Here is a 136,412-nt window from a genome sequence, read left to right on the forward strand (position 1 = left end):
AGTTTAAGGGTGTGTACAGTTTAGGGGTGTGTGTGGTAACACACCCCTACATTCTGTACCAAGCAATGATAAACCTCAAAATAGTCTGGAAAGAGTTTTGGGGGGTGGGGGACATGTATTCTATGCCCCGCGTGGTCATCTAGATTTCCCAAGGAATTCTGAGCAGGGCTTGGCCGCCTGAGGTATACAGGTCTACAGGCCTGTGAGCCCCCAGCACCCTAGCAGGGTTCTCTTAGGTCAATTATTTTCCTGATAATGCTAAGACACTGTTGGCCTTTTTCTACTGTTGGGAGGGGGCGTTGGGGGGAGTAAAAACCAGACTTGGGTAAAACAGATGCACTCAAAGTGAAAGATAGGGCCTCCCTGGTGGCGCAAGGGGTTAAGCGCCGCACTATGAAGCAATCCACAGCCTCTGCAGCACGAGTTCAATCCCAGGGAGAAACCTACATGGCAAGGCAGACCTCTCCTGTCTAACCCGCTGCTCCCCTCAGCAGTGCATTTCAGTCAGTCTGCCTTTTCTGTTCCCCACTCTGTCTCTGGTGGATCCTCTCACCCCCCCACCCCCGCATCTCTGGCCTGTACCCCGCATCTCTGGCCTGTACTGCGGCTCTTGTATTCATAAATAAATCTTAAAAAAAAAAAAAAAAGTGAAAGATAGAGGGGCCTCCTTGGTGGCACAGGGCTTAATCTCAGCACTATCAAGCTATCAGCAGCCACTGCAACATGAATTCAATCCCCTACCAGGGAACTGAACCACATGGAGCAACAGACCTCTCCTGTCTCACTGGCTGGTCCCCTTAGCAGTGTTTTTCAGTAAAATCCACTTGTTCTTCCCAGACTGTCTCTGGTGAATCCTTTCACACACACACATAAACACACCACCCTCACCCCCCCCCACCCCCCACTCCGCATCTCTGGCCTACACCCTGGTTCTTGTATGCATAATAAAAAATAAAAATAAAAAATAAAATCTTTAAAAATAAAAGTGAAAGATAGAGGTGTAATAGAGTAGGTTGGTGTATTTTTAGGTCACACTTTTAAGAAGATACCATTTGTCATGTTTTGGTGTAGTATCAAAAGACTATCCACTATTACCTGAAAAGGCTATTAAAATATTTCTTGTTCCTACTCAAACTCAGTGAGGCTGGATTTTCTTCAATACTCAACCAAAACAGGCATCACAACAGAGTAAATGCAGAATCCCTTTATCTTCTGTTGAAGAGATTTGTAAAAATATAAAAAGGTTCCACTTCATTTGTTTTGGAAAGTCTCATTTTTTCATAAAAATGTATTACCATGCAATGGGTTTATTGTTTTGAATCAATAAATATTTTTTAAGTTTCTCCGTTCTTATTTGTAATATGGTAAATAGCAGTGGTTATAGTCCATATCAACAGATGTTTGTTGGTGTCCTCAATTTAAAGATAGTTTTAAAGAGTGAGGGGATCCTGATACCAAAACATTTGAGAACCCTTGCCCTAAAAATATTGAAATATTCAGTTAAGACTTTGAGTTAAAACACATTTGGAGCCCCCCTCTGGCTTATGCTGAGCCATACCTGTAGGTGATTATAGTTCCTAAAGATTGATTTTACTAATCATGCAACATATAAAAAAGGAAGGTGCTCTGTTATTAGAAGCAAATTGGATTAGGTTTTAAAATTCGCCGTGTGGTCATTTGTAGGCTTCCTTAAAGTTGATTCTAACATAGTGCCTTTAGCGTTATCACTTTAATATCAACTCTTTATTAGCCATAAATCTCTCCCCTGCTTCACCCTGACACCTGAACTGTCCCTGATCTGCTGCCTTCTAAACTCAACTCACATTCAAAATTAAAAACTAATTGTAATGTTAGCTCAGGCAGGATATAATTGAGAAGACAAATCTCTTACAAATGCAGTGCTTTACAAAATCAAAAGTAAGTCAAGGTGGCTTCATCTGTCCCCCCTTTCTAATTACTGTAGAAGAGCGATGTCTGTAAAAATGTTAAAATACACCAGTCTGCCACCATGCCCAAAGAAGATGCATTTCCTAGCTGTGCCGTACAGTTTAAAAGTATTAAAATTCAGATAACCCTCTCATTCAAGTTTATTTTATGGGCCCTCAAATATTAATTATTAATAATACTAATTGAAAAAGTAGGTTTTTCATTCTGGTAAGTGGTCTAAACTACTTAAAAGCATCAGTCTTACTTGTGGGTAGTGCTTTTTCTGTTGCTGATGTGTTCTGTGCATTACAGTATTCATTTATGCCTCACTTAAATAAAATCAAGGACTGCAGAGGACCCTTTTAGTGCCCTTGAAATGGGTGGTCTAAGTGGTATTTAGTATCTTAGAAGAGCTGTTATCTTTAAAAAGTGAGTCAGCAATTCCCAGACACTGTTTTGTGTCCTGTCTTACACTGAAAGTGAAGGAGTAACTTGAGTTGTCAAAATAAAAAGTGACTGTGCTTGTCCCAATCAGCCGCACTCTCCCTGAAGGTGAGTGACTTCCCCAAGGAGCAGTCCCCCCTCTGTGCTATGTGATGGCAGCGAGAGCACTTGACCTCTATAGGGGTGGTGTCCCTTAGCAGGGTGGGAAACGGGTAGATATTAAATAATGTAAACCTTCATTTATATTTGGTTTTAGAAAGTGTCTTATACTTGTGTCAGCATGGCTTCAGTTCCTGAAGCTGCCTTGCGCCCCCCGGGGGGGACAACTTGTGCATATATAGGTACAAAGTGAAGGGATTTTATGAAAATCCACTATAAAAATTGCCTCCCAACCCCCATCACTCCTTTTCTTCAGTTCCTCTCTGCTCACTATTCTGATTTAGGAAAGGCAGATTTTTTTTTTTTCATTTAAGGTTTTTGGTTTAGTTCCATTTACGGTGTGAAGTGGTTGAGGATTTCATATGGGTCTTCAGTTTCAGGTCTGCTCATTGACCATCTGTTGACGAGGATTGATAAGAACTCTCAGGAATGATCTAGAGAGCAAGGCGGTGTAGTGGAAGGAGCATGAAATTTACAGTGCTAACCTCTGTACAGTGGTTTAAGGGCAAGGCTTTTGCATCACCTACAGCTGACTTTTCTGAGGTCTCCATCATAAATCACAATCAAGCCTCCCGAGTGCCAGACCAACATAAGCCACATACAAGCCACATCTCCAGCTGCGTCTTAAGAGCATCTCGTGTCTGCACTTAACCTCACGAGCTTCCGCACAAAGCTGGAATTTTACTTACATTCCCTTCTGGTGGAGAGCCCCATGACCTATCAGTTATACAAGTTAGAAATCCAGCATTATCTTGGACACTCCTTCCTCCATCTAATTCCACCAGCCAGTTTTTTTTTTTTTTTTTTTTATCTTTTATCCTTCACACCCTGTGCCTCTCCTGCCTGCTTCACCACCACTCCCAGCCAAGTCATCTCTCCTAGACCACCAGTCATCTCTCCCTCACCCACCTCTTTACCACCACCTGCCCCCACAACCGGGCAAATTCTGCACTTGCAGCATCTCACACGCAAATCTGATCAGAGTGCTCTTTACATTGTAGACATCTGATCCTGTCTCTCAGCTTAAAATCCCCTTTGGGGACTTCCCATTGCTTTTAAGATACAGAGCAAGATTCTCGACAAGCCCTGAGTCTTCAGTCCCCGCCAGCCCGTCCCTAAAGACGCCTCACTAAAGACTGCCCTTCAGCCACATTGCCTGGCCACTCTTGCTCCTCCTATCTTAGGACCTTTGCCGATGCTAATTGCTCTACCTAAAGGAACCCAAGTTAATTCTTCTCCTTCCCAAATATTTGCTCAACTGGCATTTCTCCACCAAAGCCCTCCCAGACTCCCTAGCCCAAAGTAGATCCCAGTTTTATGGCCTCATAGTTCTTTCTGTGTTTCTTTGACATTGTTATCCAGAGTTAGTGATTATAAATCAGTGATCGCACCCTCCAAAGCTGCCTTTCCCGCAGAGCACTGCATCTGTCCCCTGTGCTGGGCGCCTTACAGAGCTTTGGCCGCTGCTGCTTAGGAACTGGCCCTACGTGTGGACACGCTTCTCTTAATCTAAATTTCCTCTGGAACGAGGATCACTGACCCCCGGCACATAGCAAGTGGTCATGTATTATTAATGCTATGGTTATTAATTATAATAGAAAACAATACATGACGGAATTGTGAAGGATTAAGATAGGTGTGAAAGGCGATTGTAAACTAGAAAGCTATTCAAAACTCAATTATTGACATGAAGAAACACAAAGGAGTATTTTCAAATCAGAAAAATCCTTCCAAAATGTAATGTACATTAAATTGATGAGGATTTTTTAAGGTTAATCTAGGAGAAACAAATTGAGCTTTCATCCTAAATCGGCCGGTTAGTCAGGCACCAGGCCATGACTAGAACACCACACCCTTCTCCTCTCCAGACACAGTTATTAATTTAGTTAACAAATGTTGGACAGCAGGCACCGTGCCAGGCACCTGGGGTAAAGGAATGACGAAGTCAGAGCGGAACTGCTTTCCCAGAGCATCAGGCAGACGTGTGTAAAGTAGCATGCTCACAGGTGAGCCAGATGCAAGAAAATCTCATCTTGGGCCAGGGATAATTTATGGAGGACAAGTAGAATTGGAGGGGCAGGGAAAGTGGTGGATCCCTCAGAAAGTGGCATGTTCAGAGGTACAAGGTCGAGGTTCTCAGGCCCTCTGTTTGAACAGGTGCTCTGCATTGCGCCTGAGTGGTGAGTTTGTAAACTGTGTAGCGCCCGAGCTAGGCCGGGCCCTAGAAGACCTTCCCGGCCAAGAGAGCTGCTCCTCTTCATCTTACCCAGTGAGTGAAAGAACACATTATCTCCATTATCGTGAATATACTCACAGAACACGTTGGGCACTTGATCAGTCACATCACAGAGATCATCTTATATCAAGAAAACAACTAGGCACAACTTTGTCATAGAGTAAAATTTCGTTGTTTTTTTTTTTTCATTAAAATGTTTCTTTTCCATATAGTAAATATAAATGCCACTGTCCTTCCTTTAGAAGGATATTCTGACATGCTGTCCTTTCTGTCTATTTATATTTAACCCCCCACTCCCAGACCTACTAAGTATGTGAATATCTTGTCTTTTCTTGCAAAGAGGGAGCTGCACTTTTTGGGCCCCCAGTTTCAAACTTGGTTGATCAGTTTTCAGTCTGTGAAATTCGAGTCTGCAAACCATTCATTTAGATTAGCAGGAAAGCACTGGTGCTGGGGGAGCCAGAGGGTCGTGCAGGAATGAGTTAGCTGCGCCGAGAAACTTGGGTTTCCTCCTAAAGGCACTGGGGAATCACAGGAAGGTGTTAAACAGCACAATAACGTCAGGTTTGCCCTTTGGAAAGATCAGGGCTGGCAATGGAGAGATCTGTGGGGAGTGGCACCAAGCTGCGGCACTGGGTAGAGCTTAAATGGGTGGGTCGTGGAGACCGACTGATGTGAGAAATGAGAAGAGCAGAGGCCCGAGAGGAGGTTGAGATTCTTGGCTTGTTCACAGAATTGGAGGAGGACACCGTGCTCTGAACTAGGTCTATGACCTTTACTGTCCTTTTGGGGACATGGGGATTTGGGGCAGGGAAGGATCTGCGTCGTCTGCCTAGATGGGATTTAGGGTTCCTAGGGGACATCCAGGTAAAGTGGATCAGATCACCAAAGAGCCTGCAGAATGACCAGAGGCCCAGGAGCATCAGCAAGAGAGGCGTCCTGGATGGAGATTAAAATAGAATAGTCAGAGGTGAGACAAAAACCAGAGCATAGCGGCCTGGCAGCCAGGGACAGAGTATTTATGGAGTGGGAGGAAGGAAGGGTAGTAGGGGCCGCAGAGAGGTCAAGAAAGCTACTAGTCTGCGGAGCTGGGCAGCAGAGGTCCTCGTGACCTTGGGGAGCCACTTCAGGGCAGGTTGGCCAGAGCCAGTGTGGTCAGTCCAGGAGCACTTGGTGGAGGCGGGAAGAGCAGGCATCCATTTGCACGAGGGTGGGGGGGAGCCTGGTGCAGTGCCAGCCTGTGAAGATGCTGCATCCTCGGCCCACGCAGCCTTCCTGTGCAAGCACAGCCTCATGGAAATGATTACAAGGGGCTGTGAGGAGGAAGGGAGATTTGGAGAATCTGGGCAGCAGTGGGGTGGGAGCTTCAGGGACTCTAGGTAGAATCCACCCTCTCTCACCCCATTTTGTCACGCTCATTCACATATGTAAGGGGGGCAGGATGAGTGCTTATATTTTCCTCCCTAGGAAAGGTTTGTAGTCTCTAAAATGTGTTTTGTTCTGTTTTGTTTTGTTTTGATCTGTGTGGGGACTTCCTCCCCTGTGTGAATTCTGAACATAAAGCTCTTGCTCTTGGGACTTCTGGCTTGCCTTGGGTGTTTTCACTGCCCTGAGACCGCCTGTCTGAGAGCACCTGCTTGAAAGAGGTGCTCGGTCTGTTTCCTAATCTAAGTGGTCCTGAATTACTATCCTAAAATAAATCGACCCCCTTAAAAGAAACATTTTATAATTTAATCTTGGCTTCTTCATTCCCTGGTCTGAAAAAAAATACTTATGTGGAAGGAGAGGGAGCCATCCATTTTGCTCTAAGAAGGGAGGTGATACAAATATTAATGTAAAACTCAAAATCCTCCTTAGGATACTGATCAATTAGATGACATTAAAACATAAAACAGTGTATATATACATCAGAAGTCTCTCTAAAACAAACTCAAGGGACTAAGAAAAATATTAGCAATATATGACAAAGGGGTCCTCCTTATACATGAAGGGCTTTACAAATCAATAAAAAGCAGATAGCCTAGCTCTTGAGGAGATACAAGAGGAAATATAAATGACCCGTAGACATTAAAATATACTTCAGTTTATCATTAAATCCATAGAAAATTTAAAAATGACACTGGCAAAGATTCTTTAAAAAGTGATGATACTCAGCATTGGCCAGATTCTGGGAAGATGGTGGGGTGGGTGGCATTGTACCACCACCCAGACCGGGCAGGCTCATTGTTCATTTGGGCTGATGGGAAGGCATCTTGGAGCCCTCGATGGATTTGACAGGCCTTTAATGCTGAAACCGGGGACCAGATGCAGGGAGGGAGTCAGGGAGGCTGGGAGGCTGGGAGGCTGGGAGGCTGGCCACAGCCCGGTCTCCCAGCCCCCTCCATCTCTGCGCTGGCTCTCCAGCTTCTCTCTGACTTTTCTCCTCTTGCTCCCAGTCTCTGCCCGAGGGCCCTGTTCTATAGCCGCGCAGGCCCCTCGCTCACACTCCTCCCCCTGGGAGTCCGAAATCACGGGTTCATGTGCCCGGTGCTCGAGCCCCCGCGCACTTTGCAGTAACATGTTATGTGTGCGCCACGAAACCTGGGAGGCAAGGAAGACTGGGGTGGTGGCCTCCGAGGCTAGCAGCAGGAGGCAGGAAAAGCCCGACTAACTCCATTTTGCCTGCAGCTGGACAGCGCTCACGTTGTGTGCGTCTGTAACGTGGGTCTCTGCCAACAAGCCTACCTACTTATAAGCAACAATAAAAATAAGGTTTCGTGTTAATTCTGACACGCAGCTGCAGGTAGTGCATTTTAACAAATCAAAGGGACTCCAGTTCCAACCCCACTTCTTGCTTCTACCTGTTCTATCACTCTGGGCGAGGCACCTGACTTTGACCTCTCATCATGACCACAGAGGAATAGATAGTAACATATCAGTGCGATCGAAGCTGCTTCTACGGCAGTGACACCCAAAGGTGCCCCGACAAGCAGGTGATCATTTTCAGAATCGGCACATGGAGAAGCAGCTGTCGCGCTTTGCTCTTGGGGAAAGTATACTTTTTGTATACAAAGAAAAGCAGGAGGGTTCAACAGAGAAGGAAATCCTCAGGCAGGTCTCAGAACACCCTTGAAGACAGGCTTCTAAAGTTCTGACCAGGGGAAGGACTGGTTCCAGTGATGTTTCCGTGTAATCCTAGTGACTTGGCCACCTGACAGCACCTCTGACTTCCCTCAGGAACCCCAGGCCTCTTCTGTCTGTCGCCCCTTCCTATGGGTAGTGCTTTCGCCTTCTCTAACGTATACAAAAACCGTGGAGAACGAAGTTGCTGACTGTGCCATCAAGGTTCCTGTTTAACGAGACAACAATGTGATTTTCATATCCAAATTACTGCGAACTTGGCATCCTGGATTTTTACTTTATGACCTACCTGATCAGTCTCTTTAAAGTATTATTCCATTTCGTTCATTAACTTTAGATCCCACTCGGTAATATCCGAACCTGCCAGATCATCCCTAGAACAGGAAGGAGAGTGGGGAACTCGGCGCCAGCTAAGAAAGAGGGCCACGGATCTGGGCTTGCCTTTTTACAGCTTATCCATGATAAGCTTTCTCCACAGTAGCTTCCCTGATCCTGAAGTTGAGCAGCAGACATTCATTCTTTTAAATTTTGACTTATCAAGTATGTTTGATAGGCTTTAAAAATATACTTTATTTTGAGGTTACTGTAGATTCACGCGCAGTTGCAAAAAAATAATGCAGGGAAACCCCACACATTCTTCCCCCCGTTTGCTGTTAAAGCAGCAGCTTACAACCCCATAGTACTCTGTCACCATCAGGATCCCTCCTGCCTCCTACAGCCAACCCCCCACCCTCTGCTCTCCCACTTATCTGTTTGCCATTCCTGTCGTTTTCAAGAATGTTCTGTAAATGGGCTCATATGTACAGCATATAACAGTTGGGGGATTGACTTTTCATTCAGCTTAATTCACCCTCATTGTTGCTTATGTCAGTGGCTCATGACTGAGTAGTTTTCTGTGTTAACTATTCAGTAAGGCAGGACATCTGGGCTGTTCCTACTTTTTGACTGTTAAAATTAAAATCGCTGAATATTCATGTAAGGTCTTGTGTGAACAGAGGTTATCAACTCTGGGGTAAATGTCCATGAGTACGATTGCTAGGTAGGTAATCATGGTAGTTGCATATTTAGTTTTTTAAGGAACTGTTGTTTCTGGGCCTCCCTGGCGGCCTAGAGCTTAAGTCTCAGCCCTAAGTCGATCCCCAGCCAGGGAGCTGACCCACATATGGCGCAGCAGACCTCTCCTGTCTCACCTACTGCTCCCCTGTACTTCAGTAAATCCACCTGTTCTGCTCCCCACTCTGTATCTGGTGCATCCTCTCTCCCCCCAAATACACACACACCTCTGGCCTACACCCCAGTTCTTCTGCAAAAAAATTAAAAAAACAAATAAAAAGCTGCTGTTTCTCTAAATTGGCTCTGCCTCTTTCCGTTCCCACCAGCCACTGGGATGAGCCAGTGGTGCTGGCCATGGGTGTGGTGGTTTCTGTTTTCTCTGCCCTGATGGGAATGTCGTGGACTCATTATGGTTTCAATTTGCTCTTCTCTAATTTCTCACGATGTTGACCATCTTTTCATGCGTTTACTATCTGTGTATCCTCGTTGGTGAAATGTCTCTTCTATTTTTTTTTTTTTTGCCCATTTTCTAATTGGATTATTAAGTTTTGAGAATTGTGTATTCTAGATACTTACTAGCTCTTTACCAAAGGACTAGTTTGCAAAAGTTTCAAATATTCTATTCTAGTCTTTAGCTTGACTTTTCATTTGCTAACAGAATCTTTTGCAGAAGCTTTTAATTTTGATCAAGTCCAATTTAACAAGTTCTCCTTTTATGGATTACACTTTTATGCCAAGTATAAAAACCCCTTTAGCCCTAGATTCCTAAGACTGCCTCCCATTTTTCTCTAAAAGTTTTTGTGTTTGACATTTTAGTTTGTGATCCATCTTGTCAGTCGTATGCAAAATGAGACTTAGGTAAAGGCCCCTTTTTTTGGCTGGTGGAAGTTCAGTTGATGCAGTATCAGTTGTTGGAAAGATTATTCTTCGTGCATGGAATTGCTTTGTGTCTCTGTCAGCACTCAGGCGTGCGTATCCAGGAGTGTCTACTTCTGGGCTCTCCGTTCTATCCTCTTGGTCTGTGTGTATCTCCTTCTCCAGCCCTGCACGGTCTGGAGAACTGCAGTTGATAGAATGCCTCGAAATCAGACAGATTCTTCCCACTTGATGATTATTTTTAAAAATTGTGTTAGCTCTACCATTTCCTTTGTATATAGATTTTAGAATGTTCTTGTCTACATTTACAAGCAAAATCTCACTAGAATTTTTATAAGAATTATGCCACACCCATGTTTCAAGTGTGTGTGGGGGGGGGGACTGACTTTTTTCTATGTTGAGCCATTCTAACCATAGTTACAGACGGTCTTTCCACTTATTTAGATCTTCTTTGATTTCCCCTGTCAACATTTTATAGTTTTCGTATTTTGTACAAGTCCTCTGCATGTATTACATTTTTTCAGTGATTATGTTCTTATTTCTAATGTCATTGTTCACAAATTAAAGCCTAGTGTATGTAGAAGTATAGTTGATTGTTACATGTTTATGTTATAGTCGTCCGTGGTGTTGCCAGGCTCACTTATTAATTTTAGGAGTTTTTGTAGATGCCTTGGGATTTTTCTAAGCCACAATCATGTTATCTGCAAATAGAGACGACTTTAATTCCTCCTTTCCTCTCTGTATGCCTTTTATTTCCTTTCGTGCTTTATTGCGCGGCTCGAACTTCCAGTACTATGTTGAATGGTGAGAGTGGACATCCTTGCCTTGAGCCCAATCTTGGGGAGAAAGCATCACTCAGAAAACACTGAATAAACGGTTAAATGTAAAGCTTGTCTGTGTGTAGTGGGCTTTTTTAATAAATGTTGTTTGATTATGGAAAGGAGTCATTTGATTTGATGAGCCAGCTCCTGGCAATAAATAGATTCTACTAAGTGTTTTGGTGGGGTGAAGTGTGAGGAATGAAGATCTTAGGGTCTGGAGTGGCAACATTCAGATTTAAATAGTTACTCTCCTAGCTTTTAGCTGCAAGGCTGGGGCAAATTACTTACACCTCTCAAAACCTGCTTCTTCCACCACCAAAAGAGGAAGATGAATCCCCCATCCTGCTTCCTCGCCCCTGAGATTGAAGCATCCAGGGAAGAATGGGCATTATCAGTGGTCATGTCCCTAGAAGAAGCACTGCGCCCCCCGCCCCCACCAGGAGCTGGCAGCATGACCCCAATTCAGTAAGATCTTCATTCTGCCTTGCAGTGGCCCCACCCACCTTTATTTATATCCATGGAAGGTCTGCCTAGTTCTGATGGGTCATTAGAATTTGCATTTCAAATCTTAAACTAAAAGACTGAACTATATCCGAAAATACTTGGTCTCTTAAGGGCCGGCCACCGAGTTCATCTCCTGGCCCCTCCACTCACCATCTGCGTCAACTTGGGCAAATCATGGAGTCCCCAGTTCATCGTAGAGTTCGTCCTCTGTTAAATGGGCGTAAAGACGGTACTTCAGAGGGGCACTGTGAGGCCCTCGTGAGCTCATTCAGACCACGTTTTGACCAGTGCTTGACATGTTAGCTGTGATCGGTATGTTGGTGACTATAAAGGACACATAGTTATTTGTGAATCACTTTTCTTAAAAAAAAAATTGTTTGCTTTGCAGATTTTTAAAAAAATGGATTTGGCCAACCATGGACTTATTCTCCTGCAACAGTTAAACGCTCAGCGAGAGTTTGGTTTCCTGTGTGACTGCACGGTTGCCATCGGCGATGTGTACTTCAAGGCACACAAATCAGTTCTTGCTTCATTCTCCAATTACTTTAAGATGTTGTTTGTCCATCAGACCAGGTAACTAACGTGGTTGATAATAATGGAATGACTGTAGACGCTGCACTTCCGTGGCCCTGCTCTTTGCCCTTGTCAAGACCTTGCGTCTCCCTGCCTCTCCCTACGCTCCTGGGCTCCCGTGTCCTCTCGTGACCTCACTGCCCCCGACCCATCTTGGGGACTCCTGCTTTCAGTAACGTTTGAGAATCGTGGACCTTTTGGCCTCAAATAGCCCCTCCTTCCAGACCACCTGGCGGGGTGTCACCTGCACAGCAGGATCGCCCTCTACCTCCTGGACCCCTTCTCTCCCTCCAGCCCAGTCCCCAGAGTCTCTCCCAGACTTTCAGGAGTTAGCCTGTCCTCCTGCTTGGAGGAACGTTTGGAAGTTTAAAGGATATATATTCAAATTTCCTTCTTTACTTTCTTAAAAGTCTCAATCTCACTATTTTTCCTTGTATTTTTTCCTCCCTGTTTCTCCCATTGTGGAGAAAAGGCCCCTGGCGTCCCAGGAGAAGCCCAGATCCCACGTGTTAGTTTTCATTCTCTTCTTTCCTGTTACACTCTCACCACCTCCCCCAAATCTAAGAACAGCAGCACTTCTTTGACACAGCTGTCTGCTGGAGTTCCGGTACTGCTGCTCCGGTATTTCACTAAGAAAGTTCTTCAGAGGGTGACCTCTGGCCTGGTGTGTGCTCATCTCATCCCACATTCTTCCTCTCCGTGGTGGCACTGTGGTTTCCACCCCATCGCTCTACTGAAATCTTGCCAAGGTCGCCTCTTGATCCCAACCGCAGCTCTTCTGTCCCTGTCTCCGCAGCCCTTGTCACTGTTTTCTTCCTTCCAAAGTCACCTGTGGTTTGACCACTCTGGAAGCCCTTGTTTTTCTGCCCTCTAAACCGGTGCCTACTGAGAGTTTGGGTGAGTTTTGGTCTTGGGTTGGCCAAGCTTCTTCCTACCTGCACTCTGACGGCCGTTTTCAGCGTGGACCTTGGTCTTTCTCAGTCTCCAGAACTGTTTCCCAAAGCCCCAGGCTGCCTGCTGGACTTCCAGAATTGTGTGGCCACCTTTTCTCTCATTTGGCATGTCAAAACTGAATGAGATCTTCCCCAAAGGCCCTTCAGGCTGCCTTATGACATGGGGTTGGTTTGTTTTGAATCTTCAAGTAACCCATACTTAAAAACTCTCTTCCAGATCTCCCCGTCAGTCCCCAAAACATATTTTCTTGAAAATATCTTCAACTGGAATCCTCCTCATTCCCTTCCATTTCCTAATCACATTTTCCACATCACTGTCAGGTTGCTATTCCTAAACATCGCTGTGATCGTAGTGTCCCTTTGATCAAAAACCTACCAGACTGGCTTCTCCCTTTGATCTGGAGCCTGGGGACGCCCACTGCGTGCCGAAGCAGCAGAACTTTGCTTTCCTCCCTTTCAAGGCTTGCAGGCTCAGAGCCTGACCCCCTACCAGCCTCCCCTTGACTGTACCCCCTTTGGGAGGTCCCTGCCCCAGCCAGAACCTTCAGTGTTCTGCCCATTCCCTCAGGCCTGGCTCCTGCCTCACCTCTTCCCCAGCCCATCCCCCATTCAAGTGAACCACGCTGACCAAAGCCGTTTCTCCCTCGCTCACATTTCGGAGCATGTTACTGATGCCATTTTGCAGACTCCACCATTTCCCTGTTGGTGGTGGTGGATTTACCTCACCTCCTGACCTGTAAGTTTCTTGAGGGCAGAGGCGGGGTGCCCATGGCAGTGTGTGGTTGAGAGCTCTGCACAGAACAGCCACTTGGCAGATGTTTGCTGGGGTGGGGAGCAGAATGGGTGACCAAGTGAAATTGTCTTGGAAGGGGAAGGACTTTAGTTGTGAGCAGTAAAAGACTAGAGTGTAATGAGTTTTAATGGGATGCAAGAAACTTAAGTACAGTAAGAAAATACCTTTCGAACAGGACCAGGCTATTTGTGCAGGTCGAAGTCCCAGGCTTCAGCCACAGCGTGTGGCTGCACCAGAGGTGGCACCTGCCATCTGGGCGGCTATCCCCAACTTACTGAGGCCAGCGCTAGGCGAGCCCAGGTCTGTGCTCTCGGCCAGTGCCTGTCCTCATGGCCCTTTGCCGCCTCTCTGCCCAGAGGTTGGCAGTACTTGGTTTTATGTCCGCAGCTTCCACTAGGTGTCTCTGTCTTATGTGCACTCTGAGTGGTCAGTTTTAGACTTGGAGCTGTCAAAGGTAAAGCTACTAAGGGCCAGGCCTCGCCAAGTGCAGCCTCCGACACTGGCTGAGCTACAGCCGTCCCTCGGGTCTGGAGTTTTGCTTTGTGGCTGTGGGTTCCCTGGAGCCAGCTGCAGTCCTAACGTATTCCCTCCAATAAGGTATTTTGAGAGAAACCACAGTCACATAACTTTTAGGACAGCAGAGTGTTATAATTGTCATATTTTGGTTTTAGTTGTTGATCTCTTGCTGTGCCTAATTGATACAGTAAACACCACCAGAGATATGAAGGCACTAAGGAAAAAGCAGAGTATAGATGCAGGATTGGGTCCTGCCGCTCAGTTTCAGGCATCCACGGGGTGTCTTAGACCATAGACCCTTCAGACAGGGGGAATACTAGATTTAAAAACTCTATTTTCAAAGTTCTTTTAGCCCAATTTTTATATTAAGGGTATACTGTTATTTAGCATATTAGAAGTAATACTAAAAAGGAGTGAAGAAGAGTTATAAAATATATTTATACTTTATGTTTATATTATATTTCATGTTTTATATTAAGATTCTATGAAGGAAAAATGTTAATTGTCAGTAACCGTCAGAGTATATACAAAGGGCTGACAGCTGTACTAAATAATGTATTTTCTTCATAGAAGTCTTATGTCAATCACGAATGTAGATGTGATTCTATTGTAGGGGATGTGCTTCCCAAAGGACTTGGAATTGACCAAAGTCTGGCCCAAGGCAGGCTGGGTGATTAGCTGCCTGGGAGCAAAGGCACCCAAGATGAAGAGGTCTGCATTGTGACAGAAGGAAAAGTTTTTTTTTTTTTCTTCTGTGCATGCACGTTAGGTATGCACATGTACTTCTGCTTTACGGAAGAAAAAAATGAGAATAAATAAATCAAGATAAATCGTAGTCTGGAAGCCTCCCTGGGCACTGGTGGTGAACTCCAGGGACTCTGGCCTTCCCCTCCCTAGCAGCTTCTCCCCAGCTCTGCAGAGCCCCTGGGGGCCATTCTCCCTGGCTGAAGTGTGGGCTGGGGCCAACTCCAGCCCTTATTTGCCATCAGAGATTACACATTCCTCTTTGAATGTCGAGAGGCTCACTGGTGAGTCACCCCCAAGCACAGGCGCTAGGCGGGAGACTGTGTTCAATGTGTACAGTAACTTACAATGGGAAATTTCAAAACTTTACAACGGCCTTTTTTAAAGGCAAGGGGCCCTGCTTGGTAGTTACGCTCATGGACGCTAGAAGGCACAGCCCCAGCTCAGGTGCTTCCATTCCCTTTTCTTTCAGGGTGGGCGCCGGGGCTCACTAACCTTGAGGAACCTTCCATCCTGGCAGAGCCACAAGCGCCCATTCTCCTGCGAGTAACTTCCATCTCTAAAGGCCTGTGGTGGCCCAGTTTCAGGAGGCTTCTGCCTGGCCTTGGCAAGATGCCCTCTAGATCTGCTTTCACTTCAGAGTTGATTGTTTACGTTCTTCCTCTCTTGCTCCCCACACAAGGTCCCTGAAGCTTTACTTTGAATACTGAACTGCCACAGAGCACCTAAATCTGTCTGGTTGCACCAGTGCTGCTGGCACTCTTCTGGTGCTTAAAGGAAAGAACACCTGTATTTGCAGTCCTCTTTAAAGAGATTTAAATAATTTAAAGGACTATAAAAAGGCTCCAAATAGAGATATGAAGGATCTGTTTTTTGTTTTTTGTTTTTTAATAGTCACAAACTCTTCCCTTTATATTGTTAAAGGGATGCTGTTTTTGTGCTCGGCAGATTTTCTTTGGCTTTCAAACTTTGTAGTTAGACATTTCTCACATGATTACTTGCATATACTCATCTTGAAATACACACACATTGATAACTATAATAATTATTCAAATCTGTTCTGACACAAATTGCTATTGGTCACTTTTTAGTAGAATAAAATACTGAATTCAAAAGGAAGAATATACTATTATGATTTTAGCATATTGGAAAATATTAATAACATAAACAGCTAACGTAGCCAACAAGAGTTGTGATAGTAACTGGTCTCGTAAAAAGTGATTATAAATTCTAAAGGCATTCAAGGAAGGTGTCTTTGAAGTTGAAAATGCGTTGCCTATAGGACATTTTCACAGCAGATGATAGCCTGTGCCTCATAGTGTGGTTATCTATCTCATTCGTTTCTGCTCACGCATTAGAATTTGTTACTACTGATGGTCTAGGAAGCGTTGTTAGAAACCATTATCGTTGCTTGATCAAAGTGGTATTTCTCAAATGATGCAAATGCTTGAGCTTAAAAGTTAGAAATAATTCTACAACTGCGATAGGTGTCTCAGATAAAGCACTTAACTTTTGAGGGTCTCGTTTTCCATATACGTCAAATGGTAATAATCAAATGTGCCTTATCTGCCACACAGGATTCCTTTAATGCTCTGAAAATGGCGATGCCATGGCTTTGCTGTTAACGCAAATTAAAACCCATTTCCACCACTTACTTACTAACCCTGTGATATCGAGCAAGGTATTCATTCCTTTGAGCCTCAATTCCTTATCCTTAAAATGAGAATTGATGGCAGTTATATGAGGTAGTAACTACAAAGCCCAGCTGCAGGTTCAGGGGTGATGGTGCTGGTGACGAAGATGGTAGTGAGAATTGCGAGGGTGATGACAGTGACGGTGGTGGTGATGATTACAGCTGATGTGAAGCTGGGTTGTCCCAGAGCCACTTTTCACTGCAGTCTAGTAGTCCTGGGGAGTGACGCGACTCCGTCAGAGCCAGACTATGGCTTTCTGCCCTGTCCGCCCGATGTTTCCCTCTCTTCCACCTCGGTGCTGGAGATCGAGCCGTCACTCTGGCAAATTTATGTTTATTTTTCTTTCACTTTTGTTGTCTTGTTATTAGGCCCAAGTCTCCAGCTCCCTCCTGTCATCTTACACGTGAGGAAACTTTCTAAACAGACAGTTTGACTTCGCTTAAACGAGTTCCTGCTGAACGCTGGAAGGCACCGGACCAGTACAGAATCCTAGACTTTTGCCTTCAAAATGTGCTGGGACAGCAGTTCTTAATCAGTCGTTACTGGGTCACAGGCCACTTCCATGTTTATATGGAACTCTCGGGGTTCTATATACCAGTACTGTAGAGTGTGACGATTTTACCTAGATCACTGGGGGGAGCACTGCTTTAGGAGCCTGCAAGTGAAGATATCACATCTGTTTAACATACACTTTTTCCTTCACTATCCTTACATCTGTTTGTGGTATTTCTCTCCATTCTTAATACAATAGAATTAAAATGAAGTTACTTAGACTCCAGCTAACTCTCGAGTGTTCAGAAAGAAGTGGGGCATGTTCTTGTCTCATTTGCTTTGAAAGTGCCCGTTTTTTCCCGTCAGGCTTTTTGTTTTATCCTTTGAGACACAGACTGACATTTACTTAACAGACTTTCTGCTTGTTTCTTTCAGTGAGTGTGTCCGTTTGAAGCCCACGGACATACAGCCGGACATCTTCAGCTATCTCTTGCATTTGATGTATACTGGGAAGATGGCCCCTCAGCTGATTGACCCCGTCAGGTTAGAACAAGGGATCAAGTTCCTGCACGCCTACCCTCTGATCCAGGAAGCCAGCCTGGCCAGCCAGGGAGCCTTTTCTCATCCCGACCAAGTTTTCCCACTGGCATCTTCCTTGTACGGCATTCAGATTGCAGACCATCAGCTGAGACAAGCCACCAAGATCGCTTCAGCACCTGAGAAGCTGGGGCGAGAGCCCCGGCCGCCACCCTCCCGGATGAGCCAGGAGCAGGTGCCTGAGGCCGCGCAGCTGTCGCAGCTGACTTCCAACCTGACCCAGGTGAACCGGACCCACCTGACACCCTCCGACCCCCTGCAGACCTCCCTGTCTCCAGAACTCATCTCCACCCCTGTACCTCCCCCTCCTCCTGGGGAGGAGACCAATCTGGAAGCTTCTTCCTCCGATGAGCAGCCGGCCTCGCTCACCATCGCTCACGTCAAGCCGAGCATCATGAAGAGGAATGGCAGCTTCCCCAAGTACTACGCCTGCCACCTGTGCGGCCGGCGCTTCACGCTGCGGAGCAGCCTGCGGGAGCACCTGCAGATCCACACCGGGGTGCCCTTCACCGCCAGCCAGCCCGGAGAGAGCCGCGGCCCCCTGTCCCTCTGCAGCAACGCCGCTGACCTGGGGAAGGACGCCATGGAAGTGCCTGAGGCGGGGATGATCAGCGACAGCGAGCTGCAGCACATCTCCGACTCCCCCATCATCGACGGCCAGCCGCACTCGGAGACGCCGCCGCCCTCCGACATCGCGGACATCGACAACCTGGAGCAGGCCGACCAGGAGCGCGAGGTCAAGCGGCGCAAGTACGAGTGCACCATCTGCGGGCGCAAGTTCATCCAGAAGAGCCACTGGCGGGAGCACATGTACATCCACACCGGGAAGCCCTTCAAGTGCAGCACCTGCGACAAGAGCTTCTGCAGGGCCAACCAGGCCGCGCGGCACGTGTGCCTCAACCAGAGCATCGACACCTACACCATGGTGGACAAGCAGACTCTGGAGCTCTGCACGTTCGAGGAGGGCAGTCAGATGGACAACATGCTGGTGCAGACCAACAAACCCTACAAATGCAACCTGTGCGACAAGACGTTCTCCACGCCCAACGAGGTGGTCAAACACTCTTGCCAGAACCAGAACTCGGACGTTTTTGCCCTGGACGAGGGGCGCTCCATCCTCCTGGGCAGTGGGGACTCGGAAGTCACGGACCCCGAGCACCCGGTGTTAGCGTCCATCAAAAAGGAGCAGGAGACCGTGTTGTTAGACTGACCGTCGCTTCTCTTTTTAAAAACTGTCATTTTTACAAAGACTATTTTCCCTCCCTTCCCCGGCGCAGAATTAGCGTTCTCCATGGCATGATACAAATAGGTCCCCGCCCCGCCCGCCCCGCCCGCCCCCCCTCCATAAAGGCTTTGTGCATTATAAACCTGGAACATATTTACTTTGATTCAGGGGATATTGGAAAGATAATGGTCAGTAGTACTTACAAACTCAAATCCATTTTTGAGACGTTTTAGATTATTTAAAAGCATACTTGGAGCAAATGAAGGGTCTATAACAAAACCAAACCACTAGAAAGCAATTTGGGAAGCTAGAATTATGACTTTCCCTGGGTGAAGAAGTCTTCCTTGTCAGAAAAACAATGTCAGAAAACATAGCATGCTTAGAGATGCAGCTGAGCGCTGTACTGTGCGAAATCTAGGTGGGGGGGGAGGGGCTTGAAACCTAAGAGAACGTTCTTGGTATTTATCCTCCAGGGATCTTATTTCAGAATTCATCCTTAGAGATTATGTCCAGTCAAGGAAATCGTTAGTTAAGAAATCTACTTGAACAAAACACAAACGAGGAAAAAGTAATAATGTGATGGCAATCTTAATTTTTGGATAAAACATGACCAGCCGTGAATCTGTGTGTTTATAAGAGAAAATGTGTAGATACTTGCTATAAACAGGTGAATGAATGCACATGCCTTATCTAATCGCTGGCTTCTTTCAAAGCCAAACAACAACAAAATGCTGTATTTTAGTTTCTGACAAATTTGTTTTAAAAATCAATTTGAAGGCACTAGTCTATCAATTGTCTTTCTGAACAGAAAGCGACATTCCATTCTGCCAACGGTAAAGTTGTCTCAGCACTGACCAGCTGCTGCTTAACCAGTGTGTGTCACGCAGGAAAAAGGTCCAGGAATATGCATCTTAGCAGGCAAGGCATGAGCAGAGCATGTAGTAACCGTAATGACTTTAAAAGTGAAGGCTAATAGTTTACTGGCAGTATTCAGTGAAGCATCAAAAAGGGCAAAGAGAAAACAGGACATAAAAAACCGAATAGCTGTTTGGGGAAAAAAAAAAAAAAAAAAAAAAGTGGTCTGTGGTTGTCAATGTTTTTTTTAACACCTGCAATTTCCTCCATTGGCCTAAGAGCAGTAAAATGTGTCCATGAATCTTCCCGCAGGCCAGTAACGGTGCGGCCTGACAGGACAGAGCAGGAAAGAAGGGGAAGAGGAAGAAAACTCAATAGCCGCGCTGTACGTCCGTGTATGTTAAAAACTGAATATCCCGTCGTCCTCGTTCATGTATAGTTGAGTTCTCAGATTTGTAAGTTTTTATACATACTTTCACTGAATAAACATTTAATTAAATGGGTACGTGGTTTTGGCTGTATGTTATTAACCCAAAAAGAGGCAGGAAGGGCGGGCCTCCCCGGTGGCGCAGCGGTTGAGCGCTGGGTGGCGAAGCTGCCCGCGGCCTCTGCAGCGCCGGTTCGATCCCCGGCTGCTCCCCGGCCACCGGAGGAGGGTCCCACATGGCGCGCAGACCTCTCCTGCCGCCCGCTGCTCCCCTCAGCAGTGTATTTCGGTCCTTCTGCCTGCTCTGCTCCCCGCTCTGGCTCTGGTGAATTCTCTCACCCTCCCGCGCTTCTGACTGTACCCAGTGCTTGTATAAATAAATAAATCTTAAAAAAAAAAAAAAAAAAAGATGCAGGAAGGGCAAGTAGCATCACATCCAGAGCACTTGCTGGCTGTGTCTCCTCCTCATGTCTCCAGAACCTTTCGCATGTCCCCTGAGTGGCATTTTCCACATTTGTAAAAGCAGGACGCAAACAACTGCACTGATCACAAAACGGTGAGAATCAAATGAGTAAATTATTTAGGAAGATGCTACGCACAAGGTTTGACTGGGAATGGGCGTGGAGATTGCCTTACCCAACGTATTTTGGTTTCTCATTGCTATTAATTGAAGGAGTGCATAAAATCCAATCTGTTTTAGAAAGAGAATTGGCTTTCCCAGCAGGTAACATTTCAAATATCCAAGTAGAGGGTAAACATAACAAGGAGTACCTCCTAGGTACCGTGCAGGATTAAGTCATAAACCAAGCTTCATAAAGTGCAGCTGCAAGTGATCCCAACGGAATACATTCGTGACTTCTGAAAACTCCCACCTGAACAACCCAACCGCAGCCTCATAATTCAGTGAATAATGTGTTCCAGAAATACCCAGATCAAATAAAATATATTTCACTAAAATAATTTCCTTTACTTGAACATTTTTCCTTTTTAAATTAAAGCTTTTCATTTACCCCTTCACACTCTTGCCTTCCCCTTAACTCCCAACCTTGTTTTAACAAGGAAGAAGAAAGGAGGCCACGAGTTGTTTGCCCAAACATGACATAAATTCGTGCTACATAAACCTACATTGTTAAATATTGAGTGCCACGTCACCCTTAAATAAGTTAAATGATCTTTTGTCTGTAGAAGAACTGGGGTGTAGGCCAGAGGTGCGGGGGGAGGATTCACCAGAGAGAGTGGGGAGCAGAAAGGGTAGATTTTACTGAAATACGCTGCTAAGGGGAGCAGCGGGCAAGACAGGAGAGGTCTGCCATTCCACATGTGGATTAAGTCCCTGGCCAGCGATAAACTCAAGCCATAGGGGTGATAATGCTGAGACTGGGCCACCAGGGAGGCCCAGTTAAATGAATCTTGTGCCAAGTTAACTTCTCTGAATTTCTGTGAAATCGTGGTGACTTTCACTGCATGCTGCAAAGCCCTCCTACCCACCTCGCAGTCCTAGGACATAAGATGTAGGCAAAGGGCCCTCAAGACCAGAGAGTGGACTCCAACCCTTTTTGTTAAAATCATCAGAACCAGGGCCTCCCTGGTGATGCAGCGGTTGAGCGCTGGGTTGCGAATCTGCCCGCAGCCACTGCAGCACCGGTTCGATCCCCGGCTGCTCCCCGGCCACCGGAGGAGGGTCCCACATGGCGCGCAGACCTCTCCTGCCGCCCGCTGCTCCCCTCAGCAGTGTATTTCGTCAGTCTGTCTGTTCTGTTCTCTGCTCTGGCTCTGGTGAATTCTCTCACCCTCCCGCGCCTCTGACTGTACCCAGTGCTTGCATAAATAAATCAATAAATCTTTAAAAAAAAAAAAAGTAAAAAAAAAAACAAATTTAAAAAAAAAATCATCAGAACCAGCCACTATTGTTTTTAGTCATTTTACCTTGCAAGACAAAGAGCGGTAAGGCATCCAAACTGAACCCTTCAGTTGAAAATGTGAGACTGTGGTCATACATGTCAAGTAAACCACCAAATGTCTATGTTTAAAAAGGTATAGCTGCTCAGCAGCGTGGTTGGGGACGATGGTGCAGTGGACGCGATGGTTATGATAGGGGTGGGGTGAGCCCTCCACTAATTCACCAGAGAACAGATTCTCAGACAAAATTACTTGTGCAGGGTGTGCTGTTTATTGTAATGAAATGTAACTTCATCAAGTTGCCTCTGCATTTTCATAACAATGCTCAGAATCCCCAAAATACTTAAACTGACTTTTGGTTCATTTTAGTGCTCCATTGTGGTCTAGAACAAATTACCAGCATATATCATTTGCAAGATTTAGGCATAGAAACCTTTAAGCAAATAAAAATCATCTCAAAATACAGTTAGTCTGCCTTTTCTAGAACTCACCCTTCAAACAGACGGAAGAATATCAACTAAAAATTGTCAGCAGCTCTCTAAATAAAACTAAAATTAGAATCAGAGATTTTAGTGTGAAAAAAAAATGGACCAGGATGAAATCCTATTCTGTGGTTTCCTTCTCTTCGGGCAGATCAGAATGTTTTTGGACATGAATGATCATTCTATTCCCAACTCAAGCTTGCACTATTCTCTGGAAAATGTACAATACCTGCCCTACCTAAATCCCCGGTTGTTGGGAAGAGAGCTCCTTTGGAGATGGTGCTGGCAACTGAAGAAACAAATTGCGGGAAATTGGATTCTATATTGGGCGTCAGTGTGCTAGTGGCTTCCATTTACTCCTTCCAACAACCCAGTCAAGAGTATGTCTCATTTCTTACAGGTAGTTGAGGCCCAGAGAAGTTAAATAACTTTTCTGAGGTGGCCCAGCCAAATAGAGAGAGCCAGGAGTCTACCGCCCACGGCACTCACTCAAAGGCAACAACTCCCCCACAATGGTACAATCACCCCACATAGAACATTCGACCAGCATCTGGCAACTGACAATCCCCACATTGTCGCAGTGACAAGTCTTTAAATTCAGCAAAAGATAAGATGCACCGGGCATGCTTTTCATTCTCATCTGACCTACTTTTTGTGTTTTGCTTCACACCTAGGTTTGTCCAAATTATAGAGGAAAAAAAATTCTTGCCCAAGTGTGCAAACGTTTCTGTGGGCTAAAAGCAAGGGGGATGGGTAGCCGGGAGTGGAAAGCTAACCTATTTGTTCTGCTTATGGACAATTGACGCAAACCTGTTTCAAATGCTTGTATTACTGCAGGGGTCCTGAAGCTGCAATCAGCACCTCAGGATCTCCTGGAGGGCTTGATCAAACAGATTACAGGCTCCACCTGCAGTGTCTGTCATGATTCAGTCGGTCTTGGTGGGGCCAAGAATTTGCCTTTCTAACAGCTTCCCAAATCATGATGCTGAGGGTGCTCAGAACAGGTCTCCCCAAGACTTGTCATTTTGGCCTGTGGACTATTTCAAGTTGAGGTCAATCAAGGCCCTGTAGACTCATAAGAAAACCTAAACTCCCCCGTCCCCACTAAGAAGAATGAAAATCAGGGGTATTACCCAGAATGCAGTACCTCCTTTCTAGTAGCCTTTCTATTAGAGAAACTTACAGACCCGGCAGTGGAAACAAGTTGTGAGTCACATTTTCTTTTTCAATGTGACTCCCCTCCCTCTTCCAAAACCTCAGGGCCTGCTCCATTCCTTAGGCGCATGCCCTCGTTTTCCTCACTGAATTGGAATTCTCATCTTCTACCCTGATTCCCAATAGGCCCATGAAATTAAATCGGTATTTTTCTCCTGTTAATCTGTCTGATGTTTTAATTGCTTGACCAGCCTGAGAAGAACCTAGAAGGGTTAGGCGGAAATTTCCTTTCCCCCCCATGACGGTGAGAGTGATGGTGGTGATAGTATGAGCAGTCAGTATTGCTATATAATTTCTGTTCTATTTTACTGTCTTTTCTGGGTTCTACCCGCTTCTCAGAATAATTACTAAGAGAGCTAACGAGGGCCAGAAAGGGCTCACACCATCAGCGTGCTTTTTCCTTTGAAGCAAGCTTGCTCCTTAATGAGACCCACATGATATACGGATTTGTGCAAAAGCGACTAGAAGTGTGTATTTGCAAGGCCCTGGGTCAAAACTTCCCTCTTCTCATTCTAAATGCCTTATAATCTGTGAGCACAGAAAGAACAAAATACCCTAAGTTTTTGAGGAGGCCCCCAAGATGATGCAACTTATGAGAGGCAAGGATCCGGATGAGAAAACAAAATGGGGTCATTCTGGTAAGTGGCCAAGATCACACAGCTACTTGTAATTAAAGATCCCGGTCCTCCTTCCAGGGCCCTTCCTGCTACCATCATACTGCCAAGGAATTTTCTATTCAGTGAGAGATCCCTTAAGCAAGCAGAGGTCAGAAGGCAGCCAGCCATTAAGAACAGGGAATCTGGGGAGACTTGGGAGTGACCCGGAAGGCACTGAGGCTTGGGCCTCCTCCCAACCAGAGTGCTCACCCCACATTGCACTTCCCTCCCTTCAAGTCTCCCCAGGGAGGTGTGCTAGCAAGCTGCAGATGCTCGAAAGGCGTAGAGAGAGGAAAGAAAAGAAATGCAGAGGACACAGTGGATGTTGCTTCTCTAAACGAGCGTGTCTGAGTAAGAGGCATTTGATAGAATCGGTGTCATTATTCTGAATCCACCGAAAGCCAAGAAGACAGGAGTGGTCAGTAATTTCTTTCTCTTCTATTTACTATGAATTCAACCTGCTGCCTTCTGCTTTCCAGTTTAGAAGCGCCCTCACAACAAGAAAATCTCAGGAAGAGCTTAGTCGTACATTCTGAAGTGAGGAAACTACTGTTTCTTCCTTCTCAGTCACCAAATCAGTTTACGCATGAAAATTTAAGAAGAGTTGCAAGGATCTGTGCGCTTTCTGGCCTGTGTCCCCAAGAACACAGGAGAGCCACGGGTATCGCTCCATCCTCTCTTGCCCCGGACCGCCTCTATCTACCCAGCTGCCCGGCCTGCATCTAGCGCCACGGAGCGCCACGGTCCCTCCCCATTGCTGTTGCCATTCATCTTTAATGATAGAAATTCTGATAGTTCCTGCCCTGTTTATCTTTTCGAAAACAAACCCATAAAACCGGGCAAGGCAGGTGAGCACAAGATGGAGAACTTGCATCATCTCTAAGCGCCGGGGACCACCCAGGCCCGGGGCAGGCAGGTCATGGTGGACTCAGGCAAACGGATGACGGAATCTTGGAGGTCCCGGTAGACGGGGCAGGCTGTTGTGCCCCAGGTGCAGGCCCAGGAGGCAGGGAGGTGAGGGCCCTTCCCACCCTGCCTAATCTCTCGCCTAGAGCTCGCCTCAGAGAATCACCTCAGGGCGACGCCGCCCTTTTCTCCCGCGCTCCCTGGGCCCAGATGTCCATGTCGTGGGGAGCCCGCGGGTCACAGGGGTCAGTGGCGCGAGGGCAGGAAAAGCCCGATGGACTCATTGACCCTACAGAGGCCTCTAATGCGGCAGCAGGAACCAGACAGGCTGACTGGTGGGCATGAGGGACGCAGGGGTGCCCTGAGGCTGGCAGCAACCAAGCCTCCCAGCCGCCCCCCACCAGACACCCCCCATCTCCATGCCCCCTCTCGGGTGTCTCTCCTCAGTCCCGAGACCTCCTCGCGTGGGCATTTGTACTTACAGGTCCGCGGCCCGCGGCCTCCATCTTCTCGGCCGGCGGTGGGTGATTACAGGTGCACATGCCCAGGCTCTTTGCAGTAACATGTTATCACGTGTGGGGAATGAAATGTGGGTGGAAGGCAAGGCCACAGGTGGTGGCTGCAGAGCTGGCAGCGTGGGGGTGAGGAGCCCGATCAGTCCCCTTTCCCTACACCAACTCTGCATTGGTCTAAAGAAAACAGAAATGGGGACCCGAGATGGCTGACACCACACCACCCTGCCCTCCACAAACGGCTCCAGCCCCATCAACCAGGCCGTGTGTCAAAATAATATCAAAAAAGCACAGTCTGCCCCTTGAAAGCCACCCCGGCAGGTTGATGTGGGGACTTAGGACAACAGCCCAGGCGTCTCCTGGGGAGACTGGCCCTGAAGCCTGTGCTTTCCAAACTCCTGTCTCTAGTCACGGCTTTGTGAGTGGTGGGTAGCCAAACCTGAGAGTGGCGGAAAGACATACTGACATTTCCTACAACTAATATCGTCTCCCTGCTCCGCCACCCCTTGCCCATGTCAGCATGTAGCTCCACATCCAAGTTTGGTAACCCAGAAACTTCATTCTTCACCCCACAATGTTCCCAAGAGAGACTATTGGGTACAGGGCCCTAATATCTCTCATCTCACATCTTTCCAGTTAAACAGCCACCACTTCAATAATCACCATTATCTCGCCTGTGACTGTTCCAACACTCGGCCATCTCCTCCCAGCCTCCAGGCTTTGATGCTCAGGAAGCCAGACGCCATTCTCTGCATGCTTTGCCAAGGTTAGGTAAAAACTCCTTCTGAAGGGCTGTCCGGGACTTCGCAGGATAACAAGCATTAAATTCCAGCGATACCCTAGCATTGTGATAACCAGAATCTCTACATGGGAGTGGACTGGGGGAAGGATCACAGTGCCCCCCTGCTGAACGCTCGGTGAGTGCCTAGAGTAATCCCACTCAAGTGGCCCTGCAGTGTCATTTCTGAAAGGTCTTTATAAAGCATCCTACATGTCCTCAGTTTTAAGGTTCTTTCCTAGGTAGCAGAAGAGTCCCTGAGGCTAATAGGGGTAAGTAGGGCCAAGCACAATCATAGTTTTAAAATTAGCTTAATTTATGATATTAACTCTGTGCCCATTAATTAAAAAATTGGATTAGAACTAGTATTAGTTATCCAAACAAGTGAGTGACTTCTGGACTCTATTTTTTTTTAAAGTAATTATCTTTATCACAGGCCACCACCACCAGCAGCTCAGCCAAAACTCCTGGTCAACTCAGAGTTGGTCATCTAACCATTGCAAACCTGCATTGCACAAAAATCGCCAGGTGGTCCAGGCTCACTGCCAGAATCATATTAGAACTGGAGAGTCACAAAAGCTTGACCCCCCCCTTGGTGTTGGTTGTTCAGGGGTCAGGTGCAGCCCCTTGCTCCCTGGGAATGCTCGGGCTGCGTCCACTCCCTTTCCTGCAGAGTTGGGTAAGGGGTTTCTAGTTCTGGTTATTGGCTGGGATTTCAGAGGTTGGTATGAATATTTTTTAAAAACTTTATGTTAAACTGTGTTTATTTCTGGGAGTCAGAGGTCAGCCAGAGACTTAATGAGATTCTAATTAACCGAGCCCCTAATGCAAAAAGGTTAATTTTTTGTATCTCCACACATAGTCCAGAGATATACCAAATTCCCATGATTCTTGGTGGTCGATGTCAATAGCTAGGTAAAAGCAGATGTTAAATATGTGATGAATATCACAACAGCAAAAACAGACTGAATTCAGATGAAATTATAGAAAGAAAATCCATGGCATTTAATTAGATTGCATTTTATTTAGGTTAATGAAAATCTGCCCCAAACAAAATTAGGAATCATATAGTTTCAGATTAAAGGAAACTGCTAACTTTGAAGCTTACACTGAAAGCTAAAATGTCCAGCCCTTGACTACCTGGAGCTCCAAACATCAAAAGAAAATGTTGGAAAAAAATATCTGTGTACAAAGGGGAACATGTTTTATTCCGCAATTACAAGTGGGGAGAGTTTACAAGTCTTGCATTGTTTTCTATTGTACATAGCTCCGTAGTAAACGCCAAAAATAGCAAAATTTAGGCACTTGCTCCACCTTCTGCAATTTGCATTGGATTATTAAGTACCTTGTAGGTTAACAGCAGCTTTAGAACTATAATTCAGAATTGGATTTCATGCTACTGTTTATAACATTCTTGTTAATAAAGCAAAGTCGCTTCACGGACAAAGATCTAGAGCTTGAGGGCACATCCAACATATTTGTCCAAAAAGCAGAGTCAGGAGCGGTGACCACGAAAATCAACTTTGAGGATCAGCATGAGCCAGCCACGTGTGGCCACAAGACCAAACACAAATGGAATGAAGTGGCAGGAAGGAATTAAAACCCAGAGAATCTGTTTGCCACAAAGTACACAAATCTCCAATCTGTTCAAAATAGCACAGAGTTTCTTCCTGCCACAGAGAAGAAGTGAGCCAAATCCACAGCTGTCAGAATTCCTTACAGGTTGCTGTTATCGCCAATACTCTAGTTGTTCAAAAATGGAGACTGGCACTTGGAGATTTTCTAAGTCTCAAATTGGCAAAGGAAAGATTGAAATCAGAGTTTATTTTTTAATTTGAGTACTTTAAAAGGTAGCTTTCATAGATTTGAAAATAACTCCTAAAAGGATACTAATGAGGTGTCTTCCTAATACAGCTCATTTTTTATTGTCAGGCCTGATGATATAACAAACGTTTCCAAGACCACCTCTTACGTAAGGCATGTTTACTATTATGCCTACTTAAAAATTCTTTCTAGACACATCGCTGTTTAAAACCAGTATTTTTTACTTTCAGGAAGACACCACCAGGTGGTAGCATTGTATCAGTACGTCAATCTGAAAACCCTCTGGTTTGTTTCTGAGGATATTTCTGTGGACATCAACTCAAATCCGTGTAAAGTGGCGACACTAGGTACTGGATCCAAGAAAAAGTTCCAGCTTCTGTGTTCAGAACAGAACACAGTAAACATATGTGCCAGGCTTCCTGTAACTACTAAAGCCAGCAAATCTAAGGGAAGCAAATATTTTATTTCAATCAGTTGTCAAACCACAATTTATCTAAATGAACATAATGCAAGATTGTTCTTAAAAGAGTGGACACAAATACCGCAGGAACACAACCCGAATCTACCAAACACCATCTGTAAAGCACCTGACCTAGTTCATGCTGTGTTTGTGTGACCCAGCAAGAGGGCAGAGTCAAAAAAACCATCCATTCTTTCCGTGATAATGTGAAAAACACTTCACTACTTTGCCTCAGGATGAAACACACTCATCTGTCCAAACAACCATAACAATAGGAGAAAAGACTTCAAACTACTGCTACTGAAAAAAACTTCCTTCCAACCTCCACTGGGCTAGAAAGAAAAATCTCACAGTAACAATGGAAGCCTCAGTATGTCTCCCACACACACACACACACACACACAGTTTATTTTTAGCACGCTGGGCATAATAAGAAAGTGACCCATTTCAGAGTGATACTAAAGACAGATCTAAACCTTAGTGAATTTCAAAGTAAGACTCGCTGATCAGGAATGTTATTTCTAGGAAGCTGTTTTCACAGGTTTCAAGTGAGGCTTTAAAGCTTCCCGAGGCTTCACCATGGCCCATGCCCCGTCGTCCACGCTGCCACCCAGGAGGAGTGTACTTACTATACTGCATGTTTCCTTAGACGTTAAGAAAAAAATATACATTAGATAGAGAAGGAGGATTACTTAAAACATACATATAAACACATAAAGAATGATATCCAGTTTGAGATGCAGAACTAGGTATTGCCAACTCCAGTTCCAGGTTAAGAATGGAGAACCGTAAGTCAGAAACATTACACAGAGCAAGGGAAAATGAGAGGGGGGCGGGCCTTGAAAGGGGACACGTTAAATGGCTGTAGCTCCTGACGAAGCCTCAGGATTGTCGGGGTTCTCCAGAAACAGGGTCTGTCAGGGTCTGTTGATGTGCCTGTTCTTCCGCTGGAAAAGTTCTTGCGTCTTGGTCACGAGCCTCCGCAGCAGCATTCATGTTCACCTCTGACTTGTCTTCACATTCTCGTTCTGGTCTTGCCAATATAGTTGAACTGTAGAAGGAAGAATCAAAAGCAAATAAAACCTCCATTTCCTCCTCCTCTTACTTTAACAACAAACAGCTGTGAACATGAGCCGACGCCCTGCAGACCCTAGTGCCAGAGTGCAAGGACAGCGAGGACCCAACCCTAGTGTGCTGTGCTCCGCAGCACCAGTGCGGGGTCCCCACAGCTGGGGACATCTGCGAGACCCACAGCTGGGCCTATCATGCGTACTGGAAGCATTTCATAAATGCTTGTTGCTGCTGTTGGGAGGAAAGAAATCTAGAGAGCTAGAAACTCAATTTCAAGCTGTCTGATATAAACTTACTTTGAACTTTGTTATAAAAAAATTCAGTTCTGAGTGAGCACAAAACACTTCTTATGCTTTTGAATCAAACATGCACACACGCGCATACTTGAGCACACACTCACCCTTTTTTCCTTCTAAAGTAGTCACATGGGGGGGTATCAAATGAAGTCATTATTTTCATGACACTCATAAGACTGAGCACCATTTCAATTGAGAAAAAAAAAATGACGCTAATCTTGATCTTCTTCTGTTGTGCTCTTCAGTTATTCCCCTAACTGAAGACTGCATGGAGAACCCCTCACAACAAATTTGCATTCAGGGGCCTCCCTGGTGGCCTAGGGGTTAAGTCTCAGTGCTATCACCGCTGCAGCACAAGTTCGATCCCCAGCCAGGGAGCTGACCCACATGGGGCAGCAGACCTCTCCTGTCTCCCCGCTGCTCCCCTCAGCAGTGTATTTCAGTGGATCTGCCTGTTCTGCTCCCCACTCTGTCTCTGGTGAATCCTTTCATCCCCTGCACCTCTGGCTTATGCCAGCTATTCCCGAGGTCTTATATGCAGAAATAAAAATCAATCCTAAAAAAAAATTTGCATTTAATGGCATAAAAGGAGAAAAGTATCTAGGAAGGATACTTACAGGATGCTTTAGGGGTCCGCCAGTTCTGATTTTGCAGGTTCTCTCTCTCCTTTCTGTGCCTCCTCCTGTGTTTGTGTTCTGATGTCTTCTGACTCACGATGCGCTTTTCTTTCCTGAAGTTCTTCCTGGCTGTCTTCCTGCTCTTGATGTTTGGGTCCGTTTGTATCCAGGTGCTCTTTTAAGCCTCCTGAATGTTCCAGGGCTTCCAGAGCTGACACTTGCTTCTCGGGGTGAATGACCGCGTGATCCCCTTTTCCGTCTCCCGGGGAGTCACAAGGTGTTTTCTCTATCCTTTCTCCTAAGCCGGCTCCGCCATCATCTTCTGGCCCAGACTTGGTTCCAGGCACTTCTCTCTCGCCCTCAGATGGAAGAACGACCTCGTCAAGCTGCTGGGCATCGACCCGGGGGCTTTCTACCTGGACGGCTTCGCTCACTTCTCTGGCGGTATCTGCGTGTGTCTGTTGCAGGGCGACTGGCGCCGACTCCTCGCTGGTGGAGAGCGTCTGTGTGTCTTCCTGTGTGGGGGCTGGAAGTTCGCTTTCTTCCTTCTCGACTTTCTGCTCCAGTTGCTGCTTGTCAGCTTTTATCAGGGGAGCCTGTGTCTGGGGCCCAGTGGCGGGTTCTTCCGTGCTTACTAACTGCTCCACGGCGGTCTGAATCACGTTTTGTACAAATTTGCTGCTCTCAGTCTCAAGCTGCAGAATCTCATTTTCGGCCTCGGAATCTTCCATGCTCACCGTGCCCTCCTGGCAAACCACCTGCTCGCGATCTTGCTCTGCCCCCTGTGTCTGGGATGCGGTGGTGGCTCCTTCCGGGTCAGCGCTGGAACTTTCTCCAGTGGTTGCAGGTACCGTTACCGGTGTCGACTCTGCCCCAGATTCAGTCCCTGGGGCCAACACCTCTGCCCCCTGCTGAGCCTCACTGTACTCGGTGGATTTTTCTTCCAGTACTGAATGTGCCTCTACAGATCCCAAAATTTCAGCCGTTTCTAAAATCTTGACGGTTTTTCTTAAGACCTTCTTCTCTTCCACCGCGGGAGCTGTTAGGGTTTGTGATGCGTCGGAGCTTTGAACCTGAATTTCTGTGCAGACCGTTTCCTCTTGGGCCGGAGAACTTTCTTCCAGTCTGCGGGCTTCCCTCTGCCCTTCTGCGCTGCTCGCGTCCTCTGTCCGACCCGGGGGGTGCTGACTGGGCTCTTCAGATGTGACATCGAGGTCACCCTCGGGTTTCTCTTCACTCCCTTGGGTGGATTTCGCTTCGGTTTTCTCCTTCTCTACCTGACCTGCCATCCCTCTGTCTGCCGGGGCTGGAACAGTCTCGGTTTGACTCTGGAGTTCAGTATCATCCTCCCTTCCAGATTCAGCTTCTTTAGGAACTTGGTCGTCTGAGGCAACTTCAGGGATCCTCTCCTGACTGACTGTTACTTCTGTGTCTGCAGACACTCCAAGTCCTTCGACGGGAGGGCAGACTTTGGGTTCCTCGCCAGCTTCTTGAGTCACCTCAGTCTTCGACGGGACAGAGGCCGCTTCCCCTGAGGCCTCTGCAGCCGTGTGTTCTGAAACCACCTTGTCTTCTGAATGGTCCACATCCTCCTGCTGCGAGGGAAGGCCGCCGGGTGCTGGCCACGTCTCTGTCTGTGCTCCTGGGGCCGAGGACTGCCCTCCAGGGGCCTCCGCCCCGTCTTCACAGACCTGGTCCACGCGCTTGTGTTGTGTTGGCTTTAGAGCTTCAAGGTCGGCCCCAGGGGTGCCTCCAGGGCTCTCCCCGGCGGTGAGGGTGTCGGCTGAGTCAGGAGCAGCGGTTTGTTCCAACACAATTTCTGATTTGGCCCCAACCGAGGTTTCGGCTTCTTCACGAGCGGCTGTGGGCTGGCGGGACTCGGCGCTCTCTGGATCTTGAGGGGCCATTCCAGAGCTTTCCCCGGCAGGGGGAATGGTGGCCTCTCCCTCTGTCAAATCCTTGCTCTCCTGAACCTGAACTTTGGACACCACATCCACCTCCGTCTTCAGGTCTGGCGCTGGAGCCTCCTCGCGGGCTTCTTCGGCCTCCTCTGGTATTTTCGGTTCTGCCTTCACCCCGTCCGCCAGCGCCGGGGCGTCGGGCCGCCGGGCCTCGTCCCCCACCTTCTCCGCCACGGCCCGCAGGACCTCCTGGGTCCGGCGCTCCAGGTCTTCCGGGCTAGGCCCGCCGGCCTCCGCCTCCTGAACGGGGGTGGCCTCCTCGGTGGTGTCGGGGGACTCGGTGAGCTGGGAAACGGCCGACACCATGTCCGTGGTCTCCTCAGCCCCGGAGGCCTCGGTCGCTTCTTCCGCACCAAACGCCCCCGTCGTTTCCGCGGCCGTCACCGCCTCGGAGGTCAGCTCGGAGGCCACCTCGCTCGCCAGCGTGTCGTCGCCGGCGTCCCTGCCCTCGGGCGCGGCCGCCACAGGGGCGTGGGGGGCGGCCTCCCCTCCCCCCGCCGGCCCCGCGGGCGCCGCGGCCTCGCCGCGCGCGGGCTCCACAGGCCCCGCCACAGGCTCCACGGACGCGGAGATCCACGACGGAGACCGTTCCTCCACGTCGGGGGGCGGCCTCGCCCCGTCCACCGCGGCCGGGGGCGCCTGCGGGGCCTCCGCCGCGGCCTGGGCCTCGGGCCGCTCCTCGCCGCTCGGGGCTCGCAGGGCCTCCATCTTCTCCCTTTCGACGGCCTCGAACTCGGCCAGCGGGACGACGGCGGGCACTTCGGGGTCGTCCTCGTTGGTCTCGGCGGGGCCCGCGTCCCCCACCGGGGCCTGCTCCTGCCTCCCGTCCGGCCGTTTCTTCCTCCGCCCGGGAATGAGCTTCTTGATGGAGACCCAGGACTCCTCCCGGCCGGGCTCGGCCTCTGAGGCGGGAGGCTCGGCCCCGGCGGCGGGGCCGGCCTCGTCGTTTTTCTCCTCCAGCTTCGCCTTGGACTTCTTCCGGGCCGTCACCAGCCTCTTGAAGGACTCCCAGGTGGAGACGCCTTCCCCCTCCGAGGGGCTTCCCGCCGGCTCCGGGGAGGAGCCCCCCTGGGCCGCGTCGTGCTCCGGGGCGCTGGCAGGGCCGGGGTCTGCGCCTGCCTCTTTGTCTTTTCCGCCTTCGTCGGGTTTCTGGCTGTCGCCCGCCAGGGTTTTGGGGTGCCCCTCCTCGTCAGAAGAGGACGCTTTTCTTGCCCTTTTCTTGGAGGACCCCACACAGATTAACGCTTCCCAGGACACGGAGGTGTCCACCTTGCGCCGGGGCTCCTCGGGCCTCTGCTCTTCGCCGCTTCCTTTGCCCTCGTCCTGCATCTCAGAGGTTGCGCTCTCTGTGGAGGACAAGGTGGCACTCTTCACCTTGTCCAGCTCGTCCTCTTTGTCGCTCTCGGAAGGCCTTCTGACACGCTTCTTGGGCGTCACCATCTTTTTGAAAGAGGCCCAAGGGGTGATGCCTTCTCTCTTTTTCTCCCCATCAGAAGTGACTCCTTCTTCCGCCTCGGCCTCGGGCGGGGCCTCGCCCAGGCCCTTCTCCACACAGGTGGGCTCCTCAGGCTCCTCTGGGGACGAGGCTGAACTGTCGCCCTTCTGCTCATCTGCGCTGTCGGGGGACTCTGGTGCCCCGGGCTGAAGCTCCCCGGACTCCTCATCTCCTGCGCCTCCTCGCTTCCCTTTCACTTTCTTCCCAGAAAGCTTTTTGAGGCCTGAGCTGGTGAAAAGTTTCTTTAAAGGGCTTCCTTGCACCTTGATTCTCTCCTGGGATGACAGGATCTCCGCCTCACTGACGACGCCTTCGGGGTGAGCAGACAAGGCTTTCTCCTCAGGACCCAGCTCCGGAGGCTGCGGGGGGTCCCCTTCCGAGGCTCCCACTTCTTGGGGCTCCACCTGCTCCTCGGTGGGTTCAGCTGCCTGAGCCTGGGTGCTGGTGTCAACCTCCATTTCAGGGGGCAGAGACGCTACTATTTGGGCGGCTCCCTCAGGTTCCTGCTCATCTGTCTCCCCCACGGTGGCGACGTGGACCTCCGCGACGATCTCTACTTTTTCATCAAACACTTCGGTTGCCAACGGGGCAACTTTCTCCTCAGGGGCCCCGGGCCCCTGGTCTTCGATGGGCAGCTCCACTTTCTCATACTCAGCGGAGAGCCTGGCCTCGCGCGCGGCCTCGCCCTTGGCGGCCGGCGGTTTCTCGCAGGTGGCTTCTGGCTTTTCGTTTTCTTCCGAGTCTGCTTTCTCGGGCTCGCGTTCCTTCTTCTTCTCTGAGGCTTCCAGCTCTTCCTCCTTGGGCTTCCTGAAACTGGTCTTCTTTCGCCAGCCCGCCCAACCCTGGGTGAAGAACTTTTTGAAGGGCGACGCCGTGTCACTGGCCAGCGGGCTGGTTGGAGATTCTGGAGACTTGGTCGGTTCTTGCTTTTCTCCCTCGTCTTTGCTCTGTTCTTCTGCTTGGTCGGGTTCGGCTTGAAGAGAAGCATCTGTGTTGTTCTGCTCGGGTTTCGGCACCTCCTCGGGTTGCTCTGTGCACGGCTTCAGTTCACTGTCCTTGGGTGTTGCTTCCGGGGCCTCCCAGCTGGGGTCCGGGTGGTCGCCAGCCCCGTTTGAGCCCCCTGCACCTTCTTCCTCATCTTTTTTGACAGTGAGTAGTTGGACGGTGTCAGACTTCTCGGTCTTATCCTTTTTCACAGTGAATTTAAAGCCAACAAACTTGAACACTTTCTTAAAGCCGACATCACTAGACTGAGACTCGGGAGGGTGGGTGAACTCTTCTAAATTACTTTCTGAAGAAGGAATCTGTTCAATTATCTCAGGCATCTCCTCCTGCCCCTCCTTGGCGCTATCTTGAACAGCTGCTGAGCTAGCTGCCATCTTGACATCTGAGTCTCTTTCACTCACATCTTCAGACTCTCGCTGTCCAACTATGAACAGAAAAAAGGGGGTGGGAGAGAAGGGAAAAAATGATTACAAGTCAATAAAATTAAATATTAAAAAACATGACCAATGAGGGCCTCCCCGTCGGCACAGCGGGATGAGCACAGCGCTGTGAAGCTGTCCGCAGCCTCTGCAGCGTGGGTTTGATTCCCGGCCAGCCAGGGAGAGTCCCACATGGCGCGGCAGACCCCTCTTGTCTCCCCTGCTGCTCCCCTCAGCAGTGCTTTCGGTCTGTCTGCCTGTTCTGTTCCCCGCTGTGTCTCTGGTGAATCCTCTCACCCTCCCACACCTCTGGCCTGTACCCCAACTCTTGTATAAAAATATTAATAAATAAATAAATGAATAATCTTAAAAAAAAACAAACCAAACAAACATGACCAATGAATACTTTCTTTAATGTCAGGCAAGTCCAGCACAGGGTAAGGGTTTCTCTCCTCTCGAGAGCTGGCTTCTCAGCCCAGGCATCTGTAATTACAGGTGAGTGCGCCCCGTGCTTGTGCTCCCAAGTGCTTTTTGCAATAAAACGTTACCACCTGTGGGCAACGAAACCTAGGAGGAAAACAAGGCCTCAGGGAGCAGCCACAGGGGCTGTGGCTGGTGGTGGGAGGTGAAAAAGAGCCTGAGCCGCTGCCTTTTCCCCACAGGACATGTGCTACTTTCTGTCATACACAAAAAGGCTATAAATTTGACACACATAAAAAGTCTTAACATATTGTAACAATTTACTAGACACCCGAAGCACAAAATTAAGGTTAATAATATATGTAGTGTCTAGACCAATACTTAAAATCCCAGTAATAAATATTCAAAAACAGAAACAATGTTTCCCCAAAATCTATGACTTCTTTCCATTGATATAATCTTATTTCTTTTTTTATTTTTTAAAAGTATTTATTTATTTATTTATTTATTTATTTATGCAAGCACTGGGTACAGTCAGAAGTGCAGGAGGGTGAGAGAATTCACCAGAGCCAGAGCGGGGAGCAGAACAGGCAGATTGACCAAGTACACTGCTGAGGGGAGCAGCAGGCGGCAGGAGAGGTCTGCGCGCCATGTGGGACCCTCCTCCGGTGGCTGGGGAGCAGCCGGGGAGCAGCCGGGGATTGAACCGGTGCTGCAGAGGCTGCGGGCAGCTTTGCAACCCAGCGCTCAACCGCTGCGCCACCGGGGAGGCCCGATATAATCTTATTTATCCATGAAAATAATTGTATTCCTTATGTGCAATATTACACATCTAGGTCTACAAATTTCCACCGTACAACTTACTGGGTTTTAGTTTAAAACTAAAGTCAAGAAAATTAACTGAGAAATTGTGCAAGGTGCTACCAAGAGCAGCTGGAGCCTGTCCCTTGTGCTGTGCTCTGTGGTAACCACAAGTCCTGTCCTCTGGCCCTTTCATTTCAAATGTTACCACATTTACATAGTTGAATGTACAGAGATGAAATCTGTAGATTTTCTGGGCCTCTTATTTAGCAGAGTAAGGAAGGATACGACAAGGTTTTCTAGCCCCATCCACGTGTAACATGATAGAAGAAACTGCTAGTGTGACAAAGCCAAGGTTGCCTCTACCTTTCTCATTGAAAATCAGCCAATCCCATTTACTGACATCAGCATCTAAGGTAGCATTTCCAAAAGTTAAAATAAAAAATACTGGGCCTCCCCGGTGGCGCAGCGGTTGAGCGCTGGGTTGCGAAGCTGCCCGCAGCCTCTGCAGCACCGGTTTGATCCCCAGCCACCGGGCGCCACCGGGCGAGGATCCCACATGGCACGCGGGCCTCCCCTGTCTCCCCGCTGCTCCCCTCAGCAGTGTATTTCATCAAATCTGCCTGTTCTGTTCCCCGCTCTGGCTCTGGTGAATTCTCTCACCCTCCCACGCTTTTTTTTTCTTTTTAATTTAAAGATTTTTATTTATTTACACAAGCACTGGAGGGTGAGAGGATTCACCAGAGCAGGGAACAGAACAGGCAGACTGACGAAGTACACTGCTGAGGGGAGCAGCGGGCGGCAGGAGAGGTCTGTTGCACCATGTGGGACCCTTGCCGGTGGCCAGGGATGGAACCGGCACTGCAGAGGCTGCGGGCAGCTTCGCAGCCCAGAGCTCAACTGCTGCGCCACGAGGGGAGGCCCCCTCCCGCGCTTCTGACTGTACCCAGTGCTTGTATAAATAAATGAATTGAAAAAAAATCTTTAAAAAAAATAAAATAAAAAATACTGAGCACTAAACACTTCAGATAGAGAAGGAAGTATGAAACAAAAACAAGAATCTCATTGTTTCGGTCAGGTACACTTCTTAAAGGATTTTCCTAATTTATAAATAACGTGGTCAAATTTAGACATCATGGTCAGTAAACAAAGAAACTGCCACGCACATTAAACACAGAGGCAAATATCCAGAGAAAATCCAGACATGTATGATTTGATAGTCTCGGGCCTCCAACCTTCACACCCCTTTCAGTTGGATCTTCAAAAGATACTTTCTGCTATTTTTTAAAAGCATGTATAATTTCCTCAGGGCCTCCCTGGTGGCGCAAGGGGTTAAGATGCAGTACTGTGAATCATTCACAGCCACTGCAGCACAAGTTCAATCCCTGGCCAGAGAGGTGACCCCATGGTGCAGCAGACCTCTCCTGTCTCCCCGCTGCTCCCCTCAGCAGTGTATTTCAGTCAGTCTGCCTGTTCTGCTCCCTACTCTGTCTCTGGTGAATCCTCTCCGCCCACAAGTCTGGCCTGTACCCCAGTTCTTGCATGCATAACTAAATAAATCTTAAAAAAAATAAAAGCATGTATAATTTCCTGAAAAGAGGGGGAAATGCCATTCGTTTCCGTGTGTTCCTATTATAAGCCTACTTAGAGCTCAAGCCAAAGATTTAAGTGATTTCCATGAACTGCTTCTTACAGATTTTCCCAATTGTGAAAGCATATTCACAAAAGGCCTTAATTACTGCAAGCACATAAAAGATGTGAAACTCCATTTTTTTTTTGTTAAAGATTTATTTATTTATTTATACAAGCACTGGGCACAGTCAGAAGCGCGGGAGGGTGAGAGAATTCACCAGAGCCAGAGCGGGGAGCAGAGCAGGCAGAAGGACCGAAGTACACTGCTGAAACTCCATTTTTTAAAGGGGGGAGGGTGATATGCATTTCACACCCATAAGAACAGCACATATTTAAAAAACTAAACAAAAAACCAAGTGCTGGAGAAGACAGGAGAAAGAGGAATCCTGTCACACTGTCGGTGGGAAAGTCAACTGGTGCAACCATTTTGGAAAGCAGTCTGGATTTACCTTCAAAAATGAACAATAAAAATATCCTATGACCCAGCAACTCCACTCCCAGGCATGACCCAAAGATGTGAAACCATCAACTCAAAAAACCCTATGTGTTCTACAACGTTGACTGCAGGACTAAATGCCCGTCAACAGAAGATTGATAGGCCAAAGATGTGGTCTCTGCACACTATGGAGTATCACTCAGCCATAAGGAAAGACGAAATGCTGCCATTTACAGCCAAATGGAAGGGGTTCAAGGGAATTATGTGCAGTAAATCAGCAATGACAAAGACAAATATTGAACATTTACACAGCAGACAATTCAACAAATTAAAGTACTTATAAAAACTAGTGGCCATTAATAAAAGAAGTAATGCTTCTGAAAGCTGGAGGGGGTGGGAGAGAGGGTCAGTGAGATATAAGTGGTGGAGGGGAGCAACGATGGGGTAAAAACAAACACTCATTAACCGATCTTTTCAGAATTTGAAGGAAAATGCAGAGGCATTTTACTAACACAGTGGGAGAAAGCAGGTGTTCTCTATACCATCCCCTCTACTTTGCCTCCATGCTCCTAAATCTGTGTTTCAATTTGAAACACATCAATTTCAATTTGAAACACATCTAGAAAAAGTATTCTGGGGTCACTGGAATGTTTACAGTCAAAACTTGAGGGAGACAAAGATGAACAGCTGCCAACTGGCAGAACAAAACAGCTATTGATAGTTCCAGAACAACTTAGCAATATTCAGAGGTTTTCTATATATAAAGTGATATATGGGGCTGAGCATGCCAAAAAAAAAAAAAAAAAAAAAGAAAGAAAGAAAAAAGTATATAGGATCACCACATAGGGAAACTTTAAGCCCCAACCAGTCAACTGGTCTACAGTCTCTTTTGACCTAAGTCATTCTAGGAGTTACTATTGTCGGATAATCTTCCAGACAGGGCCCCTGCTGGTTCCTCAGAACCTTCGCGCTTTGGACAAACCAAAGCCAGCTCTGATTGCAGCACCTGCAAGGTTGGACCTGTAGCAGACCTGACAGGGAGGCCCTGCTTCCTAAAATACCCCTTCAGCACATCAGGAAGTGGCCAAACATCCCTAATAGTTTTAGGGCCTAGAGGACAGGCGGCTAAACTCTCTGGCTTGGCAGCCAAGACCATTTAGATTAGGTTGCAAGATCGAAGCCAACTTTCATGGCACTTTTGCACAGAAGAGCTAGGCACCGGGCCCCAGAACAACAATCACAGAGCTACCCATGGTAAGGCTAGGAGATGCGCTGCAATCTAGATGGAGTATCTCAGCCTCATTTCCTACTCCTCTGCTGGTACAAGTTCCTGGTGTTGCAGCCCAACAGATAAGGCCTGCTCTGTCCACCTCTGCATCCCACACTTTGTTCCCCTCCAACAATAAGACAGGCTTTTGGTCCTTGATAAATCCTACTGATTTAAGTGTGGCTGTATCCCTTTCTCTCTCTCCTCCTGCCACCTCCTCCCGGGGGAAAGCCCTTGCCAGGTTGATTCCAGGCAGCACAATCTCTAGCCCAACCTGGACACCCTTTCCAAGTCTGAGTCTTCAGGCTGAGCTCTTTTCTGGCGAGAAGCCAAGGGGGATCCCTTGCACACTGCAGTTCTGGACAGACCTCTGCAGGTTAGATTAAGGGTCTGGGAGTGGTGGATTTGGGCACATTCTCCAGTGGCCCCAGATGAGACCCCACCTCTCAGGGTCCTCTGTCAACCCCACTGGGGGCCATGACGAGATATAGGTGCAAGGGGTCAGCTCAGGAGTCCTGCAAGGAGGTGGCTGGGTGGCTCACCTCATCCCTTCCTAACACCCTTCCCTGCGTATGCCACATTAGCAGTCTGACCAAATCCAGGGAAAGAAGGAAGGATGCATACCCACCCACACACCATCCTGGGTCTGCACTAATGGGAAGGTCAGCGCCCCCAGCGATGACTCCCCAGGGCAAATCATGGGGGGATGGGAGGGGAGGGCGGGACATGAGCTACTCACAGCAAAGGTTACTCCACCAGGGCATGGCACGCGCCGCTGGCCAGCAGCGGCAGCCTGACAGCGGCTGGGGAGACACAACCCAACCCTGGCTGCCCCATCCTGGATGGAGACTGGCAGCCCCAGCAGGCCGGCGGGGCGCTGACGAGAGCGCCCCCTGGGGGTCACTGTGCGCGTCATAGAGGGTGCAGCCTCGGGGCTGACCTGGCGCCCTGGGCGGGTTTAGCCTGGAAAGGCCACGAGAAAAAGCCCAAAAAGCCCCGTGCATCGCCCCAGTGGGGTGTCTCTTCAAACCCAAGCACGCTCGGACCCCCAAACCAGTCCTGCCTAAACAACTGCCAAACCGTCACTAAACCTCCGACCCGCAGTACGTTCCATTAAGCGGTGGACACCAGACCACGTTACGCAGCAAGGCCTGAGGCGTGGCAGGCGCACGGGCACAGTCCGTCTGGTGGGAAGAGCTTTGCCTCAGCGAGTTTGAGACCAAGAACTGGACACATCCTGCAGGTTCACATCACGACGCTCTTTCAGGATACACAGAACCTTAGAGGGGGGCGGTGGTGCACACCTGGGTGGTGCCTGCAACTGTATACGGACGTCAAGGGACTTCACACCTGTCTCTATGTGGGAAATGCAAAATGGCTCAGCCACTTTGAGACAGTTTGGCATTTTCCTTTTTTTTTTTTTTAACATATTTTGAAAGGTCAGCTTTATTAGGTAAAGGAGGAACAGAGGCACATGCATAGTCACAGGCAGGCAGGAGAGCTGTTTAGTTTGTCAAAACTAAACATATTCTTACCATTTAACACAGCAATCACATGCCATGTTCACCCAAAAACCTCCACACAGTTGTTTTTTATAGCTTTATTTGTCATTTCCTTGTTTCAAGGAAGTCCTTCAACAGGTGGATGTTTACATTTACTGTGGTACATCCAGAAAATGGAATACTATTCAGCACTAAAAAAAAATGAACTACCAAGCCATGAAAAGACATCAAAGAATCTTAAATGCATATTCTTTTTTTTTTAAAAAAAAAGATTTATTTATTTATACAGAGCTGTGGTACAGGTCAGAGGCATGGGAAGGTGAGAGGATTCACCAGAGACAGAGTGGGGAGCAGAACAGGCAGACAGACGAAAGCACTGCTGAGGGAAGCAGCGGGCGAGACAGGAGAGGTCTGCCACACCATGTGGGTATCTCCCTGGCCGGCCAGGAATCGAACCCGCGCTGCAGAGGCTGCGGACAGCCTCACAGTGCTGCACTCAACTGCCTGCGCCACCAGGGAGACCCTTCAATGCATATTCTTATGTGAAAGATGCCAGACTGAAAAGGCTATTTATTGTATGATCCCAGCTATGTGACATTCTAGAAAAGGCAAAACTGTGGAGACAATTAAAAACATCAGTGCTGCCAGAAGTCGGGGAAGGGAGGATGAACAGGTGAGGCACAGGGGATTTTTAGGGCAGTAAACTATTCACCTCGAACGGTAGATACACATTTGTCCAAACCCACCAAGAGCGAACCCTAAGGTAACCTACTGACTTTGGGTGATAATGATGTGTCCATAGAGGTGCATCTAGTGCAACAAATCTGACAGTCTGGTAGGGGCTCCGAAGGTGGGTCAGGCTGTGCATGTGTGGGCACAGGGAACTCTACTTTGCACTGGCATTTGCTATGACAAACTAGCTGTCCTGTGACAGCTAGTGTCACATAGGGAGTGCTCCTCACAAGGATGACTCAGAGACTCTGCTAAAGGAACAACACACAAAAGCTTGTCTTTTTAAAAGAAAACCCTATGTATTTTCAAAGCAAAATTATTTTATTTTCCACCAATCATTATAACTTTTTATAATTTGTCAGTGTGGCTGATGATCAGGAGAGGTGTTTTGACGTGCCAGCTCCCACGCTGGGATGGAAAAGTTGCTACGTGTCTGATGTGCACAGCAATTTATGTAGTAAAAAGCAGCTTTGTCATGGTCACGGTCATGTTTTAAAAAATGAAACAGAAAGAATGCATACGTCCTACGTACCCACTCATAGATTTCAAAGATCACTTGACCACCCTGGTAAAGATGGACAGCAAGAATCAGGGGGTGATAAATTGGGGGTGGGGTAGAGGGGGGAGGGCTGCGGGACATTTACATGCTTAATAGTGAAGAGGGTGGGGAAAACCTAATTATAGTGGAGAAATTGGCCACAACTTAATATCAGGTTATGCCTTTTCTCCATACCCTCAGGACACAAATCTATGGCTTAGCATGCCTGAACTAAATTAAAGAGAAAACAAACCCAAAATAACAAGTGTGGTGAAATGGGGAGAGGAAAACCATATACTTCAAACATGTCAAAGTCTACTAGACCCAGGCTATAGAATGTTCTAGATCTAAAGCAACTGAAAAGACACTAAAGGTGATATTCAAGGCCAGATCTCCCACTTCAGGGGGGGCTGGGGTGGTGCAAAACAGGACATTATGACCTTAAATGGCCAAGTGGAATTGGATGGTAGAACAGGTGAGAGCATGGTAGTCAGGTAAATGTGCATCACGGTAACTGAGTGATGGTTCTACAAAGGAAGCTCCCTATTTTCAGGAAGCACACAACTCAAGTATTTAGGAGCAGAGCTATATACCTGATGTATATCACTCACCCTCAAATTCAGAAAAATTTTAAGGGGCATTCCTCCCTAAGGCTTAACAGGAAACTGCTGGTTTTTGCTTTTGTTTTCCAAGAGAGCCAGAAAAGACAATAATGAAGTATATGAGTAAAATGTAACAACAGGTGAATCTGAGATAAGGGCATATAGTGTGGGTGTTACCTGCACTGTTTTGTTTTTTTTTTTTTAAAGATTTATTTATTTATTTATACAAGCACTAGGTACAGTCAGAAGCGCGGGAGGGTGAGAGAATTCACCAGAGCCAGAGCGGGGAGCAGAGCAGGCAGAAGGACCGAAGGACACTGCTGAGGGGAGCAGCGGGTGGCAGGAGAGGTCTGCGCGCCATGCGGGACCCTCCTCCGGTGGCCGGGGAGCAGCCGGGGATTGAACCGGCGCTGCAGAGGCTGCAGGCAGCTTCGCAACCCAGCGCTAAACCGCTGCACCACTGGGGAGGCCCTCTGCACTGTTTTAATATGCAACATTCTGTAAGTTTAAGGTTACGATTTTAAGAATAAAGTAGTGCAGATAACTAATAAAAATAAAGAAAATGACAAAAGCAGAGAGGATGTTGATTTCAGAGAACAGCATGTCTTTGCCTCACACTACATACCATAATATAAATTTTATCAGTTATTAAACAGTAGACAAACTTCTCTCCCTCTACTGCCAAAAAAAAAAAAAGATGGAATTTAGGCAGAAAGGAAGACTAAAGAACAGAAGTTACAGAGACTGATTAGTGTTGAAATTTCACCGGGCCCTGGGCCAAGTTTCCTGAAGTTTCTATTTTGTCTTTACCTGCAACTAGGTCACTGCCAGGACTTCCAGCAAATGCGAGCTAAGGAGGGTGAACGATCTACAATAATAATAATAATAAAAAAACAAAAACTCAGATTTTTTTGTTTCATTATTTCCTTCAGATAAGAACTACTTCTTAATTACTTCTTGCCAATTCTAAAAGTAATCCATTTAAAGTGTAGAGGATGTTACAATGTGGGAAACTGAGGCTAACATCCCAACAAGGCAAAGCCCAGAGACAATCACTATTAATATCTGCGGGTATTTTCTTCTTGGACAGTTACCCAATAGTCTTCAAAACTATGACATGATGGCGAGACAATTAATCCAGGCCCTCACTGCCAGACACTTTATCTGGATCCAGCGTTTCACTGTGGCATCGTCTCATTCCCTTGCGGAAAATCATCACCCAACCCGCTGACGTTTTCGAACAGAAGAGCGGGGTATCCTGCAGTTTCCAGCTCTGACTTTCCTAGACCTTGGGGACCAGAGGACACTGTGGAAATAGAAAATGTGGGTGCCCTTTCAAGTTCTGCACATCGAATGCCGTGTTGCACCTATTTTTGTCCCTGACTTTCAACACAAACCCTTTGGGGGGTTGGGATGGGGGAGCAGGGCAGACATCTGGAGTTGCGCCCTCTGCAATGGAAATAGGTTTAGCTACTGCCCGTGCTGGACCCAGTTGGGGGCTCAGGTGGCGGAAGCCCCTCCATCCATGTGAACTCGTTTCCTTTCCCAGCCCACCTGTGCAGACGACACCCAAATCACCCCCCTTTCTCATCTCCAAGTTCGACCACCATCACTTGGGCCCATCCTAGTTTTCGGTGAGCAGAAACCTCTTTAGAGTCTGTTTTAGAGTCTGAGTTAAAGCTCAGAGCTTGGTGAGCAACAAATCTGTTAAACAAACAGAAGAGCAGCAAGGAGACTGGGGGTGGGGGGGGGGTGGAGAGGGTGCAGCAGGGACAGATGTGCCAGGTTTGACTGCTGAGATGGAGGGAGGGACTGGAGGCTGAGGGTGACCATGGAGAGGATTCTGGGAAAGGTAAAGCTCACCTGGCCCAACTTGGCATAGCCGCCTCCATCCACAACCACACTTACAAACACCCCCTCAACAAATCTGCCTTTAGACAGCTTCTAACCCTCCTGGCATCCAGAACCGCCTTGTGCCTTAGATTTATCCCAGAGGAGAGAGAGGAGGAAAATCACTTCACTAACCACATCACTGATTTGGGGATATACGTACTTTCTTGGCTCCCAAAAAGTCCTCCAGCAGAAACAACTGGGTTGAGAACGGGCCGTCTTGACACCATGTACAATCTCACTCCTGTGGGACTTGGAATTAATCCAGTCATTTTGAAGGGCACTGTGATTAAGCCAGCCAGTCTCTCACTTGCCTGTAAAGCCAAACCCTGCTCATTTATTCCCAGATCCACCCTGCATCAGGATGACAAAGACCTGGGAAGGGAGTTGCCAGAGTGTCCAGGCACAGACCAGGCCAATCCCTCCAGCTCCACACTGGGCAGCGTGTCACGGTCCTCGCCCCACCCAACGGGGCGGGAAGAGGGGACAGTCCTCTCAATGGTGCTGAAATCCCTCTGCTCCGCTCTAACGTGTCCCATGTCCACGTTTCTCCAGCCCCACCTGCAGCGGAGCATCACGCACTGAGGCTGTTGCGTCTCAGATGAACATGACCACAGAAGCCAAATGCTTCTATTCTCTTTTTCTGTGAGTGTGTCAATGGGTCGAACACACAGCCAGGGAAAGAAAAAGATGCTTTCCTGTGTGTCATCTTCTGCATCTACTCTGGGAGGCAGCTCCCTCAGGACACAGGGGTGTGTGTGTGTGTGTCTGTGTCTGTGTGTGTGCGCGCACATGTGTGTGTGCACACTCTCCGTCTTGTGTTTTTCTAAGATAAACACAAGGTCTTCTTAAATCCAAAGTGTAGAAAGTGAAACAGAGAAGAAAATGGACACCCAGTTGTACATCTTGTCTGGAGTGAACACCTGAAGCTCTATTTTTGTTTTTAAAAGTACAGTTGACCTTGAACAACGTAGGTTTGAATTACATGGGGTCTATCTAGATGTGAATGTTTTCCAATAAATATGTGACTCTTTATGATTTTTCTCAAAGTTTCCTTCTGCAAATGTCTTAGAATGTTTCATTCTTTTTTTTTAAAGATTTATTTATGCATATAAGAACTGGGGTTCAGGCCAGAGGTGCAGGGGCTGAGAGGATTCACCAGAGACAGAGTGGGGAAAAGAACAGGCAGACTGACTGAAATACACTGCTGGGGGGAGCAGCGGGCGAGACAGGAGAGGTCTGCTGCGCCATGTGGGTCAAGCTGGGGATCGAACTTGTGCTGCAGTGGCTGCTGATAGTGTCATAGTGCTGACACTTCACCCCTTGCGCCACCAGGGAGGCCCAGAATTTTTTATTCTACGTAAAAGTTATGTAGTACACATCATCTACAAAAAAATGTGTTAATCGGATCTTTATTATAGAGAAGGCTTCCTGCCAACAGCAGGCTATTCCTAGTTAAGTCTTGGGGGAGTCAAAGGTTATACCAGGCTATTGCTTGAGCAGGGGTCAGCATCCTTAGCCCCATGTTTTTTAGGGTTCGCTGCATAAGCATCCCTCCTTACTACATTATAAACATAACACATCTTGCTAATAATATCTTATGTGTTTTTTATATATTTTGAACAGCTGTGCCATAATAAATTCTTTCAGGATTAAGGAAGAAAATATTAATAAAGTCAATATGTGAAAATACACAAAAAGTTGTAACTTTAATGAAGTCTAAGAAACCAAAATCTGCCATCATTCCATGGAGAGAAACCCCACAGTGGCTGAGAGTTGGTGAAGCTTTTCCCACTTAGGTGTGACCTTCTACTAAACTGCATTTTGGCTCCAGATTAATGTCCAGCTGATGCTGATTTATAAAATCAATTCCATGAGACCGAGAATGTGTATGGACAAATACACATTTTCTCCCTTGCGAAATATCACAACCACTTCCTGTCTCCCCAGTTTCAAGGGGTCAGGCCATGAACCCCAAAGGGTTAACGCTACTTGGGGCCCTGTTTTCTGCCCAGGATCCCTGCCCCCATGCATTACCTGTGCAATAACCAAAGTGTGTTTGAGAAAACTGCAGGGTCTCTCTCTTCTACTCTTCCAAACATGTAGAGATTAAGGGATAAGTGTACAATAAACCTGTGTTCTTTTACTCTAAAGGTTCAAAGCGTAAGCACTTGTAAAGACTCTATCATACCAATGTTCCAAAATCTTCATGATTTTTCCTTAATTCCTCGTGTTTTTATCTAAAATTAGCTATCGGACTTTGATGACCCGCCTCTCATTCCTGTCTGAGAGAAAAAGGCTCTATCACAAAGGCCACAGCCTGGCTATTTGAAGTTCAGTACAAGCAGGTCTGCACTCCCCTGCAGATTAGAGAGCTCACTGCAACATCTGGGCCTGGTTAACGTTCCCGAGATAAGCAGCATTGTCCTGGCATTCTTCCAGGAATTCTCCACATTCTAAATCCATCCCCTATAGCCTACACACCCAGCTCCCCTTGTTCTAAGGCTGATTAACCACTAAACCTCCGAGGAAGATGTTTAACTGAGATTAAAACGAAAGAGAAGCAAAATCCTGCACAGGAGCCAGCAGGTGACACTGGCCATGGACTTCACGGCGCCTTTTCACATCTGTCCAGGCGTGCGCCCGCAGACCACCACACGCACCCTTTCCACCAGGAGAAATAGCCACACCTCGCTTCTAGTGCCAGTGCACCCCCAGAGAGACTGAGCTGTCATGATGAAGAGAGCGTGAAACACCCACTTTTGGTGGTTCCAAGGGGGACAGTCACCTCGAGTGGGCTCTCATCAGCTGGCATCAGGGGATGTTCCCCTCATGTCTCAAAATCTTGACTACAAATCTGTCCCCTCCCTCCCCCAGCAGGTAGAAGCCGCCATGTAAACAGCTATTTGCTATTTTAATTTTGCAAAATGACTTGCATAGAGGTGTTTTACAAATAATCCAGAACTTGTAAGAAGGGCAGAGGATTCTTTCTTCTCAGTTTGCTTTAAAGAGAAATGTGGGCTTCATTCCTCAAGACACCCTATCGTTCATCTCAAATACGTGCGTGAGCTCGAGAAAGCCGGAGATTGATTTTCTTAATTCACAAAACGTATTTACTCATTTGCTGGCATGCCATGGATATTGGGGGGTGGGGAGGGGCTACCTCTCTCCTCATCAGGGTGTCAAATCATATTTCCTTGTCTTTAAGCTCAGTGCTAGTGTGACGTGAGGAGGAGACTTCAACCAAGTCCATGGTACGCAATGTGAATCATCAACCTATTTTGACAGTTCAGGTTCCGCAGCACCCACTTCAGCGCTGTGCCTACAGGGGAAGGAGAATGGGGGTGGGGGGGGCAGGGTTCCCCACCTTCAGAAATGAAAACTCATTCTTAAATCATTCCAGATAATCTAAACAGACCTCCTCCCTCCCCATTCATTGTGAAATATAAAAACATTCCTCAATTAACATAATACCAGTGAAGAGGACAAGAATAACTTTCTTCCACAGGATTTACGAGTAATGCCCAAGTTTCAAGAAACCTTTGATATTTAATCCCTAATGACCATTTAAAAAGCCTCCATGGGGCCCTCCAAGCTTCTAACCAATGAGTGAAAGACTGGACTGTAAATCTTCCTTAGCAGGATAACTGGCAGAGGAAAAAAAAAACAGTCCCTTTTATGTTTTGCTTCTTTCACTAGGAAATGTTTCTGTGCTGTTCAATTTTTGGAGCGAAGGTTTTTCTGTGCACTGTCTTAGCACCAGGGGAAAGGTACCAAATTTGCTTATATCCTCTAAACCCACACTAATACAAGTAAAAACCAGAAAGCAAAAGATCCAGTTACTTGAGGTTGACTTAAAAATTAGCCCTTCCAACAAATTAGTTTATCATTCCATTGGCTCCAAAGCAACTTTTGAAAGTCCCCCCAAGTCCCCAAGTTTATAAACTCTCAATCACTGCTAAAAAACACCACCTTTCTTTTCCATGAGAAAGTCAGCATGTGATCAACTCATCAAATCGTGAATAAAACAGCGAATAATAAAACAAATAAAATAGTTGAATAATAAAAATTATACTGTACCCGAAGGGCACCCAGAAAAATGTTCTCATCACAGAAGCTATTCCTGCCCCATGTGCAACACCCCACAAGTCACACTCTTGGGTGGCCCCTGCCAGGACTGGGTATTTGTGTATTTCATGCACAGAAAATCTAATGACCTGGGAAAAAATTCACAAACTGAGCATTTTGTATTTCTAATGTTTAAAATTTGCATTGCCTCTTTAAAACAGTAGCTTCCAGGGATCACATACATTTTCATGCTAGGTACATGGTAGGAAGGGCTGGTTCAGTTCACTTGGAGAAGGAATTTTAAGGAAATCTCAAAATAAACAAGCTAATCTATAGGAAGTAAGAGATATTTTTAGTTTTGTTAAACTTTCACATTCATCTAAAATTCCGGCAGAGACTGGGCTTGGTAGACACAATTACAGTGCGAAAAAGTTCAAATCTTAAATTCTATACTGCACTGCTAAGAAAACATACATATTTGGCAAAAAATGATTTCAGATATTTCCAGCAGAGCTGGTCTTAGAAATCTAAATTAGCAAATGGAAATTAATTGTCCTGATGGAGGCAAAAAGGCGGCAGGAACAGGAAGGTCCAAGCGGAGACAAGTCACAGCACAGCTGCGGGGATCAACTGCGCGCCGAGGGGCCTGGACACCCACAGTCGACAATTTTGAAAGATGCTGAGGGTGTAGGTAGGGGTGCGATATTTGACCTCAGACAGCCAGATTTCTGGGAAACACGCTTAAGAAACATTGCCTAAATACGACTGCCTGCTAACCACCCACTTTATAGCTGCGGCTCGATTAGTGACAACCGGAGTAACATCTGAGTTCCCTGAAGAGTCTGGGGCACCGTCACTGACAACCCCTACTAGACACGGCAACAGGCAAAATCCTGCCATTTCTCAAAACTAGGAATGTTCATTCTAGCACTGCAGCCAGGGAGGACGCTCCACACCTCCTGTCCAGTTCGCCCCGTCGGACAAGTATCCATGCGCGTCCTCCCTGCCCGCGAGAGGGGAGCCCCTAGCAAACACCCCGGGGGGCGCCTCGGGCCGTGGGGGGACCGCCGCGGGGGCCAGCGAAGAGCACTGGCCTCCCCGGTGGCGCGAGGGGTTGAGCCCCGCACTGTGAAGCCGTCCGCAGCCTCTGCGGCACGAGTTCGATTCCCGGCCAGCCAGGGAGCTACCCACATGGCGCGGCGGACCTCTCCTGCCTCCCCGCTGCTCCCCTCAGCAGTGGGTTTCGTCAGTCAGCCTGTTCTGCTCCCCGCTCCGTCTCTGGTGAACCCTCTCACACACACACCCCGCACCCCTGGCCTGCACCCCAGCTCTTGCAGGCATCCATAAATCTTCAAAGCTGGAAAAGCACGGCGGGCTGGTCCCGCACCCCAGCGCCCGGCAGACAGACGCGCCGAGCGCGCGGCCCCCTCGCCCGGCTCCCGCCCGCGCCCGCCGGGGCCGCCTCGGCCCGCCGGGCCCTCACCTGTGACGGCGATGCCCAGCATGGCGCCCCGCTCGGCTCCCCGCGGGCTCCGGCGGCGCGGGTCGGGAGCGGCAGGGAGGACGACCGCGCGGCAGCCCCGAGTGGCCGAGGGGGCGTTTCCGCGGCGGATATAGGGGCGCCCGGCCCGGCCCGCCCGCCCCGCCCGCCCCGCCGCTCGGGCCCGCCTCGTGGCCCGGGGTCCCCGCGCCGCGGCCGGCGGGGGCTGCAGGCCGCGCTGGGGTGAGCGGACCCCGAGCCCGCGGGGCTGCGGCTGAGCCGTAACCGCGCCCCGCGGCCGGGCACCCTTGGGGGCCCCGCTCGGGCGTTTCAGCCCCGGGCGCCGTCGCGGGCTCCACAGGCGCAGGAGGCGCAGGACACCCTCCCTTTCCAGCACCCACAGCCCCCACCCCCTCACACACACACACAACCTCTCTCTCTCTCTCACACACACACACAATCTCTCTCTCTCTCTCTCACACACCCAGCCTCTCTCTCTCTTACACACACACACACAGCCCCTCTCTTTCTCTCTCACACACACGCACAGCCTCTCTCTCACACACACACTGCCTCTCTCTCTCACACACATACACACCCTCTCTCTCTCACACACACACAGCCTCTCTCACACACAAACACAGCCTCTCTCTCACACACACACATACACAGCCTGTCTCTCTCACACACACATACACAGCCTGTCTCTCTCACACACACCCCCCCTCTCTCTCACACACAGCCTCTCTCACACACACACACAGCCTCTCTCACACACACACCGCCTCTCTCTCTCACACACACATACACAGCCTGTCTCTCTCTCTCTCACACACACCCCCTCTCTCTCACACACACACAGCCTCTCTCTCACACACACACAGCCTCTCTCACACACACACCGCCTCTCTCTCTCTCACACACACATACACAGCCTGTCTCTCTCACACACACCCCCCCTCTCACACACACACAGCCTCTCTCACACACACACACCGCCTCTCTCTCTCACACACACATACACAGCCTGTCTCTCTCACACACCCCCCCTCTCTCTCACACACACACAGCCTCTCTCTCACACACACACAGCCTCTCACACACACACACAGCCTCTCTCACACACACACCGCCTCTCTCTCTCTCACACACACATACACAGCCTGTCTCTCTCACACACACACCCCCTCTCTCTCACACACACACAGCCTCTCTCTCTGACACACACACACACACACCCCTCAGCCGCCCCATTCCCTGAACTCTCCGGGAAGGGCTTTACAAGACAAACTTTGTGTCTTCAACACTTGATCAGCAACTTTTGAAAAGCCCCAATTTCAGCATCAGCTCTGCCCCCCCATAGGTAGAAACTACCTAAACCTTTAGCTCAACGATGCCACACCCCAACATGCAGCCACCAACACAGCATCCCTAACATGCAAACACACAGCATGACACAGTCAGAAGCTACGCTGGAAACTCCGAAGCCTCATACTTATTCTTGATAAGGATGCGTGAGAAGCGGTGAGAGCTGCTGGGTGTGGCAGTCTTGACACCCTCTTGGGGTCCCTGGGTTTGCGCCCTTCCTTTCATGCTTCTCCTGTTTCATGGAGTCCTGTATTGCCTGTCTGACCCCATTAGCACAAACTCTTCCGAAAGCAAAAAAAAAAAAAAAAAATTACTATTGCTCTCCTCTCCTCTGAATATTTTGTTCGCTGCTACTTGAGGGCACAGAATGGGGGTGGGGGGGGCGCTGAGGTGGACAAGAAAGGTCGCAGCGAAGACAAGTGGGGGGACAGCTTTAGCAAGAAACCACCAGCGCTGGGGAGAGGCTGGCGACATGCCCAGTCGGGGCCTTTAGAGCCACCAGGAGGCGCGATGCACCACGTTCAGGCCCACACCGAGCAAGTTGCAGGCAGTCACACCTTGTTATGAAGGAGACCTGGCTTCCCTCTGATATTTCAGCAACCACCAGCTTGGCTGTAAGTCCACGTGGGAACAGGGAATGATGCGCCTTGTCCTAATGCCTGGGAGCTGATTCCCAGAGCAGGCCCCTTAGCAACTTCCTTACCTTTCATCTTGCCTAGAGTTTTAACTTAGGTTCACAAATTGCGGTTGAGCGCTTTGCGAAATCCCCGGCCACCGGAGGAGGGTCCCACATGGCCCGCAATGCTCCCCTCAGCAGTGTGCTTCGGTCCTTCTGCCTGCTCTGCTCCCCGCTCTGGCTGGTGAATTCTCTCACCCTCCCGTGTGACTGTACCCAGTGCATGTATAAACAAAACAAACAAACAAACAAATAAATAAAACATGTGTGTGTGCTGTGTGTGTGTGTGTGTGTGTGTGTGTGTGTGTGAAGTGCTGCTGGGATTAATGGTCCCTCTGCAGTCCACACAGTTAAAGGGTCAGGACAGCTACTTCCTCTCCTCACCCAGCCAGGCCCCCAACCCCAGCCTTGCAGAGTCTGGGCTGTGAAGAGCTGGGACAGAGCTCACGGCGGTTGCACTGTGGTATACGCTCTTCTCAAGTATCAGATACTGTGCCCCCCAGAGGCCCAGGCGACTGGGGGATCTGAGGCCTCACTTCTGCAGCCTTTCTCAGCACACAGCTATGATCCCCTGCAATGTCTAAATACACATGGTCAATTCATGGGCGCACCTGTTGATTCTGATCTTGCCTGGCTTGGCCACTAGAACTTCTCCAAACTCTCCAGCCCAAATTCTTACAGCAACTGCTGTTTCCCTGAGTCGGAGAGAAACTTCACTAGTTACAAGTTTAAGGCCCAAACCAGCATTTAAAAGGCAACTATATTACTGTCAATTTTATTAATATTTTTCCTTGTATGACATCAGTAAAGACACTCACATATCTGCCTTGATATTCTTTCAGAGGTGGTTGAAACCATGAGGCAGAACAATAGATCGCGTGACAAGCTGTGGAATCTCGTAGCAGATAGAGCTCCTTTGATCTCCACCTTTAAGAGGAATCAAGGAAGGGATGTGTGTCCCAGCTGCCCCCTGGGCCAATGGGTCTGGATTTGCAAAGAAAAGTCATCAATCAGGATAAAAGCAGGAGTAGAGATCAGACCCAAGGTCAGTACACAACGCAGGCAACTTTCCTTTGTTATTCCCTCCATTCCCTGTTTTTGTTAAGTCAGAATTTTTAGAGAAATAGATCATAACCCAAAGCAAAAGTTAGGGTATCCCAAATAGGTGGATAAAAAGGAAAAGTGTTTCCCCAAATTTTATGGTTCATTCAACAAATATTTACTAATTCTTCCTTCATGCTAACTATGCTAAGCACCCAAGAGTACAATCAAATATTGTCCTTGTCCTCAGGGAGGTTGGTCTTGGTGGGAGACACACCCGGAGGTGGAGGGAGAAGTGGCTGAGCTCCAGCCCAGGCCACCTCGGATAACCTCTGGAACATGAGGATGGGTGGGAAGGAAGACAGCCCTTGGGGGCACTGTGGAAGGTGTCCAAATCCAGGGGGCTGTTTGAACAAAGGCAGGAGGACCTGGAGGCAGTGAAATGAGTTCCTTGTAACTAGAAGCTCGGTCCACTTGGGGAGACCAGAGGCGGGGAGCTGAGAGACAGAGATAAATGAAATGAGACTAGAAATACATTTGAGGTCAGACTATGAAGGGTTTTGCATGACCTGCTAAGAACTGTGTGACAACTAAAACTCGGGCAAAGGCTCTGAATTGACACTTCTCTAAAGCAGAAATACAAATGGCCAGTGAACATATGAAAAGGCCTTCAACATCATTAGATGTTCATTAGAAAATCATTAAGAAAATGCAAATCAAAACTACAATGAGGGCCTCCCTGGTGGCGCAGTGGTTGAGCGCTGGGTTGCGAAGCTACCCGCAGCCTCTGCAGCGCCAGTTCGATCCCCAGCTGCTCCCCAGCCACCGGAGGAGGGTCCCGCATGGTGCGCAGACCTCTCCTGCCGCCCGCTGCTCCCCTCAGCAGTGTACCTCAGTCCTTCTGCCTGCTCTGCTCCCCGCTCTGGCTCTGGTGAATTCTCTCACCCTCCTGCGCTTCTGACTGTGCCCAGTGCTTGTATGTATGTATGTATGTATATATAAATAAATAAATACTGCAATGAGATACTAATTCACACCTATGAGGATGGCTATGATCCAAAAGAGAGATGATAGCAAGGAGTGAAGAAACTGGAAGCCTCAGGCCTCTTAGTCGTCAGCATACAAAACAGTGACACTGTTTTGGAAACCAGTTGGCGGTTCCTCAAAATATTGAACAGAGTCACCATATGACTTTGCAATTCTACTCCTAGATATGCAACCAAGAGAAAAGCAAACCTACGTTCACACAAAAACATGCACAGAAATTGACAGCAGCATTATTCACAGTAGCCAAAATTAGGCGCAAACCAGATGCCCATCCCCGGACATATGGACAAAGAAAACTTGGCGTATCTAGCCCAGTGGAATATTATTCACTAATGAAAAGGAACTAAGCATTATACAAGCCATCGCATGCATGAACGTTTTTAAATGCTAGGTGAAAGAAGTTAGTCACAAAAGAACATAAGACCTATTGCTTAATTCCAATTATACGAAATGTCCAGAATAGGCAAGTCTACAGGAACACAGACTTCGCGGTTACCTAGACTTGCAGAGCTGGGGACAAGGGAGTGACCACTAACAAGTGCAGAGATTCTTCATGAGAGGATGAAAATAAAATGTTCTAAAACTGATCGTGATGGTGGCCATACATCCACGAGTATACCAAAAACCACTGACATGTACGTCGAGTGTCTTTGATTTAAGAGTGCCTTTTATGAAATGTGCCATGACCCTTAAAGGTCGAGTGCATGCTACATGAATGATATCATTAAAGCATTTTTCTTTTTCTAAACAATGTTGTGTTAGTTCTGAAGACCAGAACCACTGGGGGTTCTGGAGCAGAGTCAGAGGCATGGTCTGTGGCACATCCTTGAGATTGTGATGAAGAGAGGGGTGTGCTGACAAGGAGAAAGGTGCACTAGGGGGAGCTAGAAATAAATCCAGCACGGACACCAGGAGACCCAAGTGAGGGAGGCTTCCAGCATCACATCACCTAACACCTGGAGATGCTCCAGGGCAGAGGTGAGGCAGCAGCAGCCTCGTCCATCCGCCTTATCACCCTGAGGAGCCGTGTACGTAGCACAAAGCCTGCCGAAGGTGAGCAAGGAGAATGGAGTGGGGCGCTGGAGCCAAAGGTGGAAGGACTAGGAGACCAATGCAGCGGTCCAAACAGCAGCTCAGGCCAAGCCCCAGAGCTCCCAGGCAAATCACCGCAGCAGAGAGAGGCCTGTTCTCTCTTTGCTGAAAGGGAGGGGGCCGCGACTGGCACACCAGAATTAGCACCACGACTTGGCTCACTACCTTCCTATGAGGCGGCCGCAGCATTTAACCCACACTGACAGGTAGGAACTGGAGAAACAGACGCCAAATCCAGCCCGCCCAGATCTTTCGATCTTTTTCCATCGTGACGTTACACTTGCAGGAAAATAAACCAAAACCAGCAGGATCTCTTTTGCTCTGACTCCAATAGGGCAGGTAAAATCTAAGCAAGATTCTTCAGAGCATCTATGACACATTATACCTTTAAAATGATTCCAGGGCCTCCCTGGTGGTGCAGGGGTTAAGTCTCAGCACTATCACCACTGCAGTCTGAGTTCCATGCCCGACCAGGGAGCTACCCACACGGTGCAGCAGACCTCTCCTGTCTCCCCGCTGCTCCCCTCAGCAGTGTATTTCAGTGGATCTGTATGTTCTGCTCCTCACTCTGTCTCTGGTGAATCCTCTTAACCGCCCCCTGTACCTCTGGCCCACACCCCAGTTCTTCCACTAAATAAATATTTAAAATAAAATAAAATGATTCCAGATCACCACAGTTCAACACTGCTGCAACCGGGTAACTGGAGCCCAACACAAATCCACACCAAGTGTACATGCCAAGACCCCTCCATATCCACACTGAGTGTACACATCAAGGTCCCCCTATTTCCACACCGAATGTACACACCAAGATGCCCCCGCATATCCACACTGAGTGTACACGCCAAGACCCCTGTGCAGGATGGGCAGGCTGTCCTGGGCTCAGCCCCATTGAGCCCAGGTTTCTGCCCCTCCCACCATGAACACAGACAAATACCAGCTAATTGAATGTTATGGTCCAGTTGACTCGGACATGTTTGTATAGCCACGGTTATTTTGATTTAAAATTCTCAAGGCAACTGATCTGAAGACAGCTCCTCTAAGGGAGGGTTGCAGTACCATGGAAAAGGTCGACAGTGATTTAATCACTTAACAAGCCAATTTTTTTTTAAAGGCAAGGGGGAGAGATTAAAAAAACCTCAATCCAATAATAAAAGGGATGTAAAGTATTATTTCCTTCTTACTGAGTCCACATTTTTATATTCTTTGATGTGGCAATTCTATTTCTATGAGACCATATGAGAGATATAGATTTATATATGAGAATGTTTATGGCCTGGAATGTAGACTATTTAAAGAACCTAAATGTCCAAGTCGTAGGAAAACAGTATATCTAACTCTTCAGTAGAATATTTAGCAAAAACAACGCATTTGAAGCAGTTGTTGACAAGGGAAACGCATGCACTGCCATCCACACCCACACCTTTGTTCAGGGTAAGCTCGGAATGTGAGCTAATATTCACTGTATCCTGATCTTGCTTTTCAAGATGCCTTTACCCAGGTCAATGTGAGGCTTAGGGAGAAGAACCCAGACAGCAACCCAAGGAAGGCCAACCCTAGTGGAATCCAGGCAATTTAGTCTCAGGATTTTCCTACATTTTAGAAACCTACAACAATGTTCTGTTACTTTTTAAAAAAAAAAAAAACTTTTTTTCTTGCATAGAAGAACTGGGGTTTAGGCCAGAAGTGTGTGTGGGGGTGGGGTGGGGGTGGTCAGGGGTGAGAGGATTCACCAGAGACAGAGTGGGGAGCAGAACAGGTGGATCCACTGAAATACTCTGCTGAGGGGAGCAGTGGGGAGACAGGAGAGGTCTGCTGTGCCATGTAGGTCAGCTCCCTGGCCGGGGATGGAAGTCAGACCATTGTGGTGACAGTGCTGAGACTTAACCTCTAGGCCACCAGGGAGGCCCACGTCTGTTACTTTTATGGTTAGAATGCAAGTTTACTCAATAGTGGCTCTAGGTGGGGCGGCGGGTGGGCAGGTGGTCCAGGGTGCCCATCAGACCGTGAACCTTGAAGCATGTCTCCCGCTTTCTATCAGAAATGCAACATGGACTACATGGGGATCTCCACCTCTCTGAGCACTGGCACCTGTACGTCAGCAAACTGAAAGGAGATGAAAGTCAAAGGGTGATCTTCAGAAATGAGATAGGAAAAATTTGCGTCACCACCAGAAGTGGTCAGATACAGAAACTGGCCTCAGATTCCTTCCTGGGGACCTTGTGTTCAAATCCTCTGCTCAGTGTAGGACTCTGAACATCCTGGTTTAGTCCAAAGAGGATTCCAGAGTCTGAGAAGCTAGTGTTTGGCTCTTCTGTGAGTATTAGGGGTGAATATTAACGTCTCTGGGTTTCTGCTTAAGTGAGAATAAATACAGGCCCCAGATTAATGTTACTCTGTGATGCAACTAAAGATTATTTAGCACTGTGAGCATATTCCAGAAGCAGAATCAATGTCAGCTATTGTGCCTGCATTAGACATACATTTTCAATTACTGTGAAAAGCAAGAATGCCCCATTATCATCTATTTTTCAGAAAAACATCCTAATGAGAAAACCATCCCCTGGTGCTAGAAATCAGCAACCTGACAGTCATCGCCTCTGGCCTTTGCAGAAAAGAGACAATCTTCCATTTGCCCAAAAGCAGGGAGGCGGCAAGTTGAAATTCCAACTGCAAATAAATAATGGTGGTTACCTACCCTACCCCCACCAAAACCCCCAAGTGTCCACTGTATTACATTGTGAGTCCCCAGTAAGCCACATACCCGACTTCAAGTTTCTAGTAGCCACACTGAAAAGATAAGAGATCATGGAGTTAACTTTGGTCTGTTTAACTGAACCTGAATATAGCCATAATGTTCTAACAACGTACTCAATATGAAAATTGATGGATGAGACATTTGGGCTCTTTTTTAGCGCTCAGTCTTTGAAGCCCACTGCGGACTGAACAGAGAGCACATCTCAAATAGGATTTCAAGCGTCCAACAGCCACATGTGGCCCAAGCACAGCTGGACAGCTACAGATATAATTGCTCACTCCCTCTTGCTCAGGACTTGAGAAATTGCTGCTTCCATCCACATGACAGTTCTATTCCTGCTTTAATCATCTTGATTTGCACACAGAAACCCTGAGACACTTACTAAGGGTTTAGGTGCACCTCTTCAATCCAGTTCAGAGTTGCCCCTTTGTTTCCCCACCAATCGCTTCAGAATCAGGCAGCATGAGCCCCAATAGTTAACCAGCCCACCCGCAGCAGCTCAGTCCTCCCGCACAGCAGCAGGGAAAGCAGACCTCACTTGGCCTGACTGGAGAGGAGTAGCTGGTGGTCGCTCGAAGGCAAGGAATTACATCCCATGGAAAGGTTTAATCAGTGCAGTTGTCTTCTTCATTGTCTCTCAATTTAATTATTCAAACCTATTGTCTTCCCCTCCAACTTTTACTGTGCCCATCCACAATGAGGAAGAGCTTAACCTGATTTTTTTTTAACTTAAAAATCCAACAGACTAGTATATTTAGACTGGCTTCAAAAATAAAGGCAACAAAAATGTCCACTTGCAAAAGTAAAAAAATGTTTGAACCTGTAATCACATAAATTAAAATTTACTTATAAAAACAACTTTCCTACACATTTAGAGTGTGAGAATTTGAAGTATATAATTTTCTTTTTTAAGTTTGGGTAGAATTTACCACCTGGATAGACAGTAAATTCTAAATGATAGCTGAGTCACCCTCTACTCCCTCTGGAGAACACACTCTGTTTTCCCAAATTTAAAGCTTGAACTCCAAAGACTTATCTTTTCTTAACAAAAGGTGAGAAATTGGCAGTGGCAGCTGGGTTAGCTGCCTTAAGAAAGCTGCATGTCTCGTGGGCTAGCCATGGGGACAGCAACTCAAGAGAACCCACAAAAATCACCCAAAACCCCAGTGGACCTAAAGCAAGAAAACTGGTTTAAAGAGGCCATAAAAGGAAGCATGGATACACAAAATACTGTGCCCAGCCTTGCATGTGGGGTGAGGGAGCAGTGGAGTAGCAGGGGAGGGGGGCTGGGATAGCAGAGATAGACTGGGATAGATAGGCTGGGAAAGCAGAGTAAGTGAGCAAAGAGGTTCGATGCAAAAAAGAAGAATTTTAGCCACATTTTATCTGCACGTCGTGCAAAACAGGGTGCTTAACAATGGGAATCCTCCTGCAAAAGGCATCATTAGTCCATTTTGTTGTTGTGCAAACATGATGAGTCATTACACAAACCTAGATAAGGTAGCCCACTGCATACCTAGGTTCTGTATCGGGATCACCATCGTATACATGGTCTGTTGTTCACTGAATCATTAGTACATGACTGTATACATAATGGAATATTACACAGCCCTAAAAAGGAAGGACATCCTGTCATAGATGAACCTCAAAGGCATCATGCTAAGTGAAAAGAGCCAGTCATCCAAGGACAAATACCATATGGTTCCACTTATATGAGGTACCTGGAGTCATCAAATTTACAGAAAGTAGAAGGGTGCTGCAGGAAGATGAAGGGAGAGGGAGACAGGTACTGCAATTTAATGGGGACAGGGGTTCCATTTTACAAGATGAAAGGGCTCCAGAGGTTGACGCGGTGGCTGCACATCATGAGCGTATGGATTGCCACCGAGCCATACACTTAGAGACGGTGAGATGGTAAGTTTTAGGAACCCCAGGTTTAAGTTTTAAGAACCCCCCCCAGGTCTTCCCTCCAACACTCTGCAAAGCCATGTAGCTAAGATGACCACGGAAGGTTCATATTGTCTCTTTTTTTTTGAGACTTATTTTATTAATTTATGCATACAAGACCTGGGGCATAGAGCAGAGGTGTGTGTGGGGGGGCGGGGCGGAGAGGATTCACAAGAGCCAGAGTGGGGAGCAGAACAGAAAGATCTACTGAAATACACTGTTGAGAGGAACAGCGGGGGAGACAGGAGAGGTCTGCTGAGCCATGTGGGTCAGCTCCTTGGCTGGGGATCAAATTCATGCTGCAGTGGCTGTGGATAGCTTCGTAGTGCTGAGACAACCCCTTGTGCCACCAGGGAGGCCCAAAAGCTTTACGTTCTAAACAGGGTTAGACAGGCTCTCTGGGCGGCGAGGGGCCATCTCAGGTACACCCACGGACACCTTCATGAAATGCAGCCTGAGTTTCTGCACCCTATTCCCAGTCTCCCTCCTTTGTCACTGGGCTCCAGAATGCCAGCACTTGTGGGAAAACACACCACAGAGAGGGTCTTCTTGGAAGGAAGTTGCAGAGAAAGAAACGTCCTGAGAGGGACCATCATCTAGTCCTGCCCAGTGCACACAGCCGCCACCCCGTGTGTCCAGGTGACAAACCAGCCCCCACCGGACCTGTAACAAGAACACCCACCATGAGAGACAAAATCAAAAAAGCAATATGGAAGAGACAGAAGCTACACAGAAAATACATTTTAAAGAAATCCTCAGAGAGACAAAAGATACTCCCACCAAAAAATAATAGGCTCCATCAAAAAGGAATATTTAGGACAAAAAAATCCATGCCTAGAAATTAACATAGTTAACAAAGTGCTATCTAGCCTGAAGGACATTTTCCCAGAAAATAAAGCCAAACACAACGATAAAAATAGAGGGAAAAAAAAGTTTTAATTAAGACCATTCTAGAAGACCTAAAACCTGAATAGTAATGCCAAAAGAAAACAAAGAAGAATAGAAGAACTAATGTCCCCAGGAAGCGAAGTGCACGGATTTCCATACAAGAATCCAGTGTGTTGAATAAACGGTCAACCTGGAGACGCAGCACTGCAATGTCCTCAGAAGACAGGAGCGAGCCAGGGGATGAGGCAGCAGAACAGTATCAGATTCCAGTCGTGATAAACTTCTCAAGATGATGCTGATATAATCCTAATGTGTTTGAACATTGAATGGAAATTAACACAAGCAAGAGCACATCGGGCCAAGATTTGACAAGTGTGAGAAAACGCGGCATTTTTATAAAAAGCTCATTCCACGGGGCTTATACCTCAAAGCACGGACTTGAGCGGCAAACCCTGGCTCTGCTGGGAGACCATGCTGCTGCGGACTACGAATCCCCAACTTCCTTTACAACGAACCATTCTGTGCACTGTGGGGACTCCTTACCCCCACCTCCTGTGCTGTGCACCATGGTAGACTGTTGGCTGATGATGACATTCGGCCAAGTGTAAAAGGCGACTGAAAATCCCTGCATGAGAAATCCATATCACTAAAAACATATCAACCTTGACTGATATTTCTTCTTTCTATGAGACTTTAGTTCATTTAAGTAACATCTTTGATAAAGAAGGGGACTCCTTTCTATACTCCTTTATGAGTAGTTCCTCTAAGCCATTCTCTCAGGAAGTAAATACTTGCTTTAAAGCAAACTAAGTTGTTCTGTTTTTATTAAAGAGTTTCAGAAAGAAACTATTCTTAAAAAGCAGGGATAGTGAAATTAAAGGTCCGTCAAACTTGGCAAGCCTCCATCAAGCACATTCATGGTAGAAATATATATAAAAGCCCTGGCATTTTTCTTTCAACGGGAGACAGCTTATTTTCTCTGGAGATGTTTTGCCTAGAGAAGGAAAGATGAAAGGAAAGACATGATAAATGTCTTTAAATACTCGGCGGGCCGCCATGTGGAAAAAGGAGGTGAGTCTGTGATCTGGAGTTGCAGAAGCCGCACTGGGGACTGAGGGAGCAGTTGGGGGAGGCAGACCTTCATCCAATAGACCAGCTGGCTTCCTTTTATGGACAAACTCCCCCAAACAAAGCAGCTGAAGCACTGGAGCCCCTGCGTGGGGGCAGAGTCTGGTTTAGACTCCTTCAAAGTTCCCTTCCGTGAAAAGTTGTAGGTGCCACACCTGGCTTTGCAAGTTGGTCTGTCATGAAGGCAGGTGTTAGGGCCAAAGCATGTCCCCTCCTCCAAATTCACGTGAGAAAGCCCTCACCCCAGCTCCTCAGAATGTAACTGAACTCAGAGACAGAGCTACTGAAGAGGTGATTAAGTTAAAATGTGACCAGCAGGGTGGGCCCTCCTCCAAAGCGACAGGTGTCTGTGTAACGGTGGTAAGGACACAGAGACCCCCCCTCCCCCAGGGATGTGAGCACACCTGGGGAGACCAGGTGAAGACACAACGTGGAGGTGGAGATTCCACAGAAGAAACCAAACCTGTGACACCTTCCTGAATCTTGGGGTTCCAGCTTCCAGGACTGTGGGAAAATGAATTTCTGCTGTTTAAGCCCCCAACCTGTGATATTTTATCACGGCAGTTCAGGCAAACTCATAGAATAGGAGAACCCCCTTAGACTTGGTGTCAGTCCGAATACTGCACATCCATGTTAAGACACATTAAAGTGGGCATCCCCTGGTGGCGCAGAGGTTGAGCGCTGGGCTGTGAGGCTGCCCGCAGCCCCTGCAGTGCCGGTTTGATCCCCGGCCACCGGCCACCGGATCGATCCCCACATGGCGCGCAGACCTCTCCTGCTGCCCGCTACTCCCCTCAGCAGTGTATTTCGTCAGTCTGCCTGTTCTGTTCCCCGCTCTGGCTCTGGTGAATTCTCTCACCCTCCCCTGCTTCTGACTGTACCCAGTGCTTGCATAAATAAATAATTAAAAAAAAAAAAAGACACATTAAAGCAACCAGTTCCCTGCCTTAATTAAATGCAGTATATGTCGCTCTTCCCCTGAATAACAAATGCATGTGTGAGGACTGCGCCAGACGGGGCTACTTCATATCTCACTATACGGGCACGTTAACTACAAAAAGCAGCTTGAAACACTCAAAGGACAGTTCTCAGGAAGAAGACTCAACTGAAGGGCTTAAAAGTTTAGCTTGAAGCCCAGAGAATATATTTTCTTCAAGTTACCAAGCATTCTTTTCACATATGTAGCATAGGGACATCAAGCTCTCAAATATATCATTGCCAGAACCACTTGGGGGTTGTTACCTTGAATAAAGCTGCAGCTGTTTCAAGGATGAGTCAATTCTTGAGAAATCACCTAAAGGATTTCCGTGAACGCAATTAATAAAAAGGCTAAAAGAACTGAATGTTTCCATTCATGGCTTAGTCGCAATTAGAGACCCACGAATCATGGACATTTCAGTGCCTCCGACAGAAAGGGTGTGAATTTGGATGTTACTGGGATAAACCAGGAACACAGACCCTAGTCACAATCGAAGTAGCTTCCAGTGAAAGTCATTTGTAGGAAAGTCTTTGTGGTAACTGAAGATTGACTGGCAGTTTGAAGGGCAATAGATTCAACATTTACCAACATTTTTCACCCATCTTGGGCCATAACCAATCCCTATAAATAATCCCAATCTTTTTCTCTATAGGAGGAAAGATGTGTTACCAACAAGAATCGCATTTACGAAGCTACTTATCTTACTCCTTCCTAGTAGATGATCACTTATGGAAACGTTCTTGAATAAATTTCCTCCTGGAACTTTTTGTTCAACTGAAACTTAAAATCTCAAGGATGACTTTTAAGATCAGACCACAAAGAAAAAGCCTACAATAGTTTTTACAAAAAATTATTGAAAGGATGAAATGACCACGAGATTCCAGCATCCCCAAAGTCACTGGGTGTCTTCAGTGACTGATCCATGGTTTGGGTTCTAGCAAGATGGATGTTATTCAGTCTCTGCATCCAGAGACGGGTGTTAGGGCCACAGATGGAAACTGGATACTTCAAAAGAAAAAAGGATACATTCAAATCAGGGTCACACAGAAAAATAGTGATGAAAACCTTACCCAGGAAAGAAGTGGTTTATCAAAGGGAGCAGGGTGACCTGAAGTCTACTTACTCCTTCCTCCCTCACTGCCAGCAGCCCAACTTTTTTTTTAAAGATTTATTTTATCTATTTATTTGTTTGTTTGTTTGTTTGTTTTGTTCATACATGCACTGGGTACAGTCAGAAGCGCGGGAGGGTGAGAGAATTCACCAGAGCCAGAGCGGGGAGCAGAGCAGGCAGACTGATGAAGTACACTGCTGAGGGGAGCAGTGGGCGCAGCAGGAGAGGTCTGCGTGCCATGTGGGACCCTCCTTCCGTGGCCAGGGAGCAGCCGGGGATCGAACCAGCGCTGCAGTGGCTGCAGGCAGCTTCGCAAGCCAGCGCTCAACCGCTGCGCCACCTGGGAGGCCCCCAACTTTTAAGTTAGGAGGGAAAAAGAAAGGTTCACTGCACTGTCAGATGAGTATAGCTCAGAAGAAAAGTCTTCTCTGTACAGCTTGGCTGTTAATTACTAAAAAGTAAATCTGCGTTTCTGTAAAGATGAAAGCAGGAGAGTATTTGTACCAGAAATTTGTCAATGACATGAGTGATTTCAGAGATGCGCGCCAAAAATATTGCTGCAGAGGAATTGAAACCAGTTCCCAGAAACTGCATACGATGGCACTTTTGCCGAAGTTCAAGGCCTGTTTTGTCAGAGCTGGTGCCTCGTTCTCAAAACATTACAAAACAGGATACAGCTTGAGAAAATGCCGTGCAGTAATATTGTATTCGAAATACCAACTTGGGGAAAACAAAAACCCCTCTCTTTGTCTGTTGAACAGTGGTATTTGATAGCATTACTAGGAGTCCTCATTGAATCCTGAGCAGGTCAGGGTCTGATTTCAGGTTTCCAGGCAACCCCTGGATAAACAATAGTAAACACCTGTGAGCACCCAGCATGTGTAGTGAAGAGTCTCCCTTTACGGATGCTGATGTAACAAAGGAAAGGGAGCCGTGGATAAATCTCTAGAGCTGGGGCCTTTCACCCCGCAGGAAGTGAATTGAGAGAGTGCAAAGTCAGCCCATCCCCCTCTGCCATGAAGATGTAACATTATAGCAAACCCTAATTTATAACAGTGTCTTCATCTATAACTCTCTGTTGCACACTCACCATGTCAGACACTGTTCTAGGCTCAGGGGATTCAGCACCCAACCATATAGATACCCTCCCTCGTCCCCAGAAATCTCTGCCCTCCCAGGTCTTATATTTTAGCAGGAGCAAAGGTAAGAGAGAGGCATAACAAAAGCCAGATGTGGACAACTAATTGGAGAAAAATAAAGGAGCACAGAGGGCAGGAACATAGGTGACAGGTATGTCTTCATGAAAATACTAACAGGTGCTAATGATGTCACAGAAATGGGATCAGGAAAGCATTTCTCTCCAGTAGAGAAGAACTAGTTTCTTTGTTTCTGTCTGGTGGTGGTGGTGGTTGTTGTTGTTGTGGGGTGCGAAGGGAAGATCTTCATTTAACAGAGACCTGAGCAGCTCTTAGGGTACCTGCTATGCAAATAATTAAGTGTTCAAAGCCAGGCAAACCGTGTGACTCCAGAATGGTAACCACTTCTGGGGGGTGGGGGAGCTGTAACTCCTTGGCAGTGTCCTTCCACATCCCAAAGGCACGGAACCCCAGGAGTTCAAACAGCATATTTAATAAAAGCAATGGCAGTGACAGGGCCTCCCTGGTGGTGTGGGGGCTAAAGTCTCAGCACTATCAAGCTATAGTCAGACACTGCATCACAAGTTCAATCCCCGGCCAGGGAGATGACCCACATGGCATAGCAGACCTCTTCTGTCTCCCCGCTGCTCCCCTCAGCAGTGTATTTCAGTAGATCCACCTGCTCTGCTCCCCACTGTCTCTGGGGACTCCTCTCAACCCCTGTACCTCTGGCCTACACCCCAGCTCTTGTATGTATAAATAAACAAAAATATCTTTTTTAAAAAAAGGCAATGACAGTGACATTAAGCACCATTAAAGAAGTGACATTCTCTGTAGTGTTGCAAATTACACATCAAATAACCATGCAGGGGACCTCTATTTGGTAATGTATGTGGGGAGAAGATGGAAACTTGCAGAAGGTTTAAAAAAAAAAAAAACCTCTAAAAGACTTCTGCTTTGAGCAACAGTATTTTGGGGTTTGTTTTTCTCTTGGGAGAAGGGGTGTTTTCCAGGACCACAGGTCCCTGGGGTGTATCAGCACTGCCAGTGCCACGTGCCTGGCTGGCGTCTCCATCAGCGTCCCCAAGCTCACCTGCTTGACTGGCTGGCCCAGGGCCCAGAGCAGAGCAGCCGCTGCCCCTCCGCTGCTGGTGTGAACGTCCTCGGTCTGCAAATCATCTAAGAGGTGTGGACAAAAGCTTAACGAGAGGACCACCACTGTCGGTGCATCCACACGAACAAACGTGACCAGCGAGGACTGGAGAAAAGGCGCTTTCACAGGTTTAAACTCTTTGCTGCCTCTTCTCTGCAGAAAGGCAAATCTCAGAAACCACCGCCTTGCCACAGGATAAATGTAAATACACTGGACGACGATGTTGGCAGTGAGTGCTGTGGAAGTGTGTGATTATCAAAATAGAGGAGGCGTTCTAACGTTTTTCCGTTTAGCAATACTGAATTTTCCCATCTGTCTGGAAAAAAAAAATCCTCCCCAATGATACTAAGATGGAATTTTTTTTAAAGCAGTCTAAAAGTTTGCAAAAGCTTTCTATCTCAAATTGGACCCATGCTGACATGTAATGTTTTTAAAATGATGTTTCTTCAAACATCTACTCATGGAAAGCCACACACTGTCAGACTCCAGCTAGATGACTACAAGTGACAACAGGGGTTGAGGGGGGCTTTTTTTTAAAAAAATCTTTTTAGCAGAAGCAAAATGGCCACAAAACCTGTGGATGGTGGGAGGACATGGTGATAGGCCTTTCAAGCTGGTGTGAGGAGACCAGGCTGCAATTCTACATAAGTACTTTTGAAAAATGATATATCACCAAAAAGAGTAGAGCAGATAGGGGCTTAAGCTCCAATGCTACAGTCATTTGTTGGGGTTCCCTTTTTATTCTCATTTTAATAAATATTTGTTTTTGTGCCTGATTGTGTACTAACAGATGGTTGCCCAAATGATATAATCTCCAGGCTTCCTTCCAAAACATCCATCCATCCATCCATCCATCCATCCATCCATCCATCCATCCATCCAGCCAGCCAGCCAGCCAGCCAGCCAGCCAGCCAGCCAGCCATGCAACCTTGCCACACAGTTTAAAAATGATTCAATGGGCAGTTCCTTATTGCTATCACTAAAAATATTTACAAGGAAATAGGATTCCATTTGCCCTACAAGAGGGTTGGTTCTGAATTAAGAAAGAGTTTCTGGCTTAAGAAACGAGAGAACAAATCAAGGTGGGAAAATATTTCCCTCCGGCTCCATCTAGATAGTTCTGACACCGGAAAGCAAACCCTCTGGCAAGAAGGCCCCTCGTTGGTCGTTTCCACCATCAGCTGGTCCACGTGTGGCAGAGCCAGCTCTGACTGTCGGCCCATCCTCTTGGGGACCCGGATGCTGCGGACCTGGGCGTGTTTAGGTGGACGGCAGCAGAAGCCACAGGTGCCAAAGAGCTACAATGAAAGAGCCCCACATGGAACACGCCTTTGTTTCCACTACAATAAGCTTCCTTGTGGAGTTCTGATTTCTGCAAACAACCGTGAAATCTCTCCAAAGGCTAACATAATGCAAAAAAAAAAAAAAAAAGCATGAAAAAATAGTGTTTAATAATTTAACATAAAGACTCTTGTCTGTATTTGCAATGCCAGGCAGACAACGCGAGGAAAAGGAACAATATCCCAGCCTGCCTCGAAGACCCTAAGAAGGAAAGGAAAACAGTCCTGGCCGCAGGGAAAAGCCCATCCCCAAGGCACTGTCGCTGGTGTGTGGTCGCGCAGGCCTGGCCACGTGGCTGGGGGCCCTTTCTAGATGGCTAGGCCTTTGGGGAGCTTCTCAAGGACAAGATGTATATGTTGCCGCTTGTTCTGCAACAGGCATTTGGCAAATGCTCAGACCCCCCCACAGCTATGGTCAGAAGCCGGGGTCAGCTCAGGGGGACGACGGAGCCCTCACAGGTTAGGACAGACTCGCTTTCTAGAAACACCAGCGTTTAGACAGCGGACGGAGTGTAGTAAAGGAAATCACACGTAAACTGAGAGTGGACAGCCCGTGGCTAGCCCGCTGGGAGGCAAGCCCCTGGGGAGGCAGGCGCTCCAAGCCCATGGGCTGACGGGAGACGGGAAGGCATATTCTGCGACCCCACTGTGTCTGAAGTACTCTGTAAGCTCTCCTTTGCTCTCAGAGCCTTTTATTATCCCCCCAGGTCCTCCTCTCTGGGTTTCCAGTCTACTCGTTGCTCCGGCCACAACCAGCCGCTGGGTCACAAAGAGCTTGCGCTCGGAACCTGGGGTCTCTGGCTTGGAACCTGGGGTCTCTCCCCTAGTCTTAGGGTCGCTGTAACCAAGAAAGGCACAGCCCAGGCCCTCCTGACAGACAGCTGGCTGCTATTAGTCCCCACGCCTGCCCAACAGCCCTTGTCTAAACCCAACCTTCCCCCAGCCCAGACCTTATGCCCCCCACAAGCTCATGTGATTGCTCCCCCAGAAGACTGAGCAATTTTTGCAAAATCCACCAGACAACACCAAACTGCCTTGTGTTAACCTTACTTTTATCTGACTTTTCCTTCCTTAGTGGAGAACCAATTTCATCCTCTTCCCTGAAGCTCCGAGCCCAGTGGCTTGGCCACGGGAGACTCCACAGCTGCTTGACTTGATTCAAGTCACCAGGGGATGGACCAGAGGGAGTTTGAGTTGGGCCCATTCCAGTTATTTTGGGGGAAATTATTTCAAACTCTCACACTAGGTCATGTAAATCCTCGTCTGTGAGACTGTATATTTCTAACTTTATGTTGTGCCTGTGGTGTTGTAGGAAGATCAGTATTCCCACCAACTTCAAACGCAGCTCCCTGCTTGACGCAGCTCTGTGGGGGCACCGAACAAGAGGAGAAACGGGTTCCACATGTCAGAAGAATCTCATCTAACGAGTCCCCTTTCATAGGGCTTTCCCCTTCATCTGTCCCCTGGAAGAGTTAGTTTGCTGTATGCTAAATCATCGTTTTGTGTGTCTTTGGCAGTGTTTTAAATGATTCCTTTGTTTACGTTACATGGGATGATGAGAAGTTTCTTCAAAATGTGACTCTTCAAAAGTGACCTCCCGGTCAAGGGGCTTGATGTGGAACCCACGATGAGGTTCTCATCCTCCCATGTGGGCAGAAATCCAACCATAGACAGTGTGGGGAGACACCCACTTTCCTTAACAGCCCCTCTTGGCTCTCCAGCCTGGGCTCTAGGGCACGCAGGTGCCCAGTGTGGACAGGGAGGCGGGCGTTGGCCGGAACAATCTGTGCTCTGGGGGCACCAGCCTCTAGAGTGAGAGACACCGACTCTTACAACAACCACACAGCTGAGTGGTTGTTGTGACCCCACCAAAATCCACCTTCGGCACCAGACAAGTTGTGACAAGGTAGCGATGATAAAACACATCAAGTTCCAGGTAAGAATGTCTACGAAAGAGCAGATATGACATCACTTCCCTACACCCAAGTGTTGGGGTAACTTCCTGTTCTTCTCATAGGGGCTACCTGTTGGTCAGATCACCCCTTCCTTCTCCAAACAATCAATGCTTTCACCAGGTACCAGGTGAAACAATCGATGCTTCCAGGTGCCATGACAGTATATATCCTGCACAGGCTTGTGTTCATTATTCTCTCCATGTTCGATGCGGTGCTGCCAGCCCTTAAACCTGACCCTCAGCTCCCTGCATTTGGTAATTACTAGACCCCCAAGGCCATGGTGAGAGGCTGAGTTGGCTCAGGAAGACAACGGATCCCTCACAGGGATAGGACAGACTCACTTTCTAGAAATACCAGTGTTTAGACAGAGCTGGGGAGGAGACTTACCCTCTGTGACCATGACGGCTTCCTCTTGGTCATTCAGGGCATCCTCCTGCAGGCTGAGATCTTCCTGCTCAGCCAAGCCATTGACGGAAGACAGCTGGCCGTTCTTCTGTGGGAGCTGCAGGAAAGAGAACAGCAGTCAGCTTAATCCCAGTCTTCACCCCAAGTTAGAAGCAATACTGTGACTCAGAGAATACAAACCATCTGAATGAGAAAGACAAAGAAATGGAAGGTCGAGAACCAAAAGATTTGTCTTTTATTTATCTCAATGATCCAACTACTAACAAATGGTACAAGAACTACCAACAAGCACATAGGGCTTTGTTGCTGGATAAATGTGCACATCATTCACTCATTCATTCATTCACCTGAACATCATGCATTATTATACACACCCCACCTTCCAGGTCTATCTGAGACGTAATGACGAAGTCAGGTGTGGGCCATTTGGCGTGGCCAAGTGCAGAGGGGCTGAACTCTGCCCACTGCTGGTCTTGGTGGTGGTGGTGGGGTGAATCCTCTCATCCCTGAGGCCCTCAGCGAGGGGGGTGCTTCTGGGAAGGGAGCAGAGCTGAGCGGCCAATTAGGAAGATTTTACGAGGGAGCAAGGTATGGGGCTGCTGTGGAAAGCGGTCACCTTGAAGGTCAGCTGGTCAGCAAGCCTTCAAGCTCCGAGGTGTGGCGCCCCTGACCTCAGCAGCCCGCTGCAGACTCCTGTTGCAGCAGCTCCCACTCCCCACATGGGGGTCACTGGACCTTCTTCCTCTTCCTCCTAGCTCCTCCACTCCCTCTACATTGTGGATTAGAACAAATTGTTGTGTTTTTTTGTTTGTTTTTGCTGCAGCAAAAATTCTTTTGCTTGCCTTTGTGGCTGCGGTGGCCAGGCCTGGAATTGGTGAGAGAGGTTCAGACCCGATGACAGCTTTCAGACCCTTTGCCCAGTAACAGTCCCCACACCCTGAGCTTACAGATACTCTGGAAAGCAAACTTTCACAAAGTATTTCCTGCTTGAAATGTGTCCTTGTGCTTAGAAGCAGGTTCTGCACATTTGAATGGCATAGACATAAGTGACACTGTGGCCTTCACAGGGAAGAGGGAATTTATTTGTTTGAATGAATAATTACTAAAATGCTGCTATGGAAACTGTCATGAAGGAGGAATACATGGAGCAAGTGGGAATAAACAGGGGGCCCTAACTTAAATTGAGGTGTCAGGAGGACTTCTGCAAGGCTTTAAAGGGAAAGCTGCATCTAAGTTCTCAGGCAAGGAGAGAGTAAGAAAGGGGCAGAAGGGGTGCAGAAAGGGGATGCCACGGTTCACAGGCCAGATTATCCAGGCTCAAACGATCCTTGCAAGATATGTAAGACATGCTTCTATTGGTTACTGTTTTTTCTAAAATGGTTATTTGCTGTCGCCCCCATAGGGTGGCCTGTGCAATTGATATCATCAGTTGCAAAAAGAGGTGTACAGACAAGCCCCCATGTCACACCTTTTTTTTTTTTTTTAAAGATTTATCTATTCATTTATACAAGCACTGGGTACAGTCAGCAGCGCGGGAGGGTGAGAGAATTCACCAGAGCCAGAGCGGGGAGCAGAGCAGGCAGAAGGACCGAAGGACACTGCTGAGGGGAGCAGCGGGCGGCAGGAGAGGTCTGTGTGCCATGTGGGACCCTTGCCTGGCGGCCAGGGATCAAACCGGTGCTGCAGAGGCCATGGGCAGCTTGGCAGCCCAGCGATCAACCGCTGCGCCACCAGGGGAGACCCCATGTCACACTTTTAGTCCTAAGACTATAGGTAGAGTTTTATTTATTTATTTATTTTAAAAGTTTTTTTTTTTTTTTTTTTTTAAAGATTTATTTATTTATTTATACAAGCACTGGGTACAGTCAGAAGTGCGGGAGGGTGAGAGAATCCACCAGAGCCAGAGCGGGGAGCAGAGCAGGCAGAAGGACCGAAGGACACTGCTGAGGGGAGCAGAGGGTGGCAGGAGAGGTCTGCGCGCCATGTGGGACCCTCCTCTGGTGGCCGGGGAGCAGCCGGGGATCGAACTGGCATGGCAGAGGCTGTGGGCAGCTTCACAACCCAGCGCTCAACCGCTGCGCCACTGGGGAGGCCCTAGGTAAAGAGTTTTAAACCAAAGAAAAACAGCACAATACCCTTAGGAACCTAAAGATTTCCACAGAGCTCTATCTTTCATTATCCATTTCTCATTTGTCTTAAAACCCACTGAGGCAGGTGCTAGTATTTCCATTTTACAGATGAGGATACAGCGTCTCAAGGCCACTCCAGCGGGTGGGGTTGGCTGAGCTCAGTCATGGCGGCACCCTGGCCCCGAGGTCAGGACTCAGCACCGACTCCTTCCAGGGTTTCCCCACGACCCTGTGAACTGCTGAAGGTCCTGGTACTATGCAAATTAAAGAAATCATTTAAAAAGTATCCCACAGTACCCAGTTCTGCCCACTCCCAAGAAACCTCAAAGCTAACATTCCATTCTGCCTCATTCCATGCTGCTTCCCAGCCAAAGGGGCGTGTGGACCAAACCACTGACTCGGGTCAGAGTCAGGGAGGGTGGCAGTTTGAAGCAGTTGGTCCAGAAGCCTTGAAATGTGCTAAATTGATGTCACCTGGCCATGGCCTGTTCCCAGCAAAGCTGCCCTTGAGCTGCAAGAGCTGTCTCCTGAAATAACAGCACCGTATTTTAATACTTACACTCCAGCTGGAACAGCTGGCTTCAAAATGCCCATGCTGAGCCTGGTTATGAGACCGACTACTCAGATTACATTTCTACTTAAAGTCTTCTCTTACCCAAATATGAAAGATGGGAATTTTAAATGAAACCTAAAGACAAAGGCAAGAAGGGGGGAGGGGAAGACCTTCACAACACTGTCAGCAAAGCTATCAGGGTCGAGGGGGATTCAGAACTAGTATTTCAACTATGTAGTCACTAACTGTGGACACAGCTTCGACCTACACTTGATCAGTTACAGAACACGAACTAGGGAAGGAAAGCAGGAACCCAGGAATGTGGGCTTCATCGTAACCAACGAATTGTCAACCTAAAAACGTTGGCATATGCACCTCAATATGGCGAACTAATCGTGGAACAGAAGCAAGCAAGTCATTCCGATACCTCAATTTCGGTGCAATAAGCTCGTGCCCCAAGCTGGAAACCAGAACTCTGCAGCCCAGCAGAGTTGAGTTCTCTGGACTTTCTATCACAATGAAAAAAAAATTCTCATCATTCTTTGTGAATTGTCCAGGATATTTAATTGGAGCCCAATTGAGTATCTTTTTTTTTTTTTTTTTTTTTGTGGGACCCTCACCGGGGATCGAACTGGCCAGCACTCAACCCCTGCGCCACTAGGGGAGGCCCCCAATTGAGTATCTTTAAACATGAAGGGTCTACAAGGGCACAGACACACACTTTCATCAACTTTTTTTAAAAAGTCACACATATATGATAAAATACATTAGAAGGTAGAAAGTGAGCCTTAAATACTGAGATCACCCTCAGGGGACACAGCACAACTAAGTCTACTTCAAAAAGGCACTGGGTGAACGACTTTTCGTGACAGTTAAGTTGAAACTGAGTTTTGAGACTATTTCGTTCTATGCATAGCTTGGGTCCGACAAGCATGCCCAACCTCTGACCTCGAGGTGGTATCTCAGGTGAGTGTTCGGAGCCTCTGCACACAAAAACGGAACTTCATTCCTAGCCCTCTTCAGACATTTCCACCATTCTGTCCTTTGACTCAAAGATGCTTTTGCAAAATCTCACACATTCTTGTACATGGGCAATTCACCGTTTGGCCATGCAACCCACCCCCCCCCAAAAAAAAAAAAAAAAACCCAGTGGTCTTATTTTCCTTTCCTCCCATGCCCAACCACCTAAATAATTTGTACCATTATTAGAGTCCAGATTAAGTTATCAGTTAAATTCGAGTCACCTTAAATGGTAAGAAACCCAACCCAGTGTTAATGTTTAAGTCCTTTCTGTCTCTTTCGATGTGTATCTATGTGCACAGGCATTCTTAAAACAAAAATAGTGACTGCATGCTGCTTTATAACCTGGTTGTTTCATTCTTCGTGGATGCCTTTCTTTATCAAAAACACTTATCTTGTTCATCCTAAGTCAGTCTCTCTTTTCTCTGTAACTCAGATGCCCGTGGCGGACAAAGATTTTATCAGCTATGCACACACAGACCCTAAAAGATACATCTCATTGACAGGGTGGGGGGGTTTGGGGGGAGGAACTGTCAAACCGTTGGGGGGGAATGCCGTCTAGTTCAGGGGTAAAGCAGTGCTGGGACTCAGGCTTCCTAACAAGAAGGAAGGAAATCTATCTCACTCTGAAGCCTTCTGCCTTCTCACAAAGCTCGACCCATCTGTCCCATTCTTAATTTTATGAATCAGATATTTCTTCTGAGATGAGCACTAGACCTGAAAGACATGTTCTCTTTGCACTTGAACTTAGTAAGCACCAGAAAACCCCTTTTCCCACTAGATTTGAGCTTCAAAAAGCATAAACGCCTCCTTTGAGCAAATCAAAACCCTAAATGTTTTCAAGCTTATATACTTTGAGTGGGTCAGCCAGAGTTTATTCCTGTAAAGTATTACCACATTGCAACTAAACAAGCTCAGAAAAGGAAAAAAAAATTCTCCAGTGCTTCCAGCAACAGTGCTTTCTTCTCATTCCTGCAAGAACAGCTAACAACATCCAGAATGGTAGCCAAGGGCCTCCCTGGTGGCGCAGCAGTTGAGCGCTGGACTGCAAAGCTGCCCACTGCCTCTATAGCGCCGGTTCAATCCCCGACTGCTGGGTGAGGGTCCGGCACATGGCACGCAGACCTCTCCTGCTGCCCGCTGCTCCCCTCAGCAGTGTACTTCGTCAGTCTGCCTGTTCTGCTCCGCGCTCTGGCTCTGGTGAATCCTCTCACCCTCCCGCGCTTCTGACTGTACCCAGTGCTTGCATAAATAAATAAATAAATAAATCTTAAATAAATAAATAAATAAATAAATAAATAAATAAATAAATAAATAAATAAATAAATAAAAACAAAATGGTAGCCAAGACATTGTGGAAACACCACCAGGCTTGAGTCCTTTTCACTGCAAGGCCCAGAACTTACTTTGAACCCTGTGAAGAGTAAGCGTTAGAAGTATCAGTTCCCGAATGGCTGTGTTAGAAAGGAACAAGACAAAAGCCTGACAGTTGTCAGGATGTTGGGGGACAAGGGGATGAGGGGGCCAGGGGCTAAAGTCAAGAGTGTCAACACCGAAGCCATGATCTGGGCTCTGCAAGCTCATGGGATGATCAGCACATTCTGCAATCCACACAGATGAGGCTGCAGACTTGAGTGAGGCATCCCAGACACCTTGAAATAATAGAGGCAGGACTATTGCATGGCTGTAACCCCAGGCGGGAGGGGGATCAGAAGGAAGTCAGCATGCCAAGGTTCAGGCACAGATGATCATAATAAAAAAGACCTTCTAGAGGCATTCCAAATCCCATGACAGAACTTGTAAAGGAAACTCCTCAATGTATTCTTTCTTCATTCTAATAGAAAGTGTTTTGAAAGTGAATCTTCAGAATGTCAAACCAAGAGAAACATAAATCAGAGTTTATATAAATCAGTAAGTCGCCTCTTTGGGGAGCAACTTGGAAACAGTCAAACATTTCGATGTGCATCTTCACTGGCCCTGCCATTCTAATAGGCAGACTTCCCAGGCTTGCAGAGATGCAAAGACTTTGATACACAATCTAAGCAGAGACCTTACAAGCCTGTTAGTAGCAGGGACCAGTTAAGGTTTGAGTCCACCAGCATCAAAAGGAAGAAGGTCAATCTGGACGCAATGATTTCAAAATTTGTATGTTTTAAATAGTAAAATGTTTCATTCTATGGTAATGATCTAATTGCTAATAAGCTCAAGATACATAGTAAGCACTGTTAATGCAATCAGGAATATACATTTATAGTCCATGATTTAAAAAAAGACTTAATGCAAACCACAAAGGAGAGAATATGAGAAGGCTTGCAAGCCTTTTCCAAGAGAGAATATGAACTGCTTATCAAGTTTCAGGGGTACTGACAAAACCCCAAGCCGAAGGCTCTCTCAAACCACATGAAATTGAGAAGAGTATGCACCCCAGGTCAGGAGTGACCCCAGTGACCTCTAAAAATAAGTCCTTATCTCTGAGGAGCTAACCTTTAAAGATCCTTTTCTCATCACCATTTCCCTCCTGAAAGAGGGAACAAACACTCCCACCTTTTAAAATACCAATGCCCTGAGTCTTCTGCTTTTTAAATAAAATCACTGCTTGGTTTTCATTTCATGCTACTTCTCTCCACTCATGTACTCAGCAAAAACATACGAAGCCAACATACAAAAATAGCCCCTTATGACTTGGTGACATTAAACAGACTACGTTGTTGGAAGCACCCGGAAGAGACACTGGCAAGTCGTCACCATCGTCCAGACCCAACGAGCTCTGCCCTCTCCAGCCCATGCAGCAGAGACACGGGGGCTGCTGGGCCGCCTCCACTACCCACCACTGCACCGTGAAGGTCTTTATGTTGAGATCTGACTTGGAAACCACAGAGTTACTCAGCGAGGCAACATCACCTGGCAAACAAGTCTCACCAAAAACCAATATTTAACCATGTTCATACTTGACTGGCTTAGAGTTTTGTTTGTGTTCCTGTCCATTTTGTTTCATTCTAAAAGGAAAACATTTTCATTTTCAGAATGCCAAGATCTATATTATTGAAATGGCAATGCTCACTGTTCAAGGTAAGTTTCTGGGAGTGTATGCACATGAGCTTGGGAGTCCCTAAATGCCACTAGGTGAAGGTACCTGTATACCAGGTAAGGAGTTTCTGGTCACTGACTATAAATCTTTGATTTTCCTGTTTCTCATTTTTCAGCAAAATTCCGGAAGCTCGTTTAACTTAATCTCAGGAACAATAATTCAGACTCACTTCCTGAACATGAGAAAGCATGAAAGCCAAGAGAAATCCATTAAAATTACTAGCTTGCTTTTAGCACACAAAACTAATATCAATTCATAGATTGCTCTATTCAAATTGTTGAGTGTCTTAGAAAGTAACATTGTATTGTTGATGCAAATCCCAAAGGACTCTGACACTATAGGTGCCGCACTGTTGTTGTCTACACTGTTCTCTACATTAGGTCTCTGAGTCTCAAAGATCAGTGTTTTTCAAACTGGTATCCAAGAATATCAGTGTGCTGGGCAGTATCTCAGATCCACTTGGGAAACTCTGATCTAGATAAAATTCATCAGATTTACTTAGAATTTAGAGAATCTTCAATATGCATCCTGAAGCTCTAAAGGGTAAACCATTGTTGTTTTTCTAAAATGACTTGACCACATATACACAATGGAATATTACTCGGTGATCGAAAAAGATAAGCTAATGCCATGGGTGGAGCTGGACAAAGCTAACTGAAGTAAGTCAGAAGGAGAAAGATAAATACCAGATGGTGTCACTTATGTGTGAATATAAAGTAACTAAAGAGTCAGATAAAGACTAGCTGAAAAACTCACCCCTGACATCTGACTACAGAACTGAAGCACAAGGAGGGCTAAGAACAAAGAGGGAAGGAAGCACAACAGACTAACTACAGTGGTGGACTGTGTGTGACTTGGGGGTGGCAATGCCTTCTGAAGGTACCCCAACATATTACCTCTCAATTAAAAATCATTTTTAAATAAATACCTAAATAACATAAAATGGCTTGCCCTCAACCCTCTCTGTGCTACACCTATTAACATCTCCCATAACTCAGAACACTGAAGGAAATGCAGCATGTTTAACATACAACATTTCAGTCAACTATTCCCCTACCCTAAAAAGTTATAAATGTTTTAAAAAGCATTAAAACCTCCGGGTTCTCTGGGAAAGTATGTAAAAGAAAACAAAGAGCTCTAAATCTGGTGAGGTGGGAGATTAACCATGCTGATTTCAGGCAAAGGGAATTTATGAGATCTCTTCTGCAGATGAGGGAAGAAAAAAGCACCACCTACAACTCCAGCCATCCAGGGCATGAAGTTGGGCGACCAGAACTCCAGGATGTGAAAAACCCACCTTGCGATACCTGGAGCCCCAGAGCTGTAGGTCTGCATTATACTCAGGACAGAGAGACAGTGGACAAATGCAGACACCTGGGAACCCAAGGCTAAGTATTGGACACTACGTGTCTTCTGTGTGTGGAAACTGTACAAGAATTTCAGGGCCTGACACTTCCCTGGTCTGCACCCCAAAATCTGCCTCTCCTGGGCCTCCCCGGTGGCGCAGCGGTTGAGCACTGGGTTGCGAAGCTGCCCGCGGCCTCTGCAGCGCCAGTTCGATCCCCAGCTGCTCCCCGGCCACCAGAGGAGGGTCCCACATGGCGCGCAGACCTCTCCTGCCACCCGCTGCTCCCCTCAGCAGTGTACTTGGTCAATCTGCCTGTTCTGTTCCCCGCTCTGGCTCTGCTGAATTCTCTCACCCTCCCGCACTTCTGACTGTACCCAATGCTTGTATAAATAAGTAAATCTTAAAAAAAAAAAAAAAAATCTGCCTCTCCTGGGTGGTGGCCCTAACACTTCCCAGCCTCAGGACATCAGGAAGGAACTCTAAGGGTTGACCTTTTTTTTAAAGATTTATTTATTCATGCATGCAAGAACTGGGGTATAGGTCAGAGGCTCAGGAGGGTGAGAGGATTCACCAGAGACAGAGTGGGGAGCAGAACAGGCACTGACTGAAACACACTGCTGAGGGGAGCAACGAGCGAGACAGGAGAGGTCTGCCATGCCATGTGGGTCTCTCCCCAGCCGGCTGGGATTGAATCCACACTGCAGAGGCCGTGGACATCTTCGCAGCACAGCCCCCAACCGCCTGCACCACCAGGGAGGCCCCAGGGTTGACTTTGAATAACTGTCTTCTCTTTTCGCACCTGCTCTAAACCAAGAACACATATTCATCCTTATATTATGTGGGATCAAGGAGATAAGCCATGGAGCACAGATCTCACTCAGGGGAACCACGGTTGAACTTGAGAGAACCCAGTCCACTTAAGGCCACAGGCCTAGCAGCCCGGCAATCCTAAGGGTTCTCACGGCAAGGTCAGGCAACAAGCCCACTGTCACGTGGCTTACTCTCTTCGTTTACTGCAGTGCAACACAAATTCTATGCTTAAAAGAAAAGTAGGCACTGAACATCTCTTCCTTAGTTATGTGACACCCACCCCAATGGGACCAGGCTCTACAGATCTTATGGGGCTAGGGATCCCAAGATACACACCCCACGGGTACAGTCTAGGTGTTATGCAGACAGCATGGATGTCTAAGACTAGGGTTTTTTTCCCTTCAGAGCTGTTCCACTTACAAGAGGTAAGGACCCAACGACTGTCCGGGCTCCACGGGACCCAAATGCAAAATAAGCAAAACAGCACGTGAAGAGATGCGTGAACACAGCAGCCTAAAAGCACAAAACCGGAGTCGTGAACATCTCTGCTGGTCTCACGCCCAGGTACTGCAGACGCTGCGCGGGGCGTTCCCGCGGGGTCTCCCACGTGGTGGGTGCAGACACAGGTTCCCAGACCCACCTAGCTCTCACTCCCCGCACCATCCACTGAGGACTCTGCCCCACGGGGTTGCATTTGGTAGTGAAATAATCACACCACATCCCTGCTTAGGAATTTGATAATAAAAAGTGTTTTGAAATCTATCACCTCGCACAGAAACGCTAAATAGTTTCTCAGCCAGATAGACAAATAGTTTTGACAAAGGAGGAAACCAGTAGCATCTCAAGTAAAGTTCAGATTTTCAAGTTCAAAAACTTTGAGATGCTGGAGCCTCTCTGGTGGCGCAAGGGATTAAGACGCAACACTATGAAGCTGTCCACAGCCACTGCAGCACGAGTTCTATCCTCAGCCAGGGAGCTACCCCCATGACGCAGCAGACCTCTCCTGTCTCGCCCGCTGCTCCCCTCAGCAGTGTATTTCGGTCGATCCACCTGTTCTGTTCCCCACTCTGTCTCTGGTGAATCCTCTCACCCCCCCCCACACACACCTCTGGCCTGTACCCCAGTTCTTGTATGCATAAATAAATAAATCTTTAAAAAAAAATGGTTGAGATGCTAATACGATTTCTTCTGACCAATACAAAAACAACATTAGAAACTTCCCCAGTGAGGAGGTAACTCCCTTCACAGAGAGGTAGTCAGCTAGGAAAAATACACAGTTCCCGACACTGGCACAAAAAACATTTCAACAGGCAAAACAAGACCCACATCAGGGTTTGAGTGAGAGTCCAGTGCTGGAGGCTCGTGGCCTGTTCACAGGGACAGTAACAGACAGTGGGGAGGGAGGTGCAAGTGGGCCTTCTAAGAAGCGCTTCTCCCATGCTGAGAAATGCTTGTCTGTCCGTCTGTCCTTCTGTCTGTCTATCCATCTGTCTGCCCGTCTGTCTGAAGCAGCCCAAGGCAGCTGCATCACCTCCTCTCTCAGATTCTTCTCCACATTCATGACCACAGAATAGGGAGACAGGCGCAGAAATGTACCCCAAACTTTGCTGGACAGAGGCAACATATTATTTGACTGGGAGGACAGTCGAGACCACCATTGAGCAACACACCTTATCTGTACGCACACCCAGTGGTTCCACCACCTCTGAGCCACATCGCTTAAAATGATTGTTGATTTGGGGGGAAAAATCCAGTGAGAGAGACCGTATTGCTCACCCTGTTGTAACTTCCATTCTCAGGCCATGCGCCTTTTGATTAAAAAAAAAACAAACAAACAAAAAAAAACACGCAGAATGGCCTTTTCAATGGCATGACCTTCCTTTGCAATGAGGGTCCATCTAAGATACTGTGATTTAAGCAAGGAGCAACAGTTGCTCTTCTGGCAGTTTCTACTCCAAAGATTTCTAGCTCTATCACTGGAAAACTTAAGATATAACATAGAAAAGCAGCGGATTGCTACTCCATAGAGCGCCGTGAGCTTCCAGGCTGAATTCTAGACTGTTTCTCAACTGATTACATGTCGGCTTCACATCTGCTTCTTTCCGAAGCCTGTGGAGCAGGGGGGTCCGCTCCCAGAATCTCTCCTGGGGCTTCCAGGATCATGGGGGCAGGGGGCAGCGAGGGGGCGGCTAGCTCAGGAGGGCCAGGAGAGTCATGTCCACCATCCTCTGGGCCTCCCAAAGTGCCTCCTTTATGTGCAAAAACTAAGGGAAGCTGCCTGCACACCGTGGCATGGATTATTCAATGAACTTATTAAACATTTAGCTCTGATAATGGACTCGAAGATGCCATGTAGGACCCCATTTAGCATTTGGGGGTGGTTAATGGCGGAATTAAAATGATAAGCTGACAAGGGCTCCTCTGACATGTGCTGAGCCCTGCAGTCCCCGAAGTTTGACCTCCAGTGCACACCAAGTGCAAGTGGCGAGGCCCAGCCCTTGGACCCCAGGCCAGCTAGGGCTGTTGGGAGATCTCGGGGGGCAGAGAAGAACTTTGTCGGACAGCTATTCACGGAAGGCGGGTTCAACTTCTTTAGATCCAGCCCAGGGGAGCAGAGTGCAACTTAAAGCTGGTCAGATGGGGAGTGGACACCGGATGGACCACTCGCTGGCCACGAGACCCTGGAGCCAATTTCTCATCCTCTAAAGTGGAGTCACTGGGCCTCCCTGGTGGCACAGGGGTTAAGCACAGAACTGTGAAGCTGTCCGCAGCCTCTGCAGCATGAGTTCTTCCCTAGCCGGCCAGGGAGATACCCATAGGGCGCAGCAGACCTCTCCTGCCTCCCAGCTGCTCCCCTCAGCAGTGTATTTCAGTAGATCTGCCTGTTCTGCTCCCCACTCTGTCTCTGGGGAATCCTCTCACCCTTCCCCTCACCTCTGGCCTGAACTCCAGCTCTTGTATGCATAAATAAATCCTTGAAAAAATAAAAAACAAAGAAGCATATCTTGTTTTTTTTTAATTTTTTAAAAATTTATCTACACAAGCACTGGGTACAGTCAGAAGCGTGGGAGGGCGAGAGAATTAACCAGAGCCAGAGTGGGGAGCAGAACAGACAGAGTGATGAAATACACTGCTGAGGGGTGCAGGGGGTGAGGCAGGAGAAGTCTACGCGCCATGAGGGACCCTTGCTGGTGGCCAACCGGTGCTGCAGAGGCTGCAGGCAGCTTCGCAGCCCAGCGCTCAACCGCTGCGCCACCAGGGGAGGCCCAAAGAAGCATTATCTTGTACAAGAGGCAAAGCCCCATGGAAACCACATCAAGCACAAGATGATTTCTTGGGGTTGTTCCAATGGTTGGATGTTTGGCTTTTACCACCAAATCCATTCCTTCTCCTGTATGCTTCTGATACATATTGGGCGGTCAGAATGTTCTCTAATCTAACAGCAATACTCTAAAAAGCATTGCACCTCATTCAACATCCACTCCCAGCCCCACCAAGCACCTTGGTGAATTGGTAGGACTTAGAGCTGTATCCAACCAGCTCAGCATTCAAGGGCGGGTTCTAGCTTGCATCTCTTATCAGCACTTAAAGAAAAAAAAAAAACCAATATTATGTCTAGTGAAATAAAAAGATGCTCCAGCAAAATACAAGCCTGAGAAAGCACTTGCAGTTGGTTCATTATTATGACTTGAATATGAGGGATCACAGACAAGTGCCTTTTCCATTAAAAAAAGGAATCCATTAACCTAATTTATAAATCATAAGTTACATCTGTCAAAAATGCTTTCCGGGTTGCCAGCTATTATGCAGAACATCTAGTAATGCCGTCAATACCTTGGTGTTCAGCTTCATCAGTAACAGAGGGAAGCTGAGTGGGCCCTGGACCCCGCATCACACATCAGGCAGTCCTGCGTCCTGCGGGGCAGGGAGGAAGGTGTTCATTCAGAGGAATCCACTGTGTCCCCCAAATGCAGAAGGCTCCCTTCTAAATGGGGGTGGGTTGAGTGTGGGAGGAGTGAGTAGTTCAGAACTCTACCCCAACAGAATAGGAATTAAATAATTTCAGGAGAGCTCCGTCATGCTGACTGGTAACTTCTACCTTTCAAATAGCACTTACTTCATTGCAGCCCCTATTATAGGAAGCGTCAGATTGCAGAACATGCTTGTGATTCTTTAATTGAATAAAATATTGTTTACCCCGTCTCGGCTGGCTCTGCATGCCAGCCACTGTGGGACCCGGACTGGGTTCACAGACGCAAATCTTTGGTTCGGATGAAAGAGACGCCTGGAACCCTCTCGAGTCCCAGCTGTCTCTGCACTGATCATATTCAGGACCATCTGACAGGAGATGCCCACCACACGGCTCTGACACTGGACGGCACAGGGTAGGAGTGGCTTGCTTCCTTGGCAGGTGCTCCCATCAATAACCACTGGCACCTAAGGGGAGCGGGCGATTCCTTAGCCACTGGACAAAAGCCTTCCAAGCAACATGATTTCCAGAAGCACAGACTTTTTAATTGCTGGCGGAATTGTCTCCAAGACTCCCAGATGAGTGACTAAAAAGGGAAGTTCTTCGTTGGTGAAGAATTCCAGCCAGCACCTTGTCTGACCAGGGACAGTGGTTTCCCGTACGCGCCTCCCCCACGCTGCTATTGATCTTGAACCTTGAAAGCGAGTGGAGGAGAAGCTGTCTGCAGATCTCAGGGCTGGGCAGACAGGTGCCAGCCTTCCCTACTGACTCGATTTCAAATGTGAACAAAACGCTTTCACCTTCACGCTATTCCTAAAGCCTGTTTGCATCTCCAGGGGAAAGCGCTGTGCCTTGTATCAAAATTGCTACTGCCTTGTCTGTTGTTTTAATTATCACCTCCAGAAGGGGAGCACATTATGGGTGTGAGTGATCACTAAGCCTTTGATTTTTTTGTACCAAATGCTGATTAACAGGAAATGCTTTGTTTTAAATTCACAGTATACAAAAATTATCGAAGAAACTGGAAAACAAATGTTTTTTTTAATCAGATAAGACTACAAATGATTTGTTCTCTCCCCGCCCACCACCCCAACTCACCTAAATGGTAGACTGTAATACTTGAACATTCTTTTTTGCTTTCCTTACATAGTATGACCTCCCTCTGCACGTACCTGATTTCTTGCTCTAACCCACTAAAGAAATTATTGTTAAAAAAATAAAAACCTAGGGCCTCCCTATTGGCGCAGGGGTTAAAGTCTCAGTGACATCAAACTATCAGCCACCACGGCATGAGTTCAATCCCTGGCCAGGGAGCTGACCCACATGGCGCAGCAGACCTCTCCTGTCTCGCCTGCTGCTCCCCTCCACAGTGTATTTCAGTCAGTCTGTCTGTTCTGCTCCCCACTCTGTCTCTGGTGAATCCTCTCACCCCCCGCACCTCTGGCCTGTACCCCAGCTCTGTATGCATAAATAAATCTTTAAAAAAAATAAATAATTTAAGGTGATACCTTAAGAGCGGGTGTCCCCAACTCTGTTTAGCTCTCTCTTAACCAACCAAGCTGGTCTCAGGCTCTTGAGGGATAACGCCAGATTACATACTGCGGGAGGCCCTGCCTCTTGTAGAAGAGCCTCCATTTCTATTATCTCCCACACCCTCATTCCTCGAGGATTGGTTCCTAGAGTTGCAATCCTCAGGAGGAAATCCTCAATATTCTTCTGAGTCATCTTGAATTTGGACACACAGGAATGCAAGCAGGGCAGTGGGAGGCCAGCAAGGGGCCAGCCAAGATAACAACCTAAGTTCCATGTGGGGACACGCCCTCTCGTAGACCCAGCACCTTACACACATACTTTAAGCAAATAATCACCAAATTCTGTGTGACTAGCCTGCACCCCAACAGTCATCAGGAACCAGTAACAGAGACTTGGGGTAGACAGTAGGGAACGACTCATGGCAACAAAGAGGCAGCAGGGAAAGCAAGTGCTTCCAGGAATATCTACGAGCAGCAATGCCATCATATCCAGGCCACCGGCCCCTCGCTTCAGAAAGTCGTGTCCGGCCCTCCCCTGGCTGCCTCCCTCTCCTGCAGCAGGAGCCAAGAGGTCAAACTACCCGAAATGAACATTTCACCTGCCCTGCCAACCAAGGCCGGGGAGTGCCCAGGGCACCCTGAGGCCAGAGGAACAGCCAAAGGGTGTTTGGTTGTGTGGAGTGGGGCCAAGGGCAGAGCTTGGCTGTGGGCTACAAGAGCCCTGGGGTGCAGGGGCAGCGGAAGTGGGAAGAGAGGGGGGCAGAGGGCAGACAGAGGCCAGGCTGCCTGGCCCACCGCATCCTGGCGTGGAAATTCTAGGGTGTGAGCATCTTAAATCAGATCTGGCCTTCAAGGTCATTATGAAGGTTTAATGGTCAAGATAAGAGGATACAATATTTCACTGAGTAGCTTGATTAGTTTTTTATATTTCAACACGTGCTATAGGGTTCTTCATTTCTAAAATGAATGTGATTTTTCATTTACAAGAAAAAAAAATTGGAAATACTGCTCACTGAAGGAGCTCCTGCAGACGTGAAGATATAAACCAGGAGTTTTGAGGCATCTAATAAGATCCCAAGAGGTACAGTGGGCAATAAATACTTGCACAACATAAAACCAGCGAAGCAGCGCCTGGAAATACATTTCTCTGCTCTCATAAATGAGAGAAGGCAAATCTTGAGTAAAGTGAAGCCACCGGCCACCACTTGTCAAAGCAGCTCGACCCCTATCAGTGCAACAGTGAACACAGACATGTGTTTGTTTAAACTTAGCATAATTTGTGAGAGCACAGCCTTGGCCGGCCTCTGTCCAATTTGTAGAGAAGCTCACAAGTGAAGCCACCGCTCGGCTTGGGTTAGGTGCAGACCGGGGGTGAAGCCCTGGCTTCGACCACCGACACACGCTCTTCCCACTGTGTCACGAAGCCCGGGTTTACCCAGAGGAAATGACAGGCGGAAGGCGCAGAACCCAAGCCCCTCCCTGCAGAATGGAAATAAGCTGCCCGTGTGCTCTCCGGCAAATGAAAAGAGCGACTTAGCGAGCTGTAATACATTCATTAAATGGAAACAAGCAATGGTTATTCTATCAGTGAGAGCAAGACGGGGGTGCATCAAGCTAACTGCAACCCGGTAAAAATTCATTCCCTTATGATTTTATAAATTAAGCATTAAATAGAGTGAAATAAAGATGCACTCAAAATTCATAGGCCAACACAGGAGGGGGTACTGGGTATTAAAGTCTCTAATACTGTAAGAAAAAGGAAAGAGACAGAGACTAAAATTATGAAACTTGAAGGATTCCTCTTCAAGATTATCGAGAACATTTCCTCCACTGTATTGCTGAGAACCAAACCCTAAAGAATGTTACTTGTCCAAGGTCACAGACCTTGTTAGGAAAGGAAACCACACTAAAAAATTCTCAGCATGCAGGCCACAGTTCTGGTCTCCTTTCTCTCTCTGCTTTTTTTTTTTTTTTATTTATAGAAGAGATAACACTGACATCAGATAGTGCCCAAGAATCCGGCTTTTAAAACCTACAACAATCATGGTTATCCTCCAGTCAGACCAGGGTGGGGCTCTCTGGCAATGAACATATAGGGGAGTGACAACACTCGAGGATTGTTGCTCTCAACAAAATTACTCAGGTAATTTTAGTAAAGAAGAATGAGGTAAGTTTTGATGAAGAACACATGGAAACTCACAGTTCTAAGCTAAGTCCTCAACGACCAACTATGCTTATGAACAGCAGCACTAACAACATCACGCGGAGAGAGAGACAGATGCCCAACACCGCTGTGTTCACAGCACAGGCCTCTCCAAAGCTGGAGTCTGACCACATTGATGATGGATAACAACAAATGATTCTGGGATTCTCCTTCATTCTGCCTGTCCACAGCCAGACCTTATAGACCCAAAGGTTATCTTCAGCCTAGAAATGAATATGAAATTAATTCATGAGCTTTTCAACTACCTTCGGTGACATATTTTCATCATTGACTTTTTAAATAAAATATAAAAAAGATGAGCAAATTCTACTGTCTTTCCATAGTAGTAACAAAATGTTTCACTCTTGCTAGAAAACACATGCACTCAGCACACATCCCTCCCTGAAAAGGAAGGACCTAGAGTCTCCCGTTTCAGAGATGAATGCTTTCTTTTACCTCAGGAAAAACTAAAATGTGTCAGAGAACCACTACGGTTGAAGAGTAAATCCTTGCAAAATGCACCCACTACTCCTAAAATCTTTTCCTGTGTATATTCTTATTAGCACTTAAAATGCCTTTTATATTTGTTTAAAAAGAGAAAGGAAAAGCTAAAAAAGTAGGCTGCACAGTCATTTTAATATCCTACATCCAAGACATGGCTAACGGGCAGGGAGCAGCGTTAAGTCTTCTCCTTTGTGACGGAAACTGGTTCCTTTTACAACCCAAGAGTTAACTCATTGAATAAATGTCTACTGAGCATCTACTATCTTTCAAGCACCAAACTGAGAATTAAAGGAATTTAACAGGTATTGTTTCAAATGATTTCAGCTCTGCAAAGCTCTCCCATTGCGAACACCTAATATTCCCCAATCCTTCTTCCATCTATTTTTCATCCAAAACCTAAGGTCACAGAATATATATGATGTTGTCTATAAAAATGCATTTAATACATTGAAGAACTCTTCTGAAAAAGGAGCACGTCCAGAAAATAGTTTTATCTGAAGGAGTGTGGTTGTCAAAGTGTACCCCGCTCCCTGCCAGGGAGATAAAGCCCAGGCTTCTCTTTCACATTAGGAACCCACATATCGCTGAGCAAAGCATTCCAGGCCACGTGCCATTTATAACTGACAAGCGTTTCTCCAGCCCCGTCGATTAATAACCACGCTGCTCCCCGTCTCCATCTGCTCAGATGGCACTGGAGCCCCGCGGGTAAAACCCACCTTTAAACAGCTGCAGAGTTAATTATCCCCAGGATAAGACGGGTTCATTTTCTCCTACACCTTCAAGATTTTAAGAGTCACTTTTGATTTTAGCTCTGTTTTCTTCTTAACTAAATGAGCACAAGCGTGATTGTGTTCAAAGGCTGGCACTGGGTGTGTATGTGTCTGTGAGAACGCACACTAGAAGGATTCCACTGCAGAACTACTGGAGAAACTCACTCCTGCCATACAATCCACAAAGGATAGTCTTTTCAGAGACGGATCCCTTGTGTTCTTCTTATTAAATAAAAAGAGATAAAGATATCATCAGTGGGCCTCCCTGGTGGCGCAAGGGGTTAAGCACCGCACTATGAAGCAATCCACAGCCTCTGCAGCATGAGTTCGATCCCCGGCCAAGCAGGGGACCACATGGCACAGCAGACCTCTCCTGTCTCGCCCGCTGCTCCCTCAGCAGTGTATTTCAGTCAGTCTGCCTGTTCTGTTCCCTACTCTGTCTCTGGTGAATCCTCTCACCCCCCGCATCTCTGGCCTGTACCCCAGCTCTTGTATGCATAAATAAATAAATCTTTAAAAAAAATATATCATCAGTGGGGTATCTAAATTTTTCATAAAAACCTGTGATTGTGAAAAAACACAATCAGTGATTTCCAAGGGGGGAAAGGCAAAATAATCGATAAATAAGTTGCTCCAAAACTGGGGTCTCCCGGTGTACTGTGCCCCTGGGCCACTCCCAGCCCCGCTGGCTACCCTTGGTGTGAAGGACAGGGAGGCTCTCTGTCCACAGGGAGACTGTCACTGCAGGTACCTCCAAGAGCTGGGCGAGAACAGCATCCCTGACTGCTGACGAAGCGAACTCACTTCCATTAGCCAAGCTTTCTCAGTTGCCAGCCCTAAAGCAAAAGCAGAAACACGCACTTGAATATACTGGCACCTACAAAAATGTCTTAATCACTTTCAGACATGAAGCCAGCACTTGGAGGAAGAACCCTATATTTTCAACTCCTTCCTGGCTCTACCAACGAGACACTAACCATCGTGCAATTAAAATTAACTTTGATAATTTTAGCTTTGCCATGTAAGTTTCGTTCAAGATTTAACAAGGTAGCTAGGAACATGGAAAGATTAAAAAAACAAAATACAAATTTATTGTTCGGCATGGAAAATTAAATCAAATGGCCGAGGTCATCAATAATTCTAGTCCATCTGATTTTTATTCTTTGCTAGCTATTTTTTCCTGCGAAGGTAAATGCTAGACAGTCGCACAAAACCAGTCTAGATAATTAAAAGTTTTCTCAGTCAATGAGATGCTAATTGGTTTAATCATCATCAAGTCATTGCACAAAAATAAGCATAAAAACAGCCCTTCTGCAATTCCACACAGGAGCGGCAAGTACAAATGCACAACTTGGCAAGTGAAGATACCACGCAGGTGGGCCTCCGGGACAGATGGCAGCAAAGTCAGTCAAAAAACCGTGCTCCTCCAGGCGACGCCATCATAGTATAAGATATCTTGTTTTTAACACTCAAATGACTAAATCCTATGACAAGTAAAATCATTCTGATTTTTAAAAATCGGTTAATGATTCATTCAAACATCTTCCACAACAAAATGTGAAAAAAATGTGGACTCTTCTCTGGAGAGTTTCTGAGCCCAGCTCTCCGAGCAGGGCCCCAGCTCAGCATCCTCTCACAGGATCGACTCCTTTTCTGTTCTCCGGCAGGTTTCGCCCCTTGGCTAGATGTCCGTGCACGTGCAGTCCTTCATGGCTACTCCAGGAGCTCAGCCCCAGGAATGCAGGTCACGTGGGAACCTCAGACTTTCAACTTGAGTGACAATTCCCAGCTCCAGGTCCTCTCACATGCACGACCTTTCAGACATGAAGCTGACATTTATAGGAAGAAATCTACATTGCCAATTCTTTCCTGGCTCTACCAGCAAGAAATTCACTTCAGAACGCCAAACACCATGCTATTACAATGAACCTTGACAGTCTTAGCTTTGAGTTTTCCATACAGCAAGGGAAGAGTCAGGGAAAACATAGCTGATGTGTCCTGCCTCAAGGAGACAAAATGGGGGCCTCCCCAGTGGCACAAGGGGTTGAGACGCAGCACTATGCAGCTATCTGCAGCCTCTGCAGCATGAGTTCGATCCCTGGCCAGAAAGCTACCAACAGGGCACAGCAGACCTCTCCTGTCTCACCCACTGCTCCCCTCAGCAGTGTATTTCAGTCAATCTGTTCTGCTCCCCACTCTGTCTCTGGTGAATCCTCTGGCCCCCCCATACCTCTGGCCTGTACCCCAGTTCTTGTAGGCATACATAAATAAATCTCTTTAAATAAATAAAGGAGACAAAATGGCGGCCAGGCAATACCATCCCTTGCCAGCAAATGGGTCAAAGAAGTTTGTGGGGCCTGGTTTAGAATTCTCACCTGTCTTTTCAAACCACTGCTTCTGCGAAAGTTTGATAATTTCTTTTTTTAATTGTGTTGTTTTTATTGAGGTAGTTCTGGATTACAATACCGTACATGATTTAGGAGAAGAGGCTCACACTCTTCAGAAGTATGTCACCACACACACGCCCCACCATGGCGCCCGGAGCCCACAGCCCTTTTGGACCCTCCCTCCTTTGGCTCCTCTTAATCCCCTCTGGTAGTCTCAGAATTTCTAGGGTTTTTTTTTTTTAGTTTAGTCATCTGTTTTGTTTCTTTATAGTCCACATATGAGTGAAATGATCCACATTTGTCTTCCGCGTTCTGATTTATTTCCTTAGCACAATCCCCTAAGGCGATCTTTTTAAAAATGCTTTTGAAATTAGAGACAATCTAAAAATTTGAAAGGGACCTGAATCTAACCAAGAAAAAATATTAGACAAATCTACAATGCTAGAGAAGGCAACTGGCCAGGTCCTTTTTATCAAAAATAAATGCCATGAAGAACAAGAAGCAAGATAAGCATTATTCTAAAGACCAAAAGAAATGTGGAGCCACTGCAGCACAAGTTCAATCCCCAGCCAGGGAGCTACCCACATGGCGCAGCAGACCTCTCCTGTCTCCCCGCTGCTCCCCTCAGCAGTGGATTTCAGTCAATCTGCCTGCTCTGCTCCCCACTCAGTCTGGTGAATCCTCTCACACCCACCCCACACCTTAAACCTGCACCCTAGTTCATATATGCATAAATAAATAAATCTTTTTTTAAAAAAAGAAATGTAACAATGACGATAGCTTGAGAGTGCTGAGACTTTAACCCCTGAGTCACCAGGGAGGCCCCAATTTGTCTTCCACATTTGTATTTTAAAGATTCAGCTCTGTATTACTTGAATCAGTCAGCCAAGAATCCCTGTACATATCTGAATACCATCCTTAACAGAAACATTTTCAACGTAAGTTTTTACTCCATTATGCAAGGTTGAGATAAAGATTTGAAAAATGCACGCTGAACAGAAAAGAAGAAGACTGACGACGGGGGAGTTTGCATATGGACTCTACGCTGGCTGACACCGTTACATTATGGTGAACTCCGCCGTGTGCTCATACAGGGAGGCAGGAGAACGCAGGAATTCACTTGTAGGAGACCATGTAAACTTCGAGAGTGAAGGGTTTCTGCGTCTAAAAGAGTTCAGCGGGCCTTCCTGGTGGTGCAAGGTGTTAAGTCTCAGCACCATGAAGCTATCGGCAGCCACTGAAGCACAAGTTCAATCCATGGCCAGGGAGCTGCCCACATGGCACAGCAGACCTCTCCTGTCTCACCCGCTGCTCCCCTCAGCAGTGGATTTCAGTCAATCTGCCTGTTCTGCTCCCCACTCTGTCTCTGGTGGATCCTCTCACACCCCCGCACCTCTGGCCTGTACCCCAGGAGGGAGGCTGGGGAGGGTGTGGAGAAGCTACAACCCTCTTACACAGCTGGTGATTTTAAGGCAGAATGCGCCGGTGCATTAGAAAACAGTCTGACGGTTCCTCAGAGATAAAATAAAATCTCATAATTTTATCCTAGGTAAATAAATACCCAAAAGAACTGAAAGCATAGACACGCAGAAATGTGTACACACTCCAAAACTTCCAGTGTACACAGGAGTATTCTTCATAATAATTCCCAAATAAAACAATTCAGATGCCTATCTGGTAAATAAAATACAGGGTAAAGTCATATCATACAATGCAATATTTTCCAGCAATGAAAAGAAATGAGGGCCTCCCTGGTGGTGCAAAGGGCTGAGTACAGCACCGTGAGGCTATCTGCAGCCTCTGTAGCACGGGTTTGATCCCTGGCGGGCCAGAGAGCTACCCACCTGGTGCAGCAGACCTCTCCTGTCTCACCTGCTGCTCCCTTCAGCAATGTATTTTCAGTAGATCTGCCTGTTCTGCCCCCCACTCTGTCTCTGGTGGGTCCTCTCACCCTCCACACTTCTGGCCTGCACCCCATCTCTTGTAACCATAAATAAATAAATCTTTAAATCAAAAAGAAATTAAGTGACACTGATAGACACTACATCATGGAAGAAGCTTGTGGACAATACACTAAGCAAAAAAAAAAAAAAAAAAAGCCAGACACAAATGGCCACTTGCAGTATGATTCCATTAATATGAAATGTCCACAACAGGCAAATCTTAGACAAAGAAAATACATTAGTGGTTACCAGGGCCTGAGCGGAAGGGTAGATGGGGGGTGATTGCTAACAGGTATAGAGTTTTTGGGGGGGTTCAAAACAGTATAAAATTGCCGTGATGGTTACATAGTTGTAAACACATTTTTCAAAAACATTGAATTGTACACTTTAAATGATGAACTGTTGGGTATGTGAATTATATCTTAACAAACTTGTTATTTTAGAAACCTGGAACCTCTTCCCAAAATGAAGACACTAGGAAATATCTCAGGAGGCCCCAGTATTCTCATTTCCTGCTAATCACAAACCAGATCTACGATGCTTCGTAAGCAACAGTAAAATGTCATAACAGATCAGAGTTAAGTGGTGCTGATTCCTCAAGGAAAGAAAGTACACTCTTTAATTATGAGAGCCTCCCCAGATAGCTTGGTAAGGTATTATGATCAAAATAACTTCCTTTTTCCATTAAATTTCAAGGAGGACAGACAAGTCTAAAGTGCTATTAAGCGCTAAATTAATAACCATCTCAGGAAGGATATCTGAGACCTAAAAACAAATCTTAAGACTCAGGTGACATTTCAGCCTGATCATCCACCTGCGAATGAACATGGTTACATACAGACTTGTTTTCAAAAAGACAGCTGAGCCTATTTGTAGTGTCTATATTCAAAAGTCTGCAGAAAACTTTTTTTATACAAAATATTTTGCTGAAGACTGAGCATTTCCAATCTGAACCATGAGATTTAGTTATTAGGCATTAAGTGCTTCTCATACTTGGTATGGGGGGGGCTGTAACAACAACTTCCTTCCGCCTGCTTAACATGGTACTCAGGTTACACTCAACTTTGATCTGCCCCAAATTCCCATTTTCTTTCCATAATATGAAGACAAGGGTTTGAAAGTTGATCTGGTACCCTGAAAATTATAAATACGAGTCTGTTCCAAAATTGAAACGTTGCACAGAATTGGAAGTCTCCATGTAGAGTATTTAACTAGATGTCATTCCTTCCCTTTCAAGCCAAAATATTAATAACTATCTCACATTAAACCAAATTAAAAATAGATAGCTGTCAAAGTTTCACTTTTGTTTTAAATACATATATTTGATACTATGACCCATTGCTTTAATAATGGTGAATTAGGTGGTCCCACATGAAGGTTCCTAGATCTAGCCAAGTAGGAACAGGAAAGATAAAGCAGGTCTTGAGGTGGGATGGCATCTGTTGGGCAGGAAGGGACACCCCGGGAGCATATGTAGGAATCGGAGCGGCTGAGGAGGGTCCAGGCAGTTCTCATCAGCAGTCCAAAGAGAAAGGCTCAGACGACCAGAGAATGCCGCGTCCCTGCTGGCCAGGGAAGAGATGAAGGAGCCTGCAGCTTGAGCTTTGCGTTATCACAGCAGCCTCAAAAAGAAACTCTACCCCACAGCGTCCATAGGGCCTTCACACTGTGAATTCCTGACCTTATTCCTAATTTTTTTGCCTATGAAAAGTATCATTAACAGTGACGCCTTGCCAACCAGTGAGGACAGATACCATGTCTCTACAACTGTCTTCTAGACACTGAACAGGCCCAGATAACGGGCATCACAAATGATCGCAGGGCCAAGGACACGCAACCTTGCCCTTGAGTGTGCAGCTCTGTAACTAACTAAAACCCTGTCACGGCAAACAGGACTGAAGCGCATCCTTTTCAGGCCTTATCAGTTTGGAGTTACCCTACTCCAAAGCTCGCATGCTCTCTGGGGTCTGGCATCCTGGGACTCTACTGTGACAGCCACCTCAAGAACCTGAAGAGTCTTTAGGACCAAAATCTATGCTTTTGACTTTAATGTGTGATATCTACCGTTCCAATGTGACTCCGACGTACTTGGAGTGCACACGGAGCAGGGCACGCCACTGAGCCGTATTTCTATGAACACAGTCTAAGAGGACACTAGCCGCCACCTCACATGTTACTTGACAGCGCACAAAACATCAGAACCCCCAGCCTCTCCCTCCCTCCTGATTATCTTTCCCCCTCGGTTCCTCCCATGTCGATCTGCTGGTTTCTCAATAGTCCTAAAAAGGGAAACTATGAAAGAAAGTTCAGAAATGTTGGAATGATCTAAAGCACTGTCATTCTAACACCTCTTCATTTTCATGTACTCCTTTCAACTTTAAGCCACATCAGGACATTTTTTATGTAATTGCTAGTGTGGCACACAGTGTCACATATTTAAAACCATAAATATTTCCTCCAGTTGCTACGATTTATTCACATGTGACCTTTACTGACAAAGATCAGGGGCCTTTTATGCACCAATCCAGTTCATTTAACTGATCTTTCAATATTTTATTTATTTATTTTTTTAAAGATTTATTTATTTATTTATACAAGCACTGGGTACAGTCAGAAGCGCGGGAGGGTGAGAGAATTCACCAGAGCCAGAGCAGGGAGCAGAGCAGGCAGAAGGACCGAAGTACACTGCTGAGGGGAGCAGGGGGTGGCAGGAGAGGTCTGCGCGCCATGTGGGACCCTCGCCCAGTGGCTGGGGATCGAACCGGCGCTGCAGAGGCAGCAGGCAGCTTCGCAACCCAGCGCTCAACTGCTGCGCCACTGGGGAGGCCCTCTTTCAATATTTTAAATAAGATAAAAATTTGTAATTACTTATGATGAACTCAGTTTTTCTTCTCCTGTTCCGTGTGTTGAATTTCCAGAATTAGGAGTGGTGAGACAACAGATGTGAGGTGAACACTTACATGACTGTGTGCACTGCCAAACTACTTTAGAATCTGGATTTTTTAAAGCATGGGAATTAATACATTTCATTAGGGTGTTTCCCCCTGCCCCCCATCTTTTGCATGCTCTTCTCCCCATCCTTCCACAGACTCAATGTCTCCCTGTCACATCTGTGAGCCTCAAGGTTGCTCCAGCACACTGAGCTAAACTGTCTTCTGTTTACCTGAAACATTGTCCACCATACCTTGGTTTGAAAAAAGGTGTAATGCAACATCTGCTTTCTGTTCTAACTTTATCATTGTCAAGCTGTCAAGTTGCTTTTTTTTTAAGATTTATTTTTATTTATTTAAGCATACAAGAACTGAGGTATAGGCGAGAGGTACGGGAGAGTGAGAGGATTCCCCAGAGACAGAGTGGGGAGCAGAACAGGCAGATCTACTGAAATGTACTGCTGAGGGAAACAGCAGGGAGACATGTGGGTAGCTCCCTGGCCAAGGATCGAACTCAGGCCAAAGTGGCTGGCGATCGTTTGATGGCACTGAGGCTTTAACCCCTGCGCCACCAGGAGGCCCCTCACTGTCAATTTGAGATGCCTGCCACTTCTCATGCAGGTTGGTCAAACGTCAACTTAGGCAAGGTCAAGGAGAGTTGTGTAGCAGGAAACTCCTTCAGAGTGTTCATTCAACTGTAACATTTAACCAGGCCCCATTTAAGCAGAGTTGCTGAGTTACTCAATTTTGTCTAAATGCAGAATCACCATCACTTCATTCCCCCAAAATCTTATAATTCTGAACAACACAACCATAACAAACACCAAAAAAGGAAAGAAGAATAGAAAGAAAAGTTATTTGATTATCAGGGCTACTCGTAGTGAACCCACCTGACTCCTAGGAATCACCAACGTTTTTTTCATGCATCTGTTGAATCATCCATTCTAGGCCAGGAAGGATTTATAATCCCCATCGCTTGTGATTCCTGCTGATGGGAGAGACTGTTGGGACTGTTGGGGAGACTGATACCGGATGGATGGGTAAGAAGAAAAGATGACTCTCAATACTTATGTAGGTACTGTTAGATTTTTAACAAGCATTTTTCTTGAAATAAAAAACAAAACCAAAAACTAGGGCCTCCTTGGTGGCGCAGGGGTTAAAGTCAGCACACTCAAGCTATGGGCAGCCACTGGGGCATGAGTTTGATCTCAGGCCAGGGAGCTACCCACATGGTGCGGCAGACCTCTCCTGTCTCCCTGCTGTTCCCCTCAGCAGCGTACTTTGGTCAGTCTGCCTGTTCTGTTCCCCACCTCTGTCTCTGGTACATCCTCTCACCTTCCAGCACCTCTGGCTTGTACCCCAGTTCTTGTATGCATAAAAAAGTAAACCTTTTTGAAAAATTGAATTTAAACTAAGTGGTTCTTTCTCCTAGAAGGAGAGCACTGCTAGGCATCAGTAGTCATTCTCCTGCAACTAAGCTACTCAGTGTCGCAGGGAATCATGATGTGAGTCAACGAGAAACTTTAAGTTAGTAAAACGTATATATACACAGATGTGAAACATGCAAAAGTTACCTGGATTTTAAAAAATTAAAAACTGGTAAGCTAGGAAATCCTGAGCTTGAGAGGAACAATGAGGAAATTTGGTATTTTTCAATTTTGCTCCTTTAAGAAATATTTGTTAGGAGAAAATAAAAATATACTGTGAATTTAAATTCAGGAGAAGAAAGGACTTTTTCTCTCTCATGGAAAAGTCACATGAATCCATTTTTTTAACATGGAAGGCAGAAATCTGAAGGCTGACAAGTTGGGCTAATAAACTGACTTGTAAATTCAGGCAAAGACAGGGGCTTACATATAAAGAAACTAAAGACCCCAGAAACTTGTCAGTTTTAGACTTGACATTGTGGAATGTCTTTTTAGCTAAAAAATAAATAAGTAAAAAGAACCTAGCGGGGACTGTGCATGCGTGTACACCAGCACTCTCTGGGAACAGCCGGTGGCTTCCCGCTCCGCTCGGACCAGGCTGCCTGTTTCATGATAAAAGAGAGAAAGTCCTTAGGGATTTTCATCTGTGGGGAGTTGGGAGGAGGAGAAGGAAAAGAAAAATGCCCTGAACTTTACTTAATTCACACCAGATACCTGCTTGTTGAAAATGAAAATGCCAATGAATGAAAAGTTTGAACTCTCAAGTCAAGTGGCCGCGTTCCTGCTGCTTCACACAGAATCCCCCAAAGCCCAACGAAGCCCAATAACGGGGGATAAGCTTATAACCCAATTGACAATTGTTTTTATGCACATATGATCAAGATTCTACAGTCTGTGCTGACCTGAGGAAGCCTGAGGTGGTGGGAGATTGACCTCAGTTATGCAGACATTTATTTCTCCAAGGGAAGAGCATTGGAAATGCAGTGAAGGCGATCAAGAGTTTCACTTTCTCACATTTACTGGCTGAATACAAGAAAAATACATGCAAGATCAACAGGAAACATCTATCTGTAGGTTTGGGTCCTCCCTCCTAAGCCTCAAGATGCACCCTTCTCAGCAGTCTGCTACAGAATGGCCTACGGGCGTGAACAGATAAAACCAGCTATTAAAAAATGAGATCGTGCTGCAGATGACCTTGAGGGCATTTATGTTAAATGAACTAGTCAGAAATTACACTCATATGTGAGAGATAAAGAATCAAAGCAAGGGGCCTCCCTGGTGGCACAAGGGGTTAAGCCTCAGCATTATGAAGCTATCCACAGACACTCCCCAGCCAGGGAGCTACCCACAGGGCGCAGCAGACCTCTCCTGTCTCACCCACTGCTCCCCTCAGCAGTGGATTTCAGTGGATCCACCTATTCTGCTCCCCACTCTCTCTGGTGAATCCTCTCACCTCCCCACCTCTGGCTTACACCCCAGTTCTTGTATGCATAAATAAATAAATCTTAAAAAAAAAAAAAGGACAGAAGAAAGGGCATTCCTGAAGAAAGTTAATGTGCATGACTGAATGTTAAAACCCTGGGGGAGGACAAAGCCCCACAGCACAACACCCTGATGTGGGCTGACCTATCAGCTGGGGGCTGACCCTCAGGGAGTAAATGCATTTAAAATGGAATGAGGTGTCACAGGGTACAGCAGGAAAGATGGTGAATGGGGAGTTATCAGGACAGCAGAGCAAACCTGGGAAGGAGAAGGTGCTGATTGAGTAGGACTGGCAACAATTATACCTAAATTAGACAGAGACACAGTGTTTTGGATTCTTATTTAAACTGTATGACTTGGTCCCAAAACCCAAAGAGCTTTTACAACCCTGCATCAGCTATCCCCGGGCCATGATGGGCTGGGAATTGTTGGGCCGGAAATTGTTGGGCCTGGGTTGGAAAGAACCAGCTGGCATTTACTGGACAGCAGAGAAGTAAAACATCCAACAATACCTACAAAGGCAGAGTGCCCTGGATCTTAAGAGATATCTAGTGACTCAAAAATTAATAAGAAACCCATAAGAAATGGGTTTCTAGATGCTAATGAACATCACCGTCAAGGCCCATTTCACAGTGCGGTGTCTGCTATCACCAGCCCAGCACTGGGAACTGACCAAACAGCAAGATTCTAGTACTGAGCTCGAGTACTAGTGAATCAGGAGGTCCACTTCTTTGTTAAATTTTCACTTTGTTGGCCCTTTTTTTTTTTTTTTTCTGTAGAAGAACTAGGATGTAGGCAAAGGTTTAGGGGGTGAGAGGATTCACCAGAGACAAAGTGGGGAGCAGAACAAGCAGATCGACTGAAATCCACTGCTGAGGGGAGCAGCGGGGAGACAGGAGAGGTCTGCTTCGCCATGTGGGTCAGATCCCTGGCTGGGGATTGAACTCGGGCCATAGCAGTGATAGAGCTGAGACTTAACCCCTAGGTCACTAGGGAAGCCCTGTTGGCTCATCTTTTAAATGGATGTGATTCAGGCCTCCCTGGTGGCACAAGGGGTTAAGCATAGCACATGCTATCCGCAGCCTCTGCAGCACTGCGCCGGCCAGGGAGCTGACCCACATGGCGCAGCAGACCTCTCCTGTCTCTCCCGCTGCTCCCCTCAGCAGTGTACTTCAATCAGTCTGCCTGTTCTGTTCCCTGCTCTGTCTCTGATGAATCCTCTCACACACACCCACCCCTGCACCTCTGGCCTATACCTCAGTTCTTGTATGCATAAATAAATAAATAAATATTTAAAAAATAAATAAATAAATGGATGTGATACCACTTAGCTCATAAAGATTATAAACTATAGTGTTAAGATAGGGGTAAAATCTGGACAAGAGGCAAAAAAAAATACCTGGTACCTAAAAGGCACTCAAACTCTACTAACAGTGAGTTGAGCCACTGAGAGAAGGGACTATAATTTTGTATACTTCTCTCTGCACCTGACCCTTAAGGTTTAATATTTATTAGTCCCTTTTCTACAGGCTTCATCCTTGTCATCAACACAGAAATACACAGTGAAACAACTGTGTTAGGAGCACACAAAACTGGCACATCCAGCCTCACCATTGATTCATCAAGTGAATGCTCTGTGTAATAAACAGCACAGAAAGCTGCATTTAAGAAAAGGAGCAATCAATGAGTATACTAAATATATATGCATATATGCAATGGTTTAAAATAAACACAAATTAGTAAATAGTTAATAAGAAGCAGAAATAAGTGCTTCATGCTGACGATTATTGAGTTACTCCTGCTTCTGTGTGCCTAAGGCAACCTTACGAGAATAGCCAGCCCTACTTGACTTTTAAGTTTGCCCAAAAAGCAACTTTTTAAAAAATTCAGCTTAGTTCCAATCCCAGAATGCACTCCTTTGCTTTGATCAGACTCAAGGAAAAAACAAGTCAGTATCCTTTTCAACTTCTTATCCGAAAGAAGCCAGCTGGTCTGCTCATAGCAAAGGAATCATAAGCTTTGGGGATTTTTCCTTCTTCATGACCATAAAAAGTAACATAGGGGCGACATTTCCCTTACTCTTATTTGCCAGAGGAAGAATTTGCAACTCCATTCAAGAAGGCTCTGTGTTGGCCTGCTCCGTCTTCCTTCAAGAGCACAAGAGTGACAATATCTCCAGTATTCCCTGCAGGAGCTGAAAAGGATTTGAGGAACACAATAATTTACAGCCTTTAACTCCACAGTAGTCCAATTGTTTTTGGCCCTAGAAAACACGGTTAAGGGAAAGACTGAAGGCATAATAGGCCTGGGCTTGGTTGTTTAACGCTACGCTCAATTAATTAAGTACCATAGAAATTGAGTCTATAAACAGTTATTAGACTCACTGCAGGCTGAAAGTAAAAGCTAAATCTGAGGCAATTACTTGGATTATTTGAACAACGAAATTAATCTAAAGTGTACTCAATCCAAAAACCTGTTGGGATTCTTATTGCTGCTGTAATTTTCTACTTGCTTTTCATCTGCCCCCCCAGATATATCAGTGGGTCTGAATGTCAGTTAATAAGACTATAAAGATATGAAATACTTTATTTCAGGATAACCTGAGGTATTTTCCAAATAGTGTACGTTTAAAAGCTGAGACCATTCCATGTTTTTCCATGTTAGGCAGAGTAGGAATCTCGCCACAAGAGGGTCATTTAAGAATCAGATACAAAATACACTATCATTTTTGTATGAATGAAATGAAAATTCATCCTCTTCGCTTGCCCGGAAAGATGACTAATTGCCTTATTTTCCTAGAATTAGTCTCTCATCATTTACATTAGTAATATCAAATTTAGTTTGAAGTCCCTACTTACAACCCAAATACATGTAGATCCTGACTTATTACTGGCTTCTCACTGCCAGTGGGTATAAATACAGAAGTCACACCCTACAGTTCACAGTTCTCCAGAGCAGAGCCTCAAGATACCGCCCTGCTCTGGCTCACTGCGCCCTCGGTGCTTGCACGTTCCTGGCTGCTTTCAGGGGGAGGTGCACGTGGCATGCCCCCTTTACATAGTAAAGATCCTGGAAAACCCAGCAGGGAAAAAAAATCCTTAACCCAACTTCTCCTAGACTATTTTTCACTCAGTATGTCTCCCAACAGGGTGAGGTTCTCTCTTACCCCATCATTTTACTGGTTTTATTTCTTTTTTGTTTAATTTCTTTTTTTATTTATCTATGCATACAAGAGCTGGGGTGTAGGCCTAAGGTATTGGGGGTGAAAGGATTCACCAGAGACAGGGTGGGGAGCAGAACAGGTGGATCCATGAAATACACTGCTGAGGGGAGCAGCAGGGAGACAGGAGAGGTCTGCTGCTCCATGTGGGTAGCTCCCTGGCCAGGGATCGAACTCAGGCCTCAGTGGCTGCCGGTAGCTTCATAGTGCTGAGACTCAACCCCTGCACCACCAAGGAGGACCCTCAACATGTGAATTTTGAGATGACACATCCAGTCCACTGCATCTTCCAAGCCACCTTCCTTGATACCCAACCAAGTCTCCCTTTCTCTTGCTTCAGACCCTTTTCATGTTGTGTCTCTGAACTCAGCTACAATTCGGGATCAAACATGGTTTCCAGGGGTTAACAATAATTGCCTGTGGGTGCTATGGAGTTAGTTATAGGGTATGCAACTGGCCCCCAGTAATGCTTACACAGGTGACCGAGAAAGATGGAGGAGTCCTTCATTTAAAAAGAACTCTCTAATGTTCCTTTTCTTCCTAAATAGACTTACACACATATTTATCCTTTAAGAAATTTTCATTCCAAGTTGGTGAAATAAAAAACAACAACAACAACAACAAAAAACCACCTCACCACATTTATGATTTTCCAGTCACTAGTCTCGAATCCTAACTTGTGATTTTTGGTGTTAGGTGAACAGGTGCCTGGGGTGAGTGTGTTTCTCTGAGTCCAGCTAAGGAGAAAAAATTTGATTTGGCCACCGAATTTGCTGCAAACCAACACACACAGGAGCCTATGATCACAGGGCAAGCTTGAGAAACTTCCTCTGACAAATGTAATACTTGAAACCATGACCTACTTCCCTGAATACTTACCCATTCTTCGCATTCCTTCCTGCCCTGGCAGAGTGCTTATCGGCACAGTTCCAGAAGTGACTTGCAATCTCTCAGTCCCTGCTGAAACTAGATAACTGAAGGTCTTCAATAGTCACACAGAATCTCCATATAGGACAAAAACCTCTTCGGCGTTCAAAAGACCTCAGAGTGTCTTTAATTAGTAACAGACGAATAATCTATATTTTAATTACAGCAAAACAAATTTCCTCTATTATAAACTAAACAAAGGCAAATCTACAATTGCCATCCAATTGAGTTTAAAGTCAACTTAAACTCCTGAAGGTCTTATAGAGAAATATAAGACCAATCAACTAGGTTTTTGCCCCCAGGACGGTCCACTGTTTTGTTTAAATTTTATATACTAGCTTTGTCAGCAAAGGAGAAAAGCTTGTATAATCAAGGCTGATTTGCAGTAAACTTAAGGGGTGACATTTTCCATTACTTTTCAATAACATTTTCTATAAAACCAAGCAGAACAAGAACAAAAATTTCCATTTAAATATTTAGATTAACATTATAGGAGGCAGGAACCCATGTCTGAATATTGGTTGCCCCCATTTAAGGGACCTCCATTTAAGGGGCCTCCCTGGTGGCCCAAGGGGTTAAGTCTCAGCACTATGAAGCAATCCACAGCCTCTGCTGCAGGAGTTCGATCCCCGGCCAGGGAGCTGACTCACCAGGTGCAGCAGGCCTCTCCTGTCTCCCGGCTGCTCCCCTCAGCAGTGGATTTCAGTAGCTCTGCCTGTTCTGTTCCCCACTCTATCTCTGGTGAATCCTCTCACCCTCCCGAATCTCTGGCCTGCACCCCAGCTCTTCTATGCATAAATAAATCTTAAAAAAATTTTGGTTAAATGTGCCTAAAATAATTAAGAAAAAGCCATCCTAGAGAGAGTGGCTGATTCTCAGCAATTTCCTGCAGGTGATAATCCCATTCTCCCCCCCACCTGGGGGTAGGAGTACCCCATATCTAGATGAAGTCCAGGGTTGAGCACCCAATGGCATGGGTGGGAGTCAGACTGCTGGACAGATACCCAAGTGAAGGAGAATTTTGTAAATTTCTAAGCAGCTATTCTATAGGCAGTTTGTTATTTAGTGCAACATCATCCCCCCAGAAGTGAAAATGTCAAAAAAAATAACAGTATAGGTTAAGAACCAAACAATGCATCAACCATCTGGTTTAATGCATCGCAACCGTGTGTATTTTATAGAGTTAGGAAAACTCAAGGACGCGACGAAGCCCGTCTTAAATACGGATGGTTGAGATCAGGCAGCGGAGGCAGACAAAGCCCAGAGTGTGTGGTGGCTCCATTCAGCAAGAAATCCTCTGCTTGGGCATGAAGAAAAACAGCAAACCTTAAATCACTCTCAGAACAACAAACCAAAGGGCAGACTTTGGAGATGGAAAATGTTACAAAGAAAAGTCTTCTCTGGGGCCTTCCTGGTGGCCTAGAGGTTAAGTCTCAGCACTGTCACCCCACGGCCTGAGTTCAAGCCCCGGCCAGGGAGCTACCCACAGGGCACAGCAGACCTCTCCTGTCTCCCCGCTGCTCCCCTCAGCAGTGGATTTCAGTGGATCCCCCTGTTCTGCTCCCCACTCTGGTGAATCCTCTCACTGCCCCCAAACCTCTGGGCTACACCCCAGATTTTGTATGCTAAATAAATAAATCTTTAAAAAAAAAAAAAGTCTTCTCAGGAAGGAGAAGCATTTTCCAAGCAGCCTAGCTTCTCTACCCACAAAAGGGAGGAATGCAAGTCAACCATCAGATCTTTCATTGTTAGGTGGACACAGATGTTGGGGTGAAGTAATCACCGCCCCACCAGGGAGCCGGGAGCTGGTCAGTGCAGTGGCATCTCATCTTCTATTAATACTCATCTGGGGTTCCACCTTGTCCACAGTCACCACCATCAGTCCTTTGGTGTTATTTCTTATCCTGTGATACTTGACCTTCTGCTGTCCCTCCCATACCCACAATTCAGAGTCCGAGTGTCCCCCGTGCCTGAGGTCACGCTGTCACATGGCGGGGCCACTGCCCACGGATGCCTTATAGAGTCTACTACAAATCTCTTTTCTGCCTGAGAAGTCCCAAGTGTGCCCCCGCCCCCCCCAAAGAAGATACTCTCCCTATAAATCACATTTTGCAGGTTGGATACACAGACACAGACAGACAGACAACTGACAATGTTGGGGGGGAGGTTCTTGTCTGACAACTGGAGAAACTGAGGCACTCCATAGTCCAACTCTTGAAATCTCAGTTATTTTTGACTTCGCCCAAGCCAAGCCCGGTCCCTGCACCCAAACCCACTGTTCCCTGCTGATATCTGATCCATCACCAAATCATGCAAATGCCTGCCAGCACAACCTCTCCCACCAAGTCACCCTTCCTGCCCCACCCGCCCAGTCTCTGCACCCTTTTGAGACGGTCTCCTGGGAGTCCACCGGCTATTTCATGACATTGCTGCATCTGAGGTTTATTCATTACCCAACACCTGGGAGACCCTCTACTGCCTGTGCAGCTCCCTCACAAACATTCAGCCCCTTAATATGCTGGGAACTTTCTGACCTCCCAACTAATTGCCCTTTATCTGCCTGTAACTTGCCAAGACACTTCTTTTCCCCCAGCAGTTAACGGGACAATTCACTGAGTAGATAGGTACCAACTTGTCAAGTCATCTATGGAACATTTCCTCTGCAGGCACCTCATCACCTCACCTAGATGACGAGACACTCTGCCGAGGCTCCAGATAGAGCCTTCCTAGGTGAAGTGGTTAGGAAGTATTTAATTAACTCTTTGAAATGCATAATGTTTTTGCATACCAAGAGAGCAAATTAATTTTTAAAATAACACCTGCTTCCCACATTGTTATGTCTATGACATATAAACTTACCATAGACTAGAAAAGTGTTTGAAAACACAGACTTGTTATTACAATTGACTATTTTTTGGCCACTCACTCCCTAAATGCTTTTTTCCCCCGATTTTATTTATTGAGGAAAAGTTCACATTATTGTACCTGTTATGGGGCTTATAGGTTCAAAACTCTATAACTGTTTCCACACCCCGCCCACCACCCATGCGCCAATAACCCTTCACGTCCCACGGGGCTCCCTTCCCCCCACCCACCCTCCCCTGATGGTTGCCTCGATTTGAAACAGTCGGGTTTCACCCCTCCATGCTTTTCACTTTAATGTACAAATACACACAGCAGGAAGTGTTTTAAAGTAAAGAAAATTCTCTAAACAGATTTATGCATGTTCATGGAAACTCAAATTTTAACAGAAGGGGCAATTTAATCAATTGGTATGAAACAGTAGGTGACCTACATGAAAAGTGAAATTAGAGCACTCCCTCGAGAAAGAAAATAATCCATTTCTTGTGGATTAAAGAGCTAAATATATGAAAGGGAGAAGTTCAAGCTCTTGGAACTCTCTCTTCGTGGTACTCCCAAGTTCCTGGGGTACAGAAGCTGTAAGAAATGTTTATGGAATCAAGATTGAACAGTAAAACGTGCTGGGGAAGACAGACCCCTATTCTCATCTTTCCACTGCTGGGTTAGCCTGTAAGATTTCTTCCCAAGCGTTTGGGCCGGCCAGATGCCACGTACTGAGCACTCAGTTACTGTGCACATACCCAGCACAAGGGATATTTGAAGTTGACAAATGAGGGAAGAGATTAAGAGTCGATCAGGCAGAAATGACCAAGTGCACAGACAAGCAGCTCCTTGATCAGAAAGGAGCACAGCGCTGGACTCCACACCCATTTACCCTGGCAGCACAGTCGACTGCAGTTCCCTTCCCTCCCGCGGCCGTGTTCTCAATACAGCAGAAGAATAAAGGAATGAAACTATGGAGGAGAAATCGTTCCCTTTATTTTACCCTCAATATGTGTAGTGACGCAAGGGGTTAAGACTCAGCGCAATCAAGCTCTCGACAGCCACTGAGGCATGAGTTCGGTCCCCGGCCAGGGAGCTGACCCCCAGGGAGCAGCAGACCTCTCCTGTCTCCCCGCTGCTCCCCTCAGCAGTGGATTTCAGTAGATCCACCTGTTTCACTCCCCACTTGTCTCTGGTGAATTCTCTCACCACCACCCCCCTCCCCGGCCTGCACCCCATCTCTTATATGCATAAATGAATTAATAAATCTTTAAAGAGAAAAAAAAACGTGAAGGGAACAGCTAACTCTCTTAACATCACCACAATCCCTCCCCTCCCTAAAGCTGCACCCCCAATCAATCTGTGTGGCTGCTATCTCTACCCGGGCCCACTGCTTCTCCTATCCCCAGCTTCTATGCACACCCCATCCCTCCCTAAGCTCCTACACACCCCCCCCCACCAACTCTACCTCCCTAACTCCTACGCACATCCCTCAGCTCCTGCACCTCTCCCTCCCACCTTCCTTAAGGCAAGGGTGGCCACATCGGGCAGATGAGAATACCTGATGAGCATTAAGGCTCCAGAATTTCAGGCCCTGTGCCTGCCTGGGATTTGGATGGATCCCCAGAAGGCATCTTTCTATAGAGTCCCCCAGGTGATTGAAAGGCAAAGCCAGGCTAGGAATCCAGGCCCATCCCTCCATACTCCCCCAGTTTGCAATGTCTGCAGAGAACAGACAGCTCCACCAAGGAGTTGCAGTAATCTCCCTTTCTTAAATGTTGACTTAGCGCACTTACAAATCAAACATAAAATTGACATTATACTAAAGCTGGGATTAAGGTTAGACAGTGAAACTACAGCGTTCTGCCCCCGCCCCTTTTAAACTCAGAGAACTGTGGAGAAGACAGAAAACCTTTGAACTTGAGGAACACTTTTGGAGACGCTTGACGGTATCTGGGACACACCCCATAGGTCCGGGGCTCAGGACATCCACATTTTCTGGGAAAATACATGGATTCCAGCTAACGGGCCAGGCTGTCTTTGTTTAGAGAGTGAGAAAGACGCCCAAGGGGAGGGCTCAGCCTACAGTTTTCTCAGGGGGATATGTTGCCCCCAACCCCTGATTCCAGTATTTCATGGATCAGAAGTATGCAGAAATTTCTGGCAACAAGATGATTATAGATTGTTCCCAGAGGAGAAATTTTATTTATTTTTTTTACAGAGAAGAAATTTTAAAACTGATAGCTAAAGTAGGTCACTGTCCAAGCAAATAAAATGAAAACTGTACTAATTTGGGAAGGACAAGCAGTAAATAAGGACAGTGCCTCAGTTGCCTCTTCACCCTTCAATTTGCCTTTTTCCTCATTTAGTAATTTGGGGGGTGGGGTGGGAAAGTCTTTTAAAAAATCAGTGAGTAGTTAAGCAAAGCACTGCCTTTAATGCTCAGAGTCAGTGTCACTGTGAGACACATGCATGCACACACACACATGCGTGCACACACACCCCCACCCAAGGAGGCCCCGAAGTCTGACAGACAGTGGAAGGTCTCACATCCACCAGACAAAGGCAGGGACAATATTCATCTCCAGAGTAGGGATCCCAAATGGTAAAACCTCTTTGGAGAGCACATTTAGCAAGGGCCATCACAAATAAAATGCATAGGGCCTCCCCGGTGGCGCAGCGGTTGAGCGCTGGGTTGCGAAGCTGCCCGCGGCCTCTGCGGCGCAGGTTCGATCCCCGGCTGCTCCCCGGCCACCAGAGGAGGGTCCCACATGGTGCGCAGACCTCTCCTGCCGCCCGCTGCTCCCCTCAGCAGTGTACTTCGGTCCTTCTGCCTGCTCTGCTCCCCGCTCTGGCTCTGGTGAATTCTCTCACCCTCCCGCGCTTCTGACTGTACCCAGTGCATGTATAAACAAACAAACAAATAAATAAATAAATAAAACATGCCTCTATTAAAAAAAAAAAAGAACAAATAAAATGCATAGCACTATGAAGCTATCTGCAGCCACTGCAGCACGAGTTCAATCCCCAACCAGGGAACTGACCCACATGGCACAGCAGACCTCTCCTGTCTTGCCCACTACCCCCCTCAGCAGTTTATTTCAGTAGATCCACCTGTTCTGCTCTCCACTCTGTCTCTGGTACATCCTCTCACCCTCCAGCACCTCTGGCTTATACCCCAGTTCTTGTATGCATAAATAAATAAATCTTTTTAAAAAAATTAAAATGCATGTAAATCCTCTGAGCCAGCAATTTCTCTTCCAGAAATCTATCCTAGGGAAATACATGCACAAATGCCCAAGCAACCTGAACAAGGCTGCCCCTGGGGAGCAAAATGTAAATGTAAATATAAACACAAGGGCTGGGTTTAATCATAATGGTACTTCAACTCATAAAGGGCAAATTTAGGCAGTCATTTGTTAAAAAATGAGACAGATCTTTATGTCCTGGTATAAAAGATATGCAAAACTGAAAGTTGCAGGATCTATGGGATAAGATCACATTTGTTAAGAGGAAAAAATGAGACTATTCTTATTTATATATTTGAACATGTACAGGGCCTCCCTGGTGACCTAGGAGTTAAGTCTCGGTGCTATCACCACTACGGCCTGAGCCCCATCCCCAGCCAGGGAGCTGACCCACAGGGCGCAGCAGACCTCGCCTGTCTCACTTGCTGCTCCCCTCAGCAGTGGATTCCAGTGGATCCTCCTGTTCTCGCCACTCTGTCTCTGGTGAATCTTCTCACAACCCCCACTCCTGCACCTGTGGCCAACACCCTAGTTCTTCTACTAAATAAATAAATAAATAAATATTTTTTTTAAATTTTGGAACACACATAAAGTTTTGGAAAGAATATGCAAGAAATCAGCCACATTGGTTTCAAATTATTGTTAACAGTGAGTACTGGGGGAGAGGCAGTGGGGTGGGGAGGAGGGGGTAGAAAGGAGACTCACCTTTTTTTTTAAAGATTTATTTATTTATGAATACAAGAACTTGGGGTGTAGGCCAGAGGTGCGGGGGGAGGGAGAGGAGAAGATTCACCAGAGACAGAGTGGGGAACAGAACAGGTGGATCCACTGAAATACACTGCTGAGGGGAGCAGTGGGCAAGTGAGGAGAGGTCTGCTGCGCCATGTGGGTAGCTCCTGGTGGGCGGGGGGTGGGAGGGGGCTTCGAACTGCTGCAGTGGCTGCTGATTGCTGAGACTTAACCCCTTGCACCACCAGGAAGGCCCAGGAGACTCACTTTTCAACCCCATTCTACAAATTAAGGTTCTCAACCATTCAATAAACATTATACGAATTCTGTTGTGTAATGACTTGAAATAAAAATTCAAACAATAAGCAAGTGCTGTTGATCATCTTATAAAGCCTTTATGATTTAAGAATGAAGGCAGATCTAGTCTCTTTTCAATAAGTTCCCTCAATTATTCACAAGAAATAGGAAGCTAAATATAATTTAAATTATGACAGATTACTACCTCTCCAATCCTTTTATTAGCTGTATTGTTGAATAGGATAAAAAGGATAATGAAGGAGTCCTACCCCTTCCCTGCTCCAATAAGTGCCAGTTGGCAGGAAAATGGTCACAAATCTAAACAGACAAGTCAGCTAATTACATATTTTTCAAAAATCTCTTGAAAATAAGCTTACACATTTTAAGATAGAGTGCTGCTCCCTTCCACGCTCAGACTTTCTCATACTTTTCCACTGGATTATTAAAAGAACTAAGAATCGGGTTCAAGGACATGAGGTGGTGTTTTTCTCACGAGATAAATGTACTGATATATTTTTCTCAGAATGCTGAGTGCTCACTTCTCCATGAGTGACTACAGCACACAGAGTTACAGAGGTCAAGGGCGGGCACCATGTCGCTTGATTTTCCTTTGGTCCATGTTCTGTGTTAATGCTTGAATAGGTGGCAAAGCTTTTGCAAGAAAAGGAAGAAAAAAAAATCATGGTAACTTTTTAAGACAAAACATTTTGTTTCCATTTTATTAACTATCCTATAAAACACCAAACTAGAATCATTCTCACATGATCAGTTTAAAGCAATCAGGGCACGGAGATGATTCAACCCAAAGCAAATTCAAAAGAGCGAAATAAGCCAAAAAGAAAAAGAAAAATACCGGATGGTCTCACTCATAGCAGGAATCTAGAAAACTTAAATAAGGGACCAGGAAAATGAATATAAGAAAGTGAAAATCAAAATCAACAAAAAACTATGAACCAGAGACACTTTTTGGGGGGTGGGGGGCGGGAGGGGAAGGATTGGGGTCAGAATGGGGCGTTTGCAATTGTATGGGGGAATATAAAAATAAAATTTATTATTTAAAAAATAAATAAATAAAATGCATTTCATACAAAAAAAAAAAAAAAAGATGCACATGTGAGGCCCGTTTCTCATCGAGGGAACTGTTTCAAGCGGAAATCTCCACTGATCTCACACATCTACCAGTCGAAGAGGCTGTAATCAGTGAAAGGGAGGGAGACAAAATCCCGCAGGTGATCGCCACCCTAAGTGACCATCCTCACAGCCCACACCTCCAACTTCTAGACTGTTCTCAGCAGGAAGAGGCACCTCTTGTCACCTGGGGGAAACACCCAGGAATTCAGACAGCCACAATCACAGCAACACACCCCGGTAACATATAATTCAGTCTCCATCACCTTACACTCCAGCCCCTTCAGTGTAAACTGGTGACATAACCACACCCCGGCTATTTTCATTTTCTAGTCCTATTCTGTACACACACACGGCATCCACCTTAGGCTTGCCGAGATTTGTGAAATGCATCCAGCCGGCTCAATTGTCTGTCTTAATGCACACAAGACATCCTTAAATTTAACTAATCAGATAATGGATTCCTCTATCTGAGCGCATCTATATATTCTGGTGACTCACAGCTCCCAGAATCTAATGGACCCACAGTATGAAGGACCCACAAGACCTGCCTCTCCCCATCTGCCAGGGACACCGGCCTCACACCGCTGCAACTGACCGCTGCTCCATTTCTGAAGCCATGGACTGAACAGAAAACATCGAAAGGTTATTTCAGAGGAGGGCTGTTCAGCCTTAAACTGGTGCTCGGCTTCCAAAATCAAGATTAGTCAGAGACAGGGAAGTAAATGTGTCATTGGTGACCCTGCCCTATATTGCCACCTGGATGAAAACAACAAAGACAAACTTTGAAAGACAAACTTGCAAAAACAAACTCTGAAAACACAGGTAAGTGAGAAATAGTAAGAGTCTTTATTTACACCCTAATATTCCTGCCTCCACTGGGGTCAAAATGGCCAAGTCTCAGAATTTCACCTGGAAAATAACTGATTAAGCCATTTTCAACTGTCGTGTCAAAGACGGAGCTTAGACTCCTCCTATTTTATTGAAATGGACCACAGATAAAACCAAGATTCCTGCCTCAGTCCATTCAAATGCTAGGCTTGAGTAATCACATTTAACTCTGGCATTGGCCAGACAAGGAGGATAATTCAATGGATGGTGTCTTTTGGGAGGTGAGTACTTACTTAACTCAGGGAGGAGCTGATAACTAAAATTAACAGAAAAAAAGGAAAGGAAACTGGACTGCTAAATGGGCAGCATGCATACGATATGAGTATTATTCAGGGGGCAGAAAATGAAGATGAGCATTTACCTGAGGGCTGGGGATAAATAAATTAGTCTAAACCTCCACAAATGTCCATAGACCCAATCAAGAAAGCTCAAGATGTAATTCATCACTGATCAGTGTATCAACTGGTCACAACTGGAGCACGTGCATTTAATAAATTTGTCTATTTGTGAATAAAAGCAACTGGAAATTGCAATGTCACTGAGTCACGAGAAACCAAAGTCCCCATATCTGAGGGTTTTTTTTGCCAAAAGAGTCACTAGATCTATTAATAACCAGATGACTAGATTTAGTCACTATCATGACAATGAGCTTGTGACCATGAGAAGGTGAGGTCCTGAACTCAAGAGATGGACCATGATAATGGGGTCAAACATGAAAACAGATGGACCAGGGGCTTCCTCGCCTTAATATAGTCTTCCAGGCTCGATACAGAATCAGAGGGCCAGGGCCTCCGTGGTGGCACAGGGGTTAAGCGTCAGCACTATGTCACTGCAGCACAAGTTCAATCCCCAGCCAGGGAGTGACCCACATGGCGCAGCAGACCTCTCCTGTCTCACCCGCTGCTCCCCTCAGCAGTGGATTTCAGTCGATCTGCTTGTTCTACTCCCCACTCTCTCTGGTGAATCCTCTCACCCCTAGCACCTCTGGCTTACACCCCAATTCTTGCATGCATAAATAAATAAATCTTTAAAAAAATAATCAGAGGGCCAGCATCACCCCTTCTTCCCTGTGGATATTTACCATGTCCAAGCAGCAGGCCACACAAGGGGGAACACCTGTGACGGCCCCTGTCCCTGCAGAGTACCCAAAACGGCCAGGAGCACACTCACAAGCAAGTCACCAAAACTCAAACAAGGAAGGCGCTGGGAAGGGCGCGCAAAGGTGTGGGAACCCAGAATGGTAGATGAGTTCACTGGGCGCTCAGGCGCTGGGGCTTCCCAGGGTAAGGAGGAGCCGCTCGAGCCACGGGCTGAGTCATTCCTAGCGAGGGGTGCCCTTTGACAAGACTTGTCTTCAGGACCTGAGGAATAAATTTTGCCAGTTGAAACGAAAAACTACACATTTTCTGAGCTACATGTAAGTGTATTGATCAGTCGCCAAATTGATAACTGGGCGGCGTGCCAGAGCACTCAGTGATGTTCTAGATGTCATTTAAGCCATTTTTTCAAGGAGGTCGTCTGGGAGTTTCAAGATGGTGGCAAGTGGGCAGCAGGGAGCACGAGAAGAGAAGGCCATGGCAGAAGCACCGAGGCAAGAGACGGAAGGAATAGTTTTAAAGCAACAAATTCAAGTTTATGGGAGAGGCTAGAAATGCCCCATTTCCAGTGTTATGGAGATCACGCCGCGTATTCGAAGCCCAGGGGAAAAATGTCCCCCAGTTACTGGCCTTAGCCACTACACCTTAACATTAGCAATAGGACCTTAAAATACCGGGTCCTGCCATCAACTGGCTCTGCATCTCCTGACAGTAGTTGGATGCACCCATCAGTACTAAAATGTGACTTGTCCTTTATGTGCAAAGCTCAGACACCTCAGAAATGCAGACACCCCAGGCAGTTCGCGCGGACTGGTCTCCACAGCTCCAGGGACAAAGAGCTTTGCCCGCAGGAGCAGGTGGAAGACAGGAGGTGATTGAAACAGGAGTGTCAGCCCAGCCTAGGCTAGTGCACCGAGAGGTCAGCGTCACCAGGTCTCAGGTAGGGTGGGCTGCTGCTGTATTTCCCCCCACGGCAACACCTGCACCCCCTGAGATAACTCAAAGACCACCACCTCTCTGAACCCTCAAATTGGACACCTGGGGGTTTGTTCTTTTTTTTTGGTATCAAGTATGGTCCCCCCTGTTCCCCTAAGGTATCTCAAAGCCCCGCTGATGGGCACACCAGCTGGCAAACACGCGCGGGCACAAGCCCCAGGCGTGGCGGCTGCGGCGGGCGAGAAGCAGCGCGCCAGCCCCGGGGACCAGAGGCTGGACCCGCAGATGTCCAGGGCTCGGCGGCGCCCCCTGGAAGGGGGGATCCTCGCCCACGCCCCGACCCTCCCGGGAGGACTTCTAGCCCCCGCAGCATCTGTCGATCCGCGCGCGCCCCCAGGGCAGGCCACGCCGGGAGGACGCGGCTCTGTGTCCAAACCCGCCGCCCCTTAGGACGCGCAGGGGCTGCCCGGGGTGCGCGGGCTGCACCCCGGCTTCTCCGCGCGCGCAGGGGGCGTCTCCCGGCGGCGGCCGCACCCCCAGGCCGGCACCCGGGCCAGGTGGCCGCCGGCACAGCTGGCGCCGGGGAACCCCGGGCCTCGCGGGTCACGGCCCAGCAGCTGACTCCACGCCCCCGGGACGGGGTTCGGGGCTCCACCCTGCGCGGGCCGCCCCCGGGGGTGCGGAGGGCTGGGGGCGCGGGCGGGAGTGGGGACCGCGGGTGGCGCAGTCGCCGCCCCTGGGGACCCGGGACAAAGCTGCCGGCCCCGGCGCGCTCGCCCGGGCTCTGGGGCGCCGCGGGCGCAGGAGACCCGGGGACCCCCAAGAGGGGCCGGGCAGCCGTCGCGGGGGTCGAGCCGCGCGGGAGTTCCGGCGGGCGGGGATCCCCAGGGCCCCCCAGCAGGTGGCTCGGCGCGCCCTACCTTGGCGGCGGGGTCCGCGCTGGCGAGGGCCGGGTCCCCGCGCGCGCCGGGCGCCGTGTCCGCCTCCGCCGCGGGGCCGCCGGGCTGGGGCTCGGCCGGCGCGGCGCTCCCCGCCTCGGGCCGCTCCGGGCTCCGCTGCTCCGTGGAGCTCCCGGCGCCCATGGCTGCTCCGGTGCCCGCGCCCCGCGCCCGGCGCCTCCCCAAAGCGCAGCGCCGCGCCCCGAGCCCTGTCCCCGCGCGCCCCGCGCCCGCCCGGCGGCGACTGCGGAGACGCGCTCGCGGCAAACTCCTTAAAAGAAAAAAGAAAAAAAAAAAACACCTCTTGGCCGCCTCCCTGCGCCTCCCCCGGCTCCCCCGCCTCCCCCGCTCATCACATGAGCGCAGCCCAGACACGCCCTGCGGCAGCATCTCCCCGGCCGCCGGCCCGGGGCGCGGCCAGATCCCGCCCCTCGCCCCCCGCCCCCCGCACCCCGCACCCCCAGGGCGCCTCCCGGCTCAGCCTCGGGGACCCAGGGCTGGGGAGAAGCACAAAGTGGGGAGGGCACAGATGCGGGGAGAGGGATGCGCGCGGGGGTGGTCAGCGACTGGTGACCCACGGCGCGAGCCTCTGCCGCGGCCGCCGGGCAGCTCGCCCCGAAAGGACCCCGCGCCCCTTTGCTGACCGTGCGGGACCCGAAACGCGGGTCCCAGCCCCTCCCCGGGAGCGGGAGGCAGGCGCGCCCCTTGGCACCTCGGGGGCTGCAGCCCACAGGCGCAGGCCGTGGGGCCGCGGGGGTGGGGGGGGCTGGCGGGACCGTGATGTCAGCAGATGCCACCGGCACCCCCGGGCGCCCTCCGGCCCCGGAGTTTGGGAACTGACACCGTTCCTGGAAAAGCGCCTTCCTCTGAGGCCCGAGGCTGCGGGTCCGGGCCACGCCCCGCTGAAACTTGATGGATGGATTTTGTCCATTTGCGATCAGTGTTTCTCCACAGAGGCCTTAAATAATGTCGGCCGAGCGGCTTTGCTTTCTCCCCCTCATGCTCTCGAGCAGAATGTTTGTTATATGAAAATACAGCATTTTTTTAGCATATGTTTAGCTCATGGAGGGGGGGGGTGAGCGTAAAGCTAGTGGGACTGAAAGACAAAAATTATTATCCCAGTTTTAACTGGCGACCGAGGGCCTTAGTTTTCACGAGTAGCTGGAATCACCGACTCCTGACGCTGTCGGAAATGCTAGAATACTTACTGCATATGAGGAAATGTGGGGGGTACTGAAGCTGGATGCCAGATAAACCCCTTGCGCAGACTGAGCACAATTTAGTGGTGCATTGATACAAGTCATAGTTCAGCAGGATATTGTGAGCCTGATTAATTGCAGGCGATGTAGTGGCAGCATCCAGGATAAAATGTTTTCTGAGTTCCTCGCTTTTATTGAAGGAGTACACGAAGACCAGTTTCTCTGGAATTTATCCTTTCAGAAAAGAGTATATTTGTAAAACACTTGGTTTTAGGGCACTATAAGCATTTGAACTCTTTCAACTTAAATACTGACCATTATGAACAGATGAGGATTTACTCTGGAGCCGGCACTATTCAAGCCCATGGTAGCTCTAATCTCATTTAACCTTCACAAAACCCCAGTCACCGTCACAAAATCCCCATGAGGGAGATCTTTTTATTCTCCTTTCTCCAAAGGACTGGGGAAAAGCAGGCCCAGGGACATCACCGCAGGTGCTCAAAGGTTGTCATCTGGTAGAAGGGACAGCAAGGAGCCCTCTCAGCAGCCCATGCCCCTTCTGCAGAGGCTTAGACTGTGCTCCCTCTTCTAGGGGATGTTAGCGAAGAGCGCTCTTAGACCTCACTGAGGATGTTAAGAGCTGAAAAACACTGTTAAGGCCTATTTGAGGAAGATTACTGTCAGCACATATGAAAACGTGTCAGTAAGTAACACAAATGCTACCAAAAATTTCCATTCTTTGAGATTATATTTACCCACTTCTTGGGAAATTCTTAACAATGCTTTTAGCATCTACTAACCTTCACATTTTAAGAAAAGATTACAAGGTCCAAGATTCCCAGCCAGAAGTACACAGCCCACATGCTAAGGAAGACATAGCCAGGGCTGCCTACATTGGCAGTTGCTCACTTTATGTTTATTTTCCAGGTTATGAAAATGCTCCTAGTCTTATTTTTTTAGCAGCAAAATCTTATTTTAAGAAATGTGCCTATTCTAGTACTCCCTCTCCAGTTAAAACTAGCTCCTTGAGGTCCTCCCCTGATGGTGCAGGCGGTTGAGCGCAGCGCTGTGAAGCTGTCCGCAGCCTCTACAGCGCGGGTTCGATCCTGGCCAGCCCGTGAGGGTCCCACATGGCTCGGCAGACCTCTCAGGTCTCGCCTGCTGCTGCCCTCGGAGTGTATTTCATCAGTCTGCCTGTTCTGTTCCCAGCTCTCTCTGGTGAATACTACAAAATTCATTCATTCATTCCTCTCAGCACATACTTGAGTCCCTATTATGTGCCCAGTACAGAGCAACTCTGTTTCAAGTCCCCAGGGTTTGTTTCCTAGGATGTTGGAGGCACCCTCCTAAGTGCTTGGATTAGTCAGTGATGGGAGGAAGGGGCTGTTCTCCATTTCCACTTCTCAGTTCAAGACTGTCAGTTATAGGCCCCCTTGGTGGCACGAGGGGTTAAGTCTCAGCACTATGAAGCTATCAGTAGGCACTACAGCACGAATTCGATGCCCGGCCAGAGAGCTATGCACATGGCACAGCAGACCTCTCCTGTCTCCCTGCTGCTCCCCTCAGCAGTGTATTTCAGTAGATCTGCCTGTTCTGCTCCCTAGTCTGTCTCTGGTAACTCTTCGCCCCCACCCCCACCTTTGGCCTACACCCCAGCTCTTGTATGCATAAATAAGTAAAGTAAATCTTTAAAAAAAAAAAAAGACTGTCGGTTACCCCAAAGTGTCCCCAGCAGCACTTTCACTGGCAAACAGCAGGACGCAGGTGTTTTGAGCACAGGCTCTCCCAGGGGAGCCCTGGTGTAGAGCTGATGCCCTGGGAGGGTTAATGTTCTCATCAAAACAGCTTGAAATGTCTCAAAAACAAACACATAGCGCCTGAACTGCAGGCTGAGCTTGTCAGCTTGGGCTGCCTTCTCCAGAAGGACAGGTCACTGAAAGCCATAGCTGGCCTTTTCCAGGGTTTTGAAGGGATTCATGAATGTGAAACATTTTTACAATGGAGTTCATGAAACTCCGTGTAAGAGAAATAATTGTAATTATTAAAACAATTTAAAACCCACACTTGGGGCCTCCAAGATGGTGCAGCAGGTTGAGCACAGCGTTGAGAAGCTGTCCGCAGCCTCTGCAGCGCGGGTTCGATTCCCAGCTGGCCAGGGAGATTCTCACTTGGCACAGCAGACCTCTCCTGCTGTGCCCGCTGCTCCCCTCAGCAGTGTGTTTCAGTCAGTCTGCCTGTTCTGTTCCCTACTCTGTCTCTGGTGAATCCTCTCACCCTCCCACGCCTCTGGCCTGTACCCCAGCTATTGTATAAATAAAAAATGAATCTTAAAAAAAATTAAAAAAAAAACCCAACACTTGGGGCCTCCCTGGTGGCGCAAGGGGTTAAGCACAACACTGTGAAGCCATCTGCAGCCTCTGCAGCAAGAGTTTGATCCCCGGCCAGGGAACTGGCTACAGCAGACCTCTCCTGTCTTGCCCGCTGCTCCCCTCAGCAGTGTATTTCAGTAGATCTGCCCCATTCTGTCTCTGGTGAATCCTCTCACCCCCTGCACGTCTGGCCTGTACCCCAGTTCTTGTATGCATAAATAAATAAATCTTTAAAAAGAAAATAAAACCAGCACTTAACACTACACCACAGATTCACTCTGCAGCTACAAAGCCTTCAGGTGATTTCACTTAGAAGTTTGCCCCTGAAACTACCACTTATCAATTCTTTGTTTTCTCTAAATAAAAAGCCTACCTTCATATGGGATTTCTTACACGGAGATAACAATGTCATCTAAGAATCCAACCCCTATCGCCTCTTTTGCATTTGCTCATTATAAATTAGAAAACTAGAAGAATTAACAATACTAGTCATCACATATGCAGCTAATAATCCAACATTCTTATAGAAAATAAAGGAAAAGTTCATACAAAGATATAGCCCAAAGGCCAACCATCGTAGCTATATTTCATATAGACCAGCCGATGCTATTCTTTTAACTTTTTTTTTAAAGACTTATTTATTATTATTTATTTATTTATACAAGCACTGGGTACAGTCAGAAGTGCGGGAGGGTGAGAGAATTCACCAGAGCCAGAGCCAGAGCGGGGAGCAGAGCAGGCAGAAGGACCAAGGTACACTGCTGAGGGGAGCAGCAGGCGGCAGGAGGGGTCTGCGCTCCATGTGGGACCCTCCTCCGGTGGCCGGGGAGCAGCCGGGGATTGAACCGGCGTTGCAGAGGCTGCGGGGAGCTTCGCAACCCAGCGCTCAACCGCTGCGCCACCGGGGAGGCCCTATTCTTTTAACTTTTAAGGAATGGGTTGCTTTGGGGTTAACTCTACAGCCACCCATTTAAATATTAGTTTTGTTTACCAAGATTTAAGATTGATTCCTGATCAAATTTAAGATTACTCTGAAATAACAAGGGGAGGGATTCATTTATCTTTTCATTTATATTTTTCCAGCTATTATGGAAACCTTTACAGGAGCAATGACTTTCAGAGAACTAATCAAAATGTGTCTAACATGGGGGAGCAGGGACTATGGTGACAGGTCATGGGTGCTGCAGTGGTGGGAGATTTATGGGGGGACTACCGCTGAGGGGAGATATCAAATATTGTCCAAAAATGCACAATGTAAGGAAATAAAGTTTAATCAAAAAAAAAATGTGTCTAAACATAAACAAACAAATAGACTGTGGTTGAAGTGCAGTCCAGGCTTGGCTCCTCCTTCTTCTAGAATTGGCTGCTCTCCACCCACATTTTTTTTTAAAGATTTTTCTATTTATGCATACAAGAGCTGGGGTACAGGCTAAAAGTGAGGGGGTGAGAGGACTCACCAGAGACAGAGTGGGGAGCAGAACAGGCAGAGCTACTGAAACACACTGCTAAGGGGAAAAGTGGGGATTAGGGGAGAAGTCTGCCGTGCCATGTGGGTAGTTCATTTTGTGGGTGCTTATTCTGAAGACTTACTAAAATCAAATAAGAGATGTTGATTATTTCATCCCATTTTATAGGGCTCCTGTATAAATCCTGTCCTGGTGAGATTCTGCATTCTTGGGAATTGATCTCCATTCTATCAGCTGCTTTTTTTTTTTTTTTTTCTTTACTGAGGTGACATTGGTTTACAACACTGTACAGGATTTAGGGGAATAGGTTCAAACCTCCTCGGACCAATGTGACCACACCACCCCATCATCCACGCACCCATAGTCTTTTGCCTTAGCTCACTGGGCCCCCTGCACACCTTGTCCCCACCTCTGCTCCCACTTCCCCTCTAGTAACCTCAACTCTGCAGTCATAGTTCTACAATTTGTTTTGATTTGTTTTTGTCTGTTTCCTTTGTTATTTCCTCTATATTCCACATATGAGTGAAACCATCTGGTATTTGTCTTTCTCCTGACTTATTTCACTTAGCATAATCCCCTCCATTTCCATCCATATCAAAAATGGCAAGAGTTCATCTTTCTGAATAGCTGTATGGTATCTTACTGTGTATATTTACTACATCTTCTTAATCGACACATCTGTCAATGGGCATTAGTTTGTTACCATAACGTGGTTATTGTAAATAGTGCTGCAATGAACATGGAGTGCACATATCCCTTCAAATTACTGATTTTATATTCTTCAACTAGATATCTAGGAGTGGAATTGCTGGATCATATGGTATATATATATTTGATATTTTGAGGAGCTTCTATAGTGCTTGCTTTTTTTTTTTTAATGACTTCTTGTTACTCCCACAAAGGCAGTATTCACAGGAGTGGTAGCTTTGATAAATCAGAATAAATGGTAGAAAATCAATAGTGAAGCTAGATACATTTCTTTTTCTCATCCTCCCATATTTTCATTACAACTTTATTTGGAACATAATTAATGACAATGACATGAAAATGATTCCAAAATCTGTGCCTGCCTATACTACTAAATCAATACAAATTCTGAAAAGTGAAAAAAGGATATGTTGTTTGGAATGTTATTGTGTTCTTGAGACTTCTATGGAAATGATGAATAAAATATTTGAATTTTACTTTCTATGAAAGACTATGAAACACTGATTATTTCAGAGTGTGAAGTTATGGACTGTTTTCTGGTGTTAAATATATCGATTTATTAATGAAAATAATATATAGTTAGTGATTATCTAGTGGTACTGAATTACTGAGTATTTCAAGCAAAATTTTACAGAACAAATTCCACGATGGAGGTTGTCAACAGTTCCTTAGACTAATTCTTGACAGCTTTATTGAGGTGTAATTGGCATACACGGAACTACACACATTTCAAGTGTACAATTTGATGAGTTGTGACAAATGATATGCATCTTTGAAGTCATCACCACAATCAAGATAATGGACATAATATTTTGCCCTAAATCTTACTATGTGCCCTTGTAATCCTTCTATCCAGCCCTTTCTGGGCCTACCCTGCCTTTCCAGGACACCACTGACCTACTTTTTATCACTATACGTGAGTTTACATTTTCTAGAAATTTATGGAATGAAATTGACTTGTTAAATGCTTTTAAAATAAATGTAAAATAGCTTTATAACCATTACAATAAACACATACAAGCATGTAAGAGTAGCTTTGGGGGGCCTCCCTGGTGGCACAAGTGGTTAAGACACAGCACTATGAAGCTATCCACAGCCACTGCAGCACGAGTTCGATCCCTGGGCAGGGAGCTGACCCACATGGCGCAGCAGACCTCTCCTGACTCGCCTGCTGCTCCCCTCAGCAGTGTATTTCAGTAGATCTGCCTGTTTTGCTCCGCACTCTGTCTCTGGTGAATCCTCTCACACACACCCCCACCTTGCACCTCTGGCCTATGCAAAAATAAATAAAAGATGAATCTTAAAGAAAAGAAGGAAAGAAACATACAACCATACTAAATACTACTGAACAATAAAAAGAAACTGATGATCAGTGCAATGACCTGGATGACTCTCCAGAGCATTACACTGAAAGAATATCACCAATCCCAAAAGGTTATCCACTATATGATTCCATGTATATATCACTCTCGAAATGACAAAATTATACAAATGGAGAAGAGGTCGGTGGTAGCCAAGGGTTACAGAAGACTGAGGGTGGGGGGTGGGGGTGGAGTAGGGGTGAGTCTGACTACAAAAGAGCAACAAGAGGGATCCTTGCAAGATGGGAATGTTCTGTACCTTGACCTGTATCAGAGCCGATATCCTGGTTGTAATATTGTACAATGGTTTTGCAAGATGTTACCATGGGGGAAACTGGGCAAAGGGTGTCTCTCTGTATTTCTTACAGCTGCATGTGCCCCCGTACAATTTAAAAAGAAAAAGAAAAGAAAGATCCAAGGTGGCCTCCCTAGTGGCCTAGGATTAAGTCTCAGCACTATCACTGCTATGGCCTGAGTTTGATCCCCGGCCAGGGAGCTACCCAAATGGAGCAGCAGACCTCTCCTGTCTCCCCATTGCTCCCCTCAGCTGTGTATTTCAGTAGATCCGCCTGTTCTGCTTCCCACTCTGTCTCTGTTGACTCCTCTCAACCCCTGCACCTCTATGCAAATAACTAAGTAACTAAATAAATAAATAAAAATAAAAGATCCAAGATTAAAGTTTCTACTCAATTTTCCAGCATCCTTGAAGTATCTTTTAAAGTGAAAACTAAACCAAATTTGATGTCCTCACAGTATTCATAGGTTGGTATTTCGTTTGGCTTATAAGCTTGTTAACTCTGAAACAATCAGACTTGACAAAACACAGAAACAATAGATTTCCTGACTCTGTCCTGCGGTGTAAATACATCCCTTTAACTCCTTAGCTTCAGCAGCCCAGTAAAGTAGTACTGGAGCCTCCTGGAAAGGTCCAGCCAACATCACTCCCAAATCACGCGCTTGATGGGTCTCACAGGAACCAGCTCACACAAGATATGCAGCAAAGAGACAGAACAGCTAAGTACAATTTCTGCAAAAGTCCTTCCCACCAGTATTTACATGACTTCAATTCCCAAAATGCATATTGGAATGTAGCAATATCATATTGAGTACCAGACAGAGGATTAAAAATCAGATGAAGAATGGGGTGGGGCACTTTAAATGGGTGGGTATTTTAAAATATTCATTTGCTGGGCTAAATTTTTTTGAACAAAGTGGACAATTTATATTTCTTCGATTAAAAAAAAAATCCTCTTTGTATAGCCCAGCAGGCTCCTCCACCCAGCTCTCTGCGCCTGATCTCTGGCCCCTACTCCCTGCCCTGCAGCAGCTGCAGCGTGTGGAGAGTGACCTGGGCCTTCTGGAACAGGCGGGCCGGCCACCTGGGGCCAGAGATGGGTGGATAAAAACAGTCCCTTCTACTGGGACCAGGAAGGTCGGCAGTGGGAGGCATGTTCCGTGCAGGACTCAGTGCATCTCTGGAGTCTCGACCGCACAGAGTAGCAAATGCAGCCGAGTGTTCTCTACACACTTGCTATCTGAGAAGCCAGCGGTCCTCTCCCTCCCCAGGCTCTGCCTGTACCCCTGAGCCCCAACTCCCACACTGTCTCCTCCCCTCTGAGAGCCAAGCCCTTCAGGACTGCCTTCTCCTCCCAGGGTGTGCCCTCGGGCTCCCATTTTTTTACATTGCTTATTGGGGTACCTCAGGCTCTCCCCAGATGGGAGGTTGCAGAAGCCCATTTGTGAATTAAACAGTCCCACGCCTCCCCTGCGCCCCTACCCAAAAGCCTACCTTTCCTTGGCTTCTGTTTAGGAGCAACTATCACATCTTCGTCTATAAACACTGGCAACATTCAAGGCAACCCAGCGAGGCAATTCCAAAGATGAACAGATTCATGACTTTTCATAATCGTCTTTTTCTAAAGCTCTGGTACCGCGCAGCGCTCAGCCTGCAGTGGCCACCAAATCTAGAAGCTGACTCTGGCCAAGGAAGTCAGGTCCTGGCACAGGAGCTACATCACCCCAAACATGTGCCTGTGAAAGAGGTTTTGTTTTCCACATTTCATGGTATTCAAGTAACAAGGTGTCTACACACTCTGGAGCGATTCAGAGAAAAATTCCAACTTAGGTAAGTCTAGGGTAGCAGAGAGAAAAGCGAAAGGACTTGAGACAGCTGAGCTGTCTAAAGGGCTATGTCGGGCCTCCCTGGTGGTGCAAGGGGTTAAGACGCAACCTATGAAGCTGTCCGCAGCCTCTGCAGCATGACTTCAATCCCCAGCCAGGGAGCTACCCACATGGCGCGGCAGACCTCTCCTGACTCACCCCCTGCTCCCCTCAGCAGTGTTTTTCAGTAGATCTGCCCGTTCCGTTCCCTACTCTGTCACTGGTGGATCCTCTCACCCTCCACACTTCTGGCCTGTACTCCAGTTCTTGGATGCATAAATAAATAAATCTTAAAATATATATATACATATACATATATATAATGTTTGATTGAAGCAACATTGCCTTCTAGCATTATATAACTTTCAGGTGTGCATCACTAGAAACCACCATCCAGCTCGTGGGAGAACAGTCTACACAGCAGGCTGGCCTTCACCACCCCATGCCCCCCACCCGCTTATTCTTCCACTCTCTGCCCCTCCAGCAGAGGGCGCTGCTCCGGGTCCCCCACAGCAGAGACCCCGGCTCAGCCTCTGGTTCTCATCCCGCATCCTGTTGACTGGACCATCCTGTTCTCTCCCCAGCGCCTCCTTCTTTCTCAGGACACTGCCCCGCGGCCTCCTTTGTGCACTTACTCTTCACTGTCCTTCATCGTGGGGCTCTCGAGGCCCGAGTCAGGCCTCCTGTTCTTCCTCACCCCATGCCATGCTGTCTTCTTCCTGAGCGAGCTCAGCCCCTTCCACTGCTTGGGAGCCACTCCCTGACCCGGGGTGTCCCAGCGGGTCCCCTCGCCCCACCTCGTGTCTGTCATCCGGAGCAGACAACCCACCTGCCCTTGGGGAGGCACGAGTACTTCAGAATAACCTGCCTCCTTTTAATAAAAGCTGGCGTCTTCTCTTGTATTTCATATTTTGCTAGCTCAGCAAGCCCGTGTGGAAAATCAATACACCGGAACCCCATTGAAAGGAGGTCGGGAGGTGGAAGAATGTCCTCACCGTGAACCTTAGGGACACTGCTGCGTCCCCCCACAGGATAGTCCTGCGGCTCCGACAGCAAGTGATGCTGCAGGTCCCAGTGGAGGGAGGTGGCGGCTCCGCCCTGCCAGGGACAGGCCAGGCTCTCAGTGTTGCACCAGCGTGTGTCTCCTTTTCTGGGAAAGTGAGCTGTGTGTGGCTCACCTGGAGGCCACACATTCTGAATTGCCTTTCATTGTTGTTTGCAAACACACCCCTTCTGCTGGTGGAGTCCGTGGATCAGTCTGAGGTCCACAGAATGCTGCAAGCCACGCAATTTCCCCACCTCTCCTGTGTTCCCTCTCCAGTAGCCAAACCTGATGAATTGTGTTTCCTGCAAGTCCTTGGCAGTGGTTCTCTCCATCCACATCCCAGCCAGCACCTTGTCACCCTCCCTGGTTGTCATCACCTATTTCACACGGTCAGCACAGACATCCACAGTTCGGCCCACGGATGTTTCTGCAAGTCAGCTGTGACCTACATCCCAGGCGTGGTTGGTTGGTATTTAAAAGACCTCAATCAGAGTATTATTCACCTTAAAAATGGAATGAGATGGGCCTCCCCGGTGGCGCAGCGGTTGAGCGCTGGGTTGTGAAGCTGCCCATAGCCTCTGTAGCGCCGGTTCGATCCCCGGCTGCTCCCCGGCCACCAGAGGAGGGTCCCACATGGCGCAAAGACCTCTCCTGCCGCCCGCTGCTCCCCTCAGCAGTGTCCTTCGGTCCTTCTGCCTGCTCTGCTCCCCGCTCTGGCTCTGGTGAATTCTCTCACCCTCCCGCGCTTCTGACTGTACCCAGTGCTTGTATAAATAAATAAATAAATCTTTTTACAAATAAATAAATAAAATGGAATGAGATCCTGACATGTGCTATAAGGATGAACCTCGAAAATATCATGAAGTAAAGCAAATCACACACAAAAGGACAGACACGGAGGACAATTCCACTTGCATAAAGAGCCCAGAGAAATCAAATCCAAAGAGACAGAAAGCAGAATGGCGGTCGCCAGCGGCTGGGGAGGCAGCGTTGGGGTGGTGAGTTGGTGTTTGGTGGACACAGGGTTTCTCTTCGGGCTGATAAGGAAGTTCTAGAGATGGACAGAGGTGACAGCTCCCCACACCGGGAGGTGCTCAGTTCCCTCCCTGCATGGTTAAAAAGGTTAAAGGTCCATTGTGTTTGCATCTTCCACCTTCACATTCAAAAGAGAGGGGGAGAAGACCCCAATCAGAAGTCCATCCCTGCCCAAGTATCTCACTTAATCTGCACTAGAGAATTTATTGATTAGAGGGAAAAAAATGTTAAAGATCATTTTTTAATTGGTAAATGAGGTGTTCGAGGGCAGGGGCTGTAGGGAAGTCACACAGGTACTCACCCTCCTGCATCAGCAGGTGTGAGAGCGGGGTCAAGTGGCTCCTTTGGTCTAGAAATTCTAGAAATCTGCTGGTGTGGCCCCTCTCCCCCGCCCATACATGTGCTCACCCTCAAGGGAGGGGCTCCTGGGGGACACTGTCAAAATCGCTCAGATTGACTCCCTCCAGGAACGTGTCTGGATCCCCGAAGGGCAGCAAATTAGGATGCCACGGGGCTCCCACAACGCCTGTTCTGATGTTGTCTTGCCACTTGCTCTTAACCGTCTGTACCAGGCCCGAACCTGGCCAACCTGCTCTTACTGCATCCATGGGCATGTGGGACAGGAGACCGAGGGCTCTGGTGGCCTCTAATTCTCAGACGCTGCAAAATTTCTGCAGAAATCTTTTTTTTTTTTTTAAAGATTTATTTATTTATTTATACAAGCACTGGGTACAGTCAGAAGCGCGGGAGGGTGAGAGAATTCACCAGAGCCAGAGCGGGGAGCAGAGCAGGCACAAGGACCGAAGTACACTGCTGAGGGGAGCAGCGGGCGGCAGGAGAGGTCTTTGCGCCATGTGGGACCCTCCTCCGGTGGCCGGGGAGCAGCCGGGGATCGAACCCGCGCTGCAGAGTCTGCGGGCAGCTTCGCAACCCAGCGCTCAACCGCTGCGCCACCGGGGAGGCCCTCTGCAGAAATCTTAAGCTGTAAATCAGGACTTGCCAATTTCTCACTGTCCACTAAAACCCTGCCTTCCCACCCCTGTCCAGGGCCCCCGGCAGAGTGATGGCCAGCTGCTCCTAGCCTGGTTCACAGGCCTTTGAAGACCTGCCTCTCCTCTGTCCCCCACATTCTCTCAACCACGTCATACTGTTAGGGGGAAAAGGCTGTCCTAAAGCTAATTTTATATAGGCTTTGTGGACGCCACCCCCACCCCAGGTCAAAGCCAAAGACACTGGGAACTCCAAATCCCATCCCCACCCAAGGGAAGGTGGCTGGGACCTGAGGGTGGGGTTCAGCAGCCAGGTTGGTATAAAGGCAGACACGTGGGCTTTGGGGGGGGGTCCCCCATTTTGGCTCTCTGCCAGCTCGCAGCGTCCAGCCAGCTCTGAGAGTGACTTTGGGTTTCCAGGTCGGCGGATCGGGTAGGACGCATTAAAGACTTTATTTCCCTATTTTCTCCCTGAGTTGTACATTTTCCTTATTTCCTTTTCCCTTGTAAATAAACCTTTTATGAACCTTTTGTGTGTGCCTGCAGTGGAGTATTCATGAGTCCCTTTTAAACGCAAGGGTGAGGACCCATAGCCAAAAACCCGTTCAATATCGGGGCTGCTCTATAACAATACCAAACTTGAACCCCAAGACACCCTTGAGCCTGCCCTTGTCTTTCCCACCTTCCAGCTCCTGCACATGCTTTCACTCTGCCTGCCAAGCTCTGCCGCCTACGCCCGCGCTGCCTCTCGCTGCAGGGACACAGGTGGATTCGGGGCAGCAAGCCTGGCAAGAACGACAGTGTCTTCGCCTTTGCCTGAATGTTGCTTTTTTTTAATCGTGCTTTATGCAGCAATGAAATCGAGCAGTTTGCATAGAGAAGGATGAAATAGACACAACAGAGAGAAACAGAGACTGCTCAGTCTGGGAGAAGCAGGGGAGGGGGGGCAAGGGGTGGAGGGAGCCGCCCTGATTCTTTACCTGCAGCAATTCCAGGCCAGACTTTCCTCCTGAGAAGCAATGACGTGCCTGTCCTTGGCCCAGGGAGCTCACAGGAAAACTCATCTGCGGTCAGCTGAGCCCTGGCCACACTACTGGATCTGCGGATGACCCTTTCCCTGGGTGAGGCCAGCCCCCAGCCACATCTCAGGATCTGCTGGGGTGGGGGTGGGGGTCGGGGGTGGGGCCTGTGTGCCCAGGCAACCCACCTGCTCACTCTGGGAAGAATTAGTTTAACAATCTGGCATTTTAAAGTCAAATGAGGTAATTTGACTTTCAATTCTATTCCATTGATCAAGAGAGGGTTTCAAAAGCCAGGATGAATTGTCAGTTTCTTCTAGAGGAGCCTATGTAACCTCAGGAGGAGAGAAAAGGAAGAGACGCCCCTAAAATATCAGCGGACTGGAAGGTTTGCTGGCCAGGACATGTTCAACTGGAAACACACAAAAGCTAACCTGAGTGTGGCAGCTCCTTGTAAGTGCTGCCAAAGCATCTTGTTCTAGATTCTTCATTTGCTGAGGCTTTCCTGAGGAGCTGAAGTAAAACTGGAAAAGTGAGTAGACTGCACTTTAATAACAGTAGAAACATCCAGAATAGAATCTTGAAGTCAACGCTAATAGTCTCAGAGGACTTGTGTTAGCAGCTGATTTCCAGAGAGAAACCGAGAAACTTTGTGAAGCTGCATGTGAGAACAAGAGGTTCTGTTAAACCTGTTCAATATCGGGGCTGTCCTATAACAGCTCCTTATCTGGCGAGGCCTCCTCCCACCAACCTGGGCGGAGTGGAGCCACCCTCGCCTGATCCTCCAGAAGCAGGACCGGCAGCCTGCGACAAAGGCAGGCGCCAAGCAGAAGTGCTGGCTCGAGTCTCCCGAGAAAGCTAATCAGAGGGCAGGAGCAGCGGCTCCTTGGGAGCGGAGGGCGGAGGGGGCAGCCGGCTGGGAAGAAGCTCACCGAGAACAAGGGCAGGATGCAGGGAATGAGCAAAAAATAAACCTGAGCTCAGTCTCAATTACAGCTAAGTGTCAGTCCCCGGAAAGCAACTTCAAACAGAAGGCCACCACCTCCCCTGGCGAGGCCCTGGCGCGCCCGCTGCGAGCTATTCTTAGTCAGATTCCCCCAGCCCCACCTGCGGCCGGATGAAAACCCTCCTCTACCTGTGACTAGGGCTATCGCTCCTGCTCTCGCTTTCCCTTTGCTCTGAAGTCTCTGTCAGTGTGTGTTCTGGACATAAATATGGTCGATTCAAGCAGGCAAGCGCTTGTGGTGAGCAGGCTAAACATTGTAATTAATAAGAAGTCTAGGGCCTCCCTGGTGGCACAGGGTTAACGTCTCAGCGCTATCAAGCTAGCGCCAGACACTGTGTCATGAATTCGATCCCCAGCCAGGGAGCAACCCACATGGCACAGCAGACCTCTCCTGTCTCCCCGCTGCTCCCCTTGTTATAGAGCAACCCCGATATTAAACGGGTTCCTGGCTGTGGGTCCTCACCCGCGCGCTTTAAAGGGACTTATGAATACTCCACTACAGGCACACGCAAAAGGGTTAATAAAAGGTTTATTTACAAGAGAAAAGGAAATAAGGAAAATGTACAACTCAGGGAGAAAATAGGGAAATAAAGTCTTTAATGCGTCCTACCCGATCCGCCGACCTGGAAACCCAAAGTCACTCTCCGAGCTGGACGCTGCGAGCTGGCGGGAGCCAAAATGGGGGACCACTCCAAAGCCCACGTGTCTGCCTTTTGTATCCACCTGGCTGCTTAACCCCACCCTCAGGTCCCAGCCACCTTCCCTTGGGTGGGGATGGGATTTGGAGTTCCCAGTGTCTTTGGCTTTGACCTGGGGTGGGGGTGGGGTCCACAAAGCCTGTATGGAATTTGCTTTGGGACATCCTTTTCCCCCTAACACCCTCAGCAGTGTTGTGGATCTGCCTGTCTGCTTCCCACTCTGTCTCTGGTGAATCTTCTCACCCCCCACCTCTGGTCTGTACCCCAGCTCTTGTATGCATAAATTAATAAATCCTTAAAAAACATAAGAAATCTAACAGAGGGTGAATGGAGGTCAAAGCTGGCTTTCTTTGTTTCAGAATTCCTAAGTTCTTCTCTTACTGATTATCTGAGGTATCTCTGACTTGCTTTTTTTTTTTTTTTTTTTTAAGATTTATTTATTTATTTATTTATACAAGCACTGGGCACAGTCAGAAGCGCGGGAGGGTGAGAGAATTCACCAGAGAGCGGAACAGGCAGAAGGACCCAAGTACACTGCTGAGGGGAGCAGCGGGCGGCAGGAGAGGTCTGCGCGCCATGTGGGACCCTCCTCCGGTGGCCGGGGAGCAGCCGGGGACCGAACCAGCGCTGCAGAGGCTGCGGGCAGCTTCGCAACCCAGCGCTCAACCGCTGCGCCACCGGGGAGGCCCTGACTTGCTTCTTTTAAAGAAACTCTCCGATTTAAATTGGGTGAACTTTATTTCTTCCAAATGGTGGACAAGGCCTTACTGTGTGGTTTCAGTGACTATAAATGCCCCTTTTAAGTCTATGTAATTTTAAAATCAGAAAGCTCTGAAGCCCACAGGAAGGTTTATCCTTAGACAAATTGCCTCTGGCTCCAACAACGCTGTTTGTGCTCTCCTTTGTGGACAGGGTCTCCGGGTGACACTGGCTGGGTGTGTTGCTGTTAAGGCTGATAATGTGAATTCGTGAGATTTTTCCTTTTGTCAAGACCAGTTGGAGGGCAGAGGAAGGAACTGCAGCTGGGACAGAGGACACCTGAGTCTTGGGGTTGGCATTATGTAATAACTGTAGACTTTGGCGGGGACAGATCAGGGCACACACTGTGGCCAAGGTCTACCGCTGTGGGATTTTGGAGGAATTATTGAATGTCTAAGTCTTCTGTTTTCTTGTGTGTGAGGTGAGGGAATAGTACCCAGTTTACATGAGATCATTCAAAGACTTCCATGAAATAAGAGATGGAGGGCTTCCCTGGTGACACAGGGGTTAAAGTCTCAGTGCTATAAAGCTATCACCAGCCACTGCAGCACAAGTTCGATCCCCAGCCAGGGAGCTACCCACAGGGCACAGCACACCTCTCCTGTCTCCCCGCTGCTCCCCTCAGCAGTGTTTTTCAGTGGCTCTGCCTGTTCTGTGCCCCACTCTGTCTCTGGTGAATCCTCTCACCCCCTGCGCCTCTAGCCTACCTCCCAGTTCTTGTATGCATAAATAAATAAATAAATAAATAAATAAATAAATAAATAAATAAAATCTTTTAAAAAAGTATTTAGAAAAAATAAGAGATGGAGAAACATTAGCTATTGTGATTATTCCAATAGCAGCTGCAGTACTTCCTGACTCTTTCTGGAAGCATGGCAAGGCTGGTCCTCTCTTGTAAAGTGGGGCTGCTGACAACTGCCTTGTAGGATGACTGAGAATGTGGACAGAGCTGTGTGCCGCGCCTGACATGTAGGACATGCCAGTCAACTCAGTGCCTCCTACCCACTTGGTGGCTGAGAATTAGATGGAAAGGTGCCTACTGAGTGCTCAGATGAATTGCACAGAGGTAGCCACTGTGAGTGGATCCCCACAGGAGAACTGGTCGTGGAGCAACATAAGAGCACCACACGTAGTGTTTTGGTCATACCCATGAGTTAGAAGAGCGCTTATTTATCCAGACTCAACTGTAGCGCTACTCTCAGGCTGGCGTTCAATACTAGAGCTAGAGACACAAGCAACAACTTCTGCCCTTAGTGTGTTTGCAATCCTTGGGGAGACTGTAGCTGGAGCTGAGGCTTGCAGCACAGTGATGGGCCACTTAACGACAGGGTGTGCTCTGAGAGATGATTCTAGGTCACTTCACCCTGGTATGAACATCATTGAGTGTAAATATACAAACCTAGAGGGTGCAGCCTCCTACAGGAAACTGTACAGCAGAGCCTCTTGGGACCGCCATCATGTATGGGTCCATCTTTGAAACGTAATTATGCCATGCAAGACTGAGAGGAGGAGGTAAGACTGGATCCAAAGGGTTTCTTTCTTTCTTTTTAAAGGTTTATTTATTTATTTATTAAAGATTTATTTATTTATGCATTCAAGAGCTGAGGCACAGACCAGATTTGTGGGGAAGTGAGCGGATTCACCAGAGACAGAGTGGGGAGCAGAACAGGTGGATCCACTGAAACGCACTGCTGAGGGGAGCAGCGGGGAGATGGGAGAGGTCTGCTGCGCCGTGTGGGTAGCTCCCTGGCTGGGGATCAAACTCACGCCATAGTGGTGATAGTTCTGAGACTTAACCCCTAGGCCATGGGATCCAATGGGTTTCTGAGGAAGGGCCATTCAAGGAAAGGAACGTGGGCCTGAGCAGGTTCCAGGCTGAATCCAGAATGGGGATGGCATGAAGAGTGAGGCTTTGCCCAGCCACGTGGGCATTGGCAAGAACAAGAATGTGAAAGACATTCACAGAGGGAAGAGCGCCTGCAAAGACTGGGGGAATGAGAGAGCTTGGTGCCTCTGGGGGTTTTTGTAGTTCAGTATGACAGGCTCACACGGTGTGTGTGCTGGCAATGTTTGGGGGTGAGGGCTTGAGTGTGGTGTTATAAGGCAAGCTGGAGCAAACTAGCAAGGAACCTCCCAGTTAGGACATTTTCAGATGGCCTTTTAGGAAGTCATTAAAAAGTTGTTTTTAAAAAAATATGTATTTGTAAATATTTATTTTCATTATACCGGTTAAAATTACAAACAGTAATTTCATTATAGTGGTTAAAATATCCAAGGCCTCCCTGGGGGGCCTAGAAGTTAGTCTCAGCACTATCACCATTACAGCCTGAGTTCGATCTCCGGCCAGGGAGCTGACCCACATGGCACAGCAGACCTCTCCGGTCTCCCTGCTGCTCCACTCAGCAGTGTGTTTCAGTAGATCTGCCTATTCTGCTCCCCACTCTGTCTCTGGTGAATCCTCTCACCACACCTCTCCGAACCTCTGGCCTGCATGCCAGTTCTTCTACTAAATACATTTAAAAAAATAGTATATCCAACATTGACCTTTTAGGGAGTGCATAATTATCTGAATTTTAACACATACACAGTTTCATGTAACTATCGCCATAATTAGGATGTGGAATGGTTCAATCATGCCCCCCCAAATTCCTTCTGCTACCCCTGTCATCACATCCTTCCCTACCCCACTACTGGCAACTTCATTCCATCACTACGTTGGTTTTTTTTTCTGTCTTTTAGAGAATGCATATAAATGGAATCAGCATGCAACTGATGTAGCATGTAAACCTTTGAGACTGTTTGAGACTGACTTCTTTTACTCAGCTCGATGCCTTTGAGATTCCTCCAAGTCGTGTGTATCAGTACTTTTTCCTATTTATTCCTGGATAATGTTTCATTCTAAGGACATGCCACAATGCCCCAGCTACTCCTCCCTCCATGGAACATTTCACTGAACTTAGGGCCAGGTGCAATTTTTTTCCTTTAAGTAAAATCTTATTCTCCAAATGAAAGGACTTACAAAGTGAATATTAACCAGAGGGATAAAACTTAGCTGTCAGAAGAAGAGATGGAGGACTGTGGGACAGAGGAAGCTATTATTTCAAGAAACTAAAAGACAGTGGCCATGAGGCCAGAGTGCAGGGGACAGGTAGATTTCCAGGAGAGAAACTGGATAGGACATGGATGAGCAGCTGGACATAGTCTGGAGGGAGAAATCTCAAGTGAAGCTCAGGTTTTTGGTTAGGAAGAGAAATACGATGATGAAATAAGGAATTCAGACAGAGGAGATGATGCAATCATGTCAGAGGCCCAGATTTCTCTTTTCTAGGACAGCCTGTCATGAAAGGGTGGAAGTGTGTGAGGCAGTTGGCACATAGCAGAGACTCAGTAAAGGACACATCATTGGGGATCTAGTGTACCCCAGGCTTTGGGCCAGTGTTACCAATCTTGAAAAGTCAGATCTGTAAGCAGGTCATCTGCATGTATTTATGAGAGGTGCTAAGCAAGAGCTGTGCAGGGGTGATTCCAAAGCACCAAGAAGAACCCTGAGCTGAGCCTGGGCTATCACAGATGACTTCCTGGAGGAGGAGTTGCCTTAAGGCCAGATGCAATTTTTTCCCTTTGAGTAAAATCTTATCCTCCAAATGGAAGGACTTACAAAGTGAATATTAACCAGAGGGATAAGACTTCATCATTCACAAGCTAGTCTGCGTTAGACAACTAATGCAATAAAACTACGAATGCTAGGAAAGTTTGAATGGAGGATGGGATGAAAACCCATCATCTGGGAGTAGAGGTTGCTGAATTTCTAACTTGGGAAAGTTGACCAATTAGAATCACCAGGAAGCCTTTAAAAAACTCAGAATACTGAGCCTTACCACAGGCCAAAAATCATAGACTCTCTGAGTAAGAACAATTAAAAATGAAGAAAACTGATAACTCTCCAGATGATTTTAAATGTGAAGATGGTCTAGAATATCCAGACCCTAGAGTATTTGGTCTTGGTCTTTGGTACAACCAGAGCATCTGCATAGTTGGCAGCAGAGCTGGGGGGTACTAAAAGGCACTCACCTGATTTATGCCACACATAGAGTCCAAATCCTCACCTGGCCATTGATCGTAAGGGAAATGGAGCACATAAATGACACAGTTCCGCTCACCCTCATTCTTGAAAAATCAGCTCTGAACAGGTCCCATCGACTAGGGGTTAGTTGTCCTTATCTGTAGCCAGACAATCCCACCACACCCAATAAAAACTATAAACAGATTAAAGGCATGACTTTCAAAAAATAGCAATAATTGTTATATTTCTGAGGTCTTGCTATGTCCTAATTTTGCATATACATAGATTTCTCATCTTTCTAAAAGCTCGGGGAGGTAACAAGTGCAGTAGGCCCATCGTTAAGGTTCAAGGTTGTACCTCTTCCAGTGGCTGAGCTGTGTCAGTGTCCACATTTCTTTCTTTCATTATATCAAATAAATGACCTTGAAAGATCTCTAATGAGGACAAGAGTGACCAGTGAGAAAAATGCCAACGGGCCCAGAAAAAAAAGGAATATGACAATTACATGTATAATAAATCAGTTAGGAGGAACCATGAAAACTAATCACACGAAAAGAGACTGAGTAAATAAAAATTAGGCCAAGCGTCTATCAGCAAAAGAGCCTACCAAGGCTGAGGGAATGTTTTGTGAAAAAGAAGGAGAGAGGTCCTGCCTTCCCTGACCCGTGTTTTATGTGTGTGCAAGGCTGGTGTTTAGAGTGATCCCTCAACTCAACTCCCCCCCGGCCCCCCTATCCTTCCTGAGTTTTTTGACTTCAGAAAATAGGTCTAAAGAGATTGTTTCTGTCTCCAGCTGTCCCCAGTTGCCCATCAAATTCAGCCTTTGTTTTTCCTGAAGCTTCTCTACCTCGCCATGCAACCCGTCTCAAATCATCCCAGCGGCTGAGGGCTGACAGCTGCACCCAAGTCCCAGCAACACAGACCTTGACCTTAACAGCACGTTGGCCTACTAAATCCATCAATTCAGCTACACAGGAAGAGATGGGAGAGAGAGAAGCACAAAAGAGGGCCGAGGATCATCAAGGAGGAATAAAGGACTGAGGCGAGCAGGCTGACCAAAGACTCTGGGTGAATGATGACAGGGCCAGGAGGGGGCTTTGCAACAGGCTGTGAAGGGTCACCGTAAGGTGAGTTAGCCACTCTCCCCCCAGCCAGGGAGACAACAAAGCAGTTTACATTTAGTCTGGG

General features: G+C 47.3%; 2 protein-coding genes across 4 annotated transcripts in view; one reads left to right on the top strand and one right to left on the bottom strand.

The window, feature by feature from the left end:
• The window catches only part of ZBTB2 (zinc finger and BTB domain containing 2), a 21,872-nt gene extending 3,057 nt beyond the window's left edge, over window positions 1–18,815 (top strand). The window contains exons 2-3 of the mRNA XM_037520667.2: window positions 11,528–11,712; window positions 17,340–18,815. Of these exons, the coding sequence (XP_037376564.1) occupies window positions 11,540–11,712; window positions 17,340–18,711 (1,545 nt within the window). The 5' untranslated portion in view covers window positions 11,528–11,539 and the 3' untranslated portion in view covers window positions 18,712–18,815. The remainder of the gene's footprint in view (window positions 1–11,527; window positions 11,713–17,339) is intronic.
• An 8,071-nt stretch (window positions 18,816–26,886) lies between these two features.
• Window positions 26,887–115,491, bottom strand: AKAP12 (A-kinase anchoring protein 12). Of its 3 annotated transcripts, XM_037520668.2 has the most exons (4): window positions 115,330–115,491; window positions 70,979–71,093; window positions 30,725–35,609; window positions 26,887–29,791 (listed from the first exon to the last, which is right to left on the bottom strand). In XM_037520668.2, exons 1-3 carry the CDS (start codon window positions 115,489–115,491, stop codon window positions 30,733–30,735), a joined length of 5,154 nt encoding a protein of 1,717 aa, XP_037376565.1. In that variant the 3' UTR covers window positions 26,887–29,791; window positions 30,725–30,732. The 3 variants fall into 3 exon arrangements, with proteins under 3 accessions (XP_037376565.1, XP_037376567.1, XP_037376566.1); XM_037520670.2 differs by lacking the exons at window positions 70,979–71,093; window positions 115,330–115,491 and adding an exon at window positions 50,976–51,039 and having other exon boundaries at window positions 26,890–29,791; XM_037520669.2 differs by lacking the exons at window positions 70,979–71,093; window positions 115,330–115,491 and adding an exon at window positions 40,900–41,019 and having other exon boundaries at window positions 26,890–29,791.
• Between the last annotated feature and the right edge of the window lie 20,921 nt (window positions 115,492–136,412).

This window comes from Talpa occidentalis, unplaced genomic scaffold, assembly GCF_014898055.3.
Source record: "Talpa occidentalis isolate TD23 unplaced genomic scaffold, MPIMG_talOcc4v2.1 talOcc4.2, whole genome shotgun sequence".
Taxonomy (NCBI): domain Eukaryota; kingdom Metazoa; phylum Chordata; class Mammalia; order Eulipotyphla; family Talpidae; genus Talpa; species Talpa occidentalis.

Bases quoted from the DNA above. Each gene is read 5' to 3' on its own strand.
- AKAP12 (XM_037520668.2), bottom strand. From the start codon at position 115,491: ATGGGCGCCGGGAGCTCCACGGAGCAGCGGAGCCCGGAGCGGCCCGAG. The intron at 71,094-115,329 runs GTAGGGCGCGCC...TCTTTCCTGCAG, and splicing joins GCGCGGACCCCGCCGCCAAG to CTCCCACAGAAGAACGGCCA. The intron at 35,610-70,978 runs GTAAGTCTCCTC...TTCTGTTCATAG, and splicing joins AGCCGTCATGGTCACAGAGG to TTGGACAGCGAGAGTCTGAA.